General features: G+C 40.8%; 3 protein-coding genes and 3 long non-coding RNA genes across 16 annotated transcripts in view; 3 read left to right on the top strand and 3 right to left on the bottom strand.

The window, feature by feature from the left end:
• The window catches only part of PLEKHA4 (pleckstrin homology domain containing A4), a 72,947-nt gene extending 23,813 nt beyond the window's left edge, over window positions 1-49,134 (top strand). For 4 of the 8 annotated variants that reach the window (XM_087946788.1, XM_087946786.1, XM_087946787.1 and 1 more), the window contains exons 2-22: window positions 10,832-10,940; window positions 12,989-13,099; window positions 14,875-14,947; window positions 15,293-15,393; window positions 17,835-17,950; window positions 18,624-18,887; window positions 19,196-19,802; window positions 21,067-21,144; window positions 22,691-22,792; window positions 24,702-24,770; window positions 27,354-27,434; window positions 28,809-28,958; window positions 30,042-30,140; window positions 31,010-31,112; window positions 32,737-32,819; window positions 35,213-35,302; window positions 35,404-35,548; window positions 40,551-40,633; window positions 41,597-41,758; window positions 42,278-42,443; window positions 45,764-49,134. In XM_087946788.1, the coding sequence (XP_087802914.1) occupies window positions 10,857-10,940; window positions 12,989-13,099; window positions 14,875-14,947; window positions 15,293-15,393; window positions 17,835-17,950; window positions 18,624-18,887; window positions 19,196-19,802; window positions 21,067-21,144; window positions 22,691-22,792; window positions 24,702-24,770; window positions 27,354-27,434; window positions 28,809-28,958; window positions 30,042-30,140; window positions 31,010-31,112; window positions 32,737-32,819; window positions 35,213-35,302; window positions 35,404-35,548; window positions 40,551-40,633; window positions 41,597-41,758; window positions 42,278-42,443; window positions 45,764-46,362 (3,366 nt within the window). In that variant the 5' untranslated portion in view covers window positions 10,832-10,856 and the 3' untranslated portion in view covers window positions 46,363-49,134. Of the gene's footprint in view, window positions 1-3,206; window positions 3,251-10,831; window positions 10,941-12,988; window positions 13,100-14,874; window positions 14,948-15,292; window positions 15,394-17,834; window positions 17,951-18,623; window positions 18,888-19,195; window positions 19,803-21,066; window positions 21,145-22,690; window positions 22,793-24,701; window positions 24,771-27,353; window positions 27,435-28,808; window positions 28,959-30,041; window positions 30,141-31,009; window positions 31,113-32,736; window positions 32,820-35,212; window positions 35,303-35,403; window positions 35,549-40,436; window positions 40,490-40,550; window positions 40,634-41,596; window positions 41,759-42,277; window positions 42,444-45,763 lie in introns of those variants that run through there. The other 4 variants (XM_087946790.1, XM_026677455.2, XM_087946792.1 and 1 more) reach the window with 4 other exon arrangements.
• A 5,052-nt stretch (window positions 49,135-54,186) lies between these two features.
• HSD17B14 (hydroxysteroid 17-beta dehydrogenase 14) lies at window positions 54,187-85,488 on the top strand. The gene is made up of 9 exons (XM_026677453.2): window positions 54,187-54,372; window positions 66,718-66,762; window positions 68,472-68,572; window positions 69,690-69,756; window positions 70,721-70,812; window positions 76,260-76,364; window positions 76,936-77,003; window positions 82,309-82,405; window positions 85,121-85,488. Exons 1-9 carry the CDS (start codon window positions 54,285-54,287, stop codon window positions 85,283-85,285), a joined length of 828 nt encoding a protein of 275 aa, XP_026533238.1. The 5' UTR covers window positions 54,187-54,284; the 3' UTR covers window positions 85,286-85,488.
• Window positions 84,985-88,181, bottom strand: LOC148129324 (uncharacterized). Its single transcript, XR_015745891.1, has 2 exons — window positions 88,007-88,181; window positions 84,985-86,145 (listed from the first exon to the last, which is right to left on the bottom strand). It is a non-coding gene; the product is annotated as an uncharacterized LOC148129324 (long non-coding RNA).
• A 393-nt stretch (window positions 88,182-88,574) lies between these two features.
• LOC113418537 (uncharacterized) lies at window positions 88,575-101,491 on the bottom strand. Its single transcript, XR_015745888.1, has 5 exons — window positions 101,067-101,491; window positions 95,383-95,445; window positions 93,008-93,122; window positions 92,860-92,909; window positions 88,575-88,734 (listed from the first exon to the last, which is right to left on the bottom strand). It is a non-coding gene; the product is annotated as an uncharacterized LOC113418537 (long non-coding RNA).
• Window positions 90,794-118,324, top strand: BCAT2 (branched chain amino acid transaminase 2). Of its 4 annotated transcripts, none has more exons than XM_087946797.1 (12): window positions 90,794-90,832; window positions 94,730-94,851; window positions 104,319-104,387; window positions 104,550-104,750; window positions 107,495-107,605; window positions 108,600-108,719; window positions 110,605-110,768; window positions 112,022-112,164; window positions 114,166-114,251; window positions 115,491-115,631; window positions 115,725-115,799; window positions 117,494-118,324. In XM_087946797.1, exons 4-12 carry the CDS (start codon window positions 104,640-104,642, stop codon window positions 117,533-117,535), a joined length of 993 nt encoding a protein of 330 aa, XP_087802923.1. In that variant the 5' UTR covers window positions 90,794-90,832; window positions 94,730-94,851; window positions 104,319-104,387; window positions 104,550-104,639; the 3' UTR covers window positions 117,536-118,324. The 4 variants fall into 4 exon arrangements, with proteins under 4 accessions (XP_087802923.1, XP_026533235.1, XP_026533234.1 ...); XM_087946798.1 differs by lacking the exon at window positions 90,794-90,832 and adding an exon at window positions 92,903-92,989; XM_026677450.2 differs by lacking the exon at window positions 94,730-94,851.
• On the bottom strand, window positions 115,739-119,586 carry LOC148129323 (uncharacterized). The gene is made up of 2 exons (XR_015745892.1): window positions 119,418-119,586; window positions 115,739-116,482 (listed from the first exon to the last, which is right to left on the bottom strand). It is a non-coding gene; the product is annotated as an uncharacterized LOC148129323 (long non-coding RNA).
• Window positions 119,587-144,179: the final 24,593 nt, after the last annotated feature.

The raw sequence follows: 144,179 nt of genomic DNA, 5'->3' as shown, positions 1-144,179 counted from the left end.
AACAGTCGTAAATCTCTTTTTCAGTGCCATTGTAAATGTGAACAGTCACTAAATGAACTGTTATAGAGGACTCATCTATTGTCTGTATCATAATTCTGATTAATCTTTGGTTTTTCTGCTTTTCTCCATGTGCTCTATTAAAAGTAAATTAATTTGTATAAATTTGTAAGGATGATGATTAGCTAAAGAATGAGAAGTAGTTTAAATATTACAAAGTTATGCAAAACATTACAGTACTGGTTGTATTCTTAATCATGTTGCCTTAAATAACCATCTTCAAAGGATTCCCTAATGAATGCGAACTGCTTTAAATATTCCAATGTTATACAAATCATTACTGTTGTATTTTTAATCATGCTCTTAAATAACCAACTTCAAAAGATTCTGCTGTTTTCACTCTGCTTTTGCAATATATGCAATTTACTTTTGATTGATGTTCTGCTTCATAAAGCTTCGCAGTTCATCTAAACAAGTTAATTGCTTGGCAAGGCCTTTATGGGGATAGTCTGAAGTCCTATGGGGGAATTTATTATAGAATTGATCATTCCTGTGGATTCTTGAGGAAGGAGTTGCCGGCAGCAGGAGACCTTTGGTTAGAAATATGTGGGTGACCCTTTTGGGATGCAATGTTTTTCTTCACAGATATATGATTCTCCCCTTTGGAAGGTGTCACCTCAAAGCAAGTCATCAGTGGTGGTCTCTTTCTCTTGATTTCTTGAGCTATGCCAGCAGATAAGTAAAGGAAGCTTTGGAAGAACAGAGCGGCCCAAGCAACATTATTTTCCAGTATTAATTCCTTTGATAGGCTAACCTATGCAGCATAGTAGACACGAGAAAGATTGCAATATGTAGCTACAATTGAATGCACCTAGAAACAAATTGGTGGAATACTTTGGGGGTTTGCTACTGAGTAAACACATCCAGGTTACTAATAAAGAAGAATTATTTGTAACACAGGGTTGACATGAGGGGTCCTTGGTGCTCTCTGAGCTTGCTTGTTTTCTTGCGGATGTTTCATTACCCAAACTGGTCTAGCACTGATGATGTTACCTAGTTTGGGTAACGCAACGTCTGCAAGAAACAAGCAAGCTCAGAGAGCACCAAGGACCCCTCATATCCAGGTTAGGCTGCAGACTTTTATTTTTTTCCTGATGGAGATGAGCTAGAAGTGTTTCCAGGTAAATCTATGCCCATCAACAACTATGATTTAACAGAATAATAGAATTGGAAGGGACCTTGGAGGTCTTCTAGTCCAACCTCCTGCTCAAGCAGGAAACCCTGTATGATTGCAGATAAATGATTGTCCAATCTCTTCTTAAAAACCTCCATCATTGGAGCACACGCACCACTTCAGAAGGCAAGTCATTCGACTGATTAATTATTCTGTCGGGAAATTTCTCCTATGTTCTAGGTTGCTTCTCTCCTTGATTAGGTTCCATTCATTGCTTCTTGTCCTGCCTTCAGGTGCTTTGGAAAATAAATTGACTCCCTCTTCTCTGTGGCAGATATTGGAACACTGCTATTAGCTTTGGGTAAATATACCCAGTTTGCTGGGCTCATTTATCATTGAGCCAGACCCCAAATCACAGCTCTTAGCATGATATGTGAGCCCAATCTTCTCATTGGGTCCAGAGAACATCCTTTTCTGGTGGTAACCCTCATGTGTTGCTGGATTGGCTGCAGTAATCAGTTAAAGAAGACAGCTGGAAAAGCTGCACCGTGTCTTTGGTTTGCTAGTGTCCCCAAACTTCAGAAATGTATAAGATTAGGGATTGAGGTTCAGCTCTTACCTGGAACCTGGTAAGCCCTTCCAATGTAATGGTGCAGCTCCAGAATTCGGAACTGATTTTCAAGCTGGATGGGAATTTTGAGTCCCATAGATTCAAGCCATCTCAAAAGTGGCTAGACAGAGGAAGGAAAATGAACCCAGTGTGGAAATTGTGAAGTAGTAACATATGCAATAAAGGTCAAACATTTTCTTGATCTCTTCATACACAATGGTGTATTTATAGAGTTGCTTGAGTTTGAAAGCTGAATCTACTTCTGAATGAAGTACTGAATCACATATATACATTGAACGAGTCAGAGGATGGCAGAGGACAAGGCCATTAGTGCTTCATCCCTGTTAGCATACATTTTTCTTTACGCAATGAGACCAAAAATCATCTCACCTTGTATGGAAAAAAAGTTAAGGTGTCAAGGAAGGGAATCTATAATCCCACTTTTGCTATCCAGGAAATGGCTATCAATGCTTGGTCAATTGGAGAAACTTCAAGTAAACTGAACCATAACCATGCTAAAGATCCAATATGGTCCAATACAAAATGTGTACATGGGCTTATCTAATCTTGGCTGCTTCATGACTTCCTTCTTTGCAGAAGTTATGGGGTGTCCAAGACAGAACTGCCTTTGAAGAGCAGCTTTAAATGTGACTTTTGCGGTGACACTTGCTTGGCTTAGTACTTTCCCTTTGAGAACCACAGGATGGACGAGGTAAAAGTCAAAATTGCAGGTTTTTTATCTGGAGCTCTCAAAGGAAAATGATTTGTGGAAGGCGCTCATTCATAGCCAGAGTGGCCCAGGGGCTAAAAGTTCCATTCCTGCCATGCAACCTATAAATTAGAATAATAATTCTTACATAAACATACCTTCTAAAGATGCAGAAACAAGAAACAGATAATTCAACAGAGCAGGATAGCAATGAAAGAATCTTGAACAGGTTTCAGTTAAACTATGTGGCTTTGAAATCGGATAGTAGAAAATGCTTTGAATATTTTCTCTCTTTACATAACTTTAGGGGTACAGTCTAAACTAGAGGTCAGGGTTAGATTATCAAAAATATTAGCATTGGGTGGGAGTTGGAGAGAATAGAGTAGCAGAGAAATTTTTAAAAATGATTTGTGCATAAAGATATATTTGGAGGGAATGTATTTTTAGGTGTCAGATATAGTTGCTGCAGCATTTCAAGATGTAGTGTGATGTGTGAATATCAAATAGTTCATTACTGCAAAATTCTGTTTAGTGCATGGGATTATTTGGGAAGTTTACAATTCCAATTGAACTTCATAGTTAAAAGCTATACTTTTATTTTAACCTAAAGTTTTTAAGGCATGAATGATAAACCTGTGGCCCTTTAAATTTGTTTGAACTCCTGTAATCTCTGATTGATGACTACCCTGGTTGCATCTGATGAAAACTGAAGTGCAGGAACGCTTTAAAACGGTTTCCATCTCTGCCGGAGGAGAAATAGGTACTGAATCTTGGAAAATAGGGTATATTTGGAGGAAGGATAAGATATGCATTTTGAGCTCAGTTTGGGGAGGGGACAAGAAATGTTTTACTAAATGTAATATATTATTGAATTCAGTGGAACTTAAATTCAAACCAAGCATGCATAGAATAAGAGAAAAATACTATAGGGCAGGTCACAGAGGGCTCCAAGACTCTGAATCTCTCTGGATTGCATCACCAAATTTTGTAGTAAATAGCCCTGTTTGTCTAGGGGTGTGTCTAATTCTTTTTACAAGTAAAATAAGCACTAAAATAGATAAGCTAAGCATCTTGAACCCTTTCAAAGCAATTAATCACCCCTAGGAGTGTTGATACAATGGCTATGATGGAATGAAAGATAAGGCCTCTCTCTTTCTCTCTTTTTTAAAGGCTTTTACTGAAAGTTTAAAAAAGAATTAAAATTAATGCAAAGTAATAGAATACGAAAGAAAAAAGAATGAAAGAGAAAGATAAATTGTAAAAAGAAAAAAGGAAGAAAAATAGGAAAGAAAGAAAAAAAGATATAGAGGTTTCCAATATTTATACCAGTAAATGTAAAGTTACTGTTTTCTGTAAAGTTATGGCATTACACTCTTCTTTCCATAATCTATCCTAATAGTTAAAACAATAGATCTGAAGTTCATTGTTTTATGTTTTATGCAAAAAGTCCATAAGTGGTTTCCAGTGAGTGGTAGATGTAGATACTGTCTTTTCTCTAATCAAACAGGGCAATTCGGTCATTTCGATAAGTTCTACCACCTTGATGGTTCCCTCTCTTTCTAATCACGGACTTAACAGAAGAACAGTGCCCTACCATAAACCCAACATGAGGAGGTTTCCAGACAAACTGGAGTGTGTGTCTTTGTGGGTGGAACAATAGTTGTTTTCTTGCAAATCATCTCTGGAGTTTCCTTCTTTATCTGGAGCCTTTTGTGTTTGTGTACTTTCTCTTGACTTTTCTCTCTCTTCAGAAGAGAGGGAGGTCTTGTTAGGGAAGAGTTAAACTTACCGGACAGCTGCAAAAAAGCCCAAATTTGACCATGTAAATACTTGATTTCACCCTGACCTTTGGTCAAACTGTGAAGTGCCAGAGCTAAGCCTTGGTATAGGGACATGTCAAAGCCTCTTCTATGTGTTGTTTGAAGGGGGAGGAGGGAGAGAAAGAAATTTGAGTTAACCTGAACAAAGCAAGGCACTGCTGTGGAGAAGGGTACCAGGCTAGAATTGGGAACACAATGGCATAACCCACCCTGAATGCTAAAACTTGCCAACTCAAACTATTATCTAGCTTTTAACTATTCCATACAATTGAAAAAAACAACAACCCAGCAGCAATTACATGTCGTTTTTAAATATTTCTTTCATGTTTGTATTTTTTTGGATAATGTCCTGAAAAAGCCAGTTTGTTGAACTCTATTCCTACACAGAATTAAAGTTTCAAAAGAAACTTTTAAGGACCTCTCATTACGCCTCCAATGCTCAGCCAGCAATCCTGCAATTGGTGACTTTTTGGAGGAAGATTGCATGCAACATTATCAATTCAACTACTGTAGAAGGGTCATCATGCCCTGGCTGGGAACGATGAGAGTTTTAATCTAGTGTTGCAGTAAATCATCCACTTTTCAGCAGCTCTTTATCTACTCCCCAAAATATTTATATAGCCATTTTAGAGAATTTGAAGCGGCTTGTGTTTGTTTCTTGAATGTTGTTTACAACAACCTGTTTTATTACAGTTGGCAGCTGAGAATGAAACTACATTACTTAACCTGGGTGGTCCATTGCAAGCTAGGCATCCAGCCCTGGCATCTTTGGACAGCTGCCAGATCTCCAGTTTCTCAGTGGAACTCATAACCAGCATTTATTCCAAGCTTCCTGCAGGGAAAGAAAAACAAGATTTCCCCCTCAGGCATTTTTTAATGAGTCTAATTAAGCACTTAGTTCAGTGTTTTTCAATCTTGGCAAGTTTAAGATGGGCAGACTTCAACTCCCAGAATCCTATTGACCAGGAGATTCTAAGAGTTGAAGTCCACCCATCTTAAAGATGCCAAGGTTGAGAAACACTGATTTAGGTTTTCCTTAGGAACCTGGAATGACATGAAAATTGGGTGTATTGTAGGTATCAGAAATGGTGTATACTCAGTAATCTGACTCAGGGTGCTTGGAGAACACTATAATTTAGCATCCTGGATGGTTCTTTGTCTTCTTAAAGCTGAATTTAACATACCTTGAGCCTACCATCTAGGGTGTTGGCTATTCCTGCCAGCTTAGTATCATCTGCAAATTTGGTAAATTCCCCTTCTATTCCCTCACCTAAATCATTTATGAAGATATTGAAGAGTACTGGGCCTAAGACGGAACCTTGTGGTACCCCACTGCTTACTTCCCTCCATCTGGATGGAGTACCATTAAAGACTACTTTTTGAGTATGGTTTGTCAGCCAATTATAAACCCATCTGATGGTGATGCTATCTATCCTGCTTTTTTCTAGCTTACCAAAAAGTAGGTTGTGATCTGCTTTTTGAATGCCTTGCTGAAGACTAAGTACATTATGTCCACAGTATTTTGCTGGTCTACTAATTTAAGTCACTGTATTGATGAATGAAATAAGATTAGTTTGGTATGATCTGTTTTTATTGACACCCCTGTCCTTCATACTAAATTTTTGCTAAGCATTCTTATTAATTCTACAAAGGGAAGTAACAGAGAATTGCATGCTTTCTCCCATCTAGACTGGATCTCCATGGTGGAATGGATTATTTCAAGCAGGAGAGTCCAATCTCTGGTGTCCTCTGGAAGGCCTACAAAAAACTCTTGAGATTTAACAGATTGGCTTTGTCCCCTCTCTTCCTGGCCTCTGCTGCTGCAAAACAGGTTCAGAATTCGACTGATTTGGCAGTTGAATGTCGCTTTAATGAACTACATCTGAAGGGGGAAAGCAAATTTAAGAGACATGGGCCATTCCATGTGGCATATATCCTCCCGGCAGCTATCTTAACTTTGCTTTGTGCACGGTTTCCTCACTTCAGAAATTTGCATGGACTTCAACTCCTAGAATTCTCTAGGAAGCGTTTCATACCAAGGAATTCTAAGCGTTGAAATCCACATCTTTAAAGCCACTGAGGTTGAGAAACCCTGGCTTAATGGTAGGCCTTGATCTAAATCCTGAAGGCCTGCGTGTTTGCTAAACATTTTAGAATTGGGCTGGGAACGTGGAGAATTGGAGTTCTGACATCTTTTAGAGTCTTAGATGAGTAATGTTAAACTTGATGGATATAAATTGAAAAATTGTATCATACCTTCAGTAATTACAACTTGGGATCATGCCTCATCACCAAAGTTGGCTTTTTTCCTAATTTTTGATTGCTCCAAAAATATAACCTGTCACCATTCGCTGGCATATTTTCTTGCATGGTCAGTTCTCAACCTTGAAATCCTTGAATTTGGAAACAAGCAGATGGCTATGCAAGCTTCTGATTAGATTCACACATTGCATTGAGTCAAAGTGTGATAGTTTTTTGTTATACATGAACTAGCCATTTGACGATATCAAGTGCGAACCCAACCGTTGAGGCTTACTCCTTTTAAAATGTAAAACCAATGATAATTTAGCATGAAGTATCGTTCTAAGGAGTGAACAATGCAAATTAGGATGTTAAAAATTAAAAATACAATTAAATACAATTGTATAGCCATATATACAATTAAGTACCATGTCCAATATTTTAATGTATTTTCTGTTTTTTTGTTTGTGTTTGTTTGCTCAATAAAGAAAAAAATATTTTTTAAAAAATTAAATGCAAGGGGAAGAGCCACTGTACGTCGCTCGCCCCTTTTAGTTGCACTGCGATAAAGTGTCTTTCTCGTGTTAAACTTTATGGTTCTAAACACTAAGTTTGGAAGCAACCTATCAACATGTTGCATTTTGCATCATGTGGTACATTTGTGAAGATGGTTCTTCTCCAGGTCCATGATTTTGGGGAAGGTCAAGCTGCTTCGTTTCCAGTTCCCTCATTGTATCTGCTAAATATTCCATCTTTCTCTATGGCTCCGGGCGAAGGCAGAAACATGACGTTCCTCAAACTCAGTGTGGGTGTTTGAATAAGGGCCTTCAGTGCTCCCCTTACTGTTCAGGATCAAGGCGGGGTAGAGGGGGTCTTTCCTGAATCAATGCTCCATTCATCCACTTGGCGTCATAGCCAGGATAAGAGGTGGGAGGGAGAGATGGAATGCAAAGGCAAAGTTTGCCAGGAGTTATGGAGGTGCCCTTTGGTTGGAGATCATGAGACAAAATGTGTTTGCCACTCAGTGCTGGTTGGGAAGAAGTTTTGCACAAAATGCTTCCTTCATTGTTATCTTCTTTGCCTTGTTATGGTGGATGGCAAATTCCCATTGGTTTACAAGTAGTCCTCGACTTAACAATCATCTAAGATTGTTTTAAACTCTTATTTGCTCAGGTCTTCTCTCCCAATACTTGATAAGTTAATCATCACTTGGAAATCGTTTAGCCACCATTCACAGTAACAATGGTAATCAAAATGCAATGTTATGACCAGTGCTTCTCATTTACAACCTTTGCAGATCTGAAAGGCTAAAGGTCATAAGCACACTCCTGGTTTTGTTTAGTGATCGCGTTGCTTAATGACCAAGTTGCCACTCCCTCTTGTGATCCCTGAATTAGAACTACTGCGTGAAATTGATTTTCTGAATGGTTGTATAGAAATACAGCTAGTCTTCAACTTACAATGCATTTGAGCACAAAACTTTTGTTGCTAAGTGAGACATATGTTAAGTAAATTTTGCTCCTTTGCTTTTTCCTGGCGCAGTGAATCAGTGCAGTTATTAAATTAGTGACATGGTTGTTAAGTAAATCTGTCTTTTCCATTGACTTTGTTTGTCAGATGTTCACAAAAGGTGATTACATGACCCTGGGACACTGCAACCGTTATAAATATAAGTCAGTTGCCAAGCATCTGAATTTTGATCATGTGACCATGGGTATGCTTCAGTGGTCATAGGTATAAAAAAAGGTCATAACTCTTTTTTTTCAATAGCCTTGTAACTTTGAGTAGTAATTTACTAAATGAACTGTTGTAAATTGAGGACTACCTGTACTGTAATTTTACAGGATTTTACAGAATTATTTTAGCATATATTATATATTGGAATTGAGACACTGGGCAATTTGGTGTTAAGTGGCATCCTGGGATGGAGGGCTCCAAAAATTGGGGAGGACAGGGCAAAGTTTTGAGTTTTGTAAAAGTTTGATTTAAATATTAATGTAATTAAAAATAAGTTAATTTGATACAATTAAATTGCTTCCTATCTATTTAATACCTCTTTCTTTCACATTAAAATTAACATTTTGACAGCAGTTCAGGAGGGGACACATGTTGTTCTCCCTTAACCATTTAGGGATTCACTAATAATTAAAGTTTTTTAAAATGTAGGTATAATTTGCATCAATAGCATTCCTGTAAAACAGGAGCCATGGTATTTGAAAATTATTGTAATTGCTGCCCAGTAGACCTTTAGGGTGTTAAATCACGCTTGCCCTTGACAAAATATGAATTATGCATGGAAATCAACAATAACAAAGAGTATTATTGGTATCTGAGAAACAGGAAGCTCAAAATGCCACCTAAGTGTGAATTAAAACTGGCCTGTGAGGGTTAAAATCTGAGATATTTAAAATGTGGAGGTTCTGGTGTTTAACAACAAAGGGGACAAGTAACCACAGAATTCTGCTGGCAGCGAAAGGGATGGAATTTCCCATCTTCAAGTCTATACTGTCTGGAAAGAGATGCCAGACACAAAGCAGGTGGGTTTGATCCAAAAATAACTAGAGGGAATTAATGGCTGAGGGCCAAACAGAGGAATAACTTTTGTAGTTTCAATACTTCATTTTGAGTTTCGACTCCATTTAAAAGAAAAAGAAAAATTCAATGGGGCACGCAAAAACTCATAATAAATGTGTTAGATGGAGTAATGAACGAAAGGATTTTAATTAAAGCAGGCTGGATTTTTGTAAAGCTTTCTGCTTCTACTAACTTTTAATTCTGGTCCCCCCGCTTTGAACTTCTGCTCTAACATAAAGTAGGGAAGGGAACTAAACAGGTTAATACAGATTTACATAAGTTTGATCTATGGGGGGTATTGTAGGGTTGGTTCCTGAAGATTATGCTGTAAATATGAAGAAAATGATTCAGGAACCTAAATTGTGAAGAAGAGATGGAATTGACATAGAGGTTTATGGGGTGCTAGGTTTGTGGAATGGAAATAAAGACTTAGCAGAGCACAAGATTTTTCCTATTCCATGCTATGCTTAACAGAACTAAAAAAAAAAACCCAAAAACTAACTAAAGCTGCCAAGGGCATTGTTAATAAAATATCTGGATAACAAAACATGTTAGCAAATCTGGCCTGCATATTTTCTACAAAAAATATCTTATCAATATAAAGGACAGCATTATATTTATTTACTGAATATGCATATTCTTTGGGTTTTTTTGAAAAATGGCTAATAAAATAAATAAATAGAACAATGACACATTTCTTTAAAAATAGGAAGAATTTAACTTGTGGCTTTAAAAAAAACAAACAATAGAAGCAAGACTGCTGATATACTCAGGAATCCAAATTCCATGTCTTGCATTGGATTTTGGGTGGAATTCAGGATGACGAAGTTCTAATTACAGATATCATAAGCCAGTTTTGTATTTAAGCATTATGTGGTTGTCATAGGTGACAGAAAAATTCTGGGCAGATTCAACGATCAGGCTGATGGAAGAAGGTTGTTTCCCATTTGTGGTCTGAAGTTAGCGTAAAAATTTCTGATTCATTACGTCTGTTCAGCAAGAAGCCCTGAGCTTTAGATCTCTCTTCTGCCTGATCCCAGTCGGCCAATAAATTCTTTTGTAGATTTGGAAACTTCATTTACAAGGCTGTTATGAGAAATGAGTTCGTATTTCCTGAAGTAGGCCACTCTGGCTTGTTTGATAAACCTGGATTAGGACAATATATTACTCTAGACAGAGTCTCAATTCACTTTTGTTAAGAGATGGAAAAAGAAATGAGGAAGGAAAGGAAAGTCTACAAAGAGGAGAGAGAGGTAAAGATTAAAGAACTGACCAAATATGAATTCACCAATTGATTGGTTAAGGTTAGAATTACATACAATAACAAGGTTGGAAGGGACCTTGGAGATCTTCTAGTCCAACCCACTGTTTGTGCAGAAGAGCTTACACCATTCTAGATAAATAGTTATCTAATCTCTTGAAAATCTCCAGTGATGGTTGAATTTGATATCTTTTGAAAAGCTGAAGACATATGCTCTATCTTTCTCAAAAATGGATTGTTTCGAATTGGGAGTCTTGACTTGTGAGTTCCCCTTCTCAATCTTGACCATTTAAAGCTGCTTGGACTTCAATTCCCAGAATTCCCCAATCAACATGGCTGGCTGAAGAATTCTGGGAGTTGAAGTCTATGCTTTCTCAAATTGCCACTGAGAAACACTATTGTAAGGCATCAGATTTATAATATAATCTTCTGGGTTTTTTTGCAGATTAACATTAAATTTACCAGGGACCATGTCAGAAGGGGATCGACCTAAAAGTGGCCTGAGTTTAGCCAGCAGTACAGCTACCATTTCTTCAGTCTCCATGGGAACAAAGGTGAGGACCTGGCATTGGTGGGAACTTGACAAATGAAACATAAAAATGAGTCACTTACCATTTACCATTTAATATTTGTTTTCCTAAGTGGTGTTGGGCTGTCACTCAGTCTTGCTTTCAAAGAACTTCAAAGTAATTGGTTATCTTTTGGGTCAAACACTTATGCTTTTTAAAAGAACAACACTAGAATCCCATTCTAAGAAAGAAGGAAAGCTAAAAAGCTGCATAACATATTAATATTAATCCTCAAATATTTACTCTTGTCCTTATATATCTGCATTAGCCATTGGTGGTATCTTAATGGTTTGAAAAGAAAATCTCAGCTTGTGACCTTTAGTTTATTAGAAAGATAAAGGACTTTTCAATGAATAAAGCCACAATATAATAGTCTCATATGTACCTAGATAAAACATTAATAGTTTAAAAATCTTATTTAAGCCTTATGATGCATTAATAACAACTAAAACATCTATTATTTATTATGAGAAACAGGATGCTCTCTTTGGGGCTAAGTAACGTTATACAAAGCACAGAAAAGGAATTAAAAGTAATGAGTAAAAAACAATGGAGGGAAGTAATGAAGGAAAACAAAATATAGTTAAATCCATTTGTACCATTCATTGTACATTTCAGACTATACTGACATCCATCAAGTCCATCCATACATTTGTACATTTTGAGTCTTTGAACTTCTACTTTTGAGGATCTTATCAGTTTTACCCAAACAAAACTTTCTTTCTTCCACTTCCTTTTGATCCATTCACTTTTCCGCCACTAATGGTCGCAACTAACGGATCAACATTTGATCCAAAAAGCAGACCTTATACCTGCAGGAAAACATCAGGAAGAAAAAAAAGTTTTCTGATACAGTTCTCATTTGCTCTTTGTATGTGGCCAACTTCCTTGATGTTTCCTACAGTGATTCACTTTTATGTTCGGTCCACATTCATTCATTTTCATTACAAGTCGTCTTCAACTTATGACCACAACTGAGCCCCAAATTCCTGAGTGAAAAATTTGTTAAGTGATTTTTGCCCCATTTTATGACCTTCCTTGCAACATTTCTTAAACAAATCACTGCAGTGGTTAATTTAGTAATTCAGTTGTTAAGTCAATCTGGCTTCCCCATTGACTTTGCTTGTCAGAAGATCGCAAAAGGGGATCCCGTGACCCTGGGGCACTGCAGCCGTCATAAATGTGAGTCAGTTGTCAACCACCTGATTCACATGACCACGGGGATGCTGCAACAACCATAAGTGTGGAAAATGGTCATAACTCACTTTTTTCAGTGCTATTGTAACTTTGAACAGTCACTAAATGAACTGTTGTAAGTCGAGGACTGCCTGTATTTCACTCACTCACTCATCCATTCCGTTGATTTTACCATATTCCTATTGTTGCCATTTATGTTTGGATTTCTCCTGATTCACCCAACTCTCAGTTTAGTGTAACTGAGTGTATAGCTGCACGTTCTTTTCACTTCTTTTGGCAAGTATGTTGTTATTCATAAGAGACCACATGCTGTCTTCTCAGATTTTTCATCTGGCCCTCAAATACATTATTAACACATCCCTTTTATTTTTAACTTTGAGATTTTAAATTTCTTGAAAGCAGCAAAAACACCATTTTTCCCTGCTATAAGCCAGAGAAAGAGACATGGTTTTCTTAATAGAGGTTTTAGCAATAGCAATAGCACTTAAGACTTATATAGCACTTCACGGTGCTTTTACAGCCCTCTCTAAGCAGTTTACAGAGTCAGCCTATTGCCCCCAACAATTTGGGTCCTCATTTTACCCACCTCGGAAGGAGGGAAGGTTGAGTCAACCTTGAGCCTGGTGAGATTTGAACTGTCAAATTGCAGGCAGCTAGCAGTCAGCAGAAATAGCCTGCAGTACTGCACTCTAACCACTGTGCCACCGCACCTTTGAAACTCTGGAGAATTATGTTTAAAATCAGTAATGTTGAGCTAAACAGATGGACAACTCAACAGAGAGTGTACTGTTTATACAGTAAGTTGATTTTGCATTTACCCATTTGTTTCTCCATAGCCACATGTAGCCCGGCCAGTCCGGAAAGTGCACACATTTGGGAAGAGAGCAAACTCCATCAAGAGAGATCCTAACTCTCCCGTTATAATGCGTGGCTGGCTTTATAAGCAGGTAAACAGTTTCTGAGAAATGTTGATTTCTTAGTTGAAGGATAATGGACCTTAAGGGAGATCTGAAACAGTGTTAATCTAAGTAGCCCAAAGGAAGGAATCTGATAGCACCTTTTAAGACTTAAGTAATTTTTATTTTAAAACGGGGATGGGCTTCAAAATTTTTAGCAATGGGTTCTCTGCCCAGTTGCTGGGTGGGCGTGGGCATGGTCTAGTTAGCCTCCTGCACCACAGCGGGGGAGGGGTTTGCCCTCCCTGGGCTCCGGAGGCTTTCTTCAGCTTCTGGGAGGGCAAAAACGCCCCCCCCAGGCTCCGGAGGCTCTCTGGAAGCAAGAAACAGGCCCATTTCCGGCCTTCGCAAACTTCCAGGAGGCCTGTTTTTAGGCCTCCCCGAGCCTCCGCGCCCCCCTGCACATACCTGCATCCAAAACGGGCCGCGTGGGGGGATTCCTGGGATGGGTGAGGTGGGGTGGGCAGGGCCAGCCAGGAGTGGGATTTGGGGGTTCTCCTAACTGCACAGAATCTTAGCTAGGGGCTTTCCCGAACCCCCGCGAACCCCCAGCAGCCCACTCGTGTTTTAAAGCCTAAGCTTTCACAAAATTGATTTACAGGTACTCCTTGACTTAGGACCACAATTGAGCCCAACATTTCTGCTTCTAAGCAAGACAGTTGTTAAGTGAGTTCTGCTCCATTTTACGACCCATCTTGTCCCGGTTGTTAAGTTAATAACATGATTAATAAGTGAATCTGGCTTCCCCATTGAGTTTGCTTATCCGAAGGTCACAAAAAGGGATCAAATCACCGTGGGACACTGCAACCATCATAAATACGAGTCAGTTGCCAAGCATCCGAATTTTGATCCCATGACCATGGGGATGCTGCAACAGTCGTTAAGTGTGAAAAACAGTCATAAGTCACTTTTTTCAGTGCCATTGTTACTTCAAATGGTTAATACAGGTAATCCTCAACTTACAACAGTTCGCTTAGTGACCAAAGTTACAATAACAGTGAAAAAAAGTGACGTGATCATTTTTCACACTATTGCAGCATTCCCATGGTCATGTGATTTACATTTGGATATTGGATAACCGACTCACATTTATGATGGTCACAGTGTCCCGGGAGCATGCAATCTCCTTTTGTGATCTTCTGACAAGCAAAATTAGTGGAGAAGCCAGATTCTCCATTTTACTAATTTAACAATTGCGGGTGATTTATTTAACAAATGTGTCAAGAAATTGGGCAAAACTCGCTTCACAAATCTCTCACTTTGGAACATACATTTTGGGCTCAGTTGTGGGTGTAAGTTGACGAATAGTGTAAATGAATAGTAAGTAAATGTTAAGCTGAGGAGTACCTGTACTTTGCTGAAGTATTGTTGTTTTCTTTTTTGAGTTCGGCAACATGCTAAAATTGTAGCTAGTTTTAAATTGGGTTTAACACCCTTTAAAAACCAAGCAATCCTGACTTTCTTGATATCATTGTACAAGTGTAATGGATCTGGGCCAGGGGTGAAATTAATTTTTTCCCCCCCTTTTGGCTCTGTGGGTGTGAATTGGTGGGACTCAGTCTCTAAAAGGAAGAAGGTGTGCGTGGGCGGGGCCAACCGATTCAAATTGTCCCTACCACCACTCCCAAGGTGGTGTGATGTGGTTGAATTTCACCATTGATCTGGGCCCTACAGAGAGTTAAAATCAGGCAACCTTGTTCTACTGAAGTAAAACTTTGACGCAGCTTTCGACTAACTCATCATTTGTTCCTTTTTGATTCTTTTAGGATAGCTCTGGGCTCAAACTATGGAAACGGCGCTGGTTTGTCCTTTCCAATTACTGCCTCTTCTACTACCGAGGTAATTTGGATTTTCTTCTGTTTCTGTTTCCTTGAGAAGGAAGCAAAGCATTTGTTGGTAGGACTGTTTTGTAGATCAGGTGTGGCGATGCATCAACAAGCAGAGATCAAAGCAGCATTCCCAAGTTCTGAAAACAGAAGTTTAAAAAAGAAATGCAGGTAGTCCTTGGCTTATGACTGTTCATTTAATGGTGGTTTGAAGTTGAGAAACTTCACTGTAAGCATAACCCAGTCCCTTGAAACAGTCATGCTGCCGGAAACTGGAGAGTTTCAACCTTTTGAGGTGGAGGCTAGACAAGCACACACTGAAGTTTCTTTCTGTGGGGTTTTGCGGGGTGTGTTCCAGACAGCCGTGAAGAGATGGTTTTGGGCAGTATCCTCCTCCCCAGCTATGAGATTCGGACAGCTTTCTCCAAGGAGAAGAAGAACCGTCGCTTTGTATTCAAGGTCAGGAGGAAGGACCCCATTTATGCTTTTGTCTCTCCTGTGATGATGGAACTTTTCTGAAATGTCCATGGTCACTGTTTCCTTGAAACCACCTTAGAGTCTTATCATTGCCTCAGCTTTAACGAGGCAATATCTATGTGTGGTGAATACTGAGCAGAGCATATCTTTCTCCTTCTGTCCTGGCCACTTTTTACAGAGGCACGATTGAGAGCCTTTTAACAAACTGCATCACCGTTTGGTTTGGTGGATGCAGGGCCTCAGATAGAAAGTTCCTACAGAGAGTGGTAAGGACAACCGAGAAGATTATAGGAAGCTCACTTCCCATTATTCAGGATACCGCTTATAAGTGCTATGTGCTTAGGGCTTGAAGCATCGTTAGAGACCCCTCTGGGAGGAGGTTTTGAAGAATCTATAGCAGGATGCTAGATTCCTAACAGTTTTGTTCCTTATGCCACCCATCTTATAAACTTGCAAGATTCTTTTTTCTTCCCACCATGTATATGTATACATCTGAACTGGACTGTGATGTTTCTCTGCGTCATATATAATGTGTGTATGATGGGATATGCATAATGGTTATCTTTTGAGAGCTGAACGCAACAAAATTTCATTTTAATGTATGCTGATTAGTGTATATTTAAAGTGACAAAAGATTCAATTCCTTTTCTGTTCTATTCTGTTCTATTCCTATTCTATTCTTATTCCTATGCTATGCTATGCTATGCTATGCTATGCTATGCTATGCTATTTCTATTCTAATTCTAATTCTAATTCTATTCTATTCTATTCTATTCTATTCTATTCTATTCTATTCTATTCTATTCTATTCTATTCTATTCTATTCTATTCCATTCCATTCCATTCCATTCCATTCCATTCCATTCTATTAACTACTCTATTGTTAGCTCATCTATCTAATACAGGTACATACATGTACATTGTATGTACAATAAATCACTTATGATTGGTTGCTTTAATGACAATGCAAAATTATGACACTTTGAAAAAGGCTACTTAGGACCTATCCTTAGTTACAAATGCTGTTGCCCTTCTCCCCCAGTCAACTGATTGTATTTTGGGTGATAGGCAGCGGGCTCATGTTTTTCAGTAGAAAATGGCAAAAGCCACCCATTGGATATGCTGGATTTGGTTAACGACCATGGGGTTTGCTTAATGACTGTGCCATTTGTGGCGACTTGCTTTACGAATCATCATAAAAATGGTCATAAAATCAAGTCAAGTCATTTGGTGACCTATTTAATGACCACAATGACTTATATAAAGTTCCAGGCTCAATTGTGGTTGTAAGTTCTAGACTACCTGCATGATATACTGTATATTGATTTAGAATCTTTGACCCTGCATTTTTTTCCTCATCAAGGAACTCAAGGGCATTTGTGCATCCAGCTTCTAACAAGAAGCTTCACAAGCTAGGTTAAAAGCTGCATCAACTAGGATTTCTTGCTCTGCCTGCTAGCAGTTGATCTACAGAGACTTTCAGGCAGAGGAACACAAAACACAGAATAATAGGATTAGAAGGGACCTCGGAGGCCTTCTAGTCGAATCTGCTGCTCAATATCAAGAGATGCATAGATTGGAATATGTACAAATTGTACCAAATCTAATTCAGGACCTCTCTCTCTCTCTCTCTCTCTCTCTCTCTCTCTCTCTCTCTCTCTCTCTGTATGTGTGTCTGTCTGTCTGTCTGAGTTAGTGTTGATTCCTGGTGACAGCCAGGACAAATCCCTACAGCATTCTTGGCAAAGTTTTAGAATTGCTTTCAAAAGCGTCTATCTTACCTTTAGGACAGTGCAACAGCCACATTGGATGGCAGATAGGGACCAATTGAGTGCAAGCCCTCTCATTATCCTTCACTGCATTTCAGACGAGAGGCTGCACAGAATGCTTTCTTAGTATATTAGTGTTTTTCTAATGGGTGTCTTCAGAAGGATGGATTATGAAATAGCCATGTGATGTCTTCTTCTAAGGCAGTCATGCAACCATCCTACAGAGCAGTGTTTCTCAGCCTTGGCAGCTTGAAGATATGTGGACTTCAATTCCCAGAATTCCCCAACCAGCCATACTAGGGAATTTTGGGAGTTGAAGTCCACATATTTATTTATTTATCAAACATGTACAAGATAGCAAGTATGTACGAACGTAAACAAGAACGAGGGAACTAAATACAGATAAATGGAGACAGTAAGACAGGGACGGTAGGCAATACTGCTGCAGAGTATCTTGAAGCATCCCACAAAAAGAAATGAGCAACAGCCCATCTACTATAAAGCAGAGTAACGTTATTTGGCAGGAGTGGTATAGGAAACCAACAATTCCAACTTTTTCCTTTTCTGCTGGTGTTCTAAGTGTATCTTCTGCCCCCTTGAGGAGGCTCCAACCATTACAAGGAATTTCTTTCCTTTGCTTTCCCCCCCCCATAGGCTGAACATCCAGGCATGCGGACTTACTATTTCAGTGCAGACACCCAGTTGGATATGAATAGCTGGATCAGGGCCATGAACCAGTCAGCTGCTGCTGAGTGCAACTGTGGAAACCTGTAAGGGCTGGGTATGGGGAAAGACACACAATCCTGTTGTGGGTGCATTGCCAATTTTGTATAGTCACACATGTCTAAGAGCATCGTAGAAAGTTCTGGAAAGAATAATCCCTTGAAAAGAGAGTGCAAACTATTAAAGTAAGAATTGGTCAGGAAAAAAAGGATAGTGGAAGAACACAAGAGCTGAATTTTCTGAAAAAGACTGGATGTGTAAGTCATCCTTGTGGAAGAACTGGGAAAAATCTTGGTGGGGTCAGTTGGGCAGAGCAGCATTTGATGGAAGGGGGAGGAACCAGGTTTTGCTCTGGGCATAATGGGCAATGTTATGGAGACCTGGAACAGCCACTTGGATTTATTGGTCTAGTGGTTAAAGCACAAGACTACCACGAGTCTGTGCGTTCTAGTTCTGCCTTAGGCATGAAAACCAACTGGGTGACTTTGGCCAATTACCGAGAGACTGTGAATTCTAGTCCTGCCTTAGGCATGAAAGTTGGCTGGGTGACGTTGGGCCAGCCACTCAGTCTCAGTCTAATGCCCCTCATAGGGTTTTTATTTTGAGGAAAATAGGAGAAGGACTGTTGTTCGCCACTTTGAGTTATTTGTAAAAAACAATAAAGGTGAGTTACAAAATAAATAATTGAAATAAAAAATTTCCCGTTCTGCTCTACCTCAGCAACCAAGGGGGTCTCCACAGCCACTCAGTGTCTGCCCACACCAGCTTTGAGGACATTCGGCTCCCACAGGGTGATTGTGCCAAAAGCACCGAGTCACTAGAAGTTGCCCATCTCTCAGAGATCCAGGAGTCCCGGGCCTCCTCGTCCGAGAGCCTCCACCTGCCTGACATCCAGACAGGATCTCCTTGCCTTAAGAGGGCTTCTTTATCCAGTTCGCTCAACGGGAGCTACTGCCGTGAAAAGAAAGAGCAGCCAGAATTGAGGTAAGGAGAAGTAAAACCAGCTTCATTGCTGTGGATGCTGTAGAGGAGGGATGTCTAACCTTGGTAACTTTAAGACCTGTGGACTTCAACTCCCAGAATTCCTCAGCCAGCATGGCTGAATGGGGAATCCTGGGAGTCGAAGTCCACAAATCTTAAAGTTGCCAAGATTGGACATCTCTACTGTAAAGAGTGGGAAGGATGTAGTAGCGGATGACTGTACAGACTTTGGCTCTCCAAAGCCCTGTTGGAACAGGGCTTATAGGATCACCATGATTGACTTTATCTTCTCTTTCATCTTCTCTTGGCAGCTCCCTGTCGTCCCAAACACATGGATGTCCCTCTCCGATTAGTTGCACTAAGTTCTCTTCCCGGCCACGGACCCCACTACCGCCTTCATCTGAGAGTCCACCTCCTCCTTCTCCATCTCAGATATCTCAGCCTTCCCCTGAGTTTTCACTGCGTTCCTCCCGTGCTTATTCCCTCCCAGTAGCCCCAGCCGAGTCCCCAAAGTTGCCACAGGCTCACCCGTCGGACATGCATGATGCCCATCGGAGCCCTCATGATGCCCACCGGAGCCCCCATGATGCCCACCGGAGCCCTCCGCGATCTGTAGTTGCACAGGCTGCCTCCTGTGGTGACCTCTCTATCATGAGCTCTCCAAGGACTCTGCATGCCAACATTCCCATGGGGAGGGTGGACATTGCCCCCAACAAATGCCTTCCCAATAACCCTTATGCTGTTGTGTCACCAGCCCACAAAGGCCACTCTCTGACCCCTGCAGACCGGTATGATGTGCTCCCTACTTCTGAAGACTCCTATGCCAGGCGCTACGCTCAAAGTCCTCATCTCCGTAGAGTCCGGCCTGTGGGTGAAGATGGCTTAGTCCCCTCAATAGGGAGACCACAACAAAACAGAGTAAGTGGAAGTTTCGGCTTCAGTAAGCACAGCAATCTCATTGGAATATTGTTCTTCGTGAACTTAAACTAACCATGATCCTCCTGGACTTTTGGAACACTTTGAAGATGTGATTGTAGGAGATGACCAGGATGAACCATTAAGGGAGGGGTCAAGGATGTCATCAGCCTTACATTCCTTTGCGCCCACAAGAAATCCAGTCCACCTTGAATTCCATTGACTCTTTTTCTACCGCCAATTCACTTTGACCATTAGTAGTACAGATTTTTGTAGAGCAAGAGTTCGCCAACCTTTTCGGCTTTGTGGACCAGTGGGGGACAGAGACGGAATGATTTTGCACAAGTGATGGTCAAGCACGTGCATGGGCAGTTTCATTTGTGCGAGCAGCAGGCACAGGCGCCTGCTGTGGAGTGGAGTGCACCTGCAAACGTTCTCCTGCTGTTTGCGCAAGTTGGGATGTGCCCACTCGCATGTCACTTCCATGGTCCAGTTCCAAATGGCTTAAGGCTCAGAGGTGGACCACGACCCAGGGGGTTGGGGACCCCTGCTGTAGAGAGTGTTAGCATCCAATAAATCTGTGTTCATTTGAACAGCCTTGGCTCCAGATTTCCTACGCTTGCCAGTGATTTTGCCATCACCCTTGGGAGTGGTCTGGTGATTGTGGAGAATTTTTCCAATGGTTGGATTGCATGCCATATAGTATTGATCGTGCCATTCATTCTGGTTATTTTTTGTGTTTCTTATGTTTCTACTGCTGGTTCAATTTGTTTGTATGTTTATTTTACTAATTCATTTTCACTTTTGATGCTGTGGTGGCTCAGTGGCTAAGACACAGAGCTTGTCGATCAGAAAGGTCGGCAGTTCAGTGGTTCGAATCCCTAGCACCGCGTAATGGAGTGAGCTCCCGTTACTTGTCCCAACTTCTGCAAACCTAGCAATTCAAAAGCATGTAAAAATGCAAGTAGAAAAGTAGGGACCACTTTGGTGGGAAGGTAACAGCGCTCCATGCGCCTTCGGTGTTTAGTCATGCCGGCCACATGACCACGGAGACGTCTTTGGACAGCGCTGGCTCTTTGGCTTTGTAATGGAGATGAACACTGCCCCCTAGAGACAGAAACGACTAGCACGTATGTGCGAGGGGAACCTTTACCTCTTTACCTTATAAGATGAGATGGGGCCTGTACAAATCAAGTAAGCAAACAAACTGAAATTGGTTTATAGTCTGAATTTGAATCTCTCATGAATCTCTGTCTGTTTTTGCCAGTTTACAGACCGAGGTTACCTCTCTCCATCAGTTGGCCCGTCCCGTGCTTTGGTCATGTCCCGCCTTCATGGCCGACTGGTGAGTATCGGAGAGACAGAGATGGGTAGCATTTTTCGTTTTCCTGCTCTGTAGGCCATGCTCCCTCACATCTCTTATCCAGCCTACAAAATCTAGATATGCTATGTCTGGAATATTACATTTACAGGCAAAATGTGTTATCCGCATTCATCATGACCAGGATTGTGTATGGCTACCTGTATTTTTTTTTGTGAAAATATTGCATTCTGTGGCTAAGTATCACTCATTTAGTCACTGTTCAAAGTTATAACGGCACTGAAAAAAAGTGATATGACCATTTTTCATACTTACGACCATTGCAGCGTCCCCATGGTTACGGGATTTACATTCGGATGCTTGATAACTGACTCGCATTTATGATGGTTGCAGTGTCCCAGAGTCATGTGATCATCTTTTGTGACCTTCTCACAAGCAAAGTCAAAGGGGAAGCCAAATTCACTTAACAGCCATGTTACTAATTTAAGAACTCCAGTGATTCACTTAACAAATGTGGTGAGAAAAATCATAAAATGGGGCAAAACTCACTTAACAAATTTCTCACTTAGCAATATAAATTTTGGACTCAATAGTGGTCATAAGTTGAGGACTACCTGTAATTCTGAATCAGCAAATGTTGAGTTCTGCAGCCCAATTACATAATTGGTATAAATGGTGCCAATAAAGCAAAATACAGATAGTTCTCAACTTATAACCAATCGCTTAGTAACCATTTGTTAGGAGCCTCTGTGGCGCAGAGTGCAGTACTGCAAGCTACTTCTGCAGCCAGCTGCCTACAATTTGGCAGTTCAAATCCCACCAGGCTCCAGGTTGACTCAGCCTTCCATCCTTCCAAGGTGGATAAAATGAGAACCCAAATTGTTGGGAGCAATATGCTGACTCTGTAAACCGCTTAGAGAGGGCTGTAAAGCACTATAAAGCGATATATAAGTGCTATTGCTATTGCTATTTGATGTTACAATGGAACTTCTGGGGGGTGGTACCTGATTCCTAAGTTCCAACAGCCACCTTCCCACAGCTCACATGACCGCATGTTGGGCACTTGAAAACCAACCCACATTTATGGCCGTTTGCAGCATCCTGTGATCACGTGACTGCATTTTAATTCCCCCCCCCCCTATAAATTGGCGTTTATTTTTAGTGAACAATGAGTTTGCTTAACAACTGCTGTGTTTTTTATTTATGATCACTGTGTTTGCTTAATGACAACTGCAAAAAAACATAATAAAATTGGATCTGGTTGTGAGTTGCTTTACAGCAGAACTTACAACCATAACGGCCTGACGGAAGGCTCCTACCGATCGCAGCTTTTATTATCTTGCAGGAAGCTGATCCTTCTCCGAAACCACTTTTAAATTTTCATGTTTGTGTTCAAGAATTCCTTTCTGATTATTAGAGCTAGAAATCTGCTTCCTGACTAGAATGAAAGAGTGTTCGGAAAAGTGCTTTGTGTATAATACACACTCAATTTTTTTCTGCATTCCCACACAGAGTTGCTCCTAACCCTTCTTGGCCATATTCCTTAATATTGCCTTCCTTTTTCCTACAGATAACCCCCCACTCTGCCTCATCAAGCTACTTGCACCTACCACCCCTTCCTCCCCTGCCTACTCGGCCCACCCCAGGGAAAAGGACATCTGTTGGGGTCACGGTATGTAGATTTGAACTTGATTCCTCCTCTGTTACTCAGCCAATAACTTCACCATCCCAGGCAACATTAGTTCAAATAATTAACTAGATAACTGCACAGAATGTCTAATTGTTGTATTTATATTACTCTTTTCTACCATTGTTCAGTGTAATATGAACCAATCAGTAGCTGGACCATTTATTCCTGGTTGCACAGTAGATATTTGGGCAGGGATGTGAATAACCAGATACAAAATGGTTTAGGAGAACTATAAGTATCCAGATATAATGTTATGTGGTGATGGGCAATTTACCATCCATAGGGTTATCCTTAGTTCCACATATAATATAGGCTGGCACTGTTTCTGTTTTCTCATGATCTTTAGTAGAGTCCTGCTGAAGCTTCCTCCTCCTCCTCCCCCCTTCTCCCCCCCCCCCATGGAACTGCCTGCCACTGTGCTGGGGATACGGGAACCAAGGGACCTGTGGGGTCCCTCCCTCCAGGAAACTTACCTGTCAACCCCCAGCCAGCCGTACCTTGCCAGAAGGCGTCTAAGGCACACTCTCATTCTTTCTTCGCTGCTCTCCTCTGTTAAGAAATTTCAGGTTGGTTTCAAAGCAGCCAATTGCTGCTCGCCCGTCGGGCCTTGCTGCTAGCCAATTGAGCGCAGAGGCCAGAGGGAGTTGGGACAGAGAGCCGTTTCTAGGAAGTGTAGTAAGAAATAACAGTCGTGGCTGTGGCTGTGGCCCACTGCGGCCATGCGGCAGCGGGTGGCACTGAAACCGCCAAATTTCAATCCCATGGGAGTCAGGGTTCCTGGATTTTGGTCACCTTCTTTAAATTAGCCTATTTGGGATACGTTGATTCAAAAATCGTTCCCCTATGATGCAACATTTTGCCTAGTTTAAAGTTACAAACAAACAGACCCAAGAATTTTAGTAATTCTTGGTTAATATCTTCATTTTGTTTTTATTTATTTTAAGTCCTGCTACTTCACCATTCTCTTATTAAAGCAGTCCCTGTTTCATCCGGTTCCTCTAGAAAAAATATTATATCATCGGCAAATGCTGGTGTTTTATACTTTTCTTTTTTAATTGTAACCCCTTAATTTCTTTATTTCTTCTAATATTTGTTAATAATATTTCTAAAGAGAGGATAAAGAGTAGGGGTGACAGTGGACATCCTTGTCTCACTCCTTTGTTTATATTGAATATTTCTGTTCTATCCCCATTAAGTAGCACACTGGCTATCTGAGTTGAGTAGATTGCTGATATCATCCTCATAAAATTTTCACCGAAATCCATGACTTTTAGTTGATTTATAAAAAAACTGCCAATTTACGTTATCAAATGCTTTTTGTGCGTCCATTTAGCAGCCATTCGAAGTTACAACAGGACTGAAAAAAATGACTTACAATCTGTCCTCACATGGTCATGTGGTCAAAATTCAGGCCCTTGGCAACTTGTATGTATTTATGATGGCTGCAGCTTTCTGGGGTTATGTGATTGCCATTGCAATATTGTATTGCTGCTGAGGTAATATAGCTTAGCAAGATTTTGGCTAAACCCCATTTGACTGTGTCACTTTTTACTCGGTTAATTTTATCAAGAGTCTCTATTTGAATTTTAAACTATTTCTTTCAGGCTCCTTTTTTGAGATATAATCATAATATGTCAGAATCTTCCTTGATACAAACATCTCCTCATGTGTGAAAATCTAGGCCCTTAAACTAACATTTTGCTTCGCTTTCTACCCTGACTGGCTAGGTTTCTTAGTGTAAGGGTTGCACAAATACTAATAGAAAATTTATAAGATCCAGATTTGGGGAAAGCTCTTGAGCATATGCATGGTGCTCAAGCCAGCAACTGTCATCTCTTCCTCCTTTCTGTTTGTGAGGTAATAACATGGATGTTCTTTGCTGTCTTTCCAGAGTCGAAACGCACTGCGGGAAAGGAGCAGCCATTCTCCTGGCAGGCAGCGGTTTGAAAGTGATGCTGATGTATGGATTTCTCGTTTCTTACCAATGGATAATGTTTTGCTTTGCCAATTTCCCTTACAGGTAGTCCTCAACTTACAACAGTTCCTTTAGTGATCACTCAAACTTACAACGGCACTGAAAAAAGTGACTTACGACTGTTTTTCAAACCGTTGACTTTTGCAGCATCCCCGTAGTCACATGATCAAAATTGGAATGTTTGGTAGCTGACTCATATTTATGACAGTTGTCATGCTTGTCACCTTCTGTGACTTTCTGTCAAGCAAAGTCAATGGGAAACCAGATTCATTTAGCAACTGCAGTGATTCACTTAACAACTGTTTCAAGAAAGGTGGTAAAATGGAGCAAAACTGATTTAACAAATGTTTGAACTTTCAACATAAATTTTGGGCTCAATTGTGGTTGTAACTTGAGGACTGCCTGTATTTATTTATCTACTTCTGAAAGAGGTTATTCTTCCCCCTCTCCCTGAAGTCTTTATCATCAAGCTGAGATTTGAGGATGGCCCAAAATAGTGTTGGAAAAGTAAACTGAATAAGAAAAGCACCATTTGAAAAAGAACAGAAAGAAAATCTCAAAGGTCAATTGTAAAATGAAAATGAAGAATTATGTTGGCCTAAGAACAAGAAGAAAAGTGATTAGGCAGATTTTCTTAGGTCCAAATGGCAAAAGTCTGCTGCCCCCACAGAAAAGATTCCATCAAGTCCAAAAGTTTATTTTAGTTTGTCTAAGTTAAATAATTTTACATGATGCAACTACTGCTTCTTTGAGAGAGATTTGTGGTTAAGGCATCAGGCTGGGAAATGGGAAACCCTGAATTCTTCTCTTGTCTTGGGTACAAAGCCACCTGGCTGATTTTGGGCCAGTCGTTCTCTCCCAACCCTAGAAAAGAGGCAATGGCAATTCTCTTCCAAAATACCTGGCCCAAAAAACCTGCAGGGACTAGTCTAGGCAGTCCCCCAGGAGTCAAAACTGACTTGAAGGCACACTATCATTCTTACTTAGTAGAAGAGGCATTTTTAAAATTATTGTTGTTGTGCTTCAATCGCCGGATAAAATTGCATCATTTGGCCACATGTTTCTGCCTTTTGGTCTTGGGGCTCTGGGTTCAGATCTAAAGTTCTGCTCTTACACTGTCTCTGATAGCCCAGTGCTTCCCAAACTTTTTCCTTCATTACCAAAAAATGCTTATTGGAAAGCGTTTCCACTGTTTATCAAAAAGTCCTTATTTAAATGTCCCAGTTGTGATTGAATATGTATGGATGCATGTATGTATTAGATTTATGTATATAGCCACTCACTCACTCTCAGTGGCTCTGGGCTGCTTACAACAAATAAATAACCCAATATAAAAGAATAAAGAGTAAACCCACCCCCAGGGCCCGACGACAACACACAATCAAACAAGCTATTTGATGGGCTTCATTCCACTTTAAAGTAATAGGTTTCTGGGTTGTTACCTCTCCCCCCCAAAAAAAAGACCCCTCTACTCTTATCCAATTTTGGATAACTTTTCCAGGTTTAAGATTCTCTAATGAGTTTCCTATTCCCCTAGGGCCAGACCAGGGGTGGGATTTTACCAGTTCGCACCTATTTGCTAGAACCGGTTGTTAACATTCCGAGCAGTTCGGAGAACTGGTTGCTAGAAGAAATTACTGGCCTAATCCTGTAAGGAAGGCAGGAAGGAAACATTCTGGTGTTGCTTATAGAAACTGCCTCTCCGTTAACCCTTATTAAATTCTTGGCAGGACTAGACTTCCTGTCCCTGGAACTTCTCTGGAGTTTTCTTTCCTTCCTTTGCTGGTACTTTGCTTGTGTGGAGTGACCATTTAAAGTTACAATGGCACTGAAAAAAGTGACTTATGACCATTTTTCACACTTATGACTGTTGCAGAATCCCCACAGTCATGAGAGGCCAGGGGAGGAGATGCGTGCCTCGATGTGAATGATATTGAGTTGGCCACGCCCAGCCAATAACATGACCACCAAGCCATGTCCACCCAGTCACATGACCACCAAGCCACACCCACCACCTAAGCCACGCCCACAGAACCAGTTGTTAAAAGTTTTGAATTCCATCCCTGGGCCAGACATTAGGTTCCCTTGCATTGTATGGATAAAGGGTGCTCATTGGGATTGAGGGGACTAACCCTGGCCCATGTCCATGCCTTATTCACTCTTTCATCAGCATTTACACAATGTAAAGATCCATTTGTAGTAGCTGGTCAAGCAGCTGGCAGAAGCATCTGATTAATTTGGAACTTTTCTGTGAATTAATTTCAAAGGCTGATCAGTTGAATTTCGGAACCATGGAACGTTTATCATCATAAAGCAAAGGATTTATTCCATGAGTAGTAAATGTCTCTAATCAGCCTTCCCTGGATGAGTTGGGGCTATAACTTCCAGTACTCCTACCTAGCATGTCCAAAAACATTGGGAGTCGCCGTCCTCGTTGTGAAAACCCCAAATGTTCTTTCAAAGGATTTTAACTTATAAGCTAAGCCCTTTAAAAACCAGGTGCCTCTGCACCACCGCACCTTCTGAACGCTTTAGTTGGAATCAGTACATTTTTTCCTATGTTTTCAGGCTCTCTTGACAAAATTGTGTGGCCAAGACAAGGTGCTTCGAGGTCTGGAAGAAGAGACAGAGCATCTCCGTATTGAAAAGGTATCTAATTCCACTTCCATTGAACAAATGAACATTTGTTTAGCTCTGTTACATTTGAGAATATTGTGTTTGGTTAATCATTCGGGAATCTCCCCTCTTTTTCCTATGGTGGGGAAAAGATTTGCAACATACAGGTCACCTTTGGGGTAGAAGGGGGAACGGTCCAGATTAGACAAAATGGATGTGGCAATTCATGGCTTCCTTGAAATGGGAAATACAGGATCTTGCTACATAAAGGAAAGTTTGTCATGGACCAATGTATTTATTGATTTATAAATTACAATTTCTTAACTGCCCAGTAGCCAAATCTATCTGGGCAGTTCACAGAAACAGACAGACAGACAGATAGGCAGAGACAGAGAAAGACAGAGATATTGAGCTGAAACGTACAGGCTATAACAAAAGTCAGGCCCCGTTGATCAAAGCACAATATGTTTTATTCATTTTACTCACAATATGTTTTATTCATTTTACTCACAATATGTTTTATACATTGGGGGGTTGGACTAGAAGACCTTGAAGGTCCCTTCCAATTTTGTTATTCTGTTATTCTGATTCTGTTTATGTATCCTTACATAAAGTACAATAGTACTAGTACTTCTGGATGTGCTTCTTGTCTGGATTACTTCTCAAGGCTGACATTCCTTAATAGTCCTTGTTACATTTCTTTTATAAAAATAGAGTTACCAGAACTGGATACCCACCTTACCTTCTCTCCTATAGCCAGAAGTTATGTCAACTCAGAAACAGACCTCTCTGTCTGTTTATACTTCCGTCTCTACTTTAGTTAGCCTGCCAAGGTCTTCAGTGAGAAAGCTGATGAAGTAATGCCATCACCAGAAGAGCTACTTTGCCTCTTTTAAAATGTTTGCACCATCAGTCGTGAGATAGTCCAGACAAAAAGTGCTATCTTTACTGTAAAATGACATGAACAGAATCTTGAACATCTTAAGGCACATCCTCCTCACCTTTACAGTGTAAGAAACTAGGGAAGGTCCTTTCTGAGATGCTTGCCATGCCTACCCATTCCTTCTGTGGACACAATTTCCACTTGTTTGACTTTTGTGTAGCCTGTGGCTCTTCCTCTTGTCTCCCAAGGTCATTTTAATATATATTATGTCGCCTTATATCTGTTGGAAGTAACTTTCCATCTCAAATTAATCAGAGGACTTGTTGTCATTTGATTATTTGCTACCAAATATCAGCTGCAAGGCCTTGGGACTGGTTCCCTCCCTATGCTAAGTAGTCTGCGATACTGTGCATTTCTGTGAAAATGCCTTGAAACAAACGTTGTTTTGTTGATTCATCAAACTGCAATGAAGGAAAATCTGTGCTGGGTGGGCCGTTCTCGAAAAGGATGCGGTATTGTTTCAGGAACGTCTTGAAAAGGCCTTGGAAGTAACACACTTGAGGCTGGAAGAGTTTAAAGGCCAAGATGCCACTGTGGAGAAGATCTGCTATCAACAAAGGCAACTACAAGATGAGCTGGTACATACCCGTGCCCGTCTCTGCGATCTTGCATTGGTGAGTGGCTGCAGCTCCCCGATACTTTGAGTGAAAATATTTTTCGAAGAAAGATCCTAACTAGATCTGCGCATAGATCAATTGATAGCTGTATATCAGGTCAGGTCTGGTGGCGATACTAATAGGAAAAGAGAAAGAAATGCTGTATATCTGTCTTTCCCAGCCTGGAGACACCCAAATGCACTGAGGGTTCTGCGCAAGATCTTAGCTGTTCCTAGCATTGCACTGTTCTGAACAGAGAGCTCTGAAGTTGTTCCTGGGATCTGCTGGAGCCACTCTCCCAGCTCAGAGTGCTCCTACCATCACTGGGACCATTTCAGCCTTTACTTCCATATCCTCTCTAATTCCTCCTTCAGGCCCTGGTGTCCCTCCTCCTCCTTTCTGATGTTGCTGTCACTTGGTATACCCCACATCTATTGCCATCCCTGTCTTCTGGTTGATTGCCCAGTACCTGCCTGTCTGTCTGGGTCTGAAAACCCCACAGGATCTTAACCCTCTTATGCTCCACAACCGTCTGCGGAATCTCCCATCTGAACTTGGGAGAGTCTCACCCATACAATGTCCACAACATTCCTGTACACAAGTGCCAGCTGCGTGGATTATGTCTCTGTTGTGTACATCATGTATATATATTCCTGTAACATCTGGGCTGCAAAAATCCAGATGACTACTAGCCACCTAATGGTTGTCCTGATATTTTGCAGCACAGATTCAGTAAGACAAAGTACAAATGGTACCTCGGTACTCATTGTTAATTGGCTCCGGGAGACGCGATGAGTATCAAACAATGTTTTTTCCATAAGGAATAATATAGTGAGTCACAAGGCAGCTGACACCAAGTTCTAGCTTGTGCATTGAGTACCAAATAAACAATGACTATCAAGACAAAATGTTCACGTGAAAATGCTTTGAATATCAAATTTGATGAGTTTCAAAGCAGTTGAGTACCTAGGTATCACTGTACAGTATCTCATCAGCTTTCTCCTTTATCCCACAGTAGCACAGGTAAAATTCAGTTATTGTATGAATATATATTTAGTAGGGAATGTCTGACTAATTAGCTGAGTCATTGTTTCTGTCCAGGACAGTGAACGAGTGTGGGAGGATTATACGGCCTTGGAAAATGATGTACAGATGCTAAAGGGCTCCTTGGAGCATATCCGGACTTCCGGGCATCCCCAGGTAAATCCTAAATATGAGGGACGGAGCTTTCTCAGTAGTGGCTTCAAACATAAAACTATTCCAATGGATACCCACTAGGCTGCACTGCTAAGTAGACCGTAGTCACTCACTGACATGAGCCTTTGATTGAGTTGACATTTTATTGGATGATAGAATATGTGATGTTTTTCTGGTTTCTATTATTAATTTAATAATACAAAATTTGCTGGATTTTTAATTGTTATTTGTAAATAGTATATATGTAGGTTAATTGTCATAGATTACTATAAAAGAATTTCATTGATAAGCCAGCTTTTGAACCGTAACGATAATTAACATGAATGCATGGAGCTAATAGACAATTAATTTGGTATTTTACAGCCATAAAAAAGATAATTGGTTTCATTTTATACACATTATTCTGCATTGTGATGGGAATAGGTGGCGTTTTTGTACAATCAACACATACAAACAGATATATTCCTAGTTTAATTATTTAATAATAGGGACAGAAAGTAGGAGACAACCTGGATGTCCATCTTCAGGGTCCATCCACCCTCTTTTTTCATCTATAGGAATTCCTGTTTCTCTTTGATTAATTACTAAACTAGAAAGTTACTTTTAAACAATGAAAGAAAAAGAAAAAAAACTACAAAGGTGTCAATAATCTATACATTTGATATCAACACATGCTGAAATTCCCATCCATGGAAGAAATACTGCATAGCTTTAGAAATAACGATCTACCATTAAAAATTAGGAGAATGTTTGTAGCAGTGCTCCTGTCACTTGGGAGATTTTGGCTCTTGTCTGGAAGTGGTGATGGGAAAAGGCGTGAAGTAGGAGGTACATTGGTTATCTCCATTTGTCCATCATTTCCCTTCCCGTAGGACCAAGCAGCAGCTCAACAGGATTTGTGGAGAATCTATGACATCCTGGCGGGATTGAGATGCAGCCCGGCAAATTATCGCACCCTGGAAAACCGAAGATCAGGTGCTTAATGCAATGGGATCAGCACTGCAGTGCATTAGGTGTGGTGGGGGGCAGAGTGGGATGGTTCTCTGTTATGAATGAACAGCATTGCAACCAAGGGGTTCCTTTCTCATCAGGTATGTCCCATTATTATACTTGCGATTTGTTCCTGGGAATGCTACCCCACCTTTCCAACGATAGATGCGAGTAATCATTGTTGATTACTATCAGAGAAATAAAATCAACCATGTAGTTGAGAAGGTAAAGATAGCCTTGAGTCAATATGATTCTCGGGACTACCTGGATGCTCAAATGCAGATATATATTTTTTTTCATTTTTCTGAAATGGCTTCCAGCTTCCCAGTCTGAGCTACAATCCTGTTGTTAGTCCCTGGTGGAGGAAGGACTCAGCTCCAATTAATAGAATAACAGAGTTGGAAAAGAGGCAGAAAAAAACTATACCATTTCAGGCAAATGCTTGTCCAAGATAAAACCTTCAGGGATGGAGGTTCTTAAAAACCTCCAGGAATGGAGCACCCACAACTTCTGATTAACGTACCACTGTTCCATTGATTAACTGTTCTAACTGTCAGGAAATTACTTCTTAATTCTAGGTTGTTTCTCTCCTTGATTAGTTTCCACTCATTGCTTCTTGTCCTGCCTTCAGGTGCTTTGGAGAATAGTTTGACTCCCTCTTCTTTGTGGCAACCCCTGAGATATTGGAACACTGCTATCATGTGACCCCTAGTCCTACTTTTCATTAAACCAAACATACCCAATTCTTGCAACCATTCTGTATAGTTTCAGCGTCCAGTCCCCTAATCATTATCTAAATTTCTAAGCTGCCATCTCTTGAGACTACTTTGTTATTAAAACATTATCAAAAATGTAATTAAATATATCTTTAGGAAAACATCAAACATACCCAACCAGTCATTAGCTTTAGCAGCCCATGTCTAAGAATACATAAATGAAAAAAATGTTTTAACTCTGGAAAGAGTGCAGAGAAGAGCAATTAAGATGATTAAAGGCCTGGAGACTAAAACATACGAAGAACGGTTGCAGGATTTGGGTTTAGCCAGTCTAGAGAAAAGGACTTTTAGGGGGGACGTGACAGCAGTTTTCCAGTATTTGAGGGGTTGCCACAAAGAAGAGGGGGGGGTCAACTTATTTTCTGAAGCAAGAGAAGGCAAGACAAGAAACAATGGATGGAAATTAATCAGGGAAAGAAGCAACCTAGAACTAAGGAGAAACTTCCTAATAGAACAATTAACCAGTGGAAAAGCTTGCCTTCAGATGTTCTGGGTGCTTCATCACTGGAGGTTTTTAAGAGACTAGACAGTCACTTGTCTGAAATGGTATAGGTCTATAGGATCTGCTTGAGGAGGAGGTTGGACTGGAAGATTGCCAAAGTTCTTTCCAGCTCTGTGCTAACCTCTGATTCAAAAATGTTTTGGTCTGTTGGTTGGGACTGATAGATTTTTCTATGGGGGCGGGGAGGTTTAAAACATCGAGTGCAGCAGCCAAGGAGGCCTTCTTGTGTAGCTCCCAGCAGAGAAATCCCTGGTGGTGTTCTGACTAAGAGAAGGACCATGGGAGAAAAGAAAAGAATCTTTGCAATATCTTTTTGCTTTCTTTGTTGTAGGTGTATCTCCAAGCTCACCCCCGCCTCTGGATTCTAATTTGGGGGCAAATCATCACCCTTTGCTATCCTGCACCGAAACAGAGGTACTTCAAAAAGAACAAGTCACCTTATCTGGACTTTGGCTCCAGAGTGTGTCTTTCTTTCAAACTTCTGTCCTGTTTTATTTTTATAAACATTCTATAGAGGCTGAGCATTCTCTCTGCCCGATGGTGATGGTACTTAATTTGGGAATATCCTACCAGAAGATATGGGAATGTTTCTGCATGTGTGTGTGTGTGTGGATATAAGGGTATACATTCAAAGATCACTAATATGCAGGTAGTCCTCAACTTATGATCACAAGTGAGACCAAAATTTATGCTGTCAAGTGAGGAATTTGTTAAGCCTCATTTTACAGCTTTTCTTGCTTCATTTGTTAGGTGAATCACTGCCATTGTTAAATTAGTAAACAGTTGTTAAGTGAATCTGGCTTCCCCATTGACTTTGCTTGTCAGAAGGTCACAAAAGGTGATCATGTGACCCCAGGATACTGTAACCGTCATAAATGTGAGTCAGTTGTCAAGCATCCAAATTTAAATCATATGACCATGGGGATGCTGCAGTGGTCATAAGTGTGAAAAATGGTCATAAATCACTTTTTCAGTACTGTTGTAACTTTAAATGATGACTAAATGAATTGTTGTAAGCCTAGGATTACCTGTATAGGTTTCCTTAAAACATAACACCTGATTTATTAGAATGAGTCTTTCTACAGTTTTATTAATCACATTTATATAGCCATCCATCTCATGTAGTGCCTGTGGACAGCTTACAGAATAAAGCAACCCAAATAGATAAAAACAGGATTTAAAATACAACTAAAATAAAGATAAGAAAGCAAAATGGTGTGTGTGTGGGGGGGAATTCCAGTGCATTCCAGTTAACCATCATATAACCATCAAGGCAGTTAACAAAACCATGTTACCTGGTAATAAGCTTCATTGGGTTTTGTGGTAACTTTCCTATGGCTTTTACTTTGTAAAAACGATTTGTTACAAAAGGATTTTACACAGATGACATGCATGCAATCTTTAGTTTTGTTTCAGAAAAGCAAATAATTTTGCAAAAAAAGTATTGGTGTTGGAGTAAATGGAAGCTCCATTAAAGGGAAAGAAGTACTTGGATTTTGCTTGGTTACTTTATTCTTCCTCTGATTTTTGTGTCATAATGTCTTCTTTAAAAGTGGCAAAGCCTGAAATTTTTTTATCACCAATCCAACAATCTGATCAAAGCAAGAAGAGTATACTGTAAATTTCTCTAGTACTCCAGCAGATGGTGCTGGATATCAATTTAACAACAAACTACACTTTCACTGAAAAAAATCTGAAGGTTTTTCACAAAAGTTCCAGCTTCCTCTTTTGTGACATGAGTCTGAGCTACCTTGAATCAACTGCCTGGCCATCCTGTAAAACAGTTCTAGCTAGTCCTCAACTTATGACTACAGTTCAGACCAGAATTTTTTGTTGCCAAGCAAGATGTTTTTCAAGTGAGTCGCATCCAGTTTTATGACCCTTTTTTTGGCCAGATTTATTAAGCAAATCACTGTAGTTTAAATCACAATTGTTGAGCAAACCTGGCTTCCCCCACTGACTTTGTTGTTGGAAGCCGGCTGTGAAGGTTGTAAATGGCGATCATATAACCTGGGATGCTGCAACCATTGTAGATATACTATGCTGATTACCAAGGACCCATGACGACAATGGGGATGTTGCAGTGGTCATAAGTGTGAGGACTGGTTATCACTCTTTTCAGTCCTGTTGTAACTTCAAATCATTGCTAAACAAATGGTTGTAACTGAGGCCTACCTATACAACCTACAACCACAATTGAGCCTAAAATTTCTGTTGCGAAGCAAGAAAGTTAAGTGAATTTTGCCCCATTTTATGACCTTTCCTGCCACGGCAAGTGAGTCGCTGTAGCTGTTCAATTAGTAACATGGTTGTTAAGTGAATCTGGCTCCCCCATTGACTGCTCGTCAGAAGGTTGCAAAAGGTAATAACATGACCTCCTGGGGGACACTGCCACCGTCATAAATATGAATCAGTCGCCAGGCATCTGAATTTTGATCATGTGATCAAGGGAATGCTGCAACAGCCATAACTGAAAAACAGAAAGTCACTTTTTTCAGTGCTGTTGTAACTTTGAACAGTCAAATTAAATGAACTGTTGTAAGTTGAGGACTGTCTGTATGGGATTCAGTGAATATTTCATCCGATTCAGCGTTTTTCTCTGTACATTTTTGCTTCCCAAAAAGACTTCCCTCTCTAACCTGTCACCTTATCTGTAACATGATGATATAATCCTGATTTTATCCATTGGAAAATGTGTGCTGTGCATTGTTAACCTGAGAATATGGCATTAATTAAACATTTTCTTGCCGTGGAAGTCGCTCGATGGAATCCGAAACAGCTTATCCAACGTTTACCATTTGTTCCAGGAATCTACATCCAGCTGTGGGCCGGAGACAGGAAAACCAGCCAGAATGGGGAGCAAGCAGCAGGATGTTCCTGGTTCAGCAAACTGGCAGGTAAGGCTGTTTCTGGCATGTGGGCTCAGCCCCTTCCCCAACTCTGCTCCCCCATTCTGGGCAGTGCCCTCAACTTGACCCACCTTTCTATTCCCTTCCAGCAAAGTCCATCTACCTCCAGCAGAGGGCAGTTGGGAGCATCTCAGCATGTGGATGGACTCAAGGGGTCCCCAAATCATCCCTACATTGAGCCCCCAGAGAGTGGGAAAGGGAAGCTTGGCAGAGGAGCAGATTCTGTTAGACCAGGTGAATGAAATTGAGAAATAAGTAACATATCTAGGTCACAATTTGAGCAATGGAGCCACTTCCCTGTGGGAAGCTGAAAAGCTGTCCACCTAGTTTTCACCCAGCAAACAGCTTTACTGGCATTAATTGTGCTGCCGTCCCCAATGCCGTCCCCAATTATGGATGCCATCAAATTGTGGTGTCCTTCTTTATGGCATGCAGGGAAGGGCAAGAGAAGCAATGGCAGGCTCCCTTAACTTTGTTGTTCTCCCTGCCTATGATTGTGCAGCTCTGTGACACCTATTAATGCCTGAGAAACAGCTTGGAGAAGATCCACCCAACCCCTAGAAGTTATTTTTCTTATTAAACCCAGGTTTAAGTATTCTTTGGAAAGAGCCGTTAGTCCAAGTTCAAGATCCTTTTGAAATTGTGCTTTGATCTGGACTTTAGAGGAGTTGAATTAACAGGGGACTGTACAGGAAGGAGGGGTTGCCTGATGCGCTGGGTGTCTCCCTCTTTTCCCACGATACTCAGCTCCTCTGTTGTCCAGGGACAACTCAAGAGAACGCATAATCACACCTACCCATCCCATCAGGTCCAGCAGAAAGGGTATGTTGCAGGCTCCATTCATGAAGGAATATCACCTGTTTGGGACCTAGGGGAAGAGCCCTTTCTGCTTTGTAATCTGCCCTATGGAGCATCATTTCCCCTGAGGTCAAACTAGCCTGATTTTGTTGGCCTTCTGGAAGGACCTGAAGACATGGCTTTGCCACCCAGCCTGGGGATTTGGTAGCAACGGTGTAGAGCCTGCAAAATGGCTATAGATTGCTTATGTCCTATAAAATCATTGTCAACTCTCAGCATTCACATACTGCAAATAGATTTTCTCCACGACGATAGTTCCCTAACTTGGTCTTCCAGCTCTTCAGCTATAGTAACTCTTAATTCTACTGTAACTGAGTTTATCCATCTTGCTGCAGGTCATTCTTCTCTTTCCCAGCATCAGCACTAGGACTAGCACTTAGACTTATATTCTGCTGATTGCCAGAGTTTGATTCCCACCGGGTCAAAGCAGCCTTCCATCCTTCCAAGATTGGTAAAACGGGGATCCAGATTGTTGGGGTCAATATGTTGACTCTCTAAAGCCCTCACAGAAGGCTGTAATGCCCTGTGAAGTGGTATATAAGTCTGCTATTGTTATATACCGCTCGACAGTGTTATACAGCACTCTCTGAACAGTTTATAGAGTCAGCATAATGACAATCTGGGTCCTCATTTTACCGACCTCAGAAGAATGGAAGGGTAAGTGAGCCTTGAGCCGGTCAGGATCGAACTCCTGGCAGTGGGCAGAGTTTGGGTGCAATACTGCATTCTAACCACTGCACCATCAGAGCCTTCTCCAGAGAGCTGGGTCCTTGCAATATGTGCCCCAAGTAGGATAATTTGGGACAGGTCATTTGTGCCTAGAGTGAGAACTCCAAAGTGGCTGTATTGATAATGGCATTGTGCTGTCCTCCTAATTATATTTTTGTTCCTAAAAAGCTTTTAATGTTTTTGTTGCTATAGTTTTGGTTATTTTTGGTGGCGCTTTGTGTTTTTAATTTTGTAACCCACCCAGATTCATGTATCTGTGAATTTTGCAAATCTGAAAGTACATACCCCCCCCTTTCACAGTGCATGAAACTAGGACATTTGCTATGTCCACATCTCTTCTGTGGGCTAAGCTGCCTCTTATCCCCTGACAATAGCTCTTCTCCTTGTCTCCCAAAGTCATTCCAACATCATTACAGGTTGCCTCTGGTATGTATTATGAGTTAAAGGCAACATCATGAGATATAGCTGGGACAGTTTTATATTTATGCACATGATATTGGATTAGGTTTCATCCTTGGAACTTTTGACTTTGCACATTCTTGCTTGATTGTGATAATAGCAATAGCTGTAAGGACCTGCCCCGGCCAGTCCCTCAGGAAAGTAAGACTCGAGTCTATTAAGTTGAATCAAAAGAACTTTTACTAAGAAAGTGATTGCAGGGAAACAAGGCGGAATCTGAAAAGTTCCGCGCAAAGCACAAAGCAATTATTTTGCTTTCCCAAGCCCAACTTCCCTGAGCAGTACACCGGCAGCCAATGTGGTGCTGTAAAGTTATTCTGAGAATGCTGAGAGGCTACGCAGATAACAGTTCATCCTCAGGGCATGACAGCCTTGAAATCAGGCTGGAACCCGCTGAGAAGGAGTCCGCTCTGTCTTGAAGGCGATCCCCGTCCCTCATTCCCCAGCAGTTACAGAAAAAGCCTCTTCTCCCCATTTCCAACAGAATGGCAGGACATGAAGGTGAGCATGAAAACAGCACTTAAGAGTTATATACCAAGTCATGGTGCTTTATAGCCCTCTCTAAGCAGTTTACAGAGTCACTCTGTTGCCCCCAATAATCTAGGTCTTCACTTTACCCACCTCGGAAGGATGGACGGCTGAGCTGGTCAGGATCAGCCTAGGGGCGTGCATAAGCGCACCATCGTGCCTACCGTCCCTGTCCTATTGTTTCTCTTATTCTTTTATTTTTCTTATATGTACCCATTTCATGTATTCACAACTATGTATACACTTATACTTATTATCTTGTAAACAATTGGCAAATCAAATAAATAAATAAAATAAATCAAAGGAATCGAACTCCTGGCAGTATGAGCAGAATTAGCCTGCGATACTGCATTCTGACCACTGCACCACCACATCTCTCAATGCATCTCTAACATCACAGGAGTTTAAACCTTAGTTTATTTGCCATGAACAGCAATATGTTTTATCGTAAGGTTTTCTGCACCACATTCCCAACCCCAAATACGTTTTCTACTTTTCTCTCTAAGACAGAGTCCTCCAATGTTTCCAGCTTTGCGGACCAGCATGAGGTGGGAGGCGAGGGGATGATTCGCATAGGTGGCCTGTATGTGCGCCTGCTGCTCATGCAAATGGAGCCCGCCCACCCGCCTGCACTCGCCAGTAAAAGTAACAGCAGCTGCAGTAGTAGTAGAACTAACAATACAAGTCGCCCTCAACTTAACAACCACAACGGAGCCCAGAATTTATGTTGCTAAGTGAAACATTAGTTTAAGTGTGTTTTGCCACATTTGTTAAGTGAATCACTGTAGTTGTTAAGCTAATAACATGGTTGTTAAGTGAATCTGGCTTCCCCATTGACTTTGCTTGTCGGAAGGTTCGCAAAAGGAGATCACATGACCTGAGGTCGCTGCAGCCGTCGTAAATATGAACCAGTTGCCAAGCATCTGAATGTCAATCACGTGACTTGCAGGGATCCTGCAAAAGCCATAAGTGTGAAAAACAGTCATAAGTTGCTTTTTTCAATGTCATCGTAACTTTCAACGGTTGCTAAATGAACTGCTGTAAGTCGAGGACTACCTGTATTTATTATTATTATCAATAATGAAGGTGAGAATGCAGTTTTTTTAACAGAATGGAATGGAAATTTCCATTGGAAATAACAAACGACTGGGTTCCAAGCAGCCTGCAATGGAATGAACTGGTAAAGTTCTGGACTCCGGGTGGCCTTTGACTTGTGGCCATTTCATTTAACAATGGTTCGAAGTTAAGATGGCTCAGAAAAAGTTACTTATGACCTTGAATTATCACGAATTCAGGTCTAACTTGACTTATGTTGTAACTGCAATGACTTAACGACAGAAATTCTGGTCCCAATTGTGGTCATAAGTTAATTCAGAATAATGCTGGAAGGGGACCTTGGGGGTCTTCTAGTCAACCCCCTGCTCAAGCAGGGGACCCTCTACCATTCCAGACAAGTAGCTGTCAGGTCTCTTCTCAAAAACCTCCAGTGATAAAGCACCTACAACTACTTACAGCAAGCTGTTCCACTGGTTAATTGGCCTCACTGTTAGGAAGTTTCTCCTGAGTTCCTGGCTGATTCTCCATTTGATTAGTTTCCATCCATTTTTTTTTCTTGTCCTGCCCTCTGGTGCTTTGGAAAATAAGTTGACCCCTTCCTCTTTCTGGCGACTTTTCAAATACTGGAATACTGTTATCATGTTACATCTAGTTCTTCTTTTCTCTAGACTAGCCAAACCCAAATCCTGCAACTGTTCTCCGTATGTTTTTGTCTTCAGGCCTTTAATCATCTTAGTTTCTCTTTCTTCTTTGCGCTTTTTACAAAGTCTCAACGTCTTTTTTATAATGTGGTGATCAAAGCTGGGTGCAATATTCCAGGTGTGGCCTTTCTAAAGCTTTATAAAATGGTACCAATACTTCATATGATTTTGACTCTTATGTCTCTGTTCATACAACCAAGGATTGTATTAGCATTTTTGGCGGCGGCTGTACATTGGTGGTTCATATTTAAATGATCGTCCGCTAGGACTCTTAGGTCCTTCTCACAGTTATTGTGTGAGCCAGGTTTCGCCTAATCTATACTTGTACCTTTGGTTTTTTCCTGCCTAAAACCTTGCTTTTCTCCACATTCAATTTTATGATGTTGTATTTGGCCCATCGTTCTAGTCTGTCAAGATCTTTTTGCATCCTGTCAAGGATTACCTGTACATCACTTTAGTCTAGAATAAAGGCATCTCCCTAAACAGTGCATTGAAATATTATAATCTTAATGTAATTAAGGCTTGAGAAGATGGCCAGGTCATCTCCTTCTTCTCTTTAACTCTTTTAGCTCTTCCTGCTTCATTCCTTAAATTACCCACAATTCTGCTTTCCCTTCCAAAGGATCAGGAAATGTGCCCTTCAACTAACAGGGTGGCGTTTATAAGATCTGATCTTGGATTCCTTACCAAAATGGTTTCTTCTGGTGTGAAAGCAGAAACTAGGAGAGACAGGAAATTTAATCTTGAAAGTTGTTTTTTTTCTTTTTCTTTGCTTCCCTTCCCTTCCATAGACCATGAAGGCTGCATCCATAGAAGTGAAGGTCCTGAACACAGCGTTGTCCAGGTATGATGGGATGGCAAAATTATTGCTGCCTTTCTCATTTGCCTGTTTATTTATTTGTTAGGTTCTACCCTGCCTTTCCTCCAGGAGCTCAAAAGTGTCGTCCATAGCATTCCCATTTCCTTTTCCAAAGAACAATCCCGTGAGGTAGGTTGGGCTGAAAGACAGTGAATAGCCCTCAGGCAGCATGGGAATGGAGTTAAACTGACTCTCCGTAGTGCCAAATGAGTGTTTTTCAATCTCAGCAAATCAGCTAGTGGCCATAGCTGGGGAATTCTGGGAGCTGTAGTTCTAAGACATCTGGTTGGGAAGGTTGATGAGGGATAGCAGTTGAAGGGATTTAAATAGTCGTTTTATTCATTCTAGCTTTTCATGAACATTCAATGGCTCTTGGAACTACAACTAAAAAAAAACTTGTTTTAACAGTTTCTAGAATTTATGAGGAAAACGACGAAGTCATAATGTGGGGTGGGGAACCACGGCCCTTTTATGACTTGTGGACTTCAACTCCCACAATTCTTGAGACGGCCATGAGCCATGCTGACTCAGGAATTTTGGGAGTTGAAGTCCATGAAGTCCATAAAAGGGCCATGGTTCCCCAACCCCTGTCATAATGGCAATCATCACAAATGATGGCAAAAGGCCATGGATGGTGGTAAAAGAATGCCAACATGGCAAAGCAGCAGCTCAACAATGGGCCACACATTTCTTGGTGCCCTGCCTGGAAGCCATGAGGGATGCGCTTTATAATATGGTATCACCGGAGTGGGCAGGGCCAATGTTTTTTTTGGAGATGCAATATAGGGCTCCTTAAGAACTGGAAAATTGGTCTGATTTGGGAGCTGGCTTAGGATTTGAAAGGAATGCCACACATGACTTCAGCTTTTGCACAGCCATTAATTTCACCCCTTCGTGGAAAAAGGGGGTCCAAAATTCCACCCTGCCCAATCCAGGGGAGACACAGAGGGTGCCGAGATAGCTCCCCCATTACCCTGGGGTTCAGTTTACTCATTTTTGCAGTTGTAATAAAGGACTGAAAAGGAAAACAGGTAAAAGTGTGGCACCTGAGCAGTGACTTCTCCCAACCCTCCCTTCTTCCCTCATGTCCAGGTGGCCTCTTCTGAAACGACGGTCCCTCGGCGGTCCCGCATGAGCGCCCAGGAACAGCTGGACAGGATGCAGCGGAACCAGGAGGCCAAACGGAAATCTGAGGCTGCCCAGCCCTCACCTCTGGGCCACTGGCGAGACTCTCTCAAGCATGGGTCTAGCCGGGTGGGTGTGAAGCCTTGCGGGGAGGGGGAGCGTAGGAGAACGGCAAAGGTCTTGGGTGGACACTTTAGTGAAACACCCTGACACTAAGTGGGAGAGAGGTTTGGAGGCCCAGAGAGGAGCCAAAATACATTAGGCTATTGGGTGTGAGAAGGACAGATTTCTAGAGTTTCTCTTGCTGTGGTGGAAACCACCCACTTCAGTTTGCTAAGAGGAAATCAGAAGAAGATTTAGATAAAGAAAGCTGGGACTTTGGAGACGGGAGTGAAGGGGGCTAGGCTACATCCCATTCTTGGGTGGGGTGGAGGGGCTGAGGAAAGGAAAGGTTTCCACCTAAGGGGTGTTGTGATTTTGCGCACTGAAGGATTGTCTTCCAGGCTTTGTAAATCAAAACCAGAAGGAAAGGATGGTGTGTTTTAATTTCAGCTTAGATGGTAGACGAGGGGTGCTTTGTCAAGAGCTGGGGCTAGATCTCTGTTGCTCATGCCAAGTTCCCCTCCCATCGTTTAATCTCTCCTTCAGCCCCTCCCCAATGCCCCCCCTGAGCCATCACCCAAGGAGGGAATGCAATTTGGGGAAGTCAAGCCTCCTCGGTGCCCCCCAACCCCTGAGTGGGAGCGACAGCGAGTAATCCAGCTCTCCTATGCGCTGGCGACAGAGGCTTCGCAGCGGGGAAAACTCCTCACAGGTACTAGGATAGGCCACTGTGTTTGTTTATTTGTCCAAAGCATGTGTGTCCTGCCTTTGGTCCCCTGGGTTTTTCCCTCCCAAAATAGATCCATGGTAGGGGGATGATGCACCTAAGTAAATAAAATCCTGACTCGGATCCCTGACTAGGCAAGAGCAGGGGTCCCCAACTTGGGAACTTTAAGACTTGTGGACTTCAACTCCTAGAATTCTCCAGCCAGCTAAGTCCACAAGTCTTTAAAGTTGCCACGTTTGGAGACCTCTGGGCAAGGGTATCTTCCCTGGAGACTACATTTTGGGTTTTGTTTTTTGTTTTTGCAAAAGCTGATCTAAAATGTACAACGCACAGCCTCTTTAACTGCCTCTCTAGTTCTCCCGTTCTGCCTTTTATTTGCCTGAAAGTAAGTGCTTCGTTCTGACCTGCATTAGTCAAGTAATACAGTCCTTGACTTACGACTGTAACGGAGCTCTACATTTCCGTTGCTAAGCAAAACATTTGCAAAATGAATTTGCCCCATTTTACGATCTTTCTTGCTAAAGTGAAGTGAATCACTGCAGCTGTTAATAACATAGTTGTTAAGTGAATCTGGTTTCCCCATTGACTTCATGTATAAGAAGGTCACAAAAGGTTATCACATTACCCCAGGACACTGCAGCCGTCATAAATATGAATCAATTGCCAAGTGTCTGAATTTTGATGACATGACTATGGGGATGCTGCAACGGTTGTAAGTGTGAAAAACACTCATAAGTCAATTTTTTCAGTGCTCTTGTAACTTTAACGGTCACTAAATTAATTAGTCGAGGACCACCTGTATACAAGTATTGTTTCATAGTTTCTGGACGCTGGTATGCTTCATTCACACATTTTCCAAGGCATTCCCAGGACATCATCATTGTGTTAGATACAGCCCAAGAGACTTAAACTTCTCATGATTTTCCTTTGTGTTTTATTTGGATATAGTGTCATAATTTTTATTTTCCTTCCAGTCACTTCCCAACAGATAGTCCTCAGTTAACAACAGTCATTAGGACTGGGAATTCCATCACTAATTTATATAGTTGTAAAGGATGACATCATGTGATTTACGATAGCAGTTCCCATTGCCGTCATTAAGTGAATCCTGTAATCATTAGGTGTGATGTGACATCATCCCCATTTGTAACCTCCTGTTGGCTTCCCTCATTGACTTTGCTTGTCAGAAGCTGGCAGTGAAGATCACACGTGGCCATCACACGAGGCACTGCAACCGTCATAATTGCAAGCCAGTTCCAAAGCATTTGGATCATGTTCATAACAACAACTACGCCCATGTTGCATCAACACAACTTGAGGACCAGCTGGAAGGGACTTCATGCTGGCTGAATGAATGGTTGTTAACTGAGGACTATTTATACATCACATTTCTTAACCACCCATCTCCCTTATAAAGGAGCTCTATGTGTAAAGACTAAAGACTTTATGTATAAAGACTAAAGACTCTTGTATATAAAGACTACCTGGATTTTTTCCATGGTCAATCCATTTTCCTATCCAAAATCCTGTATGCAATACAGACCTTGTTAGCTGCAGAGGTCATAATAAAACTGTTTTCACTTGCGTGTTCTTACCAAAAAAGTAAAGTCTCCCTTGAGTCAGTTTCTGGTGATTACTTGGACAGATCTGTGATGTTTTTCTGGCACCAATACAGAAGTAATTCATCGCTGCCTTCTTGAGAAAGTTTTTCAGCTACTCAGCCTGGCCTGTAGCCCTTTCAGTATAGTCTTAAGTACTATGTAAGATGGAGTTTTCATTACTGGGTTCTTCTCTAATTGGTTGGGCCCGGTGCTTTAAAAACAGAAGCCAGTAGCCCTCTTTCAGCATGCATATGTATAAAGAGTTGAATAAAGGCAGATGAATTAACACTGAATAGAATAGAATACTTTTATTGGCCAAGTGTGATTGGACACACAAGGAATTTGTCTTGGTGTAAATACTCTCAGTATACATAAAGAAAAGGTACATTCGTTAAGAATCAAGAATCATGTGAGCAAATACAATTCCATTTAATCCAGGGAGCCCTGCATAGGTAGTCTTAGACTTATAACCACAATTGGGACTAGCATTTCCAAATGTTGCCAAGCATCTTAACTGAATCATGAGTCATGCTTGATTTTGCGACCTGTTTGGATATGTTTGTAAAGTAAATAACTTCAATTATTCAGTGACTCATGTGGATCTTAAGCAAATCCCCCCTCCCCCGTTTATTTTACTTGTCAGGGGCAAATGGCAATCATGTGACCCTTGGATGCTACAACCACTGGAGATACATTCCAGGTGCCCAGCACTTGAATTTTGATCATATGACTGGGAATGCTGCTACAAGCCATAAGTGCAAGGACTGGTCATAGGTCATTTTTTTCAGTGCCATTCTAATTTCGAAGGGTTACTGAATGGATGGTTGTAAGTTAAAGACTACCTGGATGTTCAAGCCAAGTCTACAGAGGCTGCATTGTTCCACTATTCCATTATCATTGCATGGACCTCCCATCCTCTTGTTTGTTGTACCCCGAGACTGACTTGCAAATAAAGCCCATCCAAGATGCCAGATGAAAACATATCACTGCTTACATACTATACTAAAAACACAGCCTTGTGCCTGGAACCCCAGGGAACATTTACAGTAGACTGGATTAATTTAATCCCTTCTGCTTTTTGTCATTTATTTTTGCTGTCTCTCAATATAACTAATATATGCCTTCAGGACATTTTTAAATTAAAGCTATGTTCCAAATTCTAAAAAGAAAGGCACAAATAGCCTCCCACCAGTTCTGTGATGCCAGCAATGAGATGGCTATCCCTGGGTTTCTCTTTTTGTATTTTTTTACAAGAGGCAACACCATGAATTGTAGCATATCTGAGACCTTCTAAAGTTCCTGTTTCTGAGACACTCCTTTACAATTTCATTCACAGGTGCCCACTGAATTTCTGTACAGCTTTTTAGAAATGTAAATATATGGTTTGTAGTTGTCTTCTAGATTTACAATCAGAGTTGACTTTGGTATTTGTGGGTCTTGCAGCCAAGGCTCTACTACCTCCCAGAAGATGTGAATGAAGTATCATTACTACAGCCAATTTTCCTGTAATTCTCTAGTCATTCCCCCTTCACTTGCTAACCAGAGCTGACTGCTTAGCTTCCAGATCAGCCAATGTTGGATAATGTTGCCCTCTTACTGAAACTATTGACCATCTTATATGTCAAGTTATTATGCCTATTGTCCACAGAGCTGGAGTGCTTAGATCAAGATTTCCTAATTTAGTTTGTGTCCTTTTCTCCCCAGGAAGGACCAGTTCTTGCTCCTCCCTAGATGATTTGCTTGCCTCAGAAGATGGCTTGAACCATCACTATTTTCCTGGGGATGGCACCTGCATAAAGCTAGACTCTAGCAATACAACAGCTGGACACAATCAAAAAATTACTCAGAGTCCCAGCTGTAGCACTGACTCTAAAGTTGCAAATCAAGTGCCAACTTCACCTCAAGCAACCAAACCAACATTCAGTGCCTCAGAAGCTTCTGACTGGTCCTTGCCTTGTCCTTGTGAGGAAAGTTGGTTGCCATCCAAGCTGAAGACTCCACAGCCGACATCCCACCTGTTTGACCCAGCCAGAGAGGAGCCATTTCTACTCAGTGGTGCTCATTGGGAGGAACCTTTGCCTCAGCCAACCAATTGGAATGCATGTTTTTGCAGAACAGCCAATTGGGTTCTGCCTCCTGTATGGGACTTAGAGATGTGGGCAGCTGATCAAGAACTAGTTGCCAACCCAAACCTAAACAATGGTAGATGCATCCATTGGAGAGGTGAGCCTCAACAGGTGGCAGCATATTTTAGAGAAATGCCACAGCCTGTTAAGGTCACCTTGATAAAATCAAGTTTTTAATTGAACTGGGATGAAGAAAAAAAATCTAAACTGTCAAAAAAATAAGGGCAAGTCTCTGGATATGGTTGCCTGCTCTAAATCCTAGAAATATTCAAAATAAGAACAGATAAACTTTGGCCTTTTAGATCAGAAACACCATATCTTCTGCATGTGAACATCTCCAGCATACCTGTATTTCTCAATCAAATTTTCTCAGTTACTTTCTCCCTAATTCATCTAGTCTAGAAAAATCATTTTTTTGGTTTAGTTTTCATTGTTGCTGCAGTCCTAGACACTCCCAGAAATAAATCATGATGAGTTCCATGGTCTTGGTCTATAGCAGTGTTTCTCAACCTTGGCAGATTTAAGATATATGGACTTCAAGGTATCTTAAAGTTGCTAAAGTTAAGAAACACTGGGCTGGGGAATGGGAGCATCCAATTTCAAATATGTATGTATTCAAGAAGTGTAGTAGTTGTGGCAGAAACTGCTCTTGATGTTTAGGAGGTTAAAACCCATCCAGATTTCCTCAGGAAGTGTTTTCCCTTTAAGAAAAAAAGCTAAGGTATCCATGTACAGATGCCTTATAGTGGAAACTCCTAAAAATAAGGTTACCATGCTTAAAGATGTACAACTGTTTGATAGACATCAATGGATATTCCTGACTATTGGTCTTTGCAGATACTCAAAGGCATATCGTATTGTACATCCTAGTTGGATGATACTAATACTTTCTGTATTTTTTAAAATGATTCCCTCTATTATTTTATAAATCCCACCTTTATTATTTGTACAACTAATTCAACATGGCAAACTTAACTAACGTAATACTCCTTCCTCATCCTATTCCCCCACAACAATAACCCTGTCAGGTAAGTTGGGCTGAGAGAGTGAGTGACTGGCCCAAAGTCATCCAGCCAGTTTTCATGCCTAAGGTGGGACTAGAACTTATCTTTTCCTAGCTATTGTCTCAAAGACACCCAGCCAGCTTTTATGCTTAAGGTGGGATTAGAACTGGCATTTCACTTTTGCTTACAACTTTGCAGAAATCTCTGGCTTTACAGAGATAATTTCTCATTCCATCTTGCAAGCACCTATGTTTCAGAGCTGTAATCATGTTTGAGACATGCCAGATTGCAATTTGGGCGGGGGGGAGCGGGGGAAACTGTTTTCATATCAGCATGGAAGATATTTGAGCATCCTGGGGGTAAATGTAGGAACATAATAGGGTTGTTTTTAGCAATTGTTGATCCCTTTTCATAATTTGTTTTATTAAGTTTGTCTTTTGGGTTGTAAATGGATAATATTTTTTCCCCTGTAAATAGGGATGGGGTTTCAGAGATAAGGATTATTTTCTTGGAATGCCCTATCAAAATCTCCTTTTAGATGACTTAAGAAGCAGCTGTACTTGCATAAGAAGAAGAAAACATTGCAAGGAAACTGCCACTAAGTTCTGTAAATGGGAGTTTTATCTCCAATTGGAGAGAGAAAGAATAGTTTGATTGTGTGGGGAGAATCATTGGGCAATGGCTGTACTAAAAAAAACATTTGGATCTGTCCTAGCAAGCACAAGGATTGTTTCTAATGAAAATTGGTGCCTCTTAAAAACAAAGGCAGTGATTTATATTTTGACCGCAACTCAAGACTGACTGACTTGTTCCCAGTACAAATGGTCAGTGGCCTGTGCAGGAACATATCCCATAGTTATTGACCAGAATGGACATGTCATTTTGCCTAGAGCTGCAGCAAACAAAGGTAGGGAAGTTAGTAAGGGAATGAACAGGAAAGTGATGAGAAGTGTAGAAAGTGAGAATACACTGAATGGAATTGGAATGGTTTCAGAAAAAAAAATGACACAAGGAAAAGAGCTAGCTAGAAAAGCTGAAGAAGAAAAAGTGATGGTGAGGAATTATTGACGATGGACATTTTCTTCCATTTCTGGTGTCTGAAATGTAGGAGCCTAAATGAAGGAGTTGCTTACTTGGGAGCTATCTGGAGAATTAAACAGGGTTCCATAATCTGACAGCCAGTTTAGTGTACTAGTTAAGGCATCAGGGTAGGAATCAGAAGTCTGTAAATTCTAGCCCTGCCTTAGCCACAAAGCCAACTAGGTGGCCTTGGGCCAGTCAATTTCTCTCAGCTCAAACAAAGAGGCAGTGGCAAACTACTTCTGAAAAAAAAAATCTTGCCAAGAAAACTGCAGGGACTTGTCTAAGCAATCTTGATTGCCAGCTTGTGTTTGTCTGGACTTATCCTCCAGCTTTAAGGTCTTTTTAACAATCCCAACAGATTCAACAGGGCCTACTTAGCCATAACATCAACACTGCTGAGGTAGATTAGCTGAGAAATTTGTACTTATCTAAAAGATTCTTATATAGACTTCAGAAGTTGTGGCAGCTTTCAAGAAGAGATTGGACTGTCATTTAATCAGAAATCGTGTAGGGTCTCCTGCTTGGGCAGGGGGTTGGACTAGATGACCTACAAGGTCCCTTCCAACTCTGTTAATCTATAATCTGATAAGAACATTAACGAATAGCACCCAAAACTATCTTGCACAAAAGCTCAAGAATCTGAGCAAAGCAGCCAAAGATTCCTGTTGTAACAGCTCCTTACTCTGTTGAGGCACCTGTCTTCCCATGCAGAATTGTAATTCCCCTTTAAGAATCAGAATATTTCTACTGTATTTAAGGAGAATGTGCCAGCTACTGCAGGAACTTCCTCAGATATATAAACACTAAGCTTTTCCATGTGTGAATTATTCCAATTTGTATAATCAATAAACATTTTAACATATCTCTGAGCCTTTGCCTATTCATTGAGTGATGCTGACAGATTAGGATTTGGAAACAACCACCCACTCTGAAACTGAGCAGGAAAGATTTGAAAAACCAACATCTGAAAACTTATTCTACATTCCAAGTAAGTGAAATCAGTAACTTCAATGCCTAGTAAGGGACTTCCTTCCCACTTTTAATTTAGTTATACTGCCTTATGGTCCAAATAATTTGTTTATCTGTTCTTTATAAATTTGCTTTAGAATGTAAATATTTTAATGTACAGTTCTAAGAAAAAATGTCTCAGCGTTACACATCAAAGCTACTTCCAAATAATAATTAATGAGGAATATTTTTCACCTAATTTGCCATACACACACACATACACATACACCTATTTAGAAGAAACAAAAGAAATTGGAATCATTGACTCTTGGGGGAACATGTATTCAATTCTTATGAAACACAATGAAACAATGACATTTTGGCCAACTCATCCCATTCTTATCCCTTGAGTCTTTGGCATTTGTCATTTTTTTCAAAGCAACATTCTATCCGCAAATTATATTGTTTTTCGACAGTGATAATCCTGGAGCCAGAATTCCAGCGATCTCCTTTGGTTTCCTAGTTTTGCGAACATTACTTGGGAAAATTCATCTGAAAAGAGAATGAATGTGGTTCTGCAATTTGGAGAGTATTGAAACATATTTTTTTTCCAGCAGGAGCTCAGGGTAACATATCCTGTAGGCATTTGCCTGCATCTAGAGTTCTGTGAGGCAATTCCTATTAACCAAAAGGGTCGGAAGAGAAATCACTGCAGAAAAGAGTTCCCCAACCTTTTCGGCTTTGCAGACCGGTGGTGATGGGGGCAGGTGGGGTGGGGTGGGGTGAAGGGAGGGGATGGCTCTGTGTGCGCGGTGGGCAATCGCACACGCAGCTCCATTTGCACAAGCCGCTGCTCGTGCAAATGTAGCACATGTGCTCGCATGGATGGGGATGTACACGCGCTCGTTCGCTCGCCACTTCCGTGGCCTGGTTTTGAAAGGCTCAAGGCCTGGTAGTGGGCTGAGCCTGGTGGTTGGGGACCTCAGCTGTAGAGCAGTCTTTCTCACCATGGCAACTTTAAGACACCTGGACTTCAACAGAATGCTAGCTAGAAAATTCTAGGAATTGAAGTCCACGCATCTTAAAGTTATGAGGCTGAGGAACTGCTTTAGAGAAAGGGATTCAGCAGGTCCATTAGGATTTCTATTTTGGATTAGCTGATCTATTTAGTTAAAAAGTTAAATTTCAAGCTGAGTTTTACTTGTAGTGCAGCAATCTCCAACTTTTCCCAGCTTGGTGGCTCTGGCCTGGCGTGGGTGGGCAAGGTATGTGAGTGCACGGCTCCATTTGTGCGAGCGCGCCCTCCACTCAGGCATATGGAACTTCATGCAGGAGCGAAGGGTGCTTGCGCTCATGTGCGAAGCGCCACTTGTGTGAGCGGCAAACATTTGCGTGAGAAAAGCTCCACCCACATGAGCAGAGGGCACTTGAGTGCTGGGTGTTTTGCTTGAAGGACCATTCAAGCAGTGGTGGGATTCAATTTTTTTTTACTACCAGTTCTATGGGCGTGGCTTGGTGGGCATGGAAGGGGAAGGATACTGTAAAATCTCCGGTCAGAGGTGATATTTGGCGGTTCTCCGAACTACTCAAAATTTCCATTAGCGGTTCTCCAGAACTGGTCAGAACCTGCTGAATACCACGTCTGCACACAAATGAGCAGAGGATGCTTGCGCTCACGCGAGTGCACATACTTGTGCACTGCTCATGCGAGTGGAGCTTCACATATGCGTGCTTGCCCATTTGTCCCAGTTTTGAACAGGCCATGGCCAGGTAGTGGGCTGTGGGCCATGGATTGGGGACTCCCTGTTTTAGTAAGTCTTACAGCCATTTTTGCTTCTCTTAATATTATTTTCTCACAACGGATCCCACACTATAATTTTTGCCCCATTTTGAACATCTTATTTTTTTCCATCTCTCCATCTTTAACAAATATTAAATAAAATATCTTACTTGTTCTGTTTTTTTTTTGCCATTTATCGATAACTTACAATTATTCACTTAGTTTTGCCCATCTATCATAACTATTTAGGTTTTGATAAATAATTTTCAGATCCATATTCCTAATTGCATCATACAATCTATTATTTGCTGCAAAGCATAGCTTGCATACAAAAATACTATTCTTTGAACTCTTGGCCAGTTAATTAGTTTACAGAGAACATTCCGTTAGAATCTCTTGGTTTCTACTCATCTTACTGCCAACCCTAAAACTTTCTTTCTTCACACGGCTTCTTTATTTGCAGTTTCATGATCTCACTCTTTTCCAGTCTCCTGCAATTATCTATTCATTCTCTAAAATATTTGCATTTCATTTAAATTGCACTAGTATCAATCAATGCACATGTAGTGAAATTAGCACTTCTGTAATCATAAACAATGAAGATAGAGGATTATAGAAATTAGAACTAATGGCGAGGAAAACATTAATGAGCATTGAACGGGTGATATCCTGGACTATGGATTGCAGTTCATAAATCCTACTTTTGTTGTGGTTTTATTTGGTGATTATCAAAGCAAACTATTCTACCTCTCCCCATTCATCCTGGAATTAACAAAAAACAATTTTCACATGAAGGTTCCTACCCCTACTGCTGAGCTGTATCTGTTTCTTCTCTTCTTAATAACTGCAGTAAAATAACCTATTTTTTCTCCAAAATAATGGATGCCCTTAAAGTGCTGAAATAAAATTATCCAAATTTCTGTGGATAATTTCCAGGTTAGTTTGCACCCAGCACATTCCCAGTCAGTTCTTATATTCAGATAAGAGCAAGTGCATAGGCCACTAAAGCAGCAGGCAAATATTTGTTTTATTTATTTGTTAAATGTCAGCAAATATCAAAACAATTCATTGGCAAAAATGGGGCAAAAGGCAGGAAAAGGCAAGAGGAGAATAAAAAATATAGGTAGTCCTCGACTTACAACCATTTGTTTAGTGACTGTTCAAAGTTACAACAGCACTGAAAAAAGTAAGTTATGATAATTTTTCACCCTTTATGACCGTTGCAGCATCCCTATGGTCACATGATCAAAATTCAGATGCTTGGCAACTGACTCGTGTTTATGACGGTTGCTGTGTTCCAGGGTCATGTGGTCACTTTTTGCAACCTTCTGACAAGCAAAGTCTATGGGGAAGCCAGATTCACTTAACAACTGCATTACTCACTTAACAACTACAGTGATTCACTTAACAACTGTGGCAAGAAAGGTCGTAAAATGGGGCAAAACTCACTTAACAATTACTTAGCAACATAAATTTTGGGCTCAATGGAGATCATAAGTCAAGGACTACCTGCAATCAAAGTCAAGAATGTATCCAACTTACCTACCTACATGTCATATCATGTCATGTCATGTCATGTCATCTCAAAATACACTTTCTAGAGCCACTGGAAACAATGCTGAACATGATTAGCATTGTTCTTTCAGCCTTCCATTTTCCCAATGGCAGCAAAATGGAGATGGAAAATAGAATGCCAGCAGATCCTTCCTCTGGTCTACCTTCTGAAGATTGTAGTGGGGAGGGATTAGTGGGGAGGAAGGAGACTGTAAAATCCCCATTCCCTCCCCACTCCTGGGGGAAGCTTATTGCAAAATCCTCATTCCCTCCCCACCCCACTAACCTGCTTTCCAGCTCCATTCTCCTGTGCAGGGCAACAAAAGAAGACCCAGCCGATCAGCTGGGACCCGGGAGGCTGAGAATAGATGGGGGCGGGGTGGTATTTGCTGATTCTTTGAACTACTCAAAATTTCCGCTGCCACTTCTCCAGAACTGGTCACAACCTGCTGAATACTCACCTCTGAAAGAGATGATATATTCAACAGACTGAAGCTTGAGATGAAGGCCAAGGGATATAGTAGGAGAAATGACTTTACATATCTTTACCAGGTAATAGTACTTACCAGGTAAGTAAAAGTAAGAAGCCTCCTCCCTTTTTTTCATTTGTTTTCATTGATATTTGATGTAATGATGTTCATCCTACCAGCAACCAGGCACACACAGCTTTTGGGGCGTTCCTGGCAGCCCTCAGCCTTGAAGGTAATGCTGGAGGCCATATTCCAAAAGATAGGTATTGTCGGGGCAAAATTAAACTTCATTCCACTCCATTTTCCACATGAATTTCACCAAGATGAAATTAATGCAGCCAGCATTGTTTCCCATTTGTTTAATAAAATTTATCTCGTATCATAAAGATTACAATTTATCAGCATCTTCAAGGCCTTGAGTGAGGACCTCGAGTCCTGCAGTTGTCTGGGGCCCATGAAACTCCAATTTTATAAGACTGTTATAAAATTACAACTAGTCTAGAGCATGTTTCTCAACTGTGCCAATTTTAAGATGTGTGGACTTTAACTCCCAAAACTGAACATAGAACATAGAATCCTAGGGTTGGAAGGGACCTCGGAGATCTTCTAGTCTAACCTCCTGCTCAAGGCAGGGACCTTATATAATCCCAGTCAAATGGTTGTCCAGTCTGTTTTTGAAAACTCCATTGATGGAACACCTACAACTCCAGAAGGCAAGCTATTCCAATGATTAATTGATCTCATTGTCAGAAAAATTCTCTTTACTTCTAGATTGGATTTCTCTTTAACAAGCTTCTACCCATTGTGGGGGCTTCATTACTTCTTTTCCTGCCATCTGATGCTTTGGAGAATAAATCAATTCCCTCATCTCTATGACAGCCCCTCAATTACTGGAAAACAGTTATTATGTCCCCACCAACCATCCTTCTCTTCCATAAGGCAAGCAGGCTCTTATTTCATTTCATTTTTATATTTTAACTCTGTACTATAATTTATGATTGTACATAAATAATGAAATAAATAAAATCACTGCAGCCCTATTGCCACTTTCTGCTCCGGAGTAACCTCTTTCAAAGTGAATTATGATGATTCCCTCACCCCACCCAAGGAAAAACTGCAGAAAACAAAAAGACTCAATTTCCCAGCATGCCGCTCGAGAAGGGGCATGCGTAAAGGTCGAAACCACAGGAGGCTGAAACTTTGTATCCAAAGATTAGCTGGATCGCTTGCAAATCGTGATTGATTTCGACTGCAGCCGGAATGGCAAGTGGGCAGCGGTACCCGGGCAAAGTCGTCATAGTAACAGGGGGTACCAGCGGCATTGGCGAAGGCATCGTGAGAGAATTTGGTGAGATTAGGGAGATGGGAGTGGGGAATGGGAAGAGGAGCAGGGAGATTTTACCAAAAAAAAAAAAAGTATTCGGATCTTAAGTGGAGCGCCTGGCAGGAAGCTTTATCCTCAAAGTTTACGTGTTGAACTGGAGTGGGTCTAGACGAAATTTGGAGTGAAGGAGGAGAGCTCGATATGTGCTCGGAGGCACGATTGTTTAGTTCAAAGAAATCCCAATTCCCCCCCAGCAGCATCCGCTCTCAGGAACTACACCTGAACAGAATTGCCATTTAGTTAGAGGTTTAGCATATTCCTTAGCCTTTTAAGATACTATAAAAGAAAATGAAAATCTTTTTGGACTGAAACATGGCTCTGTATTGTAATCAGAGGGTTTAGTGCTTTGTGTGAATCCAACCCTTGTGTAGACTGCAATACCTTGGAATGTGTATTTTTCCTAATGATCAATTTTTGTGTCAGAGTTCAGCCTTCTGTTCAAAGATTAACTACTAGCCTGCGGTGTTGCTCAATCAGCTGGGAAATTCTGGGAGTTGAAGTCCACAAAGCTTAAAGCTGCCAAGGGTGAGAAATGCTTCACTAGAACAAAACAAATTCTGCCTACGCTGTCCAAAAGGCCCTTCCATCCAGGAAACAGACGGCAACAACATCCTGTCTTTCTGAAAGGCACACAAACAGATTGTGTCCATGCTGCTAAATGAGGAACTAAATAAATTAAGGAAACTGGATTTCTGTTAAGAGATTGATAGAGACTCTCTCTCTCTATGGACATTTATAGCATAGATATTCCTCCATTTAGGACCACAATTGAGCCCAAAATTTCTGTTGCTAAGTGAGATGTTAAGTCAGGGGTCAGGGAACTTTTTTACCTTTTACCCCCCAAAAAATTTATAAACACCGACGTTACCCCCTTGATTTGAAAGGAAGGTCCTTGTGTATGTAAACTATACAAACAGAATGTCGGAAATAAAATGCCTGGGGGTAATGAGCACGGTCACGCCAGCGCGACCGTCCTCATTACCCCCAGGATTTTCAGTTTTACCCCATTTGGGGTAATTTACCCCTGTTCCCCAACCACTGTGTTAAGTGAATCTGGCTCCATTTTACAACCTTTCCTGCCACAGTTAAGTGCTTCATTGCAATTATTAAATTACTAACATGGTTGTTAAGTGAATTTGGTTTCTCCATTGATTTGGCAGAAGAACACAAAAGATCATATGACCTCAGCATACTACAACCGTCATAAATGAGTCAGTTGCCAAGCATTTGAATTTTGATCACATGACCATGGAGATGCTACAATGGCCATAAGTGTGAAAAATGATCATAAGGGCGCTTTTTTTCAGTACTACTGTGACTTGGAACAGTCACTAAATGAACTACTGTAAGTTGGGGACTATTTATATTTTCAAACTTTTTCATATTTCAAGGGTAGAAATTAGCTTTGACATTTCTTTCGATTCAGTTTCCATTCCCAGTTGGCCTGAAAGTAAGTTAAAATTATTGGTTTCTTTTTCTGCCTTTGAAAATGAGTATTCTCCTTCAAGCCAGTTCATAGGGATGAGGAAATAAATGAATTCCAGGATTTTTAGCAGATTACAAAGGTTTAAAACAAGTGTACGCAATCTCCCTTAACATTTTACATGCAGCTGCCAAGGGCCCTCAAAAAATCCCTATTAAATTACAGTATTTAATATTTATTTATTAGATCCTTATTTGCCTTTTACTACTTTATAAATAAATCAAAGAAGTGAGCACACTCAATATTCCTTTCTCCTCCTATTTTTCCTAAAACAACAGGTGAGTTGGGCTGAAAGAGAGTGACTGGCCCATAGTCATTCAGCCAGCTTTAATTCCTGAACTCACAGTCTCCCAGTTTCTAGGCCAGCACCTTAACCACTACACTAAACTGGCAGCAATACAATTGAAGGAGAAAATTATGAAGGGCTCGGAATTAGTGATCATTGGATTATTTTAATCACATATATAAAGCGAAAGTTTCTATTGAATCAGCCTTGACTCCTACTGCACTAATGGACATGACTTGTAGTTTGATGTTATCAATCCAGAAGTGGCCTACCATATTCTTCTAGGATAGTTTTCAATGCAGGTAGTCCTTGACTTACAACAGTTCATTTACTGACTGTTCAAAGTTACAAAGGCATTGAAAAAAGTGACTTATGGCCGTTTTTCACAGTTATAACTTTTGTAGCATCCCCATGATCATGTAATTAGATGCTTCACAGCTGGTTTTGTACTTATGACCGTTGCTGTATCCCTGAGTCATGTGATCACCTTTTGCTACCTTCTGGCAAGCAAAGACAATGGGGAAGCCAGATTCACTTAAAAACTAGGTTACTAACTTATCAACGGTAGTGATTCACTTAACAACTGTGGCAAGAAAGGTCATAAAATGGGGCAAAACTCACTTAACAACAGAGATTCAATTGTAGTCATAAGTCGAAGACTACCTGTACCCTAGTTTAGCTCAAAGTCTTGGGATTCCCTAGTGATCTCCCAACAAAATAATCACCAGATCTTACTCTGCTTATTTTTCAAGATCACTGAAGATCAGTTGGGTACTGCCATTTATCTGGGAGGTAATGAAAGATGCTTTTCAAACTATAGCAAGTTATATTGATTTAATCGACCAATAGTCTAATAATCTAATCTAATGGACCAATAGTCAACCTTGGCAACTTTAAGATGTGTGGACTTCAATACCCAGAAGTCTGGGAATTGGAATCCACATATTTTAAAAGTTGCCAAGGTTGAGAAACACTGGTCAGACGCATAATAGTTTCTATATTCATAAGCTGTTATTGGGTGAAAGGAACTAATATTATAGAAGCATTCCTCGATTTATGTCAACAATTAAGACCAAAATTTCCATTGTTAAAGAAGATGGTTGTTAAGTGAGTCATTCCTAATTTTGCAACATTTTTCCCATGGTTGTTAACTGAATCAATGCAGGTTACATAAATCAGATATTTGTTAACAGATAACAGATAATCAGAGTTGGAAGGGACCTTGTAGGTCATCTAGTCCAACCCCCCCACCCAAGCGGGAGACCCTACACCATTTCTGACAAATGGCAGTCCAATCTCTTCTTGAAAGTCTCAACTGATGGCTCTCCCACAACTTCCGAGGGCAAGCTGTTCCATTGGTTAATTGTTCTCACTGTCAAAAAGTTTCTCCTTATTTCCAGGTTAAATCTCTGCTTGTTCAGTTTCCATCCATTATTCCTTGTCTGGCCTACAGGTGCTTTAGAAAATAGCTTGACTCCTTCCTCCCTGTGGCAGCCCCTCAAATATTGGAAGACTGGTATCATGTCTCCCCTGGTCCTTCTCTTCACCAGACTAGCCAAGCCCAATTCCTGCAACCATTCGTTGTATGTTTTAGCTTCCAGTCCCCTAATCATCCTGGTTGCTCTTCTCTGTACTTTTTCTAGAAACTCAACATCTTTTTTATAATGTGGTGAGCAAAACTGGATGCAGTACTCTAGGTGTGGTCTTACTAAGGCTTTATAGAGTGGTATTAGTACTTCCCTTGATCTTGATTGTATCCCTCTGTTAATACAACTTAGGTTTGCATTAGCTTTTTTGGCTGCTGCTGCACACTGCTGGCTCATATTTAGCTGTTGTCTACTAAGACTCCAAGATCCCTCTCACAGCTCCTGCTATTGAGCCTGGTTTTACCCAGTCTATATGCGTACTTTTGGTTTTTCTTGCCTAAGTGTAGGACTTTACTTTTCTCTACATTGAATTTCATTTTATTAGATATGGCCCAGTGTTCTAGTCTGTCAAGATCCATCTGGATCTTGAGCCTATCTTCTTGGGTATTAGCTATTCCTGCCAGCTTAGTATCATCTGCAAATTTGGTAAGTTCCCCTTCTAATCCCTCATCTAAGTCGTTAATGAAGATATTGAAGAGTACTGGGCCCAAGACTGAACCTTGTGGCACCCACTGCTTACTTCCCTCCATGTAGACTTAGTCCCATTAAGGACTACTCGTTGAGTACGGTTTGCCAGCCAGTTGGGAGTCCATCTAGTGGTGGTGCTATCTATTCCACTTTTTTCTAGCTTACTAAGAAGTAGGTTGTGGTCTACTTTGTCGAATGCTTTGCTGAAATCTAAATATATTATGTCCACAGTATTTTGCTGGTCTACTAATTTAGTCACTGTGTTGAAGAATGAAATAAAATTGGTTTGGCATGATCTGTTCTTAACAAACCCATGCTGACTGCTAGTTATTACTTTACTTGTTTCTAGACGTTGGCAAATCTGTTTTTTTATTATCTTTTCCATTATCTTCCCAGGTATTGATGTTAGGCTGATTGGTCTATAGCTTCCTGGGTCTGTTTTTTCCCCCCTTTTTTGAAGATGGGAACCACATTCAGCTCTTTTCCAGTCCTTTGGTAGTTCCCCGGTGCTCCAGGATTTTTTTTTAATAGATTTTTATTGGTTTTTAAGACAAACATAGACAGACAAAACATAAAAACATCAAGCCATCTTCCATATATATATACATACAGCGTGTTGGTTGGTTTACAAAATGTTTTGTACTTCTATTTCGTAGTCTTCAATTACAATTACATTGTATATATTCTCATATTTTCAATCAAGTATTAAATACATTAATATCATTGTTAATCATTTGACTATACTTTTATTCATTCATGTTTTACGAAATAATCCATATTTTACTTAATTTGTTTTATGACAGTTCATATTATCATCTCAAATCTATCCTACAATCATTTTGTAGATATAATAAGAAAAGAATGCATCTTCATATATTTATTATTTTCTAAGAATCTACCTATTTCATTACCATGTTTTATTATCTAACCATTGATAGAAAAGATCCCAAATTTTATAAAATTGTTTATCATCTTGTTCTCTGATTTCAAATGTCAATCTACTTATTTCAGCACATTCCAATATTTTCTTAATGATTTCCTCCTGTAATGGTATTTTCTCATTTTTTCCAGTTTTTGGCAAATACAATCCTAGACACTGTTAATACATTTACAATCAGGTATTTCAATTCTTTACTATATATTTCAGGCAAAACTCCCAATTAAAATATCTCTGGTTTCAAGTCTATATGCTTTTTTGTCATTTTTTCCAACCGCGTGTGGATTTTATTTAGTCCAATATTTTTTGGCATCCGCACAAGTCCACCATATATGGTAATATGAGCCTGGTATCTGATGACATTTCCAACATTTTTCGGATTTGATCTTGAACATTCTTGTTATTCTTGTCGGGGGGAAATGCCACCTGTAAAACATCTTATACAAATTTTCTTTATATGCTGTTGACATTGTCATTTTATAATTTTGAGACCACAATTTTTGCCATTTTTCTAGATCAATCCCATATCCAAAATTCTTCCCCCAAGCAATCATAGTTTCTTTAACTTGTTCTTCTTCTAGTTTAATTTCTAATAAATATCAATATAATTTTTTAATCACTTTTTCATCAGTACCTGTCAAAATCTTATTTAAATCAGTCAGTTTATCATAGAAACCTTCTGTTTTAGAATCTTTGTCATACCTTGAATGTATTTGCGCATATGAACACCAATTCATCTTTATATCTTGTTCCTCTAATTTTTGCATAGATTTAAGTTCACCCTTTTCATTCAATATTTCACCATATCTAATTGTTTGTTCCTTTTTATATATTATAGGATAAGAAAATGGTTCAATAGTCGATAACCAGACTGGAATTTTCAAATAACATTGCCTTTTAGTCTTCTCCCAGTTTAACCACAGAGACTCCCGTATATAATGTCTTCTAAAATACCCCTGTTTTAGTTCCTTTATACCATAGAAAAGCATGCCACCCCAACAACAGATCATGACCTTCTAATGTTAACAATCTAGTATTTCTTAATGTTATCCATTCCTTAACCCACATCAAATTTGTAGCTTGGTAATACAACTCCCAATTAGGCAAACCAAATCCTCCTCTTATTCTGGCATCTTGCAAAAGCTTTAACTTTATTCTCACTTTCTTACTTGCCATATATATTTCAACACAATTTTATTTAAATCTTCAAAATAATCTTTTCCAAGCCTAACTGGAATTGTTTGGAACAAATATAAAATTCTGGGTAGTATATTCATCTTGATTGTTGATATTCTCCCTATTAATGACAGTTGTAAATTTTCCCATTTCGCCAAATCTAGCGCTATCTGCTGCTTAAGTTTGATATAATTATTCTCTTTTAGTGTACTACATCTTGCTGTCAAATGTATCCCCAAGTACTTGATCTTATTCATGACCTGAATTTTCAGTACATCCGCCAGTTCTTCCTTTTGTCTTGATAGCATATTCTTTGTCAAGATCTTTGTTTTATCTTTATTTATTTTCAAACCAGCCACCTTTCCATATACCTCTATCTTTTCTATCAATTTTGATGCTGTTTCTAGTGGGTCTTCTAAAATGAAAACCAGATCATCTGCGAATGCTTGCAACTTGAATTCTTCCTTTTTAATTTTCATCCCTTTTATATCCTTTTCTTCTCTAATATTTCTGTTTAACACTTCCAAGGTTAACACAAACAACAAAGGTGATAGTGGGCACCCTTGTCTTGTTCCTTTTCTTATATCAATAGAGTCTGTCAGTTCTCTCTCTATCATTACCTTTGCCGTTTGGTTATGATATATAGCTTCCATTGCTTGAATAATTTTTTTACCAAAGCCCATTTGTTCCAGCTGTAATAACATGAATCGCCAATTCACATTATCAAATTGCCTTCTGTGCATCTAAAAATATCAAAGCCATTTGCTTTTCAGGGTGTTCCTCGTAGTATTCCAAAGTATCCAAGATTATTCTCGTATTGTCTTTAATTTGTCTCTTTGGCAGAAATCCATTTTGATCAGGGTAGATAAAATTGTTCAAGTATTTTTTAAGTCTTTCTGCCAGTATTGAAGCAAAAATTTAATAATCTGTGTTTAGTAAGGAAATAGGTCTATAGTTCTTGATTTGTAATGGATCGGCCTCCTCTTTTGGGACAAGTGTAATATAAGCTTCTGACCATGATTTGGGTATCTTCTTCTTTAACATAACTTCATTCATAACTTCTAGCAATGGAAGGTTCAATGATTCTTGTAGTGTTTTATAAAATTCTGCCAGAAGTCCATCTGGGCCTGGTGCCTTTCCATTGTTTTGCTTCTTAAGTGCTTCAGTTAACTCCATCATCGTTATATTGCTTTCTAACATTGTTTCAATCTCTGTAGGTATCTGGGGTAGATTAGCATTCTGTTAAGTACTGTTTAACTCTTTCATCATCAATATTCTCTTGTGTGTATAGTTTCCCATAATAGTCTCGTATAATTTCCTTCTTCTCTTTACTACCATAGCAAACTTGGCCTTGGTCATCTATTAATTGCAATATTTTCCTTGATTCTTTATCCTTTCTCAATTTGTATGCTAACCATCTACCTGGTTTATTTGCATCTTCAAAATAGTTCTGTTTCGCACCTCTGATTTTCTGTGCTAGTTCTTCTTTTTCCATTAGTCCCATTTTATGTTTAATTATATCCATTTTTAACAATGTCCTTTTTCTGTGGGATTTTCTGTAGCTCTTTTTCAAGTCCTTTATACTCATCCTCTAATGCCTTAGAGGCTAGTCTTTTCATGGTATTTCTTTTCCTTGTATAGTCTATTATCAAGCTTCTGGCATATGCCTTCATTGTATCCCATACATTCTGCATTGATGTATCTTCTTTTTTGTTTTCTCTAAAGAAGAAAGCCAGTTCTTTCTCCATCCACTGTATGAAGTCTTTTTCCTTTAATATAGTATTATTTAACGTCCTAGATCTTCTTCTTTGTCCTTTCCATTTAATTGTCATTGGATTGTGATCTGCCCAAGTACTTGTTTCAATATTTATTTCTGGAATATTACCTAACAATTCTGTTGACATCCATATCATATCTATTCTGGACCATGATAAATGTCTGTTTGAATAGAAGGTGTATTGTTTAGTCTTAGCATTTCTTTCTCTCCATGTATCTTTTAAATTTATTTCATCTATCATTTTAAAAAAGGATTTAAGGAGAGTCTTTCTGTTTTGCTTTGTTGTTTTCTGTGCTGTATAGTCCAATTTATTATCTACAATTCCATTAAAGTCTCCCATCTTAACTATATTAGCATAGTCCAGTTCAATTATTTTCATATGTGATTTTCTATAAAATTCTTCTTGATTGTCATTCGGGGCATAGATTGCAATCAGGAGTGTTTTCATATTATTGTCCATTATTTCCACCATTAGTAATCTTCCATCATCATCGGTATAGATCAATTTCACTAGGATAATATCTTTAATGTATAAAACCACTCCTCTTTTCTTGCATTGTGTCAAAGAAGTAAATATTTTCCCTAATTTTGACTGTATCAGCAATTGTTCATGTTGCTTTTTAATATGTACTTCTTGTAGGCAGATTATATCAAATTTTAATTTCTCTAATTTATGAAAAGTTTTCCTTCTTTTAACAGTTGGGTTAAGTCCATTTATGTTAATTGTAATCAGTTTTTTCTCTTCCATGGTTATATTTTGTAGTTAGGTTTCGCAGCTCTCGTAGATCTTGGTTCACGTTGTTTTTTGACTTCCACCTTTCCGCCTACTGCAACTTCTTCCTTTTCAGTCGCTATTTGGCAGTCCTCTTGGAATTCAATTAGTGAAATTTCTTTTTCTGCCTCCTCCTCTTTCCCTCCAAAATATTCTGTATAAAATAATTCAGCTTTCTCAATTGAGTCAATTCTATGTCTCTGTTCTTGCCATGTGAAGATTAAACCATCTGGAATCAGCCATCTATAATTCACCTCTTTTTAAGTAGAATTTTAGTCAGAAATCAGTATTCTCTTCTCATCTCTCTCACTCTTCTGGGTACTTGTTTCAAGACCACAATCTCCTTGTCTTTATATTTCAATGTTTTCTCTCTTGCCACTTGCAATATTTGCATTTTAATGGCTTTCTTTGTAAATCTGATGTGAACTTCTCTTGGTAAGCTATTTCTCATTGCATATCTTGTGAAGACTCGATAAACCTCGTCTATTCCATCCATCATCTTCTCTTTAGTTATTTCCAGAGCTTCAGCCAAAATTTCTATCATTATCTCAGCCAGGTTTTGTCCCTTTTCTTCCTCTATGTTTTGGAATCTGAGATAAAATTCTGATCTCTCCATCTCCCATCTCAACATCCCACTTTTATCTTGTTCAACCACAGTTAATCTGCTATCAATATCTCCAATCTTCTTATCTCTTTGTTTATCTTCTTCTTCAATTTTTTGGAATCTCTCATCATACTTCATCATCATTTGTTGAATGTTCTCCTCCTTTTCATCAGTTTTTCCTGTTCTTTGTTCAATGTTCTCTGTTCTCTTTTCAATATTCTCTGTTCTTATTTGAATATTTTGAATTCCTTGCATAATCATCTGCAGGGTCACTTTTTCCTGTTCTTTTTCTTGCTGTAACATCGTCTGTATTGAGTGTTGTCCTCCAGATGGTGAAGAGGAAGAAGTAGAAGTTGAGGAACCGGGAGCTGTAAATTTCCTACTCATTTTAGGCAATTCAAAATCTTCAGGTTCTTCTAGACCTTAATCCACTTGTGAAATAATCAATTGTAATTCCAAGTAAAAATAATGGGGAAAAAGAAACCAAATAGTAACAATAATAATAATTTAAAAAAAAGAAAAAAGAAAAAATTCTTCAGTTTCTTGTATACCTTAATCCAATCAATTGGTTAAATAGCAGTAAAAACTCAAAAATGGAAGAAAAGACCATAAACACACAAAAAAAGAAAATAATTGTTAAATCCTGGAACAGGCGGAAAAATAAAAAACTAAAGAAGAGAAAAGAAAAGTTCTTCAGATTCTTCAACACCTTAATCCAATTAAAAAGTCTCAGGTATAAAAGGATGCATAACAAAAAAAGAAAGCCACAAAAAAACCCCAATATGGAAGGTAAATAGAAAAAAAAATACAAGGGAGGAGAGAGAAAAAAGAAAAGAGACTACTCCCTTAAAAAAAAGAAGAAAAAGGAAGGAAATCATTAATACTAAAGCTTTTCCTTTAAAATAAAGTGCAAATGTAAAAATTAGACTTCAAAAACAAAAAGAAAGACAAAAACAAGTTCCAAAAGGCCAAAAATCCAAATAGCTATTACAAAAAGTAAGCTACTAAGGAGGGGATTTGTTAAAGTAAGAAATAGCCCAGCTTAAAAGAAGTAAAAAGAGCACACTGCACCTTGTTTGGTTATCCAAGGCTTTTGTTAAAATGTATAACTCTCTTCTCCAGAGTCTTATCACCTTCTTTTTCTATAAACTTCAACACCAGACTCCAGCTATTGATAGAAACCCAGAAGAGCATCTGCAATAATACTCTCCCATGCTCTTCCCTCTATCTTATCAAACAGGCAATGTCCTTGAAAAGAAGTCTCAGTTCTTTCTCAGCCTTGTCTGGTCAAGAAAAAAAAGAGATAGAATATTTCCAAGCCTCTAGTTGGCAGTGTTACAAAGTTTCTTCTGCTTTCACTTTCCCCCTCCTTTTCCAAACAAGATATAATAAAAATTAATTAAAAAGGGAAAAAGATATTTAAAAAGATGACTAGAAGGGAGTCTCTAGTCTAAAATATTATAAAGTCAAAAAGGAAAGAAAGAATAGGTGGAAAAAGAGAAAAAAAATCTCTGCTTAATCACTTCTGTCAAAACTTTTACAGATTCTTTCTTTTCCTTAGGGTGTCCTTTCAACTCTTAAAATAAAGAAAAAATTCTCACCAAACCGGCACACTTTCTCCTTCCGTTCTCTTTCGTTTCGGAGCTGTCCCAACTTCAGGAGCTTTAATGGCTGCCTCTTTGCCGCTGGCAAAAAAGTTTCTCCTGGATCTACCAGGGACTTTGCTGTGTCCCTGGGATCGACAGGATGCGCTCTTTACATTCACCATCTCTTTGGGATGGTTTAAAACCATTTGGACCATCCAGGAGCAAAGATATCGGCAGCGATCTCAGACCTCCAAGATCACATGCCGTATCATCGCGACGCCAGCTCCGCCCTCTCCCGGTGCTCCAGGATTTTTGAAAGATATGGTGCAGTGGTTCTGAGATGACCTCTGCCAGCTCCTTTAAAACTCTGGGATGTAATCCATCAGGCCCCGGTGATTTGTTTTCATCAAGATCAGACAGGTGTTCTCTTACTATTTTTTTTGCTTATTTTAACTTTTATTTCTAGTCTATCTTTTACAGTTATGTTTTTGGTGGGTTGAGCTATAGTTTCTTTTTGCGTGAAGATGGATGCAAAGAATGAGTTAAGCAGTTCTGCTTTCTCTCGGTTGCCTGTTACTTCCTTGCCGTCTTCTCTTTTAGTGGACCGACTGTTTCTTTGATTTTTTCTTGTTATTTATATGTTGGAAGAAACTTTTTTTATTATCTTTGACTTTTGTTGCAAGTCTTTGTTCGTTCTGAGCCTTTGCTATCCTGACTTTGTCTTTGCAGATTCTGGCTATCTGCTGATATTCTGCCTTAGTTGTACGTCCTTCTTTCCATTTTTTGTACTTGTCCTTTTTTTCTTTCAATTTGTCAGAGAGATCATTGTGCAGCCATGCTGGTTTCTTCTTGGATTTCTTGTTTTTCTTTCTCAGTGGTATTGTGCTGGTCTGGGCTTCTATGATCATACTTTTCAGAGTTTCCCAAGATTCTTGAGTTGTTTTCCCCTTTAGGATTTTCATCCATGGAATCTTTCCCAAGTTCTCTTTGAGTTTATTGAAATCAGCTCTTTTAAAACCCAAGACTCTGATGTCATTATGTTCTGTTGCTTGTGTTTGTGTTATGTTGAATTCTAGTATGACATGGTCACTCTCACCCAAGGTTCCTGCAGTTTCAACTCCCTCTATCACTTCTTCTCTGTTTGTAAGAATTAAGTCCAGTATGGCCATCCCTCTAATTTCACCCTCTACCTTTTGGACAACAAAGTTGTCAAGCAAATCCATCTTCTCTTATTGACTTTGCTTGTTGGAAGTTAGTGGTGAGGTTGCAAATGGTGATCATGTAATTCCCAAGATTTTGCAAACAATCGTGAATACATGCCGGTTGCCAAACACCCAAATTTTGATTACATGACCATGGAAGTGCTGTGATGGCCATATGTGTGAGGACCAGACATCAGTCCCTTTTTTCAGTGCTGATGTTACTTCAAATGGTCGCTAAATGAATGGTTGTAGGTGAAGGACTACTTATAATTTGCTATATCATATTTCTGTATTCTTCATCAAATGATGTGGTGACGAAGTCACAGGGTTTTGTTTTGAAATATCCCACTTGTTTGTTTTTTCCCTTTCCAGTTTATCATGGAGCCAAAGTGGTCTTCTGTGCACCAGCATCAGAAGGTGAGACCTAGGAAGCTGTTTTGCTGCCCTTGCTTTATATCTGATGATTTATAATCCTGATCCCAATTTAGCTAATCAGGTTGACAAACTAAAAGGAAATACCAGATTTGGACCACAGAAAGTTGCAAGCTCTTTAAGGAAAAAAAAATGCAGGTGAAGAAATGATGAACTCCATGCACTGCGGATGAAGCAAGCTATAGTTCATAGTAGCACGTGTCTTTTAATAAAATCCATCAACCTCACATGGTGCTGTAAGACATAATTCTGATTTTCAGATGAAAGAAGGCAAGTGCCTACTTCTCGGAGCTTTGCTAGAATTCAGCAATCTACCTTTGCAGAAAATGGAAGCAATGAGAAAAACCAATATTTTCTGGCCAGAAAAATAAGATGCCCACTAAATCACTAGAATCACTAGAAAGGCAATTTAATATTTTCCTGGGTAGATAATTTTCATTTAGGAAAATGGGATGTGTGATTTTTCCTAAGGAGCAGCAAAGTGTATACCAATGAACTGTATAATTGAGCAGCAGTTTAAACCTGCCAGATGCTGTATTCACAGACCTATCATCTAAGGCTCGCTAAGCTAACTTCGGCTTGGGTTCTGACTACCTATTTTATTTTGAATCAAACTGTGGTGTGGTAGCCTAGTGGTTAAAAGTTAAATTCTAGTTAATGGCAGATGTTTCGCTCTCAGGGCGCAAAGAAAAAATACCTGCTGTGAACTCTGTGTGGTGTCAGGAAGAGTATCCGTCCAGTAAAATCGGCTCCATCCAGTCGCCCTGAATCTACCCCAAATTAAGGGATTATAGGGTTGTAAAAAGATGTTTTTTTAAATTGATCAAAGTGTTTCTGAATTTACCTAATGTAATGATTAATAAAATAAGCTTATCTATCTGACAAGAGAGAAAGAAAGAAAGAAAGAAAGAAAGAAAGAAAGAAAGAAAGAAAGAAAGAAAGAAAGAAAGAAAGAAAGAAAGAAAGAGAAAAGAAAAGAGGGAGGGAGGGAGGAAGGATCCAAATTTAGCACTAACTGAATGAATTAGCTCTCAGCCTTCGTTTTCTTCTTGCTGTAATTTAGATTACTTCCTTCATTAAGTACAGTAGACAATTTGCTTTGGCAGCTTAAATAGCCTTTTCAACTCCATGATGCTAGGCTAGTTTTAATAGTAAGAACTCTGTAAATGGATTTCCCTGGATTAAAACACATAACAACAATTATACTTACCAGTCTGGCAAAATGTTTCATTAAGGTATAAACTAAATAGTAAATTGGCATTAAAATGGGCAAACCTTATCACAATGGGTTGTGTTTGAGAATGCTACTCATGAGTAGATCTTGAGGCAAGATGGAAACACTAGCAGCTCCCATTCTTTTTGTTTAATTATTATTATTTGTTGCAACTACCAACTCCAATTGACTACAAACAGCTACGGTAGATATGTTCCTACTGTATTCTAAAACCAGATTTTTAAAAAAATAATAGAAGCTATGGGCCACATGTTTTCAATTCTTGCTATGAAAACTTTTCCAAGGGTTGGTGGGAATCAATTTCTCAGGTGTGAGTGGTACACCTGTTAATTTTATTTGGACCACGGCTGGAACTAGAGGCAGCTAAAGACTCCAAGTATAAATAATTTGGGATAAAATGGTTATCCTTCCCTTCTATTTCCCTATGGCAGCCTTAAACCCACTTTGCATCTCTTTACAGAAGAAAAAGGAAAAGGCCTTGAGAGGAAACTTGCAGAAGGTGGTGGATCTGGAGAAGGTTGCTTTGTGGTCTGTGATGTCCTCTGTGAAGCAGACATGAAGGTAGGCTGGACTTCTCTTCCTGGATGGTTTCTTTCCTAGATCTGGAGCTTATTTCTTTTGGTTTTCTTGAAATTCTGCATTTTCTCTATCACTTCTGCAATGTAACTTCTCACACTGAAGTCCAATGCCAGTTGCAGCAAATCCAGGATTTCCCAACCGTGGCAACTTTAAAGAAGTGTGGAGTTCAACTCCCAGAATTCCCCAGCCAGCATGGTTGATTGGGAAATTCTGGGAAATGAAGTCCAGGCATCTTAAAATTGTCAAGGCTGGGAAACCCTGACCAAAACTCTTCACCATATTCTTTGTTTCAGATATAATGCTGAGTTGAAAGTAGCTGTAAGACAAGCACTGGATTCATGCATTGCACTCTATCTTCATGTGACAGATTTGGTTTTGATTTAGCATGAAATGCAAACTCAGCCCGTTGGGTTTGTAAATTGTAGCTTCTGGCTTTGTATTCTGAGCCAACACGCCTTGTCTTGCTTGTTCAACAAATGGTAGTTAAAAGAAAGTTATGATTTTGTGCATTGTGGAAACCTAGCATAAGGCTAGCTCCAAGGGTCACATGTGTCAACACTATCCTGATTTGGGGGTACATGTGCAGAACAAGTGGTAACTGGTGTCAGTAAAGTTAAAATAAATGGCTGTACCACAGCTTCACAGGTCACATCCTTGGAAAATTGCCTTAAATCTACCTCTATTACCTCTATTACTCCTGCAATTGTTGCCAACTGTCCACATTTCTCATACTGATAACAAAAGTTTATGTTTAGACTTGGCTGTTTAAGAAAGCTGCAACTCCTAAGGAGTCAGATAATTTGATGCTCACCTTGATTTTCTTCCACATAGCAATAGCAACAAGACTTATATACTGCTTCACAGTGCATTACAGCCCTCTCTAAGCAGTTTACAGAGTCAGCCTATTGCCCCCAACAATCTTGGTCCTCATTTTACCAACCTCGGAAGGATGGAAGGCTGAGTCAACCTTGAGCCACTGAGGAACAAACTGCTGGCAGTGGGCAGAGTTAGCCTGCAATACTGCATTCTAACCACCGCGCCACCACGGCTCCCAACATCCCTGAAATCTTTCTCTTTTTACCCTGTGCCTTCTCTACAGAGGTTGGTGTCGATGACCATAGAACAGCATGGACAACTAGATTGCCTGGTGAACAATGCTGGCGGGCGTGAGTCATTTCCAAAATGATTGGGCCTGTCTTGCTAACCATTTAAAATGTTGTTCCCACTAATCCTGACAATATTCTTATTTATGCAATGGTGGCAAAAAGTGGATGGAGGATGAGGGTGGAGGTTTGTTCTCCGAACTTATGTGCTGGATTCCAAATATTATGTTACCAGGCTAGATAACATCTTCAGGGGAGTTTTGGGGATATCAGTGTCAGTGTTCCTCTGTTCTTGTGGTCTGTAGGGTTAGGGTTGATGAAGAGGTCACAAGCTGCATCACAAGACTCTCACCTGATGTGACTTCCCCATCAAAAGACCTACAGACCACACCAAGCCCTTATAAACAGTATAACACTGACATCCCCTAAATAAACTCTGCTGAAGATGTTACTTAGCTTGGTAACGAAATGTTCAGAAACAAACCCACAAGCTTGGAGAACGAACCTCCACCCTCATTCTTATTTATTTTAACTTTTTTCCCCATTTTTTTCTAACTTGTTTGAGGTTGCTTTTATCACATTGACTCCCTGTAGATTTCTATAAAGGCATCTGTTGATTTTTATGAGTGGGATAGATCACTTTCCTTAATCTGACATTCCCCCATGTGTTAGGTTGCAACTTCCATCACCCTGTGAAAGGCTCTCCAATTTTATCTCCATAGCAACCCAGTGTGATAATTGGATAGACAGAGAATGTAATTAACCAGTTGAACCAATTGAATTGGTTCTCCCCATTCATCACCTTGGAGAAACAAGAAAGAGAACCAGCAAGGATAATACTGACAAAGTTGTTTAAGCATGACTTTTATTTGGTGCACAAACTGATCTATGTGATGTATGGTTCTCAGGATTAATTTGGAATAAGGACTTTTACAGTGCTAGAAAAGCAAAATACATCCACCACTGAGTAAGAAGGCAATCCATATAGATTTATGCAATATCCTTTCTCTCTTTCTCTGCCAAACAGATCCCCCCGATCAAAGAATCGATGATGTGTCTGCCCAAGAATTCCGCAATCTCATGGACCTCAACATTGTCAGCTGTTTTTTAATGGCCAAGGTAGTCTTTCAGAGATATATATGAATATGAAATAAATAAATAATATAAATATAAATATAAATAATATAAATATAAATATAAATATAAATATAAATATAAATATAAATATAAATATAAATAAATATAAATATATATATATATATATATATATATATATATATATATATATATATATATATATATATATATATATGGATCTTTGGTTATTCGGGTTTTCTCCCGCGTAAGATTGGAAATATCTAGGCAACGTTTCGATGAAGTCTCATTCATCATCTTCAGGCTTCTGTCTTCAGCTCTGTGCTTCTCAGAGTGATGTGAGCTGATGGTGGATATTTTTCTGTTTGTGCCCCAACCAAAATCCAAGACAGAGAACAAGAGAACGGCAAAGCCCTCCTCCCATATATTAAAGGCACTACAGACAAAATCAGCAAGATCCTCCAAAAACACAACATTAAAACAGCATTCTGCACAAACAGAAAAAAAATAAAAAAAAATATCCACCATCCTAAGAAACCCTAAAGACAAAATCGAGTTAGAAAACCAAGGAGTATACGAAATCCCTTGCACCGCCTGCCCCACCACATACATTGGACAAACTAACAGAAGAATAAGTGCACGCGTTGAAGAACATAAGAACTCAATCAAAAAAGAAGAACCGACCTCTTCCCTGGTCCAACACCTCAAAGCCACAGGACATGAGATTGACTTTAAAAATACCAGAACTGTCGCCAAAACCGAACACTTCAACAACAGAATAATCAGAGAAGCCATAGAGATAGAAAAACGCCCACACAGCATGAATAAAAGAGATGACACCTCCCGCTTACCAGCCATTTGGAAACCCGCCCTCATGAACAGACGAGTACCCAACATGATGAATGACACCAGACCCACACCCACGAGGGCCACACAAGATGCCACCACCACACTTCCACGTAAAAATCAGACTCACACCCACACAGAAGATGAGACACGACCACAGACCAGAAGCCGCACTGCAGCTGCATCACTACCCACTTCAAACCCATCTGAGCCATACATGAAGCGAACTGACCCCCACCATGAAGATGTGGCACGACCACGAACTCAAAGCCAAACAGCAAGATCCCAGCTCACCAGCTCAAATCCCCAGCAGCTGGGACTAGCCTGAGCACGGCCAAGCCCCCACCTGAACAGAGCACGCCTCCAGCCAATCAGAACACGGCCAGCCCCCAACCAATCAGAACACAGCCAAGCCTCCAACCAATGAGAACACACCCCCACCCAATCGGAACGCAGCCAAGCCCCCACCCAGTCAAGTCACACCCCACTGGCAGTTAGAAGGAAGAAGCAGCTGAAAGCTCACATCACTCTGAGAAGCACAGAGCCGAAGAAGCAAGCCTGAAGATGATGAATGAGACTTCATCGAAACGTTGCCTAGATACTTTGAATCTTACGCGGGAGAAAACCCGAATAACCAAAGATCCACATACAAATACCCGCGAGAACCTCAGAAAACAAATATATATATATATATATATATATATAGAGTATTCAGCTTTGTTCGGGTATTTTCCCACGTCATTGTAGTTGTGCTTTTAAAGTTGTAGCAACGTTTCGGCAGAATCTCATCTGCCATCATCAGGCTTCTGTATTTTGTGTGTGTGTGTCTCTCTCTGTGTGTGTATATATATATGAATTTGTTTTCGTAGATTTTCACGGGTACAGGTATGTAGGTCTAGGTGTGTTTGGGTCTTTTCCCATGTAAGATTAAGAGTATCTTGGCTAATGGAAAAGAGATCAAAACACAAACAACCCAGGAGATTACAACGCAGGACCCAGGATACCACAACAAAAGAACTCACAAGCCCATCACACAACCCATTACCCAAGCCGTTAAAACACGAGAGGCTAATGGAAAAAAGATCACTACAAAACAAACGACCCAGGAAATTACAGCACAAGATCCAGGATATCTCCACAACAAAACTCACAAGCCATCACACAGCCCATTATACCAACATGAACTCCATCAACCAATCAAGAGGCAGAAGCGCAGCCAACCAGCCCAGCACACCAGCCCCCACCACCAGTATATATAGAGAGACGGCAGCTCCGATCACACACTGCTTGCACTGGCACGAAGCCGAAAGCACCAGCCTGAGGATGGCGAGTGGGACCTCGCCGAAACGTTGCCAAGATACTCTTAATCTTACACGGGAAAAGACCCGAACACACCTAGACATACATATATATATGAATTATATATATTCTTCCATATGCACAAATAGCACAACATATGCATAGAAGGTAGCTTTTTACCACACTGGTATTGTCTACATTTCATTTCTTACCCTGCAGTTGTAGAATTGGTGCAGAGTTTTGAAGGGAGAGCGATATAGAATCCTTGATGGAACCTTCTTTCTATCTATATTTCTCCATAGCGAGGGAATGAGCAAGTCAAAGTGGCAAGAACAACCTACTTCCTTTCATGACCTGCTCTTTCCTTAGGGCCGTATGGTTATACAGACACAGTACAGTTAGTCCTTAACTTATGACCACAACTGAGTCCAAAATTTTCTGTTGCTGAATGAGACAATTGTTAAGTAAGAATTTTGCCCCCTTTTACAACTTTTCTTGCCAAGTTGTTAAGTGAATCACTGCAGTTATTTAGTACACAACTGTTAGGAGAATCCGGCTTCTTCATTGACTTTGCTTGTCAGAAGGGCGCAAAAGGGAATCACGTGACCCAGGGACTCTGCAACTGTCGTAAATTTGACTCAGTTGTCAAACGTCTGAATTTTGATCACGTAATAACGGTGATGCTGTGAAAAGTGGTCATAAGTTACTTTTTTCAGTGCCGTTGTAACTTTGAATGCTCACTAAATGAATTGTTATAAGTTGAGGACTACCTGTATGGATGTGCTCATGTATGGCTAATCTAGTGAAAAGAAGGACCAGGGGAGACATGATAGCAGTATCCCAATATTTGAGGGGCTGCCACAGAGAGGAAGGGGTCAGGCTATTTTCCAAAGCACCCGAAGGCCAGACAAGGAATAATGGATGGAAACTGAACAAGGAGAGATTCAATCTAGAAATAAGGAAAAACTTTCTGATAGAACAATCAACCAATGGAACAGCTTGCCCTCGGAAGTTGTGGGAGCTTCATCACTGGAGGCTTTGAAAAAGAGACTGGACTGCCATCTGTCAGAAAAGGTGTAGGGTCTCCTGCTTGGGCTGGGGACTGGACTAGATGACCTATGAGATCCCACCCAACTCAGATAATCTGTTATCTAAAGGGGCCAAGCTTCTTAGGACACTGAGTTTTTCTTATTGTGCTATCTACTGCTTCCCAGCTATAATTACCTGGGGAGGCTCTTAGCTTACTCCTACTTCACCAAGATGGAGGGGCCTTGGCAGTGATTGCTGACTCCAAATTATAGATTCAATTCAACTCCCAGAGTGATCTACTCACAGAACTACGTGATAGTCTTTCCAAACCTGAATCCATCCAGAGGGATTCGATTACAACCTAATTTTAAAATGATCCTGATCACTGCTGGCTACTTAAGATGAAGATTATGGAGTTAATATCTAGACTAGTGGTTCTTAAACTGCTTGACTCAGGTACACCTTTTTCTGGTCTCACAAAATGTCATTACCCCATCCATCCACCCAACACCCACATACACACAAACTGTGTTGTTTTATACGAACATCTCAGCAGTGGTAGTCTCAGTCTGGATCCTTGACTCACAGATTTCTCCATTACCCAAGTACATGCTCAAAGAACTGCTGGCTTAAATGGCACATACTTGGGGGTGAATAATTTACTCCTAGGTTTCAATTTCTGGGTTAAAAAGCAAAGCAGACTTTAGATAGCACACCAGGAGCCACCTTCCAAGGCAGATACGGTAGGAGGGGACAGGCCCTAAACATGATTTCATTGAAGTTCAAATGTAAAAAAGATTACATGCAAAGAACCTTTTTTTAAAAAAAATCAGACCTCAGTGTAACTGGCTTTGCATGTACCACTTCCATCACTGCTGCAATTTACATCTTTACATAGACAAAGTCATTACTTCTCTTGTTTGTTCATTTGCATGATGACATCATGACAGTACACAGGTGACATTTATTTGTATCATTACATTATTAGGCAAGTGGAAAAAATAAATGCCATCCAGCCGCATAATGCCATATTTTCCAATTCAGTAGGCTTTCCTTAACAGCAGACACCCAGCCCACCCAATTAGTCCATTAAATGAGATTTCAGTATAGGCTGCTCTCCAATCATGCATTTACATTTTACCCAAATGCCTCATGGAAAATCTCAATTTCGTATCTCCTGGAGAGTCACCCTTCCCCCAAAGGCTTTGGGGATTGGTTCTGATCAGCATCTGTATCTCCATGGCTACAGTATCCTGCTGTCCTACCTAGAGATCAAATCTGTCTCCACTTTGCATGTAAAACCCACATTTCCTCCAAGATGTCTCCCTTGATGAGTGGAGAGGGAGGATGAAATATTTCAGGATCATGTTCAGCAGCTTTTCTGGAAACAGCTTTGTGTGGAATTGCTCCAGATCCATGATAAAGTATCCTTTTTTTTTTGCAAATGAAAGAGCCCAGGTTTCATCTCTACCTTATTTTGTTAAAGCATCCTTCTTTATACTCTTCAATGGTATTGGCGTTACAATGATTGGAAGCACCCTTGTGGCTTGGGATTCTGGGAATTGTACTCTCAATGCATTTGGAAAACCTTGGGCCCTAAGGAAAAAAAAAGGGAATTGAGAACAGTTTTGGTGAATCATTGACAATCATTGACTATATCCTTATTGGCACTGTAGCTCTCTCATGGACCTCTACTTAATAACAACTTCTGGAATGGATGCAGTCAATGTTATTTGCCTGTTTTGGAGATAGTAAAATTAAGGAAGAAAAGAGTATGACCAGGACAAAACATTATTTATATTTCCACCAAGTGCCGTCTCTATCGTAAGACAGAGAGATGAACTGCCTTGTGAAGAAGAACTTGAGCATCATAACTGAGAAGAAAATTGTTAGTTGCTGTTTTTGTTATTATCACACTTTTATCATCAGAGTAAGGATATGGATTTCCTAGGTGCCAAAAGAAATTGAATGACTTTGGAGGATGTCCTACTTGACTTGGGGGGTTGAGGGTAAGTAGGTGGGAGAAAAATGGCATTTGCTACTCAACCTCAAGCAAGAACTTTTTCCATCCATCTAGTTCACCAAGCCATCCGCCACCATCCAGCCCTCTTTCTCCTCTCTATTCCCTTTCCTTGTGTCTCCTAGCCTTTGCGATTACTTAAGGAATGGTTAAACACTATTACCATATTGTGCCTACAATTAAAAAGATTTCAGTTGAATCAATGCTAAATAAATGTTCGGCGCTGGTATGCTTTCTTATTGTAATTCTTTATTTCTCTTCATTTTGCTGTTAACAGTTTGCGCTGCCCTACCTCCGGAAAACGAAAGGAAACATCATTAATGTTGCGAGCATCGTTGCTCACTTTGGGCAAAAGTTAGCTGTACCATATGTGGCAACCAAGGTAATCCAGATCAAAATGTTCCAGTCTTATTAGGTCCATTTTCTCCTCTAGAATTCTCAAGTCATAAAATCTCAGCCAGTGAAAATATTTTTTGCTCATTTCTCTGTATCAAGCTTCTCCTGAGAGTTGTAGGCACCAGTTAGATTTATTTCTCTGATTTTGGTAACTTTGTTTAAACAGCCAGAACAGCTTTCCATGTTGTGGTATAGGGGAGCTTCTTTACCCTAAAGGCAAGATTAAAAAAACAAACAAACTTCCAATTCCAGAAAGGTTAGATTGCCTACCACAAATTCATTTTAAGGACTAGAGCCACTTAATTAACCGAATGACTCTTACTTTCAGCTTATCAGCAAGTCAGGATCAGGGTGTCCTAAGACTATTTGAAGGTCAGTAATAGTGAAAGGAGGGAGAGAGAGATTATCAGCTTTTCTATCATATCCTCTTTTGGTGGCGCTTGTACTGCAGATGGAAGCTAATGACGTGAAAGATCGGCCTGAGAGGCAGGAGAGAAGTGGTAGCTTAGTCAAGTTGCTGATTCCTTTTATAACTTTTCAATGTTTTCAATTTTCAGGGTGCTGTGGTTGCGATGACTAAAGCTATGGCTATAGATGAGAGCCAATACGGCGTCAGAGTCAATAGGTAATATGGTTGCTGTCAATCGGCCTACATGGTTAGCAGACATGGCCCTGTCTAAAATGTTTTGTGATAGACAGGCACCCTGGTTCAATAAGAGCTCTGGGGTTTAAGGGGGAGGAAGATACTTCCCTAATGCTGCTTTGGGGAGAAAAAATAATCATTTTTATTGTTTCTTCTTCCCAAAACAACATTAGAGGAGAGTCTTTTTCTTTTTCCTTCCTTCTTGCTGGGATGGGCAACCTGCAGCCCTCTGGTCAAAAAATGATTTTGTGCAGCACTTAGCACCAAACCTTTAGCTCTCAATAGATTACTTCAAGGAGATGTGGCCTTTGCTAGGAAAAAAAAAAAGGCAGGTGTCTCCCATTTCAATCATCTTATGTCTAGCCGAGGTTGTATTCACACAGAAGTCTGAATATGCTGCTGAATTCAGGGGCTAATTCCTTAACAGAAAAGCAACATAGAAAGGAGATCAGTAGTTGCATTCAGACACGAGTTCCATCCTTGCTGTTGGGGGTGGATGGATGGTGGATGGTTGGATGGACAGATATATGACAGAGAGAGATGATAGAGAAATATGATATCATTGAGGAGAAATTAGATATACCATGACAGACATACAGATTGAGTTTTAAACAATAGACACCCTTTTCTGGAAGGACTGCACAAGTGGTTTGCTAGTTCATTTTTTTAGAATGTACAGGTAATCCTCAACTTACAACAGTTTGTTTAATGACAGTTCGAAGTTACAATGGCCCTGAAAAAAGCAAGTTATGACCATTTTTCAAACCCATGACCATTGCAGCATCCCTACAGTCACATGAGCAAAATTCAGACCCTTGGCGACTGAGTCATAATTATGATGGTTGCAGCATCCCGGGTTCCTGGGATCACCTTTCATGGCCTTCTGATAAGCAAAGTCAGTGGGGAAGCCAGATTGACTTAACAGCAGTGTTACTAACTTAACAACTGCAGTGATTCACTTAATAACTATGGCAAGGAAAAAAATCGTAAAATGGGGCAAAATTCACTTAACAACTGTCTCATTAACAGTAGAAATTTTGGGCTCAATTGTGGTTGTAAGTTGAGGACTACCTGTATTTTTTTTTTTTTTTTTACTACCCTAATCTAGTTTACAAGGATTTCCTGGTTGCCAACTTAGCTTCTAAAAATTTCAGCCAAGGAGTTTCATTTTATTGGGGGGGACAGCTAAGCTACTTAAGAGTAAATCAGTAGAATTTGCATTCCAAATAAATACGCACAGAATTCTTGTGAGACTTTATCATTCTAATATAGGATTCACAGCACTGCATGATATTGGGCAGGCCCATGATATTCTTTTTTTTTTTTTTGTAAATTTTATTTGAGTTTTCACAAAGAGAAAAAAAAAATACAAATAAAACATCTTTTTTGAAAGTAGCGTAATCCCGGGTTACATTTCTTCGTACAAACACAAATTCAGGTTCATGCTCATTTTTATATTCTATTCCATATCTTATTACTATTTTACATTTTCTGCATAGCTTCTCCCCTCTTTTAATTTTCCCAATTTTATTTTAATTATCTCATCTCAATTCAAATCATTGTATTTATATTTTTGTCTGTCCTTTTTCAATTATCTATTATTTTTTCCCATTAAACAAAATTTCTCCTGTAGTTACTGATTGGAGTATGACGCCTTTATAACTTTTCCCTAAAGTTGTAACATTCAATATAATACATAACTTCCATTCAGATTCTGCTTGGTACATTCTTAAAATACACACTGTATTCTTAAAAAAAGAAAAAAATTATAAATGTATATAATTAAAACAACATTCCATTCCAATTCAATTCTATCATTAATATTAATATTCATTAAAGTCTTAACATCTTTAACATTACTTTTCAATTAAATATCATACTTCTATGGGAACAATTATAAGCTTTCCATAGTTAATTCCCCCCCACTCTTCACTTATATTTTATAAAACATTAACTAATTAAAATGTTCCCGTTCCTTCCTAAATCAATTTTCTCATTTATTTTATTTCACTTATTTTATTCACAAACATTTCACTAAATTACACTATTTTATCCCTCATTTTAATCATACGTTGTTTCCAATTTTCTAAAGTTATTTCTATTACTAATATAACAATACAATCTTATGTACCTTTACAGAATCCCTTTTTCAGTTAGATTTTCACCCATTATCTCTAAATAGGTCCTGTTTCTCTATATCTTGCTCCAGTCCTTTGTAACTTCTTTTCCTTTCCTTTTCCCCTCTCTTTTTCTCTCTCCCTTTTTACCCCTTGTCTCTCTACCTCTATTTCTCTCTTCTGTATTCCCTTTTCTGTTGCTTTCCAGTATTATACTTATTTTTCAAATTATTTTTCTTTTCTTTGGTTGTTTTTTTAAGTCTTAAATTCTCCATTGTCTTTTCCCACTTTCCTTTTTCTTCCCCACATAAAATTGCTTGTTCATTAAAGATGGCTTCTTCTTTGTCCCAGTCTTCTTGTTTTGCGGTCTTTTCTTGTTGTTTCTCATAGTTCCAAATCTCCATTTCTAAGAATTGAAAAACGAAGCCAAAAGAACCCTTCCCTTCTTGTGCATCTTCTTTGTACTTTTTAAGTTCCATTTTCAATTCATCCAGAAGTGGTGCCATTGTATACATTTTTAAAGAACCACCCGATTGATTTTAGTCATTCAAATATAATGACTAAGAATCCAAAGATCACCAAATAATCCAAATACACGCAAGCTGTTTCTTTTTTGCTCTTTTTTTTCACTTTCTCTTCCTGGGGTTACTATTTAGTTGCAAAGTTTCAGTTAAAATGTATCTTTTAGAAGTCTTTTTTAAAAAAATTTATTGGTTTTTAAAAACAAACATAAACAAAACATAAAACATAAAAACATAAAACATCTTTTTTGAAAGCAGCTTGATCCCGGGTTACATCTCTTCGTACAGACACAAATTCAAGTTCATGCTCATTTTTATATACCATTCCATATCTTATTACCATTCTACATTTTCTATATAGCTTCTCCCCTCTTTTAACTTTCTTAATTTTATTTTATTTATTTCATCTCAATTCAGATCATTATACTTATATTCTTTGTCTGTCCTGTTTCAGCTGTCTATTATCTTTTCTCATTAAACAAAATTTCTCCTGTAATCACTGATTGGAGTATGACGCCTTTATATCTTTCCCCTAAATTTATAACACTTAATATAATACATAACTTCCATTCGGATTCTGCTTAGTACATTCTAAACCTACACACTATATTTTAAAAAGAGAAAAAATTATAAATATATAATATAATTAAAACAACAATCCATACCAATTCAATTCTATCGTTAATATTAATATTCATTTAAATCTTAAACATTTTACACATTACTTTTCAAATAGGTATCATGCTTCTATGGGAACACTTATAAACTTTCCATAGTTACTTCCCCCCCACTTCACTTATATTTTAAAACATTGTGTCATTAAAATGTTCCCATTCCTTCCTAATTCAATTCTCTCATTTCATTTCATTTATTTTGTTCACAAAAGTTTCACTGAATTACACTGAGTATTTTATCCCACTTTTTAATCATATGTTGTTTCCAATTTTCTAACATTATTTCTAATACAAATATAACAATACAATCTTATATACCTTTGCAGAATCGCTTTTTCAGTTAAATTTTTACCCATTATCTCAGAATAAGTCCTGTTTCTTTATATCTTGCTCCACACCTTTGTAGCTTCTCTTCCCTTCCTTCCTCCTTTGCTTCTTCTCTCTGCCCTTTTTACCCCCTTGTCTCTCCACCTCCATTTCCCTCTTCTGTGTTCCCCTTTTTTGTTGCTTTCTAACATTATATCCACTTTTCAGCTTATTTTTCTCTTTTTTGGTTGTTTTTTTAGGTCTTAAATTCTCCATTTTCTTTCCCCCCTTTCCCCTTTCTTCCCCAAGTAAAGTTACTTGTTCATTAAAGATGGCTTCTTCTTTGTCCCAATCTTCTTGTTGAGCAGTCTTTTCTTGTAGTTTCTCGTAGGTACACATCGCCATTTCTAAGAATTGAAAAATGGAGCCAAGAGAGCCCTTCTCTTCTTGTTCCTCTTCTTTATATTTTTTAAATTCCATTTTCAGTTCATCCACAAGTAATGCCATTGTAAAAAAAAATTTTTTAACAACCACCCAAGTGTTTTTAATCATTCAAATATAATTTCCAGAAGTCCCAAAGTCACCAAGCAATCCAAATACACACAAGCTGTTTCTTTTAACACTTTCTCCTTTTTTCACTTTCTCTTCCTGGGGTTACTATTTAGTTACAAAGTTCCAGTTAAAATGTATCTTTTAGAAGTCTTGTTAAGATTTAACTTTAGATTCTTTGAATTCCAGGCAGCCTCCTCCTTCCAAATCCTGCTCTTATTCTTTTCCTCTCCCTTCCCACTTACAGCAAGAAAAAAATTTTTTTAGTGTTCAGAAATCTTTATTGTCCCCTTGGCATTTAATTTTCCAGTTTAATTACCTATTGATGCCAAAGCGGATTTTTCCGATTTCTCATTCATCTCTGTTCGCTGTCAACGTAAGGAAGGAGAGTGAAAAAAAACTTTCTCTTTTCACTTTCCTTCACTGCTTCCGACTCTTCTTTGGGAGCGATGTTATTTTTTTGTAAGTTTAAATTCCAGGGTACCTTAGTTGTTGCTTTCACAATTTAACCCGGTCAGCCAAAACTTTCACTTCTTATCTTCCTCCTGCACATTCTTTTCTGGTCGAGTTCTTCTTTGTGGTGGCCATTTCTGACCACCGCTGCAACCGCCTTCGGGAAAGGGAGTAATGGCCAGCTGAGGAGAGATGCGGCTCTCCTCGACCCTGCTGCTGGTCTCCCCCCTCTTCACCACCTCTATGGGGTGGCTTAGCCCCGAAACCAGCCAGCTCGGGGCACTCCAGTGGCAAGCCCAGACAGAAACCGCGCATGATCGCGGATTTCTGTCTGTCGCTGAAGCCCTTCAAACCGGAAGCCCGGGCAGGCCCATGATATTCTTGAATATTTTTCACTTTTGGGAAAGAGTTAGCTTTGATTTATGCTCAGATTTGCAGGGTGGCTGTTTTGGAGATGACAGATGCTCTGGTATTCATAAGTGCTGTGTTGCCAATCTCTGCACCAGCATATATAAGGCAGTTTTGATTTAATTTAATGAGGTTACATTAATAAAAATAAAAATACAGAATTGTGAAGCATTTTTTTTTTTTGCATAAAACTGGATCAGTTTAGTTGTTCTTCCACAATGTTTTCCCCATTAACACACACTAACCGTTGGAATTCCAGCATCTCACCCAGCAATATTTGGACTTCTGGATGGGAGAAGCTTGCGAGCCAGGCAGCCAGTGCAGAGGCAATGATCAAGGAAGGCAAAGATGCTCAGGCAAGTGCATTGTGGGAAAATGGGAATGGAAGATTGGGCAAGTTAGACAGTATTTCAGAAGTCCATATATAAACATTGTGAAAATACAACCAAAGCTCTTGCAGCGAGAACAGCTTTAATGGGCACAGAGGACAATTCAAATTACAGGCTGCAGTCATCCATTTTATTTTTTTAAACATTCTCGTGGGATTTTGGCATGCTTGGAAATACAGGTAATCCTCCACATATGACCACAATTGAGTGCAAAATTTATGTTGCTAAGTAGAAATTTGTTAAATGAGTTTTGCCTCATTTTACGACTTTTCTTGCCACATTTGTTAAGTGAATCACTGCAGTTGTTAAATTACTAACCAGGTTGTTAAGTGGATCCGGTTTCCCCACTGACTTTGCTTGTCAGAAAGTAACAAAAAGGGATCACATGACCCTGGGGACACTTGACCGTCATAAATGTGAATCTGTTGTCAAGCATCTGAATGTAAATCATGTGACCATGGGGATGCTGCAATGATCATAAGTCTGAAAAATGGTCATAACTTTTTGTCAGTGCCATTATAACTTTCAACAGTCATTAAGTGAACTGTTGTAAGTCAAGGACTATCTGTAAAGGTGATGGTAAACTTTTCTGGTTTATGTACAGGTAGTCCTCAAGTTACAACTACAGTTGATCCCAACATTTATGTTGCTAAATGAAACATTTGTTGAGTTTGCCTCGTTTCACGACTTTCGTTGCCACAATTGTTAAGTGAATCATTGCATTTGTTAAGTTAGTAACATGGTGGTTAAGTAACTCTGGATTCCCTATTGAATTTGTTGTCAGAAGGTTGGAAAACTGATCACATGACATTGTAACCGTCCTAAATGTGAATTAGTTGCCAAGCATCTTAATTTTGATAACGTGACTATGGGGATGCTACAATGGTCATAAGTGTGAAAAATTGTCATAAGTCATTTTTTCAGTGCCATTGTAACTTTGAATGGTCACTGTATGAACTTTCGTAAGTTGAGGACTACCTGTACTTAACCTTTAATTCACAGATAGACTCAGATAGATGTAGAAAATGACCAGGCTGAGCCAAGGGAGGGGTAGAATGCTTCAGTCATGAGTCTCTTTGTGCCCACCAGAGATTTAAGTCCAGCCCACCTTGAATTCCTTTGATTCTTATCTTGCTTTGACCATTAGTAGTTCAGATTCTTGAAGAGAGCTTAACTTGCAATAAATCTTTATACCCATTTGAACTGCCGAAATCAAGCTGCTGATTTCCCTGGCGCTTGACACTAGCAGGTGCAAAGAATAGAATAGAATAGAAGATAGGATAGAGAATAGAATAGGATAGGATAGAGAATAGGATAGGTTAGGATAGGATAGAGAATAGGATAGGATAGGATAGAGAATAGAATAGAATAGAATAGAATAGAATAGAATAGAATAGAATAGAAGATAGGATAGGATAGGATAGGATAGAGAATAAGATGGGATAGGATAGGATAGAGAATAGAATAGAAGATAGGATAGGATAGGATAGGATAGGATAGAGAATAGGATAGGATAGGATAGGATAGGATAGGATAGAGAATAGAACAGAATGGAATGGAATGGAATAGGATAGGATAAGATAGGATAGAGAATAGAATAGAATAGAATAGAGAATAGAATAGAATAGAATAGAATAGAATAGAATAGAATAGAAGATAGGATAGGATAGGATAGGATAGGATAGGATAGGATAGGATAGAGAATAAGATGGGATAGGATAGAGAATAGAATAGAATAGAAGATAGGATAGGATAGGATAGAGAATAGGATAGGATAGGATAGGATAGAGAATAGAATAGAATAGAATAGAATAGAATAGAATAGAATAGAATAGAATAGAATAGAATAGAATAGAATAGAATAGAAGATAGGATAGGATAGGATAGAGAATAAGATGGGATAGGATAGGATAGGATAGAGAATAGAATAGAATAGAATAGAATAGAAGATAGGATAGGATAGAGAATAGGATAGGATAGAGAATAGAATAGAATAGAATAGAAGATAGGATAGGATAGAGAATAGGATAGGATAGAGAATAGAATAGAATGGAATGGAATGGGATAGGATAGGATAGGATAAGATAGGATAGAGAATAGAATAGAATAGAATAGAAGATAGGATAGAATAGGAATAGAATAGAATAGAATAGAATAGAATAGAATAGAAGATAGGATAGGATAGAGAATAGAACAGAATGGAATAGAATAGAAAACAGAGTTGGAAGGGACCTTGGAGGTCGTCTAGTCCGACCCCCTGCTTAGGCAGGAAACCCTACCCCACTTGACAAATGATTTCCCAACATCTTTTTAAAAACCTCCAGTGTTGGAGCATCCACAACTTCTGGAGGCAGGTTGTTCCAGTGATTAATTGTTCTAACTGTCAGGAAATTTCTCCTTAGTTCCAAGTTGCTTCCCTCCTTGATTAGTTTCCACCTGCCCTCAGATGCATTGGAGGGAGAGAAATATGTGTATGTACTGGAGCCTGTGATTTGGGATATCTGTTCTAGTTATTGAACTATTATAATAAGCTCATCACAGAACCCTGAGCTTTAAAATCTTTATTTCTTCTTCAATAGGGAAACAAAATTCATGGGTAAAAATAAACGTATCAGAGCAGGGTATCTACCTCTTTGAATAGACTCCAGATTTCCCTCTTTCTCTTCTCTATTGTGATTGCAGCTTATGGGACGGATGGGGACTCCAGCAGAGTGTGCAAAAGCTGCCCTCTACCTCGCTTCAGACGCCACGTTTTGCACAGGGACCAACCTCTTCCTCAGTGGCGGAGCTGAACTTGGCTATGGGAGGAAGAGCCACCAAGACCCCAATTCTGGTTTTGACAGCTAGCAAGAGCCTTCCGAGAGGGGACAATTTTCGCAAATTACAAATTCACATTGGGAAATCTACTCGAGCTGCACTCTCGGCTTGCTTCGTGAAATTGAAGCGGAACAGTTCCATTGCTGCATTGATTTGTGGTAGTAAAAAATACTGTATTCGTAAGAGCTCTGGGACCAGTTGAGGCTTTAATAAATTCTAATCCACCACAAAAATGAAGAGGTTTTCCTTTTTTTCTTACTCCAGAAATCTGCCTTGTAGGCAGCAATACTTCATTGGCAGAACAGCTGGTCCTTAGCAAGGAATGGCCTGGCATGCCAAAATCAGGATGCCACCCACTTTCCCCATTGATTGGTATAACGGCATGATCAATAGGGTATCTTCATGGCAAGAAGCCGAAAGATCTGTTTCCTGCTTGCCAAAGTTTCACGGCAGGTTGCAATTGGCTGGTCGAGGGGAGGGAAAGGATATGTGGATGTGTGAATGCATGAAATTATGTACAGGGCTGAAATAGTAACACACCCGAACTACAGTATACTGCCATGGAAGGGAAATCAGCACCACTTCAGATTCCTGAAAATGATGGACCTAAAAGAATTGCCAACTTGTGTCCTTAATCAGTCTCTAATTCCATTTTGTCCTTCTGGTGTACCAGAATTCAACAATGAAATGCTAATAACAGAATAACAGAGTTGGAAAGGGACCTCTGAGGTCTTCCAGTCCAACCCCACTGCTCAGGCAGGAAACCCTATATGCCATTTCAGACAAATGGTTATCCAACATCTTCTTAAAAACTTCCAGTGTTGGAGCATCCACAACTTCTGGAGGCGAGTCGTTCCACTGATGAATTGTTCTGATTGTTGGCAGTGTGACTTTTGGGAGAAGGTTGAAAAAAGAAAGACTCAAAATAAGATTAGTCCAAACCTGGGAAGCATAAATCATCTGTTTTTAATTAACCCCCTCTCCACCCCCCTCCCCAAACCTAAGAATTGGGCTGAAAATACCAACTCCACGTTACCTTCAATCTCACTGCCTCACCTTATGAGGTGCTCCTGAAGCACAAAACATTAGCGTAGTTCAGAATTGCTCATCCTGAACTTGGAGAAGAAATTTGTCAAAAAAGGTAACTTTAAACCCCAACCTTATGTTACTTTTCATCAGACTCCCCCCCGTTCGTGATGCCCGCCAGATAAAAGGGACTGCAACTTTCAAGGATCACGCCCCTCCCTCAAATTCAAATAACTACATTGTGAACAGAAGCTGCACAAACCCTGACCTTAGCAATAAAAACAAATTCTGAGTTCAGCTCCAGTGAACATTCCAAATTAAATCTTTGATAACAGCACAGACCTGTTTTTCACACAGTTGTGCCTAAGGTGAAGTAGACCTTGAGGCTAAATCTGTTGTTGTTTTTTAAAGCTTGCTTTGTTAAGCATGAAAATGTTTAACTGGCAACTTCTGATTCCCTGACCATGAAATGTCTTATCCATTGTTTCTCTGGATTAATAAGTGGGGCCTATATTTGCCTTGGGTAGTTCTGGTGTTGGCATCATACAACAACAAAAAATATTGTTGCCATCAACATTTTGTTCCTGGTTTTTTCCAAAAATATTAATCTTGGTCCTTTTCTTTAATCCTCCAAGGAGGCCTGTAAAATAGGCTTACATATTCAATTTGAGGAGGAGCTGAATCTAAACTGTTCGAATTTATCTTATTTCCTATTAGCATAGACAACATGAGCAATGGCAAAGTCCTTGGAAGTGACCGTCCAAAACCTCTAGAGCAGGGCCTCCAACCTTGGCAACTTTTAAGACTTGTGGACTTTAACTCCCAGAGTTCCTCAGCCAGCAACGCTTAAAATTGCCAAGGTTGAAGACGCCTGCTCTAGAGGGCATCTCATTTTCCTTGAGAGTAACATCCCTTTCCAGAAACGTAAGTGATTGGATTTGCAAAAATTTTAATCAAGACTTGGCCTAAAAAAAACATGCTGGGAATATGAATTATATATTTTGATGTATCAAGAGTTGCCCCTCCGTTATCTCAGATCTAACAGTAAGCCTCATAAGCGAACACAGATTGTGAGATTATCCCCAGAATTGGCTGTATTCTAGCATTTAACAAGACTTTCTTCCATACAATCTCTTGCCACGCTTTTGACTTATCCAAAAAAGACTTTGAAAAATAAAAAAGGCAAAAATACACTGGGAGACCAGTTGTAAAAAAGAGTAGCCTTAAAAAGTCTATGTCCATGTAAATTCCAAAAGCAGCTGTATTCCCGTGCTAAGGGAGAACGGCTGGTCTCATCAACCTTCTAGGGAGCAAATTATGAAGATGTAACACTAAGAGTTACATGATGGAAGAATATTATGATTGATTAAAACAAATGATTGCTGCTTTTTCAAGCAGACAACAGTTTGCTTAGTGACTGTTCAAATTACAATGGCACTAAAAAAAGCAACATGACCATTTTTCACAGCATCATTTCACAGATCATGTGATCAAAATTCAGATGCTTTTCAACTGGTATCATATTTATGATGTTGCTATTTCTGAAGGTCATGTGATCCCCTTTTGCAATCTTCTGACAAGCAATGTCAATGAGGAAGCCAAGTTCACTTAACAACCACAGTGATTCACTTAATAACCGAGGCAAGGAAGGTCATAAAATGGGGCAAAATTCATTTAATAAATAAAAAATGTTGGGCTCAGTTGTGGTAGTAAGTCGAGGACTACCTGTATTATCATAATGAGGAACCGGTATGATGGTACAATGCTTAAGACGCTGGATCCACACCAAGGAGCCCTAGATTATACAGTAGTCCACTTTCAGCCATGGAAGCTCAGAGGGTGATTTTGGGTCAGAATAGCAAAGTTGAAAGGTATCTTGGAGGTCTTCAAACAGGATACCCTATACCAGTGATCCCCAACCTTTTTATGCCGCTGCCCGGTACCGCATCAGCTGGGCGCCGCGCCCGGTACTGGCATCAACTGGGCGCCGCCATCTTTTTGACGAAAAAGTGCTTCCGGTGACCTCACCGGAAGCACTTTTTCATCAAAAGATGGCATGCGCTCAGCGCTCCGTCAGCTTTTTCGGGTAGAAATGGCTTTCTACCGAAAAGCTCACCGAAGCGCTGGCTGCCGCCATCTTTTTGATGAAAAAGTGCTTCCGTGAGCTTTCACCCGAAAAGCTCACCGGAAGCACTTTTTATCAAAAAGATGGCGACGCCAGCAACCAGCGGCCCGGTAAGACTTGTTCCGCGGACCGGTATCGGTCCGCGGACCGGCGGTTGGGGACCCCTGCCCTATACCATTTCAGACAAATCTCTTCTTAAAAACCTCCACATTGGGGAACACACATCTTCTGGAGGCAAGTTGTTCCATTGATTAATTGTTCTAAATGTCAGGAAATTTCTCAGACGTATCTCACAGGATTCTTAGGGGAGAAAACTAGATAGGAACTCCTAAAATAAAATACAATATACATCAAATCAGTCAATCAGTCATTATCATTCCAAATTTTAGATCCTAATTTTGCCAAAAAAGGTAACAAGTGAACATTCGCAATCCAAAATAATTTTTTTTTTAAAAGATAAATTAAATGGATATTTCAGGGATTCTTTCCACAGGGCTCATGATGGTAAAGGCCCTATGAATGACATGTGAGAAAGTCTATGAAGCAGTTTTCAGAATAGTCTTTGCCTGCCTAACTTCCTCCATTTCTCTTCAAGGTTCCTTCCTGCGTGGCAATTTTTCATTTGATTTGAGTATTACATAACAAATGAAAACAGAATTTGGAAACAGAGCTTCCCCTTTTCAAATAAAAACATCAATCATTCAAAAGCATTTTTTAGTATTTTCTAATTCCTTTAACCTTCCTCCTTTATCTCATAACAGTCACCTGAGGTTAACTTTTATTGCCTAATGGATGAAGAAAGAGAAGTGGATGAAGTTTAGCATTTAGATGTTTGTAAATGATCAAAATCCTTTTTGTAGGGGATTTCAATTTTTTGAAGTACAATCACCTTTTAAGAAAGGGTGCAGTTCCGATTATTCTCCCCCTTTTTTTGAGAGATGGAAGACAGTGGAAGATTCGATTGTTCTTGATCAAGCAGTAGCTTTCCAACTAACTTTGAACAAAACAATATTTAAGTAGAATTCAGACCAAGACTGGAGACGTAACACACATATCTGTTCAGTGGCATATAATTTAACAGATTCCCAGAAACATTGAAAAAAAAAACCACTTAGGATCATTTTACCAAAAAAATAGCATTTTGTGGATGTATTTAGTCCAGATTGGACTAAGATTGGCTTCCTACATTGATTTTAGGTAGGAATAGATGTGCAATGTTTCCCCATTTCCTCTTCAACATGCTGTTTTTGGAAAGGCTATACTATTAAACAAATAATGCATAGCCAGATGAGATACAGAGTTTGCTGGTGCCTCACCTACAGGCAATATGCCAGAGCAGCTGTTGTTTGCTCTGCGTATGTATGCTGAAACAAACCCATGTGCTCCTTGTAGGGTGTATATGCCAGCCATTTATTGGCTGTGTTAAAGGGCGTGTGTGGAGGACCTGGGTGTGATTGGCTGTGCCCCCCTCCACTTGACTGTGTAGAAGAGTTGGAGTCACGAAAGATGTGTGTGCAAATAAACATAACCAAGCAATTAACAAGCCTTCTGTACAAAATACCTTGTACATGCCCCTCAAAGATTCCTCCCAACTCCCAGCCACAGCCCTTCTTCTGTTTTTTTCCTGTATCTGGGACATCATCCACTTGGCCATTATCTGCTCCACTAAAGTGCCTCTTTCCAATAGGAGGCAGGCTATTTTTGATTTGATTTTAATTTTGATTCTATTTTTGATTCTACTTGCAGCCTTTCAGACAAGGAGACTGTATCAAGTGGACTCACCATGCAAAATCTTATGTTTTCTCCAAAATATGGGAGGAAGTACAGCTGGCCGTTTTATACCAAGGAACTTGGCAGAAATATCTCACTGAGCCACCGCATTACATGCTGGTGTGGTTTGTTATGGCACCAGGCTAGGAATCGGAAGATTGTGAGTTCTAGCCTAGTCCTGCCTTACACACAAAGCCAGCTGGGTGACCTTCAGCCAGTCCCCAAAGGCGAGTGCAAACCACAGACAAAAATGCTGCCAGGAAAACTCCAGGATTTTGTCCAGGCACAATACAGAACAATAAGAGTTGGAAGGGACCTTAGAGGTCTTCTAGCCCATCCCTGTACCATTTCAGACAAATGGTTGTCCAGTCTCTTCACACACGAAAGCAAGAAGTGCGACGCTCTGTACATGCTCAGCGGTGCTCTGTTCTACAACAGAAGCCCGACCCCAAAAGTTGCATCCCAGCCGCTCCACTCCCCACTCCACTCAAAACAGCCTCCGGGATCGGCCAAACGAGGCGTCGCCAGAGGCGGGCCGAGGAGGCGGGACCCTTCGGGGCCTGGTCTCCCGCAGGCCCCGCCCAGTCCCATTAAACCACAGCCTTAACAACAACAGCATGGCAGTTACCATGGGAGTCCCGGGGTGCTTACGGCAGGTAAGTTGGGGTACAGGAAACGGCGATGGGGATGGACTCCATCCCTCTCGGATAAAAGGAGAGGGAGGGGCGACGTTTCCGGTTTTGTTTATAAATAGCTCCGGGCGGAAACGTTGCTGATAGAAAATGCTCCCCTTGAGGTTTTCCCCTCCCCGCTCCCTTCTCTCTGCAGCCCCCAAAGTGGCATTCCTCACGTCCTCCCAGCTGCGAAATCGTTTTCTACATCTCTACCAGGAAACCAAATCTTGCCTCCCTCGATCCCCCAATTTTTGCCCTTCCTTAGATAGCCCCGGACTAGGTTTGCCATCTCGCAAAATCAAACAAACAAAAAAACAAACAAACCCCCCCCCACCTCCCTCTGCTTTCTGCCTTCCTCTTCTCTCTATGCCCCCTTGGCTCCTTTCCCCCCAAATGAGCGCTTCCCTCCTTGAGCACACCGAAAAGCGAAAATCTCTCTCAGATGCACTGACTCCCGCCCTGCAATTTCTCAAAGGCACCTTCGGGATTGACTGGATGGTGGTGGGAACAAAATACCCCTCCTTTGTCTCCCCACCAGGAAATGTTTTGTGGTCTTCAAAAGGAGACCTAAGAACTTATACCTCTCAATATGTTGCTTCTTTGATGGGAGGAGGGGGCGAGGTGATGGGGATAGACTCTCCCAGCTGGAATTGCCTGAATTACTTTTCCCTCTCCATAGATACTTACGATTTGACAGGTGCTATTGTTTCTTTTAAATCGGTGGAATTTCCCCAACATCTCCTTAAAATAGCAGTCCTTTCAATTACACTCATTTGACCCCTTCAGGTCAATCTTCCCTAAAATTCTTCCAGGATGAGTTTAGATTCCCACCTCCCCCTCCAAAATATTTTTATTCTTATCCTCTTAAGTCGTTCTGCTAAACAGTCTTAGTTTCTTATGAATAACTAAAGTATTTGAGAATGGAAAAATACTTATTCCCTTCAGTTTTTTCCCCCCAGGTTTCTCTTCCTGTTTAAGAAACATTTTCTCTGGATCTGGGTAAAAGGTTCTGGATAAAACATAAACATTCTTCTTTAAGTTATGTTTCTTATGCTAACAATGAAGAAATTTACACCTTCCTGTGGGTTTGATAATAGAGTTACAGCAGTTGCATTTTTGGGGAAATAATTATTTATTCATTTCTTAGAATGTATAACAACTTGACCTACAGAGAAAGATGATTTGCAGTAGGGGGCAGTTGAGGGATTTCTAAAAGCTGAACTTTCTTCTAAAAAGTCTTACACTCACTGCATTTTTCAAAGAAAGCACCCTCTATCTGTAAACATATTTTTGTATCTTCTTTCAATGCATATTTCTAGCCTGGATGGGCCAAATAATAGTTCTTAGGCTGAATTCAGACATATCTCTTCTCAAAGTAAACAACTAATCCATAAAGGTGCAGTTTAGAAAATCCTACTTTTCTGATTCATTAAAGATAGATTTGGCCAATGGGGCACCTCCACCTGTATTATTATGTAACAGCCAGAATTCGCAGCCAATGCTAATTTGCAGTTCCATTAAAACTTGTGGCAAATGCTATAACACTATTTTCAGAAAATACAGGTTAACCCAAAGCCTTTGTTTATGCAGTTTGCAATTCTGAGAGCTTCAATTCCAACTTGGTTGCGAGGTGTTAGGAAAGACTTGTTTAAGAGACATCCATCAGGACTGTGACATCTGGAGAAATTTTTGATATTTTGAAGTCAACCTGATACTGTGCCTGCCAGATATTTGTGATGCAGCTCCTGTAACTGTTGATCATTAGTCATAGTAATATAATCATAGTGGGCTGATGAAACTTTCCAGTGCTGTTACATTGTTGTAAACTTCAGATCTGTTGTCTCAGACAGGATGCTGGTCCTCCCCTATGGCTGTAATCTTTCAACTACATGCATCATGCTTTTTAAAATGTAGGCTACTCATATTTGGAACATGGAACATCATGTTCCTTCTTTTTTGTTTCCTCACCTTTGACTTTTTGACATTCAGCTTAAGAGAACTGAAATTACCTGAAGAATAAAGGTGATTCGGGGAGGTGGCATGATCAGGTTTCTGTGTACTGAAAGGGAGGAGAATCAATGTGTTATTACCTGCCAGGAATGTAAAGAAGGCCAAAATTTTGAAAGACCAAGAACCAGGGTAGCTATTATTACTTACATTGCTTCTCTGTCTCTCTGTTAGGATCAGGGAATCTCCTTTTCTTAGTATTACATCACTAAACCCAATTCTTTGTAGTTTGCATGCATATTCTTTTAACAAGGAATCTTAAGTCCTGGGGAGAGAAACTCAGGTTAATTTACATGAGGTGGGGGAAGAGAAGTAATTCACACAGGATTGTCTCCAAACTGAAGGAAAGCAAAAATTTCAAGGAAAACCTTCTCCATCACTGGGTTTTGCAAATTTACATAATTGCCTTGGGCAATGGGTTGCACTAGAAGACCTCAGATTCCAGCCCTATGATACTATGATCTTTATCAATTTCCTACACTGTCTCCTAATGCTAAATTGAGCATTGGGGGTGGGGGGTATGCTTGATTGCACTACCTGCATTCCTTGGTGTAATGTAAGTCATAAAGAAAATTCCACCAACTACTATCAGGTTCTAATTTTTAGTTATAAATAAGTCCTAAAAGTTAGTTTTCCAAAAGGAATGGTTAGAATTCTGGATTTATAAGAAATCATACCTGCCATTGGATCTTGGCACAGTCTATGGGGTGTTTAGGGGATTGATTCTAGCACTTTGAACACATGATTCATTGGTACCTATCTCTGGTTGGTGAAGTTTAGAATAATAGTACTAAAGTCAATCCCTTAAACTTACATAATGGTGAAATCTTACTTTACTGTTAAAGGAAGCATTAGCTGTTTGCTAGGACTTTTGAGAATTGAAAGACAATGGAAGGGAAAGCAGAACAGAACAGTTTTTCCATAATGCTTGGTTTGATTAAGCTTTGTTAGAAAGAAATTGAAAGGAAAATTAGATCTGGTGAGAAAGATTGACATATGTGCAAGAACCACTACAACTGATTGGTTTTGAGCAACTCCCTCATCTAAACTGGATTTGTAGATTTTTGCCCCAAGAGATGGGTAGTGAGGTGTCTGCTTTCCTAAAGACATTAAGCACACTCTCTTGAGGCTGTTAATCTCATGTTTGCTTTCTAATCCCTTTAATTAGAGGCTGACAGGATACACCTGGGATAGCATTTCGCCTGGGCTGTAGAAATGATTTGCCCCCTGCCACGTGGCTATGGCAGCCGCCTGTACAGTTCTTCCTGGGGATTTGATTTCTCTGCTTTCCCTTTCCCCTGAGGGGTTTTGAATTTGACCAGGAGCGCAAATTAATTAACCTTCTGAATTTTAATTGATTTTTTATTTTTACTTGTAAGCTGTAATTTGTTCCTACCTTTGTTTTTAATTTGTGTTTTATTCATGTGTTTACATGTTTTTCTTATGGTGTTGTAGATGTTGCCAGGGGCACTTAGGTGAGATGGGTGGTGTAGAAATTTAATAAATACACTCTTTAACTCCTCTGTAGCTTAAACCTATTGAGGGAGAGGTTAGATAACTGGTGAGGCAGCTATTATTGTAAACCTATAAAATTGAGAGACTATTTTACAGAGAGCAAATTGAAATTGATGCCCAGAAATGGGTAAATGAGGCTCCTTAGACACCTTAGTTCAGGCTCCTTAGACTTAAAACTTCCATACTGGAGTATTTTGATCTGTCCCTACTTGTATGCTCATGTTCTCTTCTTGACATTGACAGTGTGTTGCCATTATTAATAATGCTTCTTCTATTTCTCTTAGAAGGGTGAGGCAGAGTCTTTCTAATTCACTGCAAATTTATCTGGTGTACTTCTAAACTGAGCCTTTGCTTTAGGCAAGGGGAAATGTCATTGCTCGCTGGCTGTGATCCCAGATATCAGTTTGGAAGGAAGAAACTGGTTTAGTCAGTCCTTCTGTTCCTGTCACCGATTTTCCCAAGGGCAGGATAATCTACAGGTAAATAGGTTTGCTATTCGAGTAAAGCATTTAGGATAAAATGTGAGGTTTTGAATCTTAAAATCAATCACAACTTTCTAGTCCTTGCGCTTAGAGAAAGAGAGACAGACGGAAAGACAAGGCTGAAAGACAGAGGGGTAGATGGATAGAAGAAGGAGAGAAAGGAAGAGAGAAGGAGATTGGGGGGTGGGGGGGAGAGATGGGGAAACACCTTTGGGCAAGGTTGTAATAACTATTTGCCTTATAGGTTGTAATAACTATTTGCCTTATCACCTGCAGGGAGTTAACTTTTCTCAAGGCTACTCAAACCTTCTGAAAACCGGAAGAAAGTGGTTGTTTAAGGCTATGAAAGCAGATGGAATGCGGATTATATTTTTATGCAGGGAAGACTTGTTTGTGTGGTTTGGCTTTTGCTGCCTCTACTGTTAAAAAGAGTTTTCTGCATGCTTTCAAGCAATTGCCATTGGCTGGCAAAACCTCCTGTCTGCATGCTATGATTATTTTTTAATAGTACTAAATTTATATGCCTACTATCTCACTATCCAGAGGGGATCTTTTGAGAGGACTCATCCTTTGGAAGTCCAAGATGTCACGCTGAAACATTAAAAGAAAAAAACACTTTACAATCTCCTTTCAATGGAGAAATGCTTTCCATCCATTGTTGGATATCTGTTGGCACAATGTACTTAAAACTCTATGGCTTGTACTTAATGTACACAATGTACTTAAAACTCTATTGCCTATCTATTGACAGGTAGTCCTCGACTTATGACCACCATTGAGCCCAATGTTTCTGTTATTAAGTGAGAAACTTGTTAAGTGAGTTTTGCCCTCTTTTTTTACCTTTCTTGCCACAGCTGTTAAGCGAATCACTGCAGTTGATAAGTTAGTAAGCTGGTTGTTAAATGAATCTGACTTTGCTTGTCAGAAGGTTGCAGAAGGTCAGGATCATATGATCTTGGGACACAGCAACGGTCATAAATATGAACCAGTTGTCAAGGATCTGAATTTTGATCCCATGACCATGTGGATGCTGCAAAGGTCATAACTGTGAAAAATGGTCACCAGTTGCATTTTTCAGCCCCAATTGTAACAGTCGCTAAATGAACTGTTGCAAGTCGAGGACTACCTGTACACCACTTTCATTCTTACTAAGTGTCACCCGTAATAGGAAACATAGTGCCTCCTGGTGGCCAATGTAACTGAAAATATCACACAGGATATATACATTGCGTATATCCACCCCCCTACAGAAGAGGAGATAGTCACGTAAAAGCTTGTAAAAGGGGGCAAGATACAATATAACATTATATCTCTCTACTCTGAGAGTTTAAGGGAAGGTGGACTCTATAGTATATACCATTTAGGTAGCCTCTGTTGCTTACCTACTGATATCCATTTCTTATAATGTTTATATAACAGAAAGAAAAAACATACAAGTTCCTCCAGGCATCCTATAAATATAAAATCTTAGAACTACAACTTAAAAAAATAAGGGTTTCCATGCCCTTCTCTTCCAAACCACAACCTGTCATGGAAAACCCAGGGATTTAATATCTGTTTCGCCTAGAGAATGTCCCATGGCATCTCCAGGTTGAAAAGGCTTAGGCAAGAAAGCAAGGAGAAACTCTCTTTACCAACCAGTTTGCCACCCTTTGGAATCCCTGTTGAGCTGATGATTGATCGAGAAGTTAGTACAGTGGTAGTCAACCTGGTCATCCGGACCGGATGGAATATGTGCCTACTTCTTAAAAAAGCTATCCACTGCCATAGCCAAACCTCTAAGCACAATCTTTGAAAAATCTTTCAGGACCAGCTCCTTGCCTAACCTATGGTCACAAGCCACAGTCATCCCCATCTTCAAAAAGGGAGACCCAAGCCTAGTTGAAAATTACAGACCAATCTCCTTATGCTGCGTCACCTGTAAAGTCATGGAATCAATTATTAACCAATCCATCATCCTCCACTTAGAGACAAACAACCTACTCTCCAATAAACAATTTGGTTTCAGAAAAAAACTATCCTGTAATCTGCAACTCTTACACTGCAAAAACATATGGACGACACAACTCGACCAGGGCAAAGCAATAGACGCAATCTACATAGACTTCTGTAAAGCCTTTGATTCAGTGGTACACGACAAACTACTCCTAAAAATAAAATCCTATGGTATCTCTGGACAACTGAATAACTGGATAGAAGCATTCTGGCAAACAGACAACAAATGGTCAAAATTGGGGCGTCCTATCAAATTCTGTACCTGTCAATAGTGGTGTCCCCAAGGCAGTGTTCTAGGACCAACTCTCTTCATACTCTACATAAATGACCTCTGTGATCATATTAAGAGCAATTGCGTTCTTTTCGCTGATGATGTAAAGCTGTTCAATACCACAGACAATACTGCTACCCTACAAAAAGATCTTGACTATGTATCAGAATGGTCAAACAAATGGCAACTTCAAATCTCAACAAATAAATGCTCTGTCTTACATATTGGCAAAAAAATCAGAAAATAAAATACAAGCTGAATAGTCAAGATCTTGTTGATGACCCAAGCTCTGTAAAGGACCTTGGAATACTCACCTCTAATGATCTAAGTGCTAGAGCCCACTGCAACTACATAGCCAAAAAGGCATTAAGAGTTGTTAACCTAATCCTACGTAGCTTTTTCTCTGGTAATATCACACTACTAACCAGAGCATACAAAACATTTGCTAGACCAATACTCGAATACAGTTCATCAGTCTGGAACCCACATTACGTATCTGATATTAGCACAATTGAGAAAGTCCAGAAATATTTCACAAGAAGAGTTCTCCACTCCTCTACTCGTTGTAGAATACCTTATGCCACCAGACTTGAAATTCTAGAACTAGAAAACCTTGAATTACGCCGTCTTCGGTCTGATTTAAGCATGGTATATAAAATCATACATTGCAATATCCTACCTGTCAATGAATACTTCAGCTTCAACCATAACAACACAAGAGCACACAATAGATACAAACTCAAAGTTAACCGCACCAAACTTGATTGCAGGAAATACGACTTCAGCAATAGAGTGGTCAATGTCTGGAATACTCTACCCAACTCTGTAGTTTCTTCCCAAACCCCAAAAACTTTAACCTTAGACTGTCTACTATTGACCTCACCCTTTCCTAAGAGGTCTGTAGGGGCGTGCATAAAGCGCACCAACGTGCCTACCGTCCCTGTCCTATTGTTTCTCTTATTCTTCTTTTATTTTTCTTATATGTACCCATTTCATGTATTCACAACTATGTATACACTTATACTTATTATCTTGTAAACAATTGGCAAATAAAATAAATAAAATAAATAGATGGTCTCTACTGCCCACTAGTGGGTGTTCCAGCTTTCATGGTGGGCGGTAGGGGTTTTGTCCCCTACTTTATAAATCACCATTACTGTGGAACCGGTGGGATACAGTTAAAGAAAATTTTACTACTAACAGAGATACAAAAGTGGGCGGTAGGTATAAAAAGGTTGACTACCCCTGAGTTAGTAGATCCAGAAAACTTTTGGGAGACTCCAGGGGAAAGGTCTTCAAGTTCAGTTGCCTTATTGATTTATTTATTTTATAACTCAGGGCAGTGTATATATTTAACACACTTTTCTCCTTCTGTTTTCCCCACAACAACATCCCTTTGGGGTGAGCTGAGCCATCTATTAGATCAGTGATCCCCAACCTTTTTTATGCCGCGGCCCGGTACCGGCATCAACTGGGCGCCGCCATCTTTTTTTGACGAAAAAGTGCTTCCGGTGACCTCACCGGAAGCACTTTTTCATCAAAAAGATGGCGGCGCCAGCGCTCCCGTGAGCTTTTCGGGTAGAAATGGCTTTCTACCGGAAAGCTCACTGGAACTGCACTTTTTATCAAAAATAGATGGCGGCGCCCAGCAACCAGCGGCCCGGTAAGACTTGTTCCAGCGGACCAGTACCGGTCCGCGGACCGGCGGTTGGGGACCCCTGTATTAGATGACCCAAGGTCCCAAGGTCACTTAAATAGATGGCTTTCATGGTTAAGGCATGACTTGAACTCACAATCTCTTGCTTTCTAGCTTGGTGCTTTAATCATTAAATGAATTCTCTCTCTCTCTCTCTCCCTCTCCCCTCCCTCCCTCCCTCCCTCCCTCCCTCCCTCCCTCTCTCTCTCTCTGTCTCTGTCTGTCTCTGTCTCTCTCTCTGTCTCTCTCTGTCTCTCTCTCTCCCTCTCCCCTCCCTCTCTCTCTCTCCCCTCCCTCCCTCCCTCCCTCCCACTCTCTCTCTGTCTCTCTCCCCCCCCTCCCCCTCCCTCCCTCTCTCTCCTTCTCTCTCTCTGTCTCTCTGTCTCTCTCTGTCTGTCTCTCTCTGTCTCTCTCCCTCCCTCTCCCTCTCCCTTTCAGTGTCCTTAATGCAGGGATGTCAAACTGGATTTCTTAGAGGGCTGGATCAACATTATAGATGTCCTTTGCGGGCCAGCGGAGGGGAGGGGGGGAGGAGACAGGACGGACGCCTTCCTGTAGCACTCTGCCGGCCAAAACGGAGTATGGGCGGGGCTGCCTAGGCCCCCCGGGCCCCGTTTTGGCTGGCAGGGTGCTGCACGAGGCCATCCAGGCTGAAAACGGGTTGCGTGGGGGCTGCCCTTGGCCCCCTTGTGCCCTGTTTTGGCTGGCAGGAGGCTGCAGGAGGCTGTCCAGGCCAAAAACGGGCAGGCGGGGGCCGCCCACGGCCCCCCTGCACCCTCTTTTTGCCTCTAGCAGAGGCACCGTGGACCAATCCTTTGCTATTTCCAGGCCAGTCCTGTGGGTCGGATCTAAGCACCCTGTGGGTCAGATCCGCCCCCCCCCGGGACTTGAGTTTGATACCCCTGCCTTAATGCCTCTCAGTTTGTCTATATATTTGAGTTTATCCTGCTTTTCCTTCAGGCAATTACATAGTGGCTTCTTTTTCCCTATTTTTTCCTTCACACCAACAGTCCTGGGAGGTAAGTGAAGCTGTGGCAGATTCCCCCCCTTGCAATCTTTTAAAAAATCTCAGGGTTGAACTTCAGCCCCGAAGGTTGTCACTCCAGCTTTGTAGTTCCTCTGGTGGGCGTTCAAAAAACTGCAGGCCAACCTAATCTCAGTAGAAGACTGGACTTTACTCACCAATGCTGGGAGATCAGAGTTCAAATCCCTGCTTTTCAAGGAAACTGAATAGATAAACTTGAGTCAGCTGGTTTCAGCTTATCCATTATAATCACCAATAGAGCAACTTGCTTTCAGAAGTTGTGAGTGTTCTGTCACTGGAGGCATTTTAGAAGAGACTGGACAGCCACTTGTCTGGAATGGTATAGGGCCTAGTGGTTGGACTAGAGGACCTCCAAGATCCCCTCCAACTCTGTTATTCTGTTAAATGTATTCAGTCAAAATCCAGGGTAGCTTTAATATATTTTCGTTAAGCAGTTTAATTAAGGCATCGTGGTACTCTTTGGTTGAATGTCATAAACCGCCCTCAGCCATCATGTGAACTGTTTGACATTGTCTCTGCATGCTTTGTCCGCACGGCTATTACGACCTCCAAGCCATGGTTTGTCACTTACAGCATCATATGTGATGTGTGAGCTCAGCAAATTGTGGCTTGTTAACTGCTGTTAAAGCAGAGCTTAGTGTAAGGCCGTGTTTCTCAACCTTGGCCACTTGAAGATGCGTGGACTTCAACTCCCAGAATTCCCCAGCAAGCAAGGAGTTCCTAAACTGGCAAGACTGGCTGGAGAATTCTGGGAGTTGAAGTCCACGCATCTTCAAGTGGCCAAGGTTGAGAAACGGAGGTGCACGGTATGAATCCTACAGTTGCATCTGCTCTGGAATTTAGGAGTGGGGAGATCATCACCCTTTAACTTTAAAGCTTATTTTAACCCTTGAATACCTTCTGCTCCAATGATATAATCTCTAGATGAACTGGGACAATTTCTCCTAGCATTTCCAACCAGCCTAGCCACTTTGGGAAGTCCTGTAATCTCTAATTACTGTTAATTAATCCTGATTACTGTTAGGAATTCACTGCAGCATTTTTTTATTTGCACCGTTTTTTTATTTTCTCTGCATAAGCATTGAAGCTCTTCTTGCTTTCTCACTTTCTAATAAATTGCACAATTCCCGATTGAGGCAGGACAGGACAGATAGGAAGAGAAAATATAATTAATGATTTTGCTTCCCAGATTTATGCAGACTTACCTTTTCTGTCTTCCTTGTTTTCGTTGCCAGTGAGAGCTGCCGTTTTATTTTTCCGAAGAGAACATTCTAGTCATGGCAGCCTCTTCCTTCTGATAGAGTTTGCATCCAGGCGCTTGTCAGTTGTGATTCAACGGGGTTGAAGTTCAGTCCGGACTGAGGTGTGTGTGTGTGGGGGGGAATCTGCTCCGGCCTCTGATTGGCAGAAACTCATCTTTGCAGAAATACGTTTCCCACGCCTGCCTTGTCAATCATCCCTTTTGTGCATGGGCCTTGCCAGTGAAAATGGGCAAAGGCTGTTCTTCCAAAAACTGTGCTGCTGGTTTCCATCTCGGTCCAGGCAGGACGAATAATACAGAACCGGACAAAAGTCTCCCCTTCCCACAACAGAACCAGAATGGGATGTCACCCACCACTCTCCCATCAGCCCCTCCTGTTTGTCTTTGTGGATTACATATTAACTGAAGTTGTTTGCTTAAGAATGTTGGGTTCTTGTTTATATCGGTGCAGAGATTTTAGCCCGAACAACTCATGCTGCAGGAAGGCAATTGTGTCACTGAGACTCTCGGCACCGAATTTTTGTATTGCTACCCTTCTCATCCCTTCTCATGCCTTTCTGGGGAGAATCACTTCTATTTCTAGTGGTCTTTTTAGATGGAGCTTTAGGAAATTAGGTAATAGTCATAGTGTTTTCTAAGAGTAAATGCTTGATTTTTGCAAATGAAGAAATGATGGCTAGAGTATCCTGCTGAAATGGTTGTCCAATCTTTTCTTGAAAACCTCCAGGGATTGAGCCTCTACAACTCCAGGAGGCAAACTGTTCCCTTGATTAATTGTTCTTACTCTCAGGGAAATTCTCCTTAGTTCCAAATTGGATCTCTCTTTAATGAGCTTCTACCCATTGTTTCTTGTTCTTCTGCCTGTTGGAGAATAAGTCAAGCCCCTCTTCTCTGTGACAGCCCCTTTGGGATAGAAGATAGCTATCATGTTGCCCCTAATCTTTCTCTTTCATAGGCTGGACACACCTAGTTCCCTTAATTGTTCCTCATACCATTTAGTCCCCAGACTCATTATCACCCTGTTGCTCTTCTCTGCACACTTTCAAAGGGTCTCAGCATCTTTTTTGTATAATGGACGCAATATTTCAGGTGTGGCCTCACTAGTGAAGTATATAGCGGTACTATCATATCTCCTGATCTTGATGCTATCCCTCTGTTGATGCAGCCTGCATTGGCTTTTTTGGCATCTGCAGCACAGTGCTGGCTCATCCTTAAGTGATAGTCCACCAAGATTCCCTTCACAGGCATAGCTGTTGAGCCAGGTCTGCCTATTCTAAATCTGCATGTTTGGTTTTTCCTGCCAACAGTGCAAAAAAAGCTCCCAAAGTTCCTAAAATTGGGTGCAACTCCCTTAACAGCCATCTTGTTTAGTAATAGAAATCCTGGTCCCAGTTTTGGTCGTAAGTCAAGGCCTGCCTCTGTTATAACTGTGGGAAAGGCCAAGCTGAAAGTCAACTCTGTAGGAGGCATCTAAGGAACCTGTGGCAGAGCTCAGAGTCAAATCAGGGTCTTATGAATTTGTGGCCTTTGGTTACATTAGCACAGCATTGGCTGGGCAATTCTGATACTTTAAATCCATGTATTGTGAGCTATGGGGGCACAGTGGTTAGAATGCAATATTGAAGACCACCTGCCCACAGCCAAGAGTTCAATCCTGACTGGCTCAAAGTTAACTCAGCCTTCCATCCTTCTGAGGTCAATAAAATGAGGACCCAGATTGTTGGGGGCAATATGCTGACATTTGTAAAGCACTCTAAGAGCTACTGTTATTGCTCCAAAAGTGCTTTTTCAAGAGGCAACTGGACTTTCTATGGCTTTTCTTTGAAGATGTTTCACTTCTCATCCAAGCTGAAGAGCTGAAGAAGCTTCATGGCTGAGAAGCAAAATGTCTTCAGAGAAAAACCACGAAGTCCAGTTGCTTCTTGAAAAAACACCTTTGGGAGAACCATGACCTGGATGACTGAGAATCTCCATAGACATATTGCTATTGTGCCGAGTTTGAAAAACACTGGCCTAGCAGACCAGGGTTTCTCCACATGTACCTCCTTCCTCCCCAGGAATGCCTGGAGATATTTTTCCTTTTCCTTGGTAACAATTAAAGAAAGCTCTTAGAGGTTATAATCCAATTCTCTTGTGAAGGTGGAAGCTCCATTGGGTTCGCTGCAAGTAACCCTGGTTTGGTGAGATTGATCTGAACACGGGAGGTTTCTAAATCACACCAGTGGCCTGTTGACTACTAAATTGGTACACCAGCGAAATGCGGTGGACACAGTATACTTACTGCAGAAAGACACTCAAGCTTGAAGTACAGGGAAGGAAAAATAGTTTGCCATATGACATTGTAGAAAGTAAGTAAGCTTTGAAGGTTCTTTTGTTTGTTTGTGTGCTTTTAAACCATGATTTGACTGTTTTAGGACCTATACTATAGTTTTTACATATTTCCTGCCTCAAAATGGCAGGAACCCATCTTGTCAGTTTTCAGCAGTCTTCGTCAGTGAAGGCCCCAACAGTTACAAAAAGGAAAAATAGCACTGCATGCGATTGCCCATAATTTAGTTGACCTTTTTAATTAATCACAACCCATAAAGAAGTTGAAACTTAAAAATAAAATCCAGATCTTTAGTATCCATGGTGAGAATCAATGAAAACCAAATGAAGCAATTTGTTTTTTTGTTTTCTTGTCTGCCCACTGGCATTTTCCTCTAGCAGCTTTCTAAAACCAATCACTGTCTTTTGAAATTAGAACTGGGCACACAAATGCTTGTTCGTGGGTTGGAAAACAGCATTAATGATTAGCCATTTTGCTAAATGTCCTGGTTTAATTTAGCTAGTGGACCATCTGCTCACTGTGTCCATCCTGACTATGTTTCTTCACCAGAGATACTGGGGGCAGAACCGTCTTTCCCAGCCAACTGTTTGAAATGATTTTTAACCAGAAGGAGATTTCAGTCTGAGGGTCATTTGCACGCAGGAAAGCCATGTGCTTAGTTTTATGATGGTTCTTTCCCTAAAGTGGGAAAAGCTCCAGGGTAATTGACAAACAAACCAAGAAGTACACCTGCACCTCTGCTTTAGACATTTTTCAGGCACAGCTGCTAAGTCATGCAATTTAGAAAAGGATATTTGCAGGACTGCTTCTCTATTCCGGAGGCAGATATTCATTTAGATTCTTAATCCTTTTCCCACTTCCTTCTAGGTTTTGAGACGAAAAGTTGCAGATGCTCTACTTTTTGCTCCTCAGAGATTTTTCAGCACCACGTTCAAGGTGAGAAAATTTCACACCATCCCATCCCATCCCATTGAGGGGGAATCTGTTCCATATTGTGGGTGAAGTGGGTAGAATATAAGCCCACATGTTTGGGGTAACTTTCAATTTTCAATTTGACATTGGGTGGGGAGAAAGTCAATGACCCTGCATTTCTTCCAGGCCTCAGATCTCCAGATTGAATTGAACAAACATCTGAAGCCCAAACCAGATTCCAGCAAGCTGATCTTTGGGAAAAATTTCACGGACCATATGCTCACCGTGGAGTGGAGCAAAGAAAATGGCTGGGGAAAACCACACATCAAACCTTTCCAGAATCTCTCTCTTCACCCAGCCTCTTCAGCCCTGCATTACTCAGTGGAGGTAATGGTTTCCCATCTAAAGAGTTACAGATAAATACCCTCCATTCTCCTTCTGTTTTGCTGGAAAGGGTTCTTACGTCTTAGGACTTGATGTATGATAGACCACAGGAAGATGATGAAGAGTAGATGGAGCCCAGTTGAGTGACATATGAGGAAGGTCACAGGGTTAAAGGAAGAATTGGGAGTATGACAGGTTAGAGATGGCCCTCATATCTAGGCTATAGTTGGTTTTGATCATACATGCAGTATATACCATGGTCAAGAGCAGGAAATCAGGAATCCAGGCAGTTCAAATGAATATAAGTTTATTGAATAGAGTAGAGTAGAGTAGAGTAGAGTAGAGTAGAGTAGAATAGAATAGAATAGAATAGAATAGAATAGAATAGAATAGAATAGAATAGAATAGAATAGAATAGAATAGAATAGAATAGAATAGCTTTATTGGCCAAGTGTGATTGGAATTTGTCTTGGTGTAAGTACTCTCAGTATATATATAAAAAGGTACATTTGTCAAGAGTTGAGAATCTTAACGTACAACACTTAATAATAGTCATAGGGTATAATCAGCAATCAAATCATACTAGGAAACAGTCAATATAAATCATAACAAGCGACAAAGTTACAGTCCTACAATCACAAGTGGGAGGGGATAGGTGATAAGGAGTGATGAGAAAATTAACAGTAATAGCAGTGCAGACTTTGTAAATAGTTGGACAGTGTTGAGGGAATTATTTGTTTAGCAGAGTGATGGCGTTTGGGGAAAAACTGTCCTTGTGTCTAGTTGTTCTGGTGTGCAGTGCTCTATAGCGTCATTTTGAGGGAAGGAGTTGAAACAGTTTATGTTTGGGATGTGAGGGGTCTGTAAATATTTTCACAGCCCTCTTTTTGACTCGTGCAGTGTACAGGTTCTCGATTGAAGGCAGGTTGGCAGCAATTATTTTTTCTGCAATTCTAATTATCTGTTGAAGTCTGTGTCTGTCTTGTTTGGTTGCAGAGCCAAACCAAACAGATAGAGGTGCAGATGACAGACTCAATAATTCCTCTGTAGAACTGGATCAGCAGCTCCTTGGGCAGTTTGAGCTTTCTGAGTTGGCGCAGAAAGAACATTCTTTGTTGTGTTTTTTTTTAATGATGTTTTTGATGTTAGGTGTCCATTTTAGGTCATGTAATATAGTAGAACCTGGAAATGTGAAGGTCTCTACTGTTGATACTGTGTTGTCTAGTATTGTAAGAGGTGTAGTATGGGAGGGTTTTTCTAATGTATGCTAATACTCTCTACAAGAATCTTTTTTTTATAATAATTTTTTTATTTTTCAGTTTCAAAAGTACAAACATTTCATTTTTTCTCAAGCAGTGTATCGTCTGGGCACTAACACCTCTGTGCCACATCCTTCACCATTTATAACGCCATTCACATTAATATTATTTCTCTAAGCTTAGAGTTAAGATACAGATAAACATTATACAGCTCTTCTTGTGATAATATCTTATTAGCATTGCATCTCATTGTTCTCATCATATATATATATTGACATCATCTTATTTGTATATCTATCTTACTTTATTTTCTATTCTCTTTTTTTCTTCCTCATTTCCAAATTCCTACTCTCTACAAGAAGCTGAACTACTAACGATCAAAGCCAAATTAGTGGTAGATAAGAGTCAGAGGAATTCAAGGTGGTCTGGCCTTAGATCACTTGTGGACATAAAGAGAATTGAGATGGATGATGTGTTTGACCCCTCTCTTGGGCTCAACCTGGTTATCTCCTACAGGACTAGGATTTACAAACTACAAAAGTTGGATTCACACCATTCAGCAAACTTAGGTTGATATGTTTAACCAATCACAGAGAGAAATATTGAAAGGAAGCTTTTGAAAAGGGAGAGAATTAAGGCAGGTTAGATTAGTCTTCCCTAATGTGGATGCAGGAGGACCACAGCAATTTGCACTCCTGTCCATCTGGAACCTACCAAATTGGGGAAAAGATAGGTTACATTGTTGGGTTAAGTTGTCATTCTTCATAAGATAACTTAGAATAAAGATTCAAGTCCCAGAAATCTTTGTTGATTAATGGATCTAATGAGTTGTACCATTATTAGAAGTCAGGAAGAAGACATGTAGCTTCTTCACACATTAATTTTGGATTATACAAGTGTTTAAGAAGGAAAGTCTCACTGCACCTCATAAATCAATAGGAGTAAAATCTGGGAGATGAAGCTTAATGACTTCGTGGACATATCCAATTAGTTTTCTGGGCTGCTAGGGTCTAAGCTACAGTGGGCTTGCCTAATTTGTGATTCAGGGTTACAGGGGGAAATAATTATAGGATAATCTGGGAATGTTAAACCAAGTATTTAACATTAGGGGGTGGAGGAAACCTGATAGAAGACAATGGGCAAATGACAATGCTAGGGCTGGGAATTGGTTTTTCTTTTTCTGCCAGATCAAAGAGGCGCAGTGGAACAGTGTTCTCTGTTTGCATGGTTGGAGAGAGTTCTGGGATGCCAATGGAAATTCTCAATCATCCAGATCATGGTTGTCTCAAAGGTCTGGGATCTGCCAAAATAGGTTGTAGGGGAAATGTTCATTGCCCATCTCTGCATCATAATAAGGTCATGTGAACAAAGCCTCTGCTTGTTTCATTAACCTGCTAAAGGTTAAGTCCAGCTCATGTATCAGTACATGATCTCTGCCACATAATTCACTTTGCTTTCTTATCTCCCCTTCTTCTTCTCCTTATTTAGCTTTTTGAAGGAATGAAAGCTTTCCGGGGCTCGGATCAGCGCATCCGGCTTTTTCGTCCCATGCTCAACATGGATCGCATGTTACAATCCTCCCTTCGAGCTTGCTTGCCTGTGAGTATGTGGAGCACCTTCTGGTGCTCTTTCTTGCCCTGGGTGAGTTACCTCTTAAGCTATGATCTTTTTCCCCGAGGCCATCTGCGGAACCCCGATATGAAAAGATTTTAACCTGAGTTCAATAAAAGGAAGTAGCCAGGGACAGAGAATAATTGCCCGAGATATTTCAAGAAAGACTGGGTCAAGCTTCTCCCTGCAACCTTGGGGGACCCATTGAAATAGACCCCAATTTAGTGTACTCCTGTTGTTTGGCTTCCTGAAATCATCTTTCCAACCAGGTAGTTGGTATATGAGTATGGAGAAGTGGCCTGTGTATGAAACATATTTTAATCAAGGTGATTCCATCGTTTGCTCAGTAGGAGGCAACTTCCAATGCTTTTAACTTCTCTTAATATGCAATAGTGGTGAATACCTGTAGCTCTCGCCTGTGGGATGAGGGTGAAAGTTCATCCTCAGAGCTTGTGGGTTGGAAACGTTTTGTTCCCAGGCTAGGTAACGTCTTCAGCAGATCCCCTAAACTCTGCTGAAGGTGTTACCTAACCTGGGAACAAAATGTTCGGAAACCAACCCACAAACTCCAAGAACGAACCTTCACCCTTTCTTAATATTTTCTGTGAATGGGGATATCAGGGGATGAGAGGAATGAGTCTAGGATTCAGAGCAGACATTATGAAGTGGAGGGAAAAATAGTTTCTTGTGGTACCCAATAGGAGGGAGTAAAAAACATTGTTCTGCTATCCCTTAGGACAGTTAGCGTGTTTCCTTTGGAGTCAGATGCTTCTGAATAAAGATGTGGAGAAGGCACTGGTGGCTACGACGTCTTGCTTCTGGGTTTCCCAGATGTGCCTCCCTGTGTCCATTGAGGAAGGGATGCTAGAAACTAGATGGGGCATTGTTCTATCTAGCTGGCTCTTTTAAGGTTTGCAACAGGGTTCTTTATTCTCTGTGCAAGGACAAACAGCAGGAGTGTCGTGTTTTTGTCTTCTTGCAGGCCTTTGATCAGTCGGAGTTGCTCGAATGCATCCGGCAGCTGATCCGGGTGGACCAAGATTGGGTCCCAGACTCCAGCACAGCCAGTCTCTACATCCGCCCCATCTTGATTGGCACCGAGGTGGGTATTAATGCTTCCAATTTTAGACATTTTAGGCAGCAGACGTCTATGGATTTCCATAATTTAACCTTAACAATTATTTAAATAGAATAAAATAGATACTTTATTGGCCAAGTGTGATTGGACACACAAGGAATTTGTCTTGGTGCTTATGCTCTCAGTGTACATAAAAGAAAAGATACATACACCAAGAGTCAAGAATCATCAGTTACAACACTTAATAATAGTCATAGGGTACAATAAGCAATCAAATCATATTAGGAAACAGTCAGTATAAATCGTAAGGATACAAGCGACAAAGTTACAGCCATACAATCACAAGTGGGGGGGGGGGGATGGGTGATAAGGAGTGATGAGAAGATTAGTAGTGTAGACTTTGTAATAGTTGAACAGTGTTGAGGGAATTAGTTGTTTAGCAGAGTGATGGCTTTCGGGAAAAAACTGTTCTTGTGTCTTGCGTCTGAACGGAGTTGCCATTTCTAAATGGTGTCCTTTCCTTGTTTATGTTCCCTCTGATTTCCAAAATCTGATCCCTTTTCATCAGAACAAGGTGACAGAAATAATACCACCAGTCTTGCGTTTCCATTTCCTGTTTCTCGTTTCCCTTCTTGTTTAACTCACTAATTTCAGAACCATTTTTATGGATTTTAACCATGTACTCCATACACCCATCAAATACGCTGGGTGTGCACATTGTAAGCAATAAAACCTAGCTAGACTTAAAACTAACCAAGATTAGCATGTATGGATACATGCCCTACGTTTTTACAGATAGTTCCTGACTTATGGCCAGTCACTTTGCGACCTTTTGAAATTATGACGGACTTATCAGAGGGCTACTTTTGACCCAGTTTAAAAGTTCTGATGGTTGCCCCCCTGCTCCCTCCCAGTCATGTTACCAACCAAACTTTGGGCATTTAGCAACTGAGCTGCATTTACATCCATCTGCAGTATCCAGCAGTCATATGACCATGTTTTATGATGATTTTGCCCCAAACTGGTATTTACTTCTAGTTTTTGGCAAAACTGCCAAAACCTATAGCAAACCATTGGTTCACCAAATGATTGCAGCATTCACTTAACAACTGTGGTGGCTGCTTTATGATAGCAGTGGCTGCTTAATCATCACCACCTTTTAATGACCCCATAATCCTTTGTGGGGTGGAGTCTGGGCAACTGAATGGAGCTAACAGATGGCCGGATGCCTTTTCTATCGCCAGTGTGGAGTTTTGTTCAGTAGATATATTCTCATTGTGCCCAGAGAGAGAAATATCTGCCTCTACTATCAGCCTCCTGATTGGGAGGCAAGAGCTCCACCTCTAGCCTACTGCACCACTCAATTTTTAACTTAATTTAATTTAAATTTAATTTTTCACCTTAAGCAGTGGGCACTTAATGACTGTTGCAAAAAAAAAAAAGGTGTAAAATTGCATTGGTCACATGATCAACACATTTTATGACCATTACGACTTATGACCATGTTGGTCAAGCTCTGTCTCAGTAGCAAGTCAATCCAGTTAGGTGTACGGTGGAGATACACGAATAGTGTTAAAAACGTTGAATCTCCTTGCAGTCCAGCTCAGTTTCTGGAGATGCTGAAGTCAGCTTCACCAGTACCCTTGGCCAGAGCATGGAAATAATTTGCCAGTACAATATTCCATGTTGTTTTTTTGACTAAAAAAATGGAATCCCACCGCTGGTTTTGCTACTCATCCAAGTCACTTCTTCAGCCTGAGCAAGTCGGTTAGGAGGGCCGCTTCAAACCAAAAAGAAAAGTCCAGCTTGTCATGACTCAGCTTCCAGACGTTATAGATCTGCTTATTCTAATCATGTTTGCTGACCAGCCTCTTATGTATGTGGCCTTCTTCCCTTCTGCCCTCTGCAGCCTTCCTTGGGGGTCTCCATTTCCAACCACGCGCTGCTCTTTGTGATCTTGGGCCCTGTGGGTCCGTATTTTACCACCGGCAGCTTCAATCCCGTTTCCCTCTTGGCTGATCCCCGATTTGTCCGTGCCTGGATAGGTGGAGTTGGCAATTGCAAAGTAGGCGGGTAAGTCCAGGGCTTCTGTTTTTTAACCGAAATGATTGAATAAAAGCTAGGCTGTTTTAAGTCAGACTTTCCTAACCTGGACATTTTCCACATGGGCGAACTTCACCTCCTAACATTCTTGGCAATGCCTGGGGAATTCTGGGTCTTGAAGTCCACAGTTCTGGAAGGCGTATAGATAGAGCAAGGCCCATTTTAGTTTGTAGAGATGGGACATTTTCCTTCAGACGAGAATTTGCCTTTAAAAAAAAAAATCATTGAGGATTGCAGGAAATTTTTGATAAGGTGACACTGGAGAGGTTAGGGGTCAAAACGTAATAGGCATCCTACTCAAAATACAGTCATTCCCCTAACTCTAGCAGAAGCTTAAAGTATATATTTTAGCTTTTTTTTTTTAAATTTCAAAGGGGAAAATTTTTCACCGCTGAAAATTGCTATTTGGCGACATATTTTAATTTGATAGAGCAACAAAGATGATTCGTGGACTGGAGGCTAAAACATATAAAGAATGGTTGCTGGAATTGGGTATGAAAAGGGGTGAATGACAGCAGTGTTCCAATATCTTAGGGTTTATCACAAAGAAGGAGTCAACCTATTATCCAAGGCAATGATGGCAGGACAAGAAGCAATGGATGGAAATTAATCAAGGAGAGAAGCAACTCAGAACTAAGATAAATTTACTGACAATTAGAACAATTAATCAGTGTAACAACTAGCCTTCAGAAGTAGTGAATGCTCCAACACTGGAAGTTTTTATGGAGAGATTGGACAACCATTTATCTGGAATGATATAGGGTTTCTTGTCTGAGCAGGGGGTCAGACTAGAAGACCTCCAAGGTCCCTTCCAAGTCAGTTATTCTGTTGTAGAGTCTTTAATGACCCTGAAAAAAAACTGAGGATTGCCAAAGGCAGGTTATCGATGTTCCACCCCGTTTTAATACTTAAATAGTGGTCCATTTTTCCCAAGTACGATGAATAGAGTAACCACAACCAGGCCTTGATTGGAGGAAAGGTTTTGAGGAGGAGAAGAGTTTGGGAATCCTCAGCCAGGTATTTAGGGAAGCCTTGTTGGCTGCCTCTTTTCATCAAGGCAGAGGCCCTTGGTTTAACACTGGAGAGATGCTTGACGCTCCATCTGTCGTCCCTTCCTTGTTTCCCCTTTTAGTCCTTCAGGCTGGCTTTGCATCCATTTTAATGAAGGGATAAAGGCCTTTGTGTCTGATCAGGGTACTGTGCTGCTCTTATGTCACCCTTAGCAACTATGGCCCCACCATATATGTGCAAAGAGAGGCTGCCAAAGTGGGTTGCCAGCAGGTTTTGTGGCTATATGGAGACGACCACCAAATCACTGAAGTTGGGACCATGAATATTTTCTTGTTTTGGAAGGACCAAGAGGGAGGTAAGGAATTTTATCTCTGGGCGGTGGTGGATCCAAGTTGCTTGTTTTGGCTTTTGATGGAAACATGGCTGATTCGGCATATTGATTAAACATTAATTCCTGGCTCCTAAAATAAATTGCCATTAGAAAATTCCTTCATTTACCCAAAAAATCTTGTCTTGGTTTTTCATCCAAAATTGTTCAACCTGGATATATTTTTTTTTTTGGGGGGGGCGTGCATAGGCATCTGTTCCTAACTACCAGTCAGCCCTCAACTTACAACCACAATTGAGCCTGGAATTATAATTGTAATTTGTTGTGGTCATTAAGTGGGTCACCATGTGACTGGACCCAACTTTACAGTATCTTTAGTGGCGGTTTGTTAACTGAATGCTGCGGTCATTAAGTGAATCCATTTTACCCAATGGATGTTTTTTGCCGGGAACCAGAAGTAAATGCTGGAAACGGGCAAAAAATGTTGAAAATTGTGGTTATGTGACTGCAGGACATTGTAAACAGCCATAAAAGCGAGCCAGTTGCCAAGTGTCCAAAATGTGATAATATAACTGTAAATGTGGTGTTGTGGTTATTGCCACTTTGAAATTGGGCTGTAAGTACCTTTTGGGAGGGGTCCATCCTAATTTTGAACAGTCTCTTAGTGACTTAGTCATAAGCCGAGTACTCTCTGTCCAATGATGAAATGGTTGTCACCAAAATGTAGATCACCTGTCCTTTCATATTTGCATTGTGCTACTGCATGCATAGGCAAAGTTTGTGTCATGATGTGTATTTTTCCTTTGCCACTTTCCTGCAGACACCCATCATTGCAGGAAAGTGGAGAAGGAGGAGAATGCAACATTGGTGAATTTTTAAAAATATCTTAACATTCTCTGGATTTGTGGGTTTTAAAACTTATTAAATTAATACTGTACTCAATGTGAGTACATACTCAAAATGACAAGTGGCTTTATTTTCTTGTGCCATAGAGAAAAGGGTGTCACTTCTTAACATGGCACAAATAGCACCCAGGGGCATCAGGAAGAATATGTTTGAGTTTTTCCTTTAGTCTTGTAGGTGGTCCTTGACTTACAGACATTTGAAATTGCAGTGGTACTAAAAAAGTGATTTACAACAGGCACCCACCCTTGCAACCCTTGCAGGTCACATGATCAGAATTCAGGGTGCTTGGCAAACAGCCTGTATTTATGACAGTCACACAGTCCTGGGGTCATTGTGGTTGTCATTTGTGATCTTCCCAGCCAGCTTTCTACAAACAAAGTCAACGGGGGGGAAACCGGTTTACTTAATTACTACATGATTCACTTAATGACATGATAATTTGCTTGACAGCCATGGCCAAAAAGTTCAGGTGTGACTCACTTAATAACTGCCTTGTTTAGCAATGGAAATTCTGGTCCCAGTTGTGATTGTAAGTCAAGGAGTGCCTGTATTTTGTTTCCCAGATGCAAATTTATGCAGATTAAAACTGATTAAGCAAGAAAAACAGTCACATTAATCAGTTAGGATTCTTTAACCTTTTGTGCTTGCCTGCTTGATTGCTTTATCCATCCATCATGTATGTATGTCTATGTCTCTATGTCTGTCTGTCTCTCTGTCTCTCTCTCCCTCCCTCCTTCCCTCCCCCTCTCTCTCTCTCTGAATGTATATTAAATATTATCCCATTGTCATTTATGAAAATAATAAGTGCATATTTTTTGTTGGTCTTCTCTGATTAAACATAGCTAATGGCTGGATCCAGAGTTAGTTATGTGCAGAACTAATACATTGAAACCAGTGAAAGACAACATTGTGCTATTCGGATTGATAAATAAACTCTATATAGGACTAAGTTCCCGTGCAATTCAGCTTTCTAAAGCTTCTGATAGACATGATTTTCTCTTTTAATTATAATCGCATTCCCTCCCCCTCAGTTAATTCCATCTTTTGGGGTTTTGGAAATGTTTTGGCGCTATGACATGGAACCATCCTTAGAAATGTGTAACTATAACGTCCACTTTACAGATATGGAGCTGGTCACCCCTTTGCTTAATGGAATAATTTTACCTGGTGTGACACGACAAAGCCTTCTTGATTTGGCCCGCAAATGGGTGAGTGTGCAGAAGTGTGGGGTGGTTCTGCCACTGATGGGGAGGTTACACGTCCCTTATTGAAACCAGTGCTTTCCCCCCCATTTTGTAACATTTATTTTTTAGTATTTATTCTTGCACTCTGGAATGAACTGAGAGAGCAGCAGAGAGAACAATTTTCTGGATAAAAATAAGGGTATTGATGTCAAATCCTGAGTTAAGGAGAGAGTCTCATTTTGCATTTTGGTGGGGTGACTTAAGGACCATAGAAATGAGCAATTATTGTAAAGGGAGTAAGGTTGGGTTTTCCCATTTTTCTAATTTCTAAGATGGCCAAAGAATGGGATGTGGAGATGTCAGGAGGGGGAAGGTCAAACAAGTCAGAATAGTGGTTGCAGTTGTACAATTGAAGCACCCTTCACTTTTAGCATAAAAAAAAGATTGAATGCAAAGTTGCAGATGCTTCCCCGCTCTGTTGGTGCTTCTAGTGCAGGGGTCTTCAAACTTGACAGCTTTAAGACTTGTGGACTTCAACTCCCAGAATTCCTCCTCCAGTCATGTTAGCTCAGGAATTCTGGGACTTGAAGTCCCCAAGTCTTAAACTTGCCAAGTTTGAAGACCCTTGTCCTAATGGGATGGGGGTTTTTTTCCTGACCTTTTTGTACTATTGAATAACAATAACTATTAAATTGATTGTTGGTCTTACAGGATAATTTTCAAATGTTTTTGGCAAGATAGGAAGCTTTACTATGAATGTTTAACCTTTTTGCCACCCAAATTGGCAATGGTGGGATGAGGAGGCTGCAGGGGCCATTGGTCCCTAGTCTTCCTTGGTTGGCAGCAATCCCCAAGTTTTTGGATAGTTTTTCTTAGCTCTCATTGAAGATAGGATAGCTTGGTTCTGAGATGTTTTGCATGCAACGCCTGTGCAGTGCAAACAAGGAGTGGTTCTGAAATAGATGGATTGGACTCAAAATTCAATTGCAAGATCCAATCTGGGTCAGCCACTCTCTACTGGAATATGTGGACTATTCTGTGAGTTGTATTTACGTGGTGCCTTACATGGTTGATTGGTGTAGTGACGGCTGGCAATTGACTGTTGTTTCCTTCCAAAAACTGATCCCAGTGACTGACCCAGATTCGATCTTGTAACATTATCCTGGGACACATATTTGCCTTGATTCAAAATTCGATCTTTCTGCATTTTAAAAAACGGATGACAGCAGGATTTAAATAGGTTTGTCTTCTCTTTCTACCCAGGGGGAATTCAAGGTTTCAGAGAGATCAATCACCATGTCTGAACTGATTAAAGGCTTGGAAGAGAAAAGGGTGAAGGAGCTATTTGGCTCAGGCACAGCCTGTGTGGTATGTCCCGTGGACAGAATTCTCTATCAGGGCAAGGTGAGAGTCATGGGATATTCCCAACTTTCTGGTTTCCCTACATCTGTTTTGTTCCTCTTGATATAAACTGGGTTTCTGTCTCTCTTGGCACAGAATTATCATATCCCCACAATGGAAAATGGACCTGAGATTGCAAAACGGTTTCTGAAGGAGCTGACAGATATTCAGGTAAAATTCTTAGTGGGAGGCAGAAAACTGATCTGACAGGTTGTGCTTGCTTGGTTTTTCATGCTTCCACGTTTTAAATTCATTCTGTCTTCTTTCTGCATTGATTTGCATATGAAAAAGTACCTATTTCAGCATTTCGTTGCACTTCAGCCTCGGGAGGGCAAAAGGGGGGTATTTTTCTTCATATCCTCTGCCAAAAAACAAACATTTCCATGCTGATTCTTGGGATGCTGGATGGGCTATTCCAGTGACATCACACTATCTCTGTCTAGGCTCCTTGTGGCAGGGCAGAAAAAGGAAGTATATAGAAATGGCACCATCTTGTTGAAATTGAAAATAAGCAGAATCAGCATTTAGCAAGCCTAGAGATGAAAGACCACCAGCAAATTCCTGTCCTGGATGTTAGAATCTTGGAGTGTACCATCTGTGCATACTGTAACCTGACATCTGATTGGGACAATCCTGAGGACACTGATGTATCTTGCACAATTGAAGTGATCTGCTTTCTCTTTCCAAGCAGTGTGGTGTTGTGAATAAAATATTTGACTAGGAGTGGAGAGACCCAGGTTTCAGTTCGCTTTCAGCCACAGAGGCCACTGGGAGACTTTAAGACAGCCAACCTCTTATCATTCCAAATATCCTCACAGGGTGCTTGTTATTGGCAAAAATAGATCTTGTCTGCGCTAAAGATATAAAACATATTAAAATAGGGTCCCCAGGTTAGGTTAGATTACCCATCCCAATATACAGATTCACAAGCAGAAAACTGTGTAAGTTCACATTAAAATTACTAAGTTACTTTGATATACAGTCCTAGATTAGTTTTAATTTTTAGGCCCTACTTCAAAACGAAAGCAGAATTTTGCTTGCCCTGTCTTTCCCCAATTGGGCCACAGGAGGGCAGAATGGCTTTGTGATGGAATGCTTGTGTTGTATCAGTGTTGACACTGGAGGAAGATGGCCTGAGCAGGTCCCTGCAATTTCCTTGGCAAGATTTCAGAAGTAGTTTGCCATCACCTCCTTTGTAGGGGTGAGAGAGAGTGACTGACCCAAGATCACCCAGCTCGCTTCATGCCTAAGGCGGCATAGAACTCACTATCTCCCGGATTTTAGCCTGATGCCTTAAATCGTTACACCAAACTAATAACCTCCCAAGTATATGAAATGTGGGCGACATGACTGTGAGGGAAATATTGGCCACTGAAACTTTGGAACCAGGTCATAAGTACATGCCAGTACCTTTGCAGGAGTTTGTCACACTTTGAACAATCACTAAGCAACCCAGCCCTAAGTTGAGGACTATCTGTATGGGATAGTAGTTCTTAATTTTCTCCTTCCAACATTTCTAGGAATTTGTTCCAAGACAAAGTGGGGGGTAAATTATCATCTCCCAGGACCTCAATTTTATGATTAGCCAAAACTCTTTAAAAATAAGAAATAAAAAGGTGGGGTGAAGAACAATTACGCCAATAACAGTAACCCAACTTTTTGAAAAAAGAAAATCTGGTCTGCGCTGACAAAGTGACAATATCTCCCCTTCTCTACATCATTGCTTGTAGTGTGTGTGTGTGTGTGTGTGTGTGTGTGTGTGTGTGTGTGTGGCGGGGAAAGCAATTCTGATTAGCTCTGCTTCTGCTTAATATTTTGCAAGGCTACAACCACAATTCTGAATGTATTTTTTTGGTCCTTCACAGTACGGACGCATCCCAAGTGACTGGGCCCAGGAGGTTTGCTGAAGACTCTGGAATTTGACTTTTCCTGCTCTTGTTCAGTCTCTCTTTCTTCACCACAGCTGTATTTATGACATGGTTCTAAAACTTTTCCAATTTTGCCTTTCGTTTTGTCAGAGGTTTAACTGACCCTCTGCCTGGTTTGGGAGATCTACAGATATAAACCCAGTCCCCTTTATGGCGGCAAAACACTCCACATCAGGAAGGCCCACCCTGACCCAGGACCTAGAAGAATACCAGATCAACCTCTTTGCAATGGAAACAAAGCTTTGAACTTCAAGTTGGCTTGCTCTGCTTCTCTCTCTCCACTCCAAAACTTGGCTGCTTTTTGCTTTTAAGTGCAATATTGAGAGAGAGAGAAGAAGAAAAAGAAGGAATGTGGGGTGTACGCAAAGCTCTAATACTTCATGTGCATGATTGCCATTTTTTTTAAAAATAGTTGCTTGGATTCATGTAGAAGCACATGGAAAAAAAGTTTAATCTAAATCATATTGCTCTTATAAAAGTTTTTTTTTTTCATTTTGGTATCTTTATGAATGGTGCCAAAGTTTTAAATTTTGGCTCCTGTATCTTAAAGTGAGCATTTCTATAAATTCTTGTTTTGTGTGGATGACTTTTCACTTTCTAAGTTAAATCTGCTGGATAGATAAAAGAAGCCTTATATCTTCAGAATTAACACGGAGCTACAATTTTCAGCCACGGTTGGCTTTTTAAAGTGATTCAATAGTTGTGTGACAGTGAGAAGGATGGCATATAAATTTAATAAATAAACAAAATTGAATTGTGTCCTTGCCACCCATTTCTGATTTTCTTGTTCTGTGTAGTGAACAATGTCTATTCTAGTGTTTCTCAACCTTGGCAATTTTAAGAAGTGTGGACTTCCAACTCCCAGAATTCTCCAGCTAGGTGGCTATGGAACTGAAATCGACACATCTTTGCTGTGTCTAAGTTGCTAAGGTTTAAAAACACAAGTCTGTAAGCAATGTAGTTTGGGAGAGTTTGTTTGTTTATCAAATTTATATAGCCGCCCACTTCATGAGAAGTGACCCTGGGTGGTGTATAATTATTCTAAATCATGTGATGATTTCCCAGAATTCTTTCGGTTAATTATTTGAACAAAACTTTTCTGGACTAAAGATTCCTTGCAGAAAAAATAGCTTCATTATCACTAAGGTTGCACAGATAAGTCCTTGACTTACAACTACAGTTGAGCTCAAAATTTCTGTTGCTAAGTGAGACATTTGTTAAATGAGTTTTTCCACATTTTACAACCTTTATTTCCACAGTTGTTCAGTGAACCATTGCAGTTGTCAATTTAGTAACATGGTTGTTCCACACTGACTTGGCTTGTCAGAAGGTTGCAAAATCACATGACCCTGGGACACTGCAACTGTCATAAATATGAGTCAGTTGCCAAGGGTCTGAATTTTGATCATGTGACCGTGGGAATGAGGCAATGGTCGTAATTGTGAAAAACAGTCCTAGGTTGTAATTTTGAATAGTCACTAAATGAACTGTTGTGAGTCAAGGACTACATGTAATTCACATATCCCATAAAGGTGGGGATCACACAGGTCCTTACCAGTTCTGGAAAACCGGTAGCAGAAATTTTGAGTGGCCCCGCCCCCATCTATTCTCTGCCTTCTGAGTCCCAGCTGATTGGCCGGGTTTTCTTTTGTTACCCTGCATAGGAGAAGGGAGCTGGAAAGCAGGTTAGTGGGGTGGGGAGGGAATGGAGATTTTGCCATTTCCTTCTCTCTGGAGTGCGGTGGGAATGGAGATTTTACAGTATCCTTCACCTGCCACGCCCGCCAACCCACACCCACCAAGCCACGCCCACAGAACCGGTAGTAAAAATTTTTGAATCCCACCACTGCTCTGTACCTACTAGGCCTGTGATGGCGAGCCTATGCCATGCATGCCAGAAGTGACGTGCAAAGCCATCTCTCCGGGTATGCGAGCTGTCGCCTGTTGCTCTTCTGGGTTCCAGTGCGCTGGCCAGCTGGTCTTCATGGTGTGAGAGTGCCAGAAACTGGAAGAGCAGCCACCTGGTGTGCATGCGCGTACGGGAAAGATGATCTTTTGGTTTCCAGTGCGCATATGCGCACTGGCCAGTTTCTGGCACGCATGCATGTACAAAGACTAGCTGGCATGTCAGAAACCAGAAGACTAGGTGGCAAAACTGGAAGAGCAGCTGTCCCGTGCTTGCATGAGCACTCGATGTCGAAAAGGTTCACCAACACTGTCCTAGGCTGTCCCCTCTGACTATTACATCTTTTAATTGAAAAAGAAAGAAAGAAAATTGCAAAGCACCCTCCAGTATCCCCATTTTTCCAGGAGAAATTCTAGAAGTTCATTTTAGACATTGTTAGAAAATAAAATTATTGGCTGGCTGTTGCTAAGGCTAGACACTACAGTGGAAAGGTCCTGCCTGTCTACAACAACACAAAAGGAATACAACCACATAAAGGGAAGTTTGGAATGGTACGGGGGCTAAAGCTGATGGCAGACTGCATTTTTTCTATTGGAGGGTACGAGTCTGGTTAGCCATCAAGGCGATCCAATTGTCCTGGAATTGTTTCTTTTGAAATTTGCCCACATTTCAGCTGCCCCCCCAACTATTTCCCCCAAATCCTTCTGGCTGTCCTGCCTCTGGCACTGCTGCCAACCCCTGCCAAAACTCCGCTGACCCCCAGCTAACTTCTATTTTATTCCTCCTGCTGCTAGTGAAGCCAACACAACTGCTGGCTCTTTGTGAGGCTGTGTGAATTGGAGGCGAACACAGCAGGGCAGAAGAAACTTGAGGTCCATGCCTAACAATGGCACGGTCCTCGCCCAATGACTGAAGTGGAGACTACTGGAATTACTGTGGCTAAGTGGTCCAGTTGTGATGTTTCACCTAACAACCACTTCACTTAGCAATGGAAATTACGGTCCCAACTAAGGTGGTTAAGTGAGGATTGATTAGGTTTTTGAGTATATTAGCCCAAATGTACTGGACTAAGTCAATCTGTGATCTTGGTCAAGTAAACCCAAAATAAAAATACAAAAAAAAAGTGATTATCTTAAAAAAAAAAAAAAAAGAACTTCACTGCGTTAAAGATCTACCTGCTCCCAGCTTCTCCATCTGCAAATTTTTGCTGAAGATTATTCTTGACCAGTGAAGAGTTGATATTATAGCACTGGATTCATAAAATAATTCAAGTTGGAAAGACGTGATTTAGGGTTAGTTTGGAGAGCATAACACTTTAAGAAAACTTTTACACATTGTGCAACCAATTGGTCTCTGAATATTGGGAAACAGACAAATTTGGGAACCTGCCATGGGTGATTTCTGGGTAAAGCTAGAATTTGTGCTAACCTGTGAAGATAATGATTCCTCTAAGAATGTAACTCCAGAAGGATTCTGGCCTATGTTAGGAAGAGATAAAGGAGATTGCTATCCTTGCAAACCACATAGCCCACAATATATGGTGCATGCCCAGTGCATTTTGGAAGTCCGTAAAACCTGGGGTGGAATAGATGAAGGGATCTTAATATTTGCAGCAGAAAAGATGTGTAGATATTCCCAACTCATCTATCTCACTGGAGTTTTGTTGTGTTTATTTACTTTTAAAACAAAAAAGGTGAAAGGAATAATGGAAAAAAAGCAAAGGAATGGAAAATGAGCTGACCAAATGTGGACTGTTATGCAAAAAAAACCAACCCTCTTTATATATCATTAGAAGCTCATTATTTGCTATCCTGAAATGTACAGGATAATAAATTTATTTGGGCTCAGCAATAATGCTTTAAGCTCTAGACCAAAAATAGTAATCATGGTCCTTATGCATTAAAATTCATTTTTGGTTATGCCCCAAAATTCCTTCCTTCAGCAGAGTAATTTAAGACAGAAGAGAATATTTTTGTTCTACATTCATTAGAAATCAAGTATTTTTCCTGAATTGCATCCAATCATCCAGAGGTCTGCCAATATGTTTCAATCTAACATCTGCCTGTCCTGGTTTAAACCTACTGTAAATTTCTTGGAATGAGTTATTCAGAAGAATGCCATATGTGGAAGCATCAAATATAATTTTTAAGCTCATGGATGTAGTCCTTAACTTATAACCACAGTTGGGACGAGAATTTCCAAGCAAATTGGTTGTTAAGGGAAATGGGGAAATGTAATCTTGGAGGACTGCTTAAGTTTAGAAGGTGAGCTTGAATGGAAATAGACTTTCCCTTTTACAATAAGCAATTCATTAATTAACAAAGGCCTAGGGATCCATTTTGATCTTGCCTTTTGTCAATCATCACCCCCTCTCCCCGCCCCCATCTAAGGCCAGTTGCTGTGGGAGCCACTGAAGGGGAATCAGTGACTCCCAAGACCTAGAGAGATAGCTTCAAGATCGTGTAATAGGACTGCTTTATACTATATTGGTGAGGCTACTTTTGGAATACTGCATCCAGTTCTGGTCACCACAACAGGAAAAAAAAAGACGCTGAAAGCCCTAGAAAAGCTGTAGAGAAGAGCAAAAAAAGATGATAAGGGCTCTGGATGCTAAACCATGCAATGAATGATTGAGGGAACTAAGTATGTCTAGTCTAATCTAACAAAGGGAAAAGACTAGGGGTGATATGATAGCAGTGTTCCAGTATTTGAGGGACTCTCACAGAGAAGAGGGAGGTCAACGTATTCTCCAAAGCAGGGGTCTCCAACCTTGGCCACTTGAAGACTTGTGACTTCAACTCCCAGAATTCCTCAGCCAGCAAAGCTGGCAAAGCTGGCTGAGGAGTTCTGGGAGTTGAAGTCCACAAGTCTTCAAGTGGCCAAGGTTGAGACCCTGCTCCAAAGCACCTGAAAGCAGGAGAGGAAGTAGCTGGTGGAAGATCATTAAAGACAGATTCAACCTAGAACTAAGGAGAAATTTCCTAACAGTGACAACAATCTATCAGTGGAACAGCTTGCCTCCAGAAGTTGTGGATGCTCTGGAATAGTTGAGGCTCCTCTCTAAGGTCCTTTCCAACCCCCTTTTAAATAATGTATAATTACACTGCTTGAGGTAGCCTGGTTTCGGGGATCATTTTAATTCTTGACTAAGGAATTTGGATTCTCCTTCTTCCCCAGGCCTCAAGCTTGCCCCCAATAGCCTTGAAACAGGGATTCCTTTTCTACAATCATCACTGAAAGAAGGAAGTGGTCATATCCAACCAACATCATTTCCACCCCCCACCCCTCAGATCATCCCTGGAGGGCAAACTAGATGACTCATTTGCTTTGATGTTGTTGCTTCCCCCCTTTCAACTTTCTAGAGGTATTTGCTGAAGAATGAGATACGGCCGATGCTGCAACAAACATCACATTTAGGCTGGCACCTGACCGGGGCTCTTGGTATGACGAAAGTTATTCCCAGTTTATTGTAAATATGTGTAGATCTCTTGATGTGTCAATGGGGAGGCTGAGCTTTAGAAAGCCTTTTGCATGATGGGGGTTCTACAAATACTATTAGAGTTGGGGAATGAGAGTCAAACCTCAGGCCTTTACCCATATCTGAATTATGGGACTTTTTTCATTTGCCTTGAATGGACAAAATCGAAATTTTTGTTCTCTTGGTCTGGTCTCCTACCTCTGCTTCAAGTCATTGCAGTTTAAAAGAGGTAATCGGTGACAAAGCTTCAATGAAAATCCATATCTTAATAATCTGGGATCAGATTATTTATTATCAGAAACATTATCAGAATAATGCAATGTGGCCCTCAAGGAAATCGAGTTTGACACCCCTGCTTTATATCTTCCATCCAGATAGACAGTTGGCATTATTTGAAAATGACGTTATATCAATATGTATTGGAATTCATTGTTGGAATGTGTTTCTATGCAACAACTACACTAGAGTTTAGCCAGTAGATGGCAGTAGTTTGGATCTATAGCAGGGGTCACCAACGTTTTGGACCTCAGGGACCACCACTCATAATTTTAAATCCCGGGGACCACTAATATGAATTTTGGCTGACGGTGGCTTGCTGACGTTGGTGGGAGAGAGAGAGAGAGAGAGAGAGAGAGAGACAGAGACAGAGACAGAGACAGAGACAGAGACAGAGACAGAGACAGAGACAGAGAGAGATCTGATCTAACCTCTCTCCCTCCCTCCCTCCCTCTCCCTCTCTCTCTCTCTCTCTCTCACACACACACACAGAGGCAGGGGTGGGATTCAAATTTTTTTAACAACCGGTTCTGTGGCCTAATTTGTGGGTGTGGCTTGGCGGTCATGTGACTGGCTGGGGATGGTTTGTATGTAAATATTATAAATATTTATATAAATATTGAATTTTTTTATAAAAAAGAGCGACTTTTACCCAAAATCAGGCAAAGCAGGCAGGCAGATTGAGTTGCTCACAGAATCACAGATCTATCTTTCTGCCATCGGCTAGCTGAGTCTGTCACATAAAATTTGCTTGCAAGCAAACTCACAAAATTAACTCATAACACACCATGTATGTAAATATTGATTTTTTTATTAAAAAAGAAGCAACTTTTACCCAAAATCAGGCAAAGCAGGCAGGCAGACTGAGTTGCTCACAGAATCACAGGTTCACTTAGAGATCTGTGTTTCTGCCATCGGCTAGCTGGGTCTGCACTGCTTCAGTCCTAAGGAAGGTTCTAAGGAAGATCTAAAGATTAGCTTGAAAGCAAGAAATGCAATGATTTTCTGCTTTCTAGCTAATCTAAATCTTCCCGCACAGCAGAACAGCTGATGGTCGGAAAAAAGGAAAAATAGCAACTTAGCAGGCAAGTTTGCCAGGTAAGGAGTGAGTGGGCGGGGAGGGCGAGCCACATGGGCGGTGCAACCTTGTGTTCCTGCACAGCCTGGATTAATTGCTTTGGGGGGTGCTCTGGGGGTGACATTTCTCTGCAGACCACCCACATTTTCTAGCAGACCACCAGTGGGCCGTGGCCCACCGGTTGGCAACCGCTGATCTATAGTATACTAGTCTATGCCAGTGATGACTAACCTTTTTGCTGTCGCATGCCGAAAGTGCGTGCATGCATGCGCGAGAGCACACACACATGCCTGCACCCATAATGCAATGCACACACAACCCCCGTACTCCCCCCACCCCCTGCACATGCACACGTCTGCCACATACGCCTCGCCACCCCCCATACATGCAGAAGATACCCAAAAATCAGCTGGCTGGTGGGAGGCACGTGGGCATGCGCAATGGAACTGAGCTGGGGACGGCTGATGTGCCTGCAGAGATGACTCTGCGTGCTACTTCCAGCACACGTGCCATAGGTTCGCCATCACGGCTCTATGCCATGGATGTCAAACTCCCAGCGTCACGTTGCCATCAGGTAATGTTTTGTGATATTTTCCCCTTCGCGGAGTTGGGGTGGGCGTGGCCTGTGCATGACGCATCCGGCCCACGGGCCACCAGTTTGACACCCCCTGCTCTATACGCTTTTGTTCTGAATTTCCTGTTTCCTGTTAATTAAATAGTTGAGCAAGAAAGCACATGGTGTCTTTACTTCTTGTTGGCTCTGTGGTGCCTTATATAAAATAGAATTTCTAATAATATGACATTCCTTGTCTTTCTTTAAAAAACTACCACTTCGCCAATTTAAGTTTACATACCTGCTGTCTGTCATGTCTAAAATCTTTAAAAAATAAATAGTCCCTCAACAGTGTATGATAATTTGTATCATTCAGCAGTTCCTGATTTAGTGAGAAGCATAAGGCTAGTCATACTTCTTACTAGAGAATTACACACCTATTACTGCTGAATTGTTTATGGAGGCATTGTTTGGTCAAGTAAGTATTGGGCATGAGAACTACTCTCCTAATATAAGATTATTGCTTTCATTACCTTTATATTTATCAATGGAAAGCCCACTTCTAATCTCAACATTGTGATATACATTGGTATAAGCCTAAGATTAATCTTATGAATTTATTATGGACCTAATTCTTTTAGTTTATACTGAAACCCCAAATTTGGGGCCCTGATATCAACTATCTTAAATGCAGAACATGCTAACCATCCTCCTTTGGAATAGAAAAAGAAGCAAATGGCTCTCATTGATCTCATGGCCATTGTTCTTGTTGATGCTATATGTGTTTTCCACGATAATATTTCAGTAAACCGAATACCCAAATTCTTAAATGGCCGCCCTTGTTTTATCTCATCCCCATCTAGTCCACCTTAGTCTCTGGTCTTTTGCTTTAAACAAGCCCAGATGGCAATTCCTACTTTCTTCGGCTTGCTCTTCGCAATTCCTTTTCCATTAAATTTTGTCCATGCAGCCGCGGTCTTCCTGTTTGTGCTAGGCTGGGGGTGGAAATATAAATTATTGCTAATGGACATATCCCCACTTAATGATGATCTCATTTTTACAAGAAGAAAACTTATCTTTTTAAATGGGATTGGGAAAAAGAAACTAACATTTTTTTCTGGAAACTGAAGAGCAGTCCAAGTAAAGATGGGAATCAGACTGCTGCTCAGGATGTTTGTAGCCGCTGCCTTTCCAATCTGTGCTTTCCTAGTGAATGTGATTTTATGTAGGTCATCTTTCCAGGCCTACACAAAACACATTTGGACACAATGCCAACATCTTCAAGCAGGATCAAACCAAGAAAGGCTGGATGGAAGAGAAAGATGGACTCCAGAGTTCCAAAACAATCTTCGGCAGGGTGAGCAGGTTGGCCTTCGTGGCCCTGGAGGTACCATTGACTTTCCTGCTGAAAATTACCTCACCATTTTTGAGCCAGAAAGCAAGAAAAAAACAAGATAAACCCTACAATAGGATCAACCATTTCGAAAATAAAGACTCCCCCTCTACCCCCTTACACAATGGTTGCAGCATCAAAATTTGGATGCTTGGCAACTGGCATGTACCCATGACAGTTGCACTGTCCCAGGGTCATAGAATCATCATTTTAAACCTTCCAAGCTGGCTTTTGAAAAGCAAAGTCAATGGGGGAAGCCGGATTCACTTAATGACTACACGAATCACTTGACATGATTCACTTTACTTCAGGGGTCTTCAAACTTGACCTCTTCAACTCCCAGAATTCCTCCTCCAGTCACGTTCGCTCAGGAATTCTGGGAGTTGAAGTCCACAAGCCTTAAACTTGCCAAGTTGGAAGAGCCTTGCTTTACTTAATTGTAAATCATATGATAATGTGATGTCTCATTTAATGACCATGGTGATTTGTTTAATAACCACAACAAAAAAGACTGTAAGAAGACCTCATATGGTCAGATGATGTCTTGTCAATGAGGACCAAATGTCTTGTTATGGTCCCGAATGTAGTTCTAAATCGAGGACTATATATACAGGTAGACTACAATTGAGCCCAAACCTTCACTTAACAACAATGGCAAAAAAGATCAGAAAATGGGGAGAACTTAACAACTGCCTTCCAGAGAAAGTTTGGGCTCTATTGTAGTCATAAGTCAAGGACTACCTGCACATATAGTCCTCAATTTAAAATTACAACCTCATTTGGGATCATAACATTCGTCATTAAAAAAGAGACATCATGTGACCACACCTGTTTTTACAGTCTTTTTTGGTCGTGGTTATTAAGCAAATCACCACAGTCGTTAAATGAGAGATAACATGATTGTATGATTTACAATCTTTGAGCTTCCAGTTTCCCCCGTTTGACTTTGCTTTCTAGAAGCTGGCTGGGAAGGTCACAAATGGTGAACACGTAACCCCAAGGTGCTTGCAACTGCTACAAAGGCAGGCTATTTGTCAAGCGCTAATCGCATGACTGAAGGCAGAGGTGGTCTTCAGCCGGTTCTGACCAGTTCTGGAGAACCGGTAGCGGAAATTTTGAGTAGTTCAGAGAACCAGCAAATACCACCTCTGACTGGCCCCGCCCCCGTCTATTCTCTGCCTCCCATTGAGTCCCAGCTCTTCTTTGGCACAGGAGAACGGAGCTGGAAAGCAGGTTAGTGGGGTGGGGAGGGAATGGGGATTTTGCAGTAACCTTCCCCTGCCATGCCCACCAAGCCACATCCATAGGACCGGTAGTAAAAAAATTTGAATTCCACCACTGACTGAAGGACCTTGCAACAGTTGTAAGTTCGAGGACTGGTTGCCAGTCCCTTTTTTCAGTGCTTTTTTTCCCCAGCACTTTGAATGGTTGCTAAATTAATGGTTATAAGTCTGGGACAATCTGTAAAGGGAGAAGAAACGAGAAACCCAGTTTTCTGTCTTATGGAGATTTGCCTTCATCCAGGTCATGACTTTTTTTTCAAGAGGCAACTGGACTTTCTTTGTTTTTCTTTGAAGACATTTCGGTTCTCATCCAAGAAGCTTCTTCAGCTCTGACTGGATGGTGGAGAAAGGAAGGATTTATGCTCCTTGCAGACAGCTGATTATTTGCATTCTTTTTAGAGAGTTGTTGTTCCCCACTTTCCAAGAAAGTCCAGTTGCCCCCTGAAAATGTAAAACCAACTTTCTGGCTCTTGCGTAGTCTCCAGCACTCTGATGAATCTTTTGCACTCCACTTTTCACATGTTCCAGACATGGTGCAAATGTTTCCTCTGACCACCTGAATCCATGACAGCCAAGTTTTCTGTTTGCATTTCTCGTAACTATTTGGATGTGGAGGAGGGTGTCTCTTGCTGAATTTAAGACTTCAGGGTGCAAACAGTTGGCAGCGGAGTGATTTTTACAGAGAAAAAAGATGGAATTCGTTCATTCATCCAAACACTGCAGTAACAGTGTGGGAGAAGGGACTAATGTTGAAACAGAGGGAGATTTATGATTGAAAACAAACAGTGTGTCAAAAGACAACCCTGGCTCCTTTAAAAATAATAATGAATCAACTCCACCACTTTTCATTGCTTAACGCAAGTTCTCAAAACTACACGGTCCTTTAAAGTCTAAGAAACCAGCTGCCTGATGCAGCCTTCTTCCTTTCTAAATCCTTCCTTTCCTGTCTTCCCTCTTCATCAGCCCAAAACAATCTCCAAAGTGGGATTAAAATACAACCCCAAATGTTATTTCAATATTTTCATATGTTCCTGTTTATCAGACCTTGGACTTCAGTGTTAAAAAAAAACACTTCAGTGTTAAAAAAAAAAACCTACCAAGGAATAAAAAAAAGAATTACACTGGCTTTGATTGAAGTGAGAAGAAAACAGAACATCTGCCTGCAGACTGCTCAGACTCTTAATAAGGGCTTCAGACCAAGAGTGGGCCATCTGCTTCCTTTAGCCTAGTTTTCATGTGACCTGTGGCCTAGATTCAATAAACTAGCAGATTACTGGCAAAATCTATTTGTCCATGTCTGTTAGTCAAAGAGAAAAGAAAGTAAGAAAGTGAAAAAGAGAGAAAGAGAAAGAGAAAGGGAGAGGGAGGGAGAGAAAGAAAACAAGAAACTGTGAAAGTGAGGAAGAATTGCAAAAAGATGTTCAGACTTTGGAAAAAGTGCAGAGAAGAGCACTAAAAGGATGAGTGGCTTGGGGACTAAAAATATGAAGAATGATGACAGGATTTGGGTTTTGTTAGTCTAGAGAAAAGAAGGATTGGGGGACGACATGATAGCAGTATTCCAATATTTGAGAGGTTGCCATAAAAAGGAGGGGATTAATTTATTTTCAAACGCACCAGAAAACAAGACAAGAAACAATGGATGGAAACTAAGCAAGGAAAGAAGCAACCCGGAATTAAGGAGAGACTCCCTAACAGTGAGAACAATTAACCAGTGGAACGGCTGGCCTTCAGAAATTGTGGGTGTTTCATCACTGGAGGTTTTTGAGAAGAGACCGGACAGTCCCTTGTCTGAAATGGTACAGGGTCTCCTGTTTGAACAGGGGGTTGGACTAGAAGACCTCAAAGGTCCCTTCCAGCTCTATTCTGATAAGAAAGAAAGTAAAGGAAAAGAAAAGAAAAGAAAGGGGGAAAAAAGCAATGGTGCTGAACACTTGAAAATCTATTTATATCACCTTTGCCTTTAACATCTCCCAAGGGCATCTGCAAGACAGGTCAAAAAATGTCAAGATGATGTATATGACTATGTGATTGAAGCAATAAACATTAAAAAGATGCACATTCAATCACATGGGTTGCAACCACCATCTTGCTTTATTAATGTCCCTCCCCATGGAGCCTTGGCCCTACCCATCTTTGACTAATTAAGTTATGGGCAAACCAGAACTTGAAGGAGAAAAGATCCCCTAGCAGAATTAAAGAGCTTAAAGGAGAAACAGGATTCATCTGCAACAGGTGTCCCTGATCCCTGGTCCATGGCCTGTTGCGAACCGAGTCATGCAAGCAGTGAGTGAGCACATGAAGCTCCATTTGGGCAAGCCATCCCCTCCCCCCTGCCACCAATGCTGCCACCGCTGCTGCAGCCCCAGTGCCACCAATCCGTGGGGTGGGAAAGGTTAGGGACCACTGATCTACAACATGCAGTGTAAGGACCGTAATGACCACTATGTAAGAAAAGCAGGCAGTGGGCTAGCAGAGTGCATCCATGAAGACCAACTAGCAGTCAGAAGACATGATGAAAACTCCTTAATTGCACAACACATGGGAAGACCTCACAATAATTTCAACTGGAAATGGAGCATCCTAGACCTAACTAAGTCCAAAAATGCTAGAGAATCCCTGGAAGCTTGGCATCAGATAAATGGGAGCCGTTAACAGGCACATAGAGATAAACAACATCTATATACTATTTCAATGTGACAATCAAAAGTTAAGAACAAAGCCAAAATATTCAAAACACTTCCCCACCAGCAATCAACATCCAGATCAGCAGAAATCAACAATGAATAAGATAAGATCCACACTATCAACTCAACCAATAAAACAGTAAACAACAAATCGAAGAATCACCAAGACCACTCCTGGCAACCCTGACAGAGCAACTATATAAAAGTTACTAGTATATAAAATGAGAACAAGGCCCTATTCCCTTCTAGCACTGATGATGTTACCTCATCCAGTAAAGAAATGTCTGTAAGAAAACAACCAAGCCCAGAGAGCACCAAGGACCCCACAGTTCAACCCTGAGATACAACTATTATCTTCTATTTTGTTGTTGTTAGTTGTGATGTCATGTCCGACCCATTGCAACCCCATGGACAACGTTCCTCCAGGCCTTCCTGTCCTCTACCAACTTCTGGAGTCCATTTAAGCTCACACCGACTGCTTCAGTGTCTCCATCCAGCCACCTCATTCTCTGTCGTCCCGTCTTCTGTTCCCCTCAATCATTCCCAACATTAGGCTCTTCTCCAGCGATTTCTCTCTTCTCTTCTCTTCTCTTCTCTTCTCTCTCTTCTCTTCTCTTCTCTTCTCTTCTCTTCTCTTCTCTTCTCTTCTCTTCCCTTCCTTCCCTTCCCTTCCCTTCCCTTCCCTTCCTTCCCTTCCCTTCCCTTCCCTTCCCTTCCCTTCTCTTCTTCTCTTCTCTTCTCTTCTCTTCTCTTCTCTTCTCTTCCCTTCCCTTCCCTTCCCTTCCCTTCCCTTCCCTTCCCTTCTCTTCTCTTCTCTTCATTTAACAGAATAACAGAATTGGAAGGGACCTTGGAGGTCTTCTAGTCCAACCCTTGCTCAAGCAGGAGACCCTATTCCATTTCAGACAGGCAGCTCTTCTCTTCTCTTAGGGATTATTAAACCATTAAACTTCTTCATAAATTATTAAGCCCCATTTATACAAGCAGAAGGAGAAGGTGAGGTAGTAGACTATAAAAGGAGTTGTCTCAACTGGTAGCCTGCTGTATCAGTTGGCAAGGGAGGGAGACTTTGGCCCTTTCTACATTAAAAGCAAAAATAAGAAAGTTCAGATCTTCCAAATAAATCCGATTGTTTCCTCCTAAGTCGGAAAACCAGGAGTGGAATTTTGTGTGGGTGGCTTGAGGTCAGCTCAGGTTCTGAAAACTAATTCCTGAGCAGAACAGATGTTCAAATCTATTCTTCTTTCTTAGTTTTAATATTGTCTCCCTCCCCCCCGCCCCATAATCTCCTAGACCATTGTTTTGAATATGCTCGCAATAGTGGTTAAAATACATACAAAACACACATTAAATCCCATAAATTTATCTGTCCCTAATCTTGGAGAATCTCTCTAGCAGATAGGAACTTATATTAAACTATTTTGATGCACCTTTTGCATGGCATCTAATGTGTGATATAATCAGAGGTTCAGCAGGTTCTGACCAGTTCTGGAGAACCAGTAGCAGAAATTTTGAGTAGTCCGGAGAACCGGCAAATACCACTTCTGATTGGAGATTTTACAGTATCCTTCCTGTGCCATGCCCACTAAGCCACGCCCACAGAACCGGTAGTAACAAAATTTGAATCCCACCACTGGATACAACATCTTAGGATCTTGCTGGACTGCTTGCAGGAGTGAGGGGTGTTCGATCGCGGGAAAAGAGACTCGAGACCAATGTGACAGTTCAGCTCTTTATTTGGTATATAGATCTGTGCTGGACCTGCGAGCCGCGGCAGCCCTTCTTATAGGGATTGCCGGCGGCTCGCATTCAATGACGGCTCTTTGAATCTCCCGCGATCGGCGCGGCCAATCGCGGGTGATTCATTATGAGCCAATCACAGTAGTAAGGCAATCAGGTGAGGGTATTCCAAGAATGCTAATATGGAACACCCTCCCCTCTTGGTTCAGCCCAACCTACGTTACATAGTCCCTTAAGTAGGCGGGGCTTTTAATGTGTCTACTTGACCTGCGCAGCTCAGTCGCAGCTCTTCGGCAGGTTCGGACGGGATCCTTGTTGTTCCTGTCCGTCTCGATAGAACCACCTGGAAGGGTGAGTCAGGCCTCTCGCTGCAACTCCCACCCGGTCTACCGGGGTCGGTCGAGTTGTCGGCTCTGCTGTTCCCGCCCGGTCTTTCCGGGCTGGTTGAGCTGGCTTGGCTGCTTCTTCCAGGTGAGGCTTCATGTTGGTGGTTCTCTGTTGGTTCCCTTCTGCCACCGCTGTCTGCCGGTAAGTAGTGTTGGTTTATTTTTCTGTTTATTGGTGTAGGTGGGGGGTGTTCGGGTGGTGTTGGTTGTGAGTGTCTGTGTTGTTGATGTGTTCTGGTTGTGAGTGTCTGGGTTGTTGATGTGTTCTGATGTGTTCTGAGAGGTTTTTCTCCTCTCTCTTGGTTAATGTTTGGGGTCTCTCCCCCACCTCTGGTTTTTTTATTAAATTCTACTTGTGGTGTTTGCGCGTTGCTCGTATTGTCGGTGGTTCTTCTCGACCTTAGTTGGTCGATGTGTCATTTCCAGCTTCTCCTGTCTTCTGTTTCTAGCTGGTATGACCGGGGGCCTGTCACCTGGGTTATTTTGGCCAGTACCCAGAGTGGGTCCCCTGAGAAATTTTTTACGTAAACTGTGTCTCCCGGGGTGAATGTGCGGTACCTGCTGGTGGTTTTTCGGAATTATATGTCGGGTGCAGTCTGTCTAGGTGTGATCGTAGTTTTCTGCCCATTAAGAATTTTGCTGGGCTTTTGTTGGTTTTCGAGCTAGGTGTTATGTGTTGTATTGTCAGTAGTTTATTGATTTTGTTGTGTATGTTCCCTGTGTCCATTTTCTCTAGTGCATCTTTTGTGTACCTGACCATTCGTTCTGCCTGACCGTTCGCCACCGGGTGAGCGGGCGCTGTCAATGCGTGTCGTATGCCCCGTTCGGTGAGAAATTGTTTGGTTAGTTTTTTCATGACTGCTTCTGTGGTGGTAGATTGCATGACGCTCACCTCTAACCAGTCTGAGTAAGCGTCAACGGTTATTAGAAATGTGTGTCCCTTAGTGGGTCCTGCAAAATCTATGTGGACCCGTGACCAGGGGCCCCTGGGTGTTTCCCACTCAAGGGTCGGTGTGGAGGGGGGCTTTGGCCTGGATCTTTGGCATTTGTCGCATGTTGCCACCCATGTCTCTATGGTCTTGTCCATTCCTGGCCACCAGACGTAGCTCCTGGCTAGGGATTTCATCTTAACGATGCCTGGGTGTCCCTCGTGTCCAATACCCTTGTTTGCAATGTTTCCGGAACCACCACCCTGTCCCCCCATAATATACATCCCTTTTGGGTAAATAATTCAGTTTGCCGGTTCCGGAACAGTTTAAACTGGTCGCCGCCCTCGGTTTCCGGCCACCCTTTTTCCACCCAGCTCAAAATCCGCGCCAGTTTCCTGTCTTTGATAGTCTCTCTGGCGATGTCTGATGCGGTCATTGGTGGGTTGTCCAATGTCTCTATCTGCAGGGTGGATGTTGTGGGTGCCGGGTTGTCTTCCAGGTCCGGCAGGGGGGAGCGGCTTAGTGCGTCTGCGTGCGAAATGCTTTCCCCAGGGCGGTGTATTAGTTGATAGTTGTAGGCGGCAAGGAACTCGGACCACCTCGTCATCCGTGGTGACCAGATGTTAGGCGTGGCCTTGTTCCCTGACAGGATCCCCAGGAGTGGTTTATGGTCGGTGATAAGTGAAAAGTTCCTACCGTACAGGTACTCGTGGAACCGCTTCACGCCGGTGATTGCTGCTAGCGCCTCCTTGTCGAGCTGGCTATAGTTCCTCTCTGCCTTGGACAGTGTCTTGGAGAAGTATGCAATCGGCGCTTCTCTCCCGTCCGGCAGAGTGTGGCTCAGGATGGCTCCGACGTCGAATGGCGAAGCGTCGCAGGTCACCATCAGTGGTAGGTACTGAATGAGGACTGATTCCGATGTGAGGAAGTCTTTTATTTTCTGGAATGCGGTGTCTTCCCGCTTTCCCCAGGACCAGGTGGCTGTTTTGTCCAGTAATCTATGAAGTGGTTCCGCCGTTGTTGCAAAAAAACATTGTAAAAGTTAATCAGTCCTAGGAAAGCCTGCAGTTCCACTTTATTCTGTGGTCTTGGGGCTTCCTTGATAGCTCTAATTTCTTTCTCTGTGGGGTGGAATCCGTTTTTGTCGACCAGGTACCCCAGAAACTCTACTTTTTCTGTGCATAGTTGGCATTTCTCTTTTTTTACTTTTAGTCCTGCATCTTTAAATTTTTGCAGGACCTCCCTTAGGCGGCTCCCCAACTGGCTTTTGTTTTTTGCTGATACCAAGACATCATCGAAGTAGGGCACCACCCCTTTTATCCCTTGCAATAGTCGTTCCATTAAGCTCTGGAACACCCCTGGTGCCACGCTGACTCCAAATTGGAGCCTCTTGCAACGGAATGCTTCTCGGTGGGTCACAATGGTTTGCGCCTCCGCAGTCTTGGCGTCAACTGGCAGCTGCTGGTATGCCTGCGCCAGGTCGAGCTTTGCGAAGACTTTTCCTCCCCCCAGCGAGTGTAGGAGGTGCTGTACCACCGGGACGGGGTAAGCACTCTGCTGCAGCACGTGGTTGAGGGTGGCCTTGTAGTCACCGCAGATTCTCACGGACCCATCCGGCTTAATCGGGGTGACTCTTGGGGTTTCCCACCTGGCGTGATCTATTGGTTCCAGGACCCCTTGTGCGATGAGCTTGTCCAATTGATCATCAATTTTTGGTTTGAGGGCGAATGGGACTCGCCTCGGTTTTAGGCAGATTGGGGCAACATTGGGGTTTATATTAAATGATATTGGGGACCCCCGGTACTTGCCTAAACATCCGTCGAAAACCTCCTGGAAGTCCCTCATGAGTTGTTCCTCCCAGTCTGTTTCCTCGATGCGGTAGATGCCCGTCACCTCGATCCCCAATGGCGCGAACCATTCAAGTCCCAGCAGGCTTGGGCGGTCTCTGTCCACAATGGTTAGGGGTAGTATTTTTTCATGGCCCTTGAATGTGATGTGGAAATGTCCAATTCCTACCACAGGGATCCGGTTCCCCTGGTAGTCCTTAAGGGTTAGTTTCTGGCTCTCCAGCTCCCGTCTTTGTATGCTGGGCACTAACCATTTAATAGTGTCCCACGACACCATGGAGAGGTAGGATCCGGAGTCTACCTCCATGTCGCACTGCCTGCCTTCGATGCAGACCTGCACGTGCACTTTTCGGGCGTACGTGGTGTTGGAGTGCCCGATGGTGACCGTCTGATGTGTTTCCTCTCTACGCTGGGCTTCGCTGAGTCGCTTGCTCCGACCATCGCGGCTCCAGCAGCTCTCTGTGTGTTTGTCCCGGTTCCTGGGTGGAGTGTTGTCACGTCGCCTTGGGCTGTAAGTCCGTTTGTTGCGGCAGACCTTGGCGATGTGCCCCCGTTTCTCGCAGTGCCGGCAAATGGCGTCTAAGAACCGGCACTCTGAACGGGGGTGGTCTCCTCCGCACCCGGTGCACTGAAATCCCAACTTACGACCTCTCCGCTCTCGTTGGTCTAGTTCTGACTGGAGCCGGTGGGTTTCTTCCTCCTCGTTCTCAGTCTCAGGGGAGGAATCGACGTCCTCATGGTGTGTTGTTGTTGCTTTGTGGCTTGCTTCTGGCCTTTTTTCTGGTGCTGGGTTGGTCTCCGCGGTTAAATGCCGGTCTATCCCGTTCATCTGGCGCATCTTAGCTGCTGACTTCTTTGCGGCCTCGGATGCGGTGGCTTCGGCGATGGCTTCCGTGATGGTGATGTCTGCTCGAGCCATCAGCCTGCTCTGGAGCGTGGGATCTCTTAGCCCGAGAACCACGCGGTCCCTCAGAGCCTCGTCCATATCGGAGAAGCCGTATGCACCCCCGATGTTCCTCAGGGCCGCCACGAAATCTCCGATGCTCTCCCCCTCCTTCTGGTCCCATCGGTAGAACTCATGCCTTCGGATGAGGTTGGGGACGGCTGGTGCGTAGTGGTTTCTGAGTAGCCGATCGAGGTCTGCCCATGCCATCTCCTTCACATCTTGTGGTTTGGCCAGCGCCTTGGCCATCTTGAACACTGTGGGCCCGCAGTGTGTCAGGAACACAGCTCTTTTTCTTTGATCGTTCACGTCCTTCAGATTATTGCTCTCAAGGAACACGAGGAATCGATCAATGTATGATTCCCAGTCCTCGGCTGCCTGGTCGAAGGGTGCGGGTGGCGAATTGCTGCCGGCCATCTTGTCAGTTGTTCAGCTCGGGGTGCCATGTGTTCAATTGGTCTCTTTGTCTCAGTATCCCACCTTCGTCGCCAGTGTTCGATCGCGGGAAAAGAGACTCGAGACCAATGTGACAGTTCAGCTCTTTATTTGGTATATAGATCTGTGCTGGACCTGCGAGCCGCGGCAGCCCTTCTTATAGGGATTGCCGGCGGCTCGCATCCAATGATGGCTCTTTAAATCTCCCGCGATCGGCGCGGCCAATCGCGGGTGATTCATTACGAGCCAATCACAGTAGTTCTTTCCACCAATCACAGTGTAGTCCGTCAGGACCAATCAGGTGAGGGTATTCCAAGAATGCTAATATGGAACAAGGGGTTAGAGGCCCTGATGCTCAGTGGTTTCAGTAGTGGGGTGAGTGTAGAAATCAGCCTGATGACCTTGCATATACAGAGTGATTTTCCTTTTTTCTATTTTTTTTAAACATCCATAAGAAGTTGCTGGATGAGATTATTCAACAGTTTGGAGTACAGTATCATCAATACACTAATGATACTCAATTGTACATCATTACCCCTGGTTATAAGGGAGATGCTATCAAAATCTTTTCCTAGTGCCTGGAGGTTGTAAGGATGGGAGGAAACAGGCTGAAGCTGAGTCCAAGTAAGATGGAGTTTCTGATGTATTATGGGTCTCTGTTGCCATCAATGTTTTCCCCTTGTTTGGCAGGCGTTTCTGGTAGAGAAGCATCTCCACAAATTTGAAGGTTCTTCTTGGGCTCTCACGTCTCCTATTTGAAGTAGAGGTGGTGGAGGAATCTCTGATCAGTTTCGGCTGGTGCATACCACATATTGTGGGCTTATTTGGGTAGAAAGAATGGACTGCAAAAACTCAGGCCCTTAATACAATCCAGTTAGACTACTGCAATGCTGTTTACTTGAACCTGCCATTAAAGGCTAACTGGAAACTGCACCTAATCCAGAATGTAATCACTTACTTATTTACATAGTTTGATGCTTATAACCTTGATTTTTTAGAGCCTGAACTGGTTGCCAATTGATTTCTGGATGCAATTTCAGGTACTGGCTTCAACCTATAAAGCCCTTTTGTGACTTGGTACCCAGATAACTACAGGGCTGTCTATCTCCAACTATAATCAGTATCACTTATTACAGCAACCATGGAAAAGCTTCTTATAGTATCACATGCTGTATCTGCTTTTCTGGGATAGTGCTGGTGTTTGGGAACTGCCTCCCAATGGAGACTAGGCTAATCTTCTCCCATTGCTGATTTTTTAGGAGAAATGAAAACTATTTTGTAGGGTATTCTCTTAAATTTATATATGACACCACCTTATATTTTTCTTTCCCTACTTTCTATCACTCAGTAATATTTATTTGATCAATGAACAGCAAAAAATTTAAAAGACAAGTACCAGATGCAATACAATATGAACAACTAGTAGAATAAATCATAGAACATTCACTTCTCTATTACTATGTTAATACAGCTTTTACATGGGTGATAAATCTAAAATGTACCATAAGTAAAGATAAAATAAACAAATACTTTTTATTTGTCATTCTTGATGTTGTTTTTGATGATTTAGGTTTAGGGTTCATGCTTTAGTTCCAACTGTGATTTTGATGGGCTTTAATAAGATTGTGGATGTTTTCATTTGTCTTATATTCTTTGTATGCTGGTAAAGTTTATTTGATTATGATGGGGCAGAAGCTTTAAGTAATGAGTGAATGAATTAATCAGTCAATGAATGCATCAATAAATCAATGTTTGGAAATAGTGATCAGTCCTACTCTATATAAAGATAAAGAAAAAGGTTAGATTGTCCAGTGGTGTCCGACTCCAGCAGATAGTATTCATCTCCATTTCTTGGATGAAGGAGTCAGCATTGTCCAAAGAAATTTCCATGGACAAATAGCTAGCATGACTATACACCAAAGCAGACAGAACCAGTTACCTTCCCACCAAAGTGATACCTATTTATCACTTTGCATCCCTTCGAAACTAATAGGTGGGTAGGATCCAAAGCAAGTAACTCAACCCATCACATGGCGCCCGGGTCTTGAACCTGAGCTATCAGTTTTCTAGGTGGCACAGTGATTAGAGTGCAATACTGTAGGCTACTTCTGCCGCCTGCCAATTGCCTGCAATTTGGCAGTTCAAATCTCACCAGGCTCAAGGTTGACTCAGCCTTCCATCCTTCAGAGATCGGTAAAATGAGGATCCAGATTGTTGGGGGGCAATATGCTGATTCTATAAACTGCTTAAAGAGGGCTGTAAAGCACTGTAAAGCATTATATAAGTCTAAGTGCTATTGCTATCTTTAACCGCTAAGCCACTGTGCCTCCTGCCTACTATATCTGAGCTGCAAAAATGTATAAATTTTGGGTGGCAGCAGAGAGATACAGAACTTCTACCTTTCGCTGCCAATATTTGCACCCCAAATATTGTAGCTGCCTGAAGCTATTTGGAAAACAAAGCACTATGGCCAAGTCTGGATCAAGGACTGGAAGACAGCTCACATCTTTAGCCACAATTTACTTTCTTAATTTTGCCTTTCCCTTGGCCTGGGAACCACCTTTCCTGGATTAGCGATAGCACTTCCCAGAAAGGAAACAGTTTCCATCTCATGATGTCTTTCCAATTCATACATTTCCAAGCATGTTTAGACCACAGGCGTTTCCCAGAGGTAACTAGTTGCACACTTCACTTTCTCTAAACTTATCTGACAGAAGCTGCAATCGTTCTTGGCTTGTAAAATTATTACTGGCATAGCCCATTCATTTCAAGTGCATTGTTTGGGTACAAATATAACACAATTCTTGACGTGACGTGATTGGTACACTGCTGAAGTCACTGGGATGCCATGAGGTTGAGATCAGTTTCTTCCTTCAGAGTCATATCCGTTCATTTTGAAATAAAGCAGCCCTCTGGGCTGAAGGAAGCACGGTCTATTGGTTAAGGAGAACATAAGATAAACAGGAGAGAACTCACAGCAGTTTCCCAATTTAGTCTAAAGGAGTGAGCAGGATTAAATTAGAATCAGGCCAGGTATTTCTCTATTGCCTCTCTAAACTTAGAACTTGGATGTTCGGTTGATGGATTGGAAGCTCCAGGAGGGTCAAGAGTTACTTAGAGGGGCCTGCGATTGTTTAATATCTTATCAGACTCATGTTGACACAGTGCAAGAACTCTCAGTATATGTTCCCAGGTTTGCTCATTGATTTCTCTGTGCAAATCTGGTGGGCAAAGGGGTGTTTGGGGAGGGAGGGTATTCTTTCAAGTCAGTGTTGACTACCGACAACTGTATTTTCTCGGCAAGGTTTTTCAGAAGCAGTTTGCCACTGTCTTCTTTCTAGGACTGAGAGAGAATGAATGGTCCCAAAGTCACTCAGCTGGCTTGGTGCCTAAACCAGGGTTAGAACTCACGGTCTTCTGGTTTCTAGACTTGTGCCTTAAACTCTACACCAAACTGGCTCTTAAAGAAGCAGTAGGCACATGTACAATTATTTAACTTAGATGAACTAAGACAATCTTTTGGAAGACTCTTTCCTGTGGGGGCACCAGATTTATGCAGTTGGGGTCCTATAGAAACCTGCCTAATCACCTTTCTTCCTTAGGCCGACAATGGAATACATTTCTTCATTTTCATTTTACAATTCACCTCTGCAAAATGGGACAACTCAACATGGCTAATCTTCCATGACCAACTCGCCACAGCCAACTCCCCATGGTCAATTCACTATGGCCAACTCACCATGGGACAACTCATTGCGGGACAATTAAATAATTCAATTTAATTATTTGAAATAATTATTTTATTTTTTGTCATTTACATTTCATTTTGTCCCACGTTTGCATCTTTTCTTCAGTGGTTCTATTCCACCATTTCTTCTATATTAGTGTAACTCTTCTCCCGTGGCAAGTTGTTCTGTGGCGAGTTGGCCACACAAGTTGTCTAGAGTGAGTAAGCTGTGGTGAGCTGTTCTAGACCCCACCTCTGTGATATTTATTTATTTATTTATTTATTTATTTATTTATTTATTTGATTTGCCAATTGTTTACAAGATAATAAGTATAAGTGTATACATAGTTGTGAATACATGAAATGGGTACATATAAGAAAAATAAAAGAATAAGAGAAACAATAGGACAGGGACGGTAGGCACGTTGGTGCGCTTATGCACGCCCCCTACAGACCTCTTAGGAAAGGGGTGAGGTCAATAGTAGACAGTCTAAGGTTAAAGTTTTTGGGGTTTGGGGAAGAGACTACAGAGTCGGGTAGAGTATTCCAGACATTGACCACTCTATTGCTGAAGTCGTATTTCCTGCAATCAAGTTTGGTGCGGTTAACTTTGAGTTTGTATCTATTGTGTGCTCTTGTGTTGTTATGGTTGAAGCTGAAGTATTCTCATTGACAGGTAGGACATTGCAATGTATGATTTTATATACCATGCTTAAGTCAGACCGAAGACGGCGTAATTCAAGGTTTTCTAGTTCTAGAATTTCAAGTCTGGTGGCATAAGGTATTCTACAACGAGTAGAAGAGTGGAGAACTCTTCTTGTGAAATATTTCTGGACTTTCTCAATTGTGCTAATATCAGATACGTAATGAGGGTTCCAGACTGATGAACTGTATTCGAGTATTGGTCTAGCAAATGTTTTGTATGCTCTGGTTAGTAGTGTGATATTACCAGAGAAAAAGCTACGTAGGATTAGGTTAACAACTCTTAATGCCTTTTTGGCTATGTAGTTGCAGTGGGCTCTAGCACTTAGATCATTAGAGGTGAGTATTCCAAGGTCCTTTACAGAGCTTGGGTCATCAACAAGATCTTGGGTCATCAACAGCTTGGGTCATCAACAAGATATTACTTCTTTTCTTTTTCAAATGGTTCTTTTGCTGCCACTGCATTTGGAATAATTTGATTTTATTCAGTTTACTTTTCCAAAACTATTTGTGCCATTCTCAGATCTCAGCTTTGTGATAAGATTGCAGGGGGAGGCGAAGAATGAGCGCTTTCAGGGGTAGGTAGATAAACAAGGGGAATTGGCAAAACAAAACAGTACACATTATCCATTGGTAAGAAAAGATAAATACATCCATCCATGTCACTTTCAAACCACTGCCTGCCAGGAGAATGGCTGCTCCATTCCCATAATGTATTTCAAACCTGGAAAGACATCAAAAGGCATCCATGTTATCACTCCATAAACAGAGAGGATAAGACGTGACAATTGGTAGATGTTGCACCAAAGCAGGGGAGTTTCTCAGTAGATGCCTAACCAAAAGCAACCAAATTGTCTTTCTGTGTTGAACTCCTTCGTGCAAAGGTTCGCCTTTTTTGTGCCTTTAAGTCCATTTTTAATTTTCTCACAATTGCCTGGAAAAGTCCTTGCAGTTTTCTTGGCAAGGTTTTTCAACTGCCATTGCTTGCTTCCTAGGGCTGAGAAAGACAGACCGGCCCAGAATCCCTCAGCTGTCTGTGTGCCAAAGTATGTACCAAACTGGCATTACAATACTGCAACGTTTGAGAATTGCTATGATATGGAGATTTAAATCTAATGTTTAGCAGTAAGGGCGATCGCCTGTCTACCTCTAACTGCAGTGAATGAATCATTTTTATTCATGCCAGGAAGTCAAGAAATAGTCCAGCTGCTGGCCCATTTGCAAGTGAAGATAGGGAAAAATCCAAGAGGTGTAAAGACCAACTAACATGCTAATTGCAAAGGACAACTTTTCGTTCTTCTCTGCCTAACATGGAAGCCAACTTTCCCCCAATTTTGCTAGCCTGATCTCTGGCTTGTATGGAGTTACATGCATTTGCCTGCACAAAATCTTGGTAATCCCTGAGTATTAAGAGACGTGTTAAATACAAGACTGCTTTAAATTGCCCCTATGCAGGGAGTCCTTGACTTATGACACAATTGAGCCCAAAATTTCTGTTGTTAAGCGAGACATTTGTTTAGTCAGTTTTGCCCCATTTTATGCCCTTTCTTGATACTGTTGTTATGTGAATCACTGCAGTTGTTAAGTTAGTAACAAGGTTGTTAAGGGAATCTGGCTTCCCAGTTGACTTTGCTTGTTAAAAGGTTAGCAAAAAGGGGTCATATGGTCCTGGGACCCTGCAACCGTCATAAAGACAAATCAGTTGCCAAGCATTTGAACATAACCACAGGGATGCTGCAACGGTCGTAAGTGTGAAAAACAACCAGAAATCACTTTTTTCAGTGCTGTTGTAACTTCGAATGGTCATTAAATGAACTGTTGTAAGTCAGCTACTACCTGTACTGCTTAGTTCAGCACTATTTTATACTCACAAACACTATTCCTTCATACAGCAGAGCATTTAATTCTGAAAATGTCATTCTTCATTCATTCTTCTTTTCAAATGATCCATATAGAAGACTACTTGTAAAAAGGATTACTGTACAATATGTAGCTCGTCTTCTCTCATTCTCCCTGCCCCTCTCAACTCCTTAACAAATTATCTTTGGAAAATGAAACAATGGAAAATATTGTCAGAAGACAAGGGAGAATTACAGATGGGAGACAGCGAACGATGGAGAAGGTGGGATGATTAGGCAATAACTTCATCATCTGGAAGTAACACCAAATTCTTGCACATCATTATCAGCTCCTGTGCATCCATATTTTTTTTTTTACTGTCCTCTTACTCATTTCCCTTTTCCCCTTGTTTCTTCTGAATTGCAGTACTGTACAGCAAAATTTCACAAGAGAGAAAAAAAGAAACAAGAGAAAGAAACAAAACCTCCATCACCACCCAAACTGGGAAACAAAAACTGATTAACCACCAAGCAATGTGAGTGTGTTTCCTGTAAAGACTCAAAGACTGGGAGAAAGTGAAGGAAGAGGTTTATCATTAACTAACAGCAGGCATTCCTTAGAAACGTTCACTTGGAAGGATGTCCTATTGTGGTCAACGACATCCTTTGATAAGTGTATCACAGATTTCCAAATTCTTCCTTCTGGGAAATACATCATCTCTATGCTATAAGGAAGCTCAAAATTACCTTTCCAAATACAGGTAGTCCTTGGCTCATGACCATAATTGAGCCCAAAATTTCCATTGCTAAGTGAGATAGTTGTTAAGTGAGCTTTGTCCCATTTTACGACCTTTCTTGCCTCAATTGTTCTGTGACTCAATGCAATTGTTAAGTTAGTAACATGGCCGTTAAGTGAATCTGACTTCCCCAATGACTTTGCTTGTCAGAAGGTCGAAAAAAAGCGGATCTCATAACCTTGGGACACTTTTAACTATCGGAAATATGAACTAGTTGCCAAGCATCCAAATTTTGATCATGTGACCACAGGGGATCCTGCAACGGTTGTTTAAGTATGAAAAAGGGTCATAAGTGCTGTTGTAATTTCGAATGGTCACTAAACAAATGGTTGTAAGTTGAGGACTACTGTATATGTTGTTAAGGGGAGCCTACTTAGGTATCAAAGGAAGCATGGATCTCAGAATATTTAAGAAGTCAGCAATTTTCCATTGCTTAATGTTGGTCTTTAAAATTTGGCACAGTTTTCAAACAGGGATGGGGGTACTTGGCACCCTTTACATATTAGAGAACTAAAATTATTTCCATCACTTGCTATTGGCCAGACTGACTGGAGCAGTTGGGCTTTGTGGTCCAGCTTTATCTATAGTTTCTCAAATTTGCTGGCTGGGGAATTCTGGGACTTGA

Source organism: Notechis scutatus, chromosome Z (assembly GCF_049901735.1).
Source record: "Notechis scutatus isolate UNSWTSFEM ecotype Mainland chromosome Z, rNotScu1.2, whole genome shotgun sequence".
Classification (NCBI taxonomy): Eukaryota; Metazoa; Chordata; class Lepidosauria; order Squamata; family Elapidae; genus Notechis; species Notechis scutatus.
The sequence above is the reverse complement of the archived record's forward strand: the minus strand, read 5'-3'. Positions and strand labels throughout refer to the sequence as shown.

Excerpts from the sequence above, each read along its gene's own strand:
- BCAT2 (XM_026677449.2), top strand. The coding sequence starts at position 92,891 with ATGATCAGGTTTCTGTGTACTGAAAGGGAGGAGAATCAATGTGTTATT. Across the intron at positions 92,990-104,318 it reads TTGAAAGACCAAGAACCAGG|GTTTTGAGACGAAAAGTTGC; the intron begins GTAGCTATTATT and ends ACTTCCTTCTAG. Across the intron at positions 115,800-117,493 it reads AGGAGCTGACAGATATTCAG|TACGGACGCATCCCAAGTGA; the intron begins GTAAAATTCTTA and ends GGTCCTTCACAG.
- HSD17B14 (XM_026677453.2), top strand. The coding sequence starts at position 54,285 with ATGGCAAGTGGGCAGCGGTACCCGGGCAAAGTCGTCATAGTAACAGGG. Across the intron at positions 69,757-70,720 it reads GGTGAACAATGCTGGCGGGC|ATCCCCCCGATCAAAGAATC; the intron begins GTGAGTCATTTC and ends TCTGCCAAACAG. Across the intron at positions 76,365-76,935 it reads TACCATATGTGGCAACCAAG|GGTGCTGTGGTTGCGATGAC; the intron begins GTAATCCAGATC and ends TTCAATTTTCAG.